Source organism: Anabrus simplex, chromosome X (genome assembly GCF_040414725.1).
Source record: "Anabrus simplex isolate iqAnaSimp1 chromosome X, ASM4041472v1, whole genome shotgun sequence".
NCBI classification, from domain to species: Eukaryota; Metazoa; Arthropoda; class Insecta; order Orthoptera; family Tettigoniidae; genus Anabrus; species Anabrus simplex.
This window is the reverse complement of record NC_090279.1, coordinates 31,687,837-31,832,015: the sequence shown is the minus strand read 5'-3', so window position 1 is coordinate 31,832,015 and position 144,179 is coordinate 31,687,837. Positions and strand designations below refer to the sequence as shown.

Below are 144,179 nucleotides of genomic sequence, written 5' to 3'. Positions count from 1 at the left end.
AAACCGCCACGTCCCCAGGGAGCCTGAAAGGCATCCCGTTGTATTCATACAAGTTCCATTCACTAGCGAAACCAGTCAGATATTTCGATTCTTCCACCAGAGGTATCGGGTTATAGGTTTGGTTAAAATCTAATATGGTGAAGAACATGGCCTTACGTTTGAAAATATAAGAACAGTCACGTCCGTAGGGAGCCAGAAAGGCACCCGGTTGTATTCATGCAGGTTCAATTCAGTAGCGATAGCAGTCAGATATTTCGATTCTTCCACCAGAGGTATCAGGTTTTAGGCTTGGTTAAGATCTAAGATGGTGAAGAACATAGCCTTACGAAACCAAGAAAGACACGAATGCAAGTCGGGAAGGGGTGCTGATTATAGAATTATCTTACGATTTAATGCCCTCTAATCAAGCCGCCTTGAGGTTTCTGAACCAGAAAAATTGGTGAATAATACGCCTACTTGGAGGGTCGAATGATACCATACCTCAGCATTTGGTCAATGATTTCCTTGAGGGACTTTGTTTCAGGTGGAGATAGCCTGTACAGAGGAAATCTTAGACGGACCGAATCCGGAAACTCGATTTTGTATTCAAGTAAGTCAGTCACACTAAGAATTTCCGAAAGACGTCGGAAAATGACTGACATAATTTACGAATGCAATTAGCCTGTTCCTCAGGTAGATGGCTAACGTCTAACGACATCTCACTCCCGGTAGACGAAATAACAGATGATGTTACAGAATTACATTTTAAATGAGGTATATGGAAATTAATCCTAAATTTGAATGTGCAGGAGTAACTTTGAAAATCGAGCACGATACCGGAATATGACATGAAATCTACACCTAATATCACAGGCCATGACAAATTTTTACCAACAAATAACATAAAATTAGATGTAAATTTAGAAATACGAAGTTTCACCTGAGTAAATCTTAAAATTTCTAGTGGGCAAGAGTTAGTGAAAACACATCTTACAGAAGGAGAAACTTATTCAGGAAATTTACAACTAAGCTTTAATTTTGAATACCATTCTTCCGAAACAATAGAGTGAACACTTCCGGAATCTAAGAGGGCTGTAACATGTTCATTGCTTATTTCAATTTTAAGGAATGGAACAAAATCTGAAGTATCGGAGGCAATCTTGAGGCAGTCTTTTGGACCTTCAAAGATGGTCTTAGGCGTTCTTCCCTCTTTAGAAGATATGATTTCCGATTTAAACTGGGCTGGGCCTTGAGGTGCAGATAGTGGCGCGGACTCAGCCGAGCACCCTAGTCATTTTCTATTGCTGTGGTTAGCAAAGGTAAAACCAGAAGTAGGACAAGAAGATATACTATTTGACAAGTTACAGTTCTTAGCCTGGTGTGTGAATGGCCCGCATTTGGAACAACCTTGAGAAGACGATCCTCTTCCGTACTGACTTTTAATGGGACAGCATAGTCCCCACTTCTACCCGCAGACCCTGACATTAATTTATTAACTTTATTAGACAGTTCATAAATATGTTGAGCCAAGGAGTTTGGCTTATTTTAGTGCTCATCTCTGATTTTAAGAGGAAATAGATCCCCTACACTATTACAGAAATTAAAGAGTATAGCCTGAACACGTTTAAGCTGGTTTACTTTCCGGGTTGAACCGTGTTGTCGTTTTTTGTACATTACATACAGTTTGCTGACGTTCCGAATACATCGCAGTATTCTTTGTCAGGGCGACTGAAATACCCCTACTCGATCCGAGGTAACCAGTCTCCCAGGCAGCAATCCCACTACAAAGGGTGGTTCCTGACCTTGATCTATATATCCTAGCCTTTCTGGCTGACGTAAGCAGTGAAAAAAAAAAGATCTACATCATTCGGAATTCTTTCATCCGCACGAAGAAAATGCTTTCGAGAGCGGATATGAACTCATCATCATCATCATCAACATCCTAAACCATCTCCAGTTTCCCGGGTGTGGTATATGTACCATGTGCCTTGTACCATTCCTCCTCCACCAACTTGTTGCAATCATGACCTCTCAGCAATACATCGTTCTTAACTGAATCTATCCATTTCCTTCGTGGCCTTCCCACGGGTCGTCTTCCTTACTTTTCTGTCAAATTCCTTCCTTGCAGTTCTGTTAACTGGCATCCTCTTCATGTGGCCAAACCACTTCAGTCTTGATATCTGAATCTTATTGAGGAGAAAATCATCTATTCCTACTTCTTCTCGAATTTTCTCATTCCTAACCTTGTCTTTCCTGGTTTTATGGATCACAGTGCGTAGAAATTTCATTTCAGCTGCCTGGAGTTTGTAATTATCTCTATTGGTCAGTGTTGTGGTTTCGAGACTGCATGTAAGAATTGGTGTATAATAGGACTTGTACAACGTCATTTTTGTTTTCATAGGTATTTGCTCATCCCACAGCATGTGTCTTACCTGGTGGAAAAATTGTGTTGCCTTATTGATTCGATTGTTCACCTCATGTTTTGCTAGGTTGTCATTTGATAGAACGCTACCCAAATAGAGCGGAATTGAACTAAGCTAACTAATTAAGGAATATTACAATGTAATTAACATGCAGATAATTATGATAACCACACCTGATGATTTATTGTTTGTATAAAAGTTCTAGTCTTCTCTCTTTAGCTCTTGTGTACTGCTCTGTTTCTTTCTTATTAAACTCCGGGATGTTTCCCAAGGCTGAACAGAGCCATCTTCTCATAGTGTTTCTCAGAAAAATGTCAACCCCATTTTGAGTCGAAGAACGACGTTAACTCAAAAGTTGGCATGTGTATGGTGACGGTTTTATTCACAGCATTGACGCATTACCAGAAAGTCATTCCGAATGAAGAAGCCTTAACAACGTTTTAGCACCGGCAGCCACTCGCAGACCTGGTCTTGAATATAGAACTTGCAATTCTGTTTTCAGTTTTTGTTCATTCAGAGAAGGGTAAGCTTGAAGAGTGACTAAAAAGTGATGTTCAGGGAACGTCACGCTATACTGCTCAATATTGCTAAAAAGAAATAGCTTTGGCGAACTCAGATGACTAGAAAATTGAACATTACTGCAATAATTTGCACAATAACATCACGAAATTCAATAGCAGGTGTACGATTATATGCCGAAACTACCTCGTTCCTACATCTTTGTTTGTTAAAGGGTTCACTTGCAGTCTCGTCGTATTTATAACCTCTGTGCATTGCTCTTTGTATCGAGATATCGATTATAGGAAATACCTTAGCATTGTTGATTTTACAGCGGTGTGAAAATTATTAGAAAAATTTGAAAATTTTGTATAAAATCACTTTTATTCATTGATATTTTTCTTCCAATTGAAATTAATCACATATTTAGTATTTGGTATGCATTCTCTTTGATTATATGGCAGATTCAGTGCGATATGGCATGCTTTCTACATTTTTTTTGCAGGAATCTTTGATTTGCTTATCATAGTGCCATTTATTAATAAGTGTCCCTATGATATTTATCTTTGTTGTAATGCTGTTTTTCTTCAGTTTTCATTTCACAATGGCCCAGAGATTCTCAACGGGGTTTACATCTGGACTACTGCAGGCCAAGAAAGTGCTTTTACTTTGTTTCCACTTATAAGCTTCGTCACAGACTTCGCTTTATGGCAAGGAGCAACATCGTGTATGAATACAAAGTCACCATTGGGAATCCACTCTCTCATTTGCGTCAATAATCTTCTTTCAAGTACTGTTTTGTAATGAGGCTGCTTCATCATACCCTCTACAATATACAGACGTCCTATATCATGAACTGACGTAACACTCCAGACCATAACCTGGATGGGATGCTTGACAGTTTGTGCAATTAATTGGGGCAAGAACTCTTCATCAGTGCTTCTCCTCACGTACTCACTACTTTCGCCTGTTATTGCAAACACTGGTTCGTCGGAAAAACATGCCTGGAAAATTAAAAACATATCTAATACCATACACACATCAGTATAATGAAAATTTAATGAATAAGTTTCTTGCAAGGGGAATTTCATTCATTTGTGTTAAATTTGGAATTTTGTTACTTCAGAATATCGTATCATAATTCAGGTTCATTGACTGGTATTATTATAAGTAACCAATTATAATTGTATAATACCTTGCTCCAGTCATCTCCGAATCGTTCACTCACGTCTTTTGCCCACGCTTCATCCAGGTGTCAGCGCAAGACACACACAAGCCAGTAACGGGAACATCTGATTCAGTTGTTTCCAAATCACTGTTTAGGTTCACAGCTTCCTGCACTGATGATGTCAGATTATCCTCACATTACTTCTCTTTGTATGAGTCTACCTTGCAGCTGGGGGTGGCATGTTCATAATTCCACAAAACAAGCTGGTATCTTCCCTTCCAATACCTGAACATCTCATTCCATAGCACAATCTCAGGTTGCTTCATAAGTCCAGTTATTCACTTCAGACGTTCTAGAAGCAATATAAAACTGACAGCTGTCACAATACAAATATAACGTACAGACTACACCAACCCTCTCTTCGTCTTCATATAACTTCAAATCTCGCGCACAACAGTTAGCACATGCATAAGCTGAACGAATAACTTCTCGCAGAATCCTCAAATCTATGAACCTAAACCCACTTGAGGATTTATCTTCCGTCTTGTATTCATCGAACGAAATGCCTCAATCAATATTCGTCTCAGCAGCACTGGATATCTTGAACGAAGGACTGCGGATACTGGTATCCTGTTCTGTGCCTTGCCCTCATACATTCGATTTCTTTTTCGTAAACCGAGAAGAACTGTCCTTTTTTTACTTTCTTCAAAACTCTACGTTCACCTCAAGGCATACTGTTACTTTGAATAACATACAACTAACAAAATTAGCAATTGGTAAATCGGATATGAAACCACAGCAACACATATAGATAAATACGCTGTCAACAAAGGAACCTGAAGAATGCGGCGGCCATACTTTTCCACAGCTTTATTGATGACAGGTTTCCATGGAAGAAAGACAAACACGTGGAAATTCTCCGTAAGAGTAATGAAAAAACTCGTCCTACAGAGTTGGGCGTGGCAGTATACAAGCAGTTACAGATACTCATTTTTCTCATATTTACAGATGGCATTGACCTGTAATATATTTATTAAAATTCTGACATGTTAAGGTATATTATGAGCAAATAAAAATTGGCTATTTTTACTCATTTTTACGTATGTTCCCCCTTAAAAGGTGTTTTATGGGTATCATAGGTAGTTTAAGACAGTATAGTACATCATCTGTGTCAAGACACATACAAAATGTAGTTACTAAGGAGATACTCTAATATCAAATTAAAGCTACACTAGAGAGTTCGGTCAAAGCTTTAAGAGTATTATGTCAGCAGATTGGAAAAATGGAACAATACCCACTGGCTGGAAACGATCCATCATCTACGTTCCTATACCAAAAAAGGCGATCTGTTGGACTGCACAAACTACAGTACGCTTGTCCTAATATCACATGCTAGTAAGGCGTTGCTAAAGATCATGCAACGAAGATTAGAACCTTAATTTTCTAAACCTCGAGCTCGTTTTAGGGTAGATATCATTAATAATATGCGTTGGATGGTAGAGGGAGCACAGGAGTTGGTCATCAGAAGGCCTTTTATAGTGTAAATCACAGGACCATGAAGGATGTCCTTAGACGGAATAACATCTCTCTGTTTTGGATCCCAAATACCGATTTAAATTCACACTCTTGACTTAGTTATATGGTTCTCCGAGTACTGATATACATTTTACCTGGACTTTTTCTGACCGTAATTTGGCAGGTGCGATAATAGCTCAGTCAGGTGGTATTTGAAGGTGTTCAAATACGTCATCCCCAAGCTGGTAGATTTACGAGCAGGTAAATGTGCTCTTGCGGGACTAACTTCCGGCACCTCGGCGTCTTCGAAAACTGTACAAGTAGAGTAGTTAGTGGTATGTAAAGCCAATAACAAAAATATTCAATACTATTGTTGAAATTGTACTTTTTCTGTTCTTCTGGGTTTATTTTATCTTACTGTATATTATTTACTTCTCATTGACAACGGTGAAGTTTGGATTCGTGGTTCCTTCTTATAGTTAACCCCAGGAATACTAACGGGGGGTACATTGTGCCCACCACCTGCTATTTATTGCTCTGTTTCTTTTGACATTCGATATTAAAAGGCTGTAAAATATATCCATTGTTGCCAACTCCGAATGGTGTATTTGATTTGCTCATTTTTACCGTCTGAAGGCGGCGCAGTCATTCAAACATGAGTGAGCAAGAAGTAACCCCTTCACTTAATTAGTATTGGCAGGATTTATAGCGTTGTTGGTCACTCACAGTAAAACTGAAATAGTTTCTTTCTTGACTGCTACTAGACATTATTAACTGGATAGTTCTGTGTGTACTCCAAGAGCATTGCACCTGATGGATGGATGCTGGAATACTCTCCGAGATAGCTAATTCGTCTGAAGATGACGACATTGATATTACTGTTAGTGAAAACGAAGAAGGAACTGAGAATATATATATATATATATATATATATTAAAAAAAGCGAGCTGGATTACCATCATGAGAGAGATACACAGATAAACCCAGTTTCAAAACTGTTATCCGCCAGACGCGTAGAAATGATTCATCAGACTGAATGTAGAACATTGAAAATATTTGCACTTTAACAATAGCTCAGTCAGCTGTTTATTTATGGGGTTGACAGCTGATAATGTTACCAAGTTGAAATATATTTCTTTAGTTGATTGTAAGGAATGTGAAATAAGTTGGTAAATATCTCCAATAATAAACATCAGAGATTCACAGGAACTTGACTTTAAGTGCTCGTCACAAAACGCACTCCCGTTGGTATACAATGACATTAAAAATAGGGTTGATATTCCTAGGGTTAAAATTGAAAGTCACGCAGATAACAATAGAACAACAGTGGAAGCTATTGGATGAGGGTGACAGTGGGTTGAGTGAGAAGACGTATGCATAGAGCGGAACTTTCTTTCACACATCACAGGAAAACTAGAATCCAGCTTTGAATTGTTGATGCTAGTAAAATAAATTTTAATTTATCTTCTGGGAAAATAAATTGTTAGATGATGCAAATATCTGTGAGTTTTCCGCAAATATGTAGTAAAGCTGGAAATATGGTCATAATGATTAGCTGCGCGGCGGAAATACTTGATGCGAGTCCCTCGACCTCTTGACGCGAGTGTAACGTCTAGCCGTCAGAGCAAATGAACACTATGACTATCTCGAGGAAGAACATCTATACTATACACCCTTATGCCTTTCAGCGTTCCGTCTGCAAGACTTGTGAAGTTACTACACGCCTCAAGAATAATCTATATTCAACTATCCCTGAGACCTCGTTTATTTCCATATTCTTATCTTTAAAACTGATTCTGACCATCGTCTTCTGTGTTTCCCTCTACGTCACTTACCTTCCACAACTACTTCATTATTCTCCTAGATAACCTACCTTCCTCCGCTCGCTTCACATGACCTCTCCACAGAAGCCGGTTCACGTGTAGCGCTTCATTTATCGTGTTCATTCGTAACTCAGTCTTAGTACCTTCCTGCCATTGTTCCCACGTGTTTGTAGCAGCTATTTTTAACAGCAAACAGACTGGTACACAGATAGACTTCTTTCTTACAGAACACTCTGGCTGCGCGGTTAGAGTCACACACCTGTCAACACCACTGTCGGCAGCCCTGAAGCTGGTTTTCCGAGGTTTCCCATTTTGATACCAGGCAAACGCTGGGGCGCTTCCTTCCCACTGCTGTCCCGTCTTCATAAGAATTATCTGTGTCGTAAAGCAAATTGTAAAATAAATAAAACGCATACTGCGAGCTCCACACTTACTGTGCTACCATCCTGGGAGAATACACATCCTAAATAGCTGAAGTGATCTACCTGTTCCAGATTTGTATCACCAACTTCAGATTACATTATCTTAGGTTTCTGGATACTCACTGCATTAGCTTTGCTGTACCAATCACACTTACTGTGCTACCATCCTGGAGAATACACATCCTAAATAGCTGAAGTGATCTACCTGTTCCAGATTTGTATCACCAACTTCAGATTCAAAAATTCTCTAAGGTTTCTGGATACTCACTGCATTAGCTTTGCTGTACCAATCACACTTACTGTGCTACCATCCTGGGAGAATACACATCCTAAATAGCTGAAATGATCTACCTGTTCCAGATTTGTATCACCAACTTCAGACTCAAAAATTCTCTAAGGTTTTTGGATACTCACTGCATCTATTTTCAAATTACTACTAGGCCACCATATGTCAGTGTTAGAGCAACCAACGCGAAGTTTCTAGATCCCGGGCTTCAGCAGAGTCTGCCAAACTGCTTACTGAATCCCTCCCTGTCACTTTTTACTTTCCAGTAGTTTATCCATTAAAAGTAGGAATAACAAAACGGCTTTGTCTAATTCCTGTAACTCCTTGAACAAAGAACTCATTTCGCTCTCCGCACCCCAACTGTCATCATAAATGCCTTTGATTACTCAATTAGAGTATATATATTATTTGCTTTACGCCGCACATAAACTCAGATAAGTCTTATGGCTTCGCTGCGATAGGAGAGGCCTACGAGAAGGAAGGAATCTTCCGTGGCCTTCATTAAGGTACAGCCATCTTTAGGGCTGCCAACAGTGGCGTTCGAACCCACTATCTCCCGGATGCAAGCTCGCATACAGCCAACTCACTCGACAATTATAGCATATTATATTATGTTATATTATAAGAATAATTTAGTGTGGCTATTTCTAGCCTGGTGCAACCCTTGTAAGGCAGGCCCTCCGATGAAGGTGGACGGCATCTGCCATATGTAGACTATTGCATTATATTGTGGTAGAGGATAGTGTTAGGTGTAGTGTGTGAGTTGCAGGGATGTTGGGGAGAGCACAAACACCAGCCCCGGGTCACTGGAATTAACCAATGAAGGTTAAAATTCCGACCCGGCCGGGAATCGAGCCCGGGACCCTCTGAACCGAAAACCAGTATGCTGACCATTCAGCCAACGAGTCGGATATTATATTATATTATATTATATTATATTATATTATATTATATTATATTATATTATATTATATTATATTATATTATAATAGTGGTTGCAGAGACCATAGGCCTTCGAGTAGGAGCAGATGCATAAAAACAGCGATTTTTTTTTCACTCGGTGACAAATTCTTTCTTTCTTAATCAGTTTACCCCGCAGGGTTGGTTTATTCCTCGGACTCAGCGAAGGATCCCACATCTACCGCTTCAAGAGCAGTGTCCTGGATCGTGACACTTTGGGTCAAGGATAAACTGGGAAGGAGGACAAGTACCTCGTCCAGGTTGCCTCACAAAAGTTCAAATAAAGCGTATAGGAATGTTTTGAGATATTAGAGAGCTATCGGCTGTCCTGAAAATACTTTACTGCAGTTTCCTATTTTACTTGCAGGCAAACAGCCGATTCCTTCCAACTCCTCACCCAGTTCCATTTCATCTTCATTTTTCTAGAAAAATGTTCAAATGTTGAGGATTTTTCCTTCATTAAAAATAGTTTACACCTGTTCAAGCAATTTTGCTAATGGGCCTTATTTTTTCAAAATTTAACGATTAAAATCTCTCATACTTTTGTAGTCACATTCGCGCAGATACTTGCGGCTTGTAGTCGCTACGCATTCACGTTTGGAGCTGAAGGTTTCAGCACTGTTTTCTTTTACTAATGCATCTATTTTATTTTATTTTCTCAATAATTAATTTTTTGTTGTGTTCTCTTTTGTTTTAGTGTTATCTGCAATATTTTGAACCATTGTTACTCCTTGTTGCTTGACGTAAGTCTCGTCTTATTCGTTAGAATTTAAATGCAGCGCTGCGCTACGTTCATTCGCACTGCAACAACGCACTTTGCTCCACAATCAAGCTAAATTCTCTGATTCATCAGCAACTTTCATCTAATCCTATTGTAGGCATGATAATGTATTGTCCACAGCGTGTACGGAAAGACAGTAGTGTAAGAGAAAATGGGGGAAAACCATTCGTTTTTTCCTATAAACACCCAGTCTATTCAAAGATTTTAAAACCTTCCTCCGGATGTGTATACACTAAATATGAGGCTTGGTCGAGATCCATCCAGCCGTTTCGCCGTGATAAACAGATAAACGGACACGAAAAATAAAAATCACCGGATCGGTATTGAGTTGACCTAATACGGATAAATATCTGAAAATTTGGCAAAACAAATGAAATTACAGACAGCGGACCGCCTACAACTTTATTAATATAGATAAGCATGGACACGTCCAGAAGTGCAGACCTTTATTTCGAGAGTCGCTGCTTTGAAACTGTACGACATATCTACAAACGGACCTCACCATCAGACGTCTCATTTAGTGTTTACATGGTTGGTCCTACGACATCTTCTCGTACCTCCTATATTTATGGGTTAGATTGAGTTAGAGTCATTGAATTGAGTAACATTTTGTACAGTTTTATCACTCATGTGACAGCTAGAATCACAAAATTTGGCTATCATATGGCAACTGGTCATGTCAACATGCGAGATGAATGTCGTCACTATATTATTTTTCCTATAAGTGTGCGAAGCGAGAACATAATCGTGTAAGAAGTACAAAATTAACTTGAAATCGAGAAATACATCTCTGTTTAACGTATAAGGGATAGAAATACGACCAAAGTTGTAGATCTCTCCAGAATGCAAAAGATTGTGCTTTCTGTTTTGTGAGATGACTTACCGCTTAGCCACCAATTTTCCCGAAACGAAGGTCTGCACCGTCGTTAAAATTTCATCCCTATTCCGATATTTTCCGGCGCCAAAATTTATACATTTGCATAGCTTAGAATATTTCCTCAAAGAAAGAGTGTCCAGGCTTCGCGATTAGCATTCGCATATGTATGGAGGAAGAAAATAATACAGTTAAGAAAGTTGAAATTAATAGAATATAGGTCAATAATTGATGACAGTCGGATAGGACAATAATATGTTAACACCAAGTGAATGTATTGGAAAATCAGATGCCGCTCAATAAATTATGCTGATATGAGTTAAGGATATAAGAAAGCGGTAACAGATGGGAAATTTAGGCGCAGGGATTCTTAGGTAAACACATGAGAAGATGACTAATGATGTTATTACTTAAGCTATTCGATGACGGTTATAACCTCCAACGATATTCTACCAATATCCCGCAGAATGGCCGATTGACGTCTCTCTTGTTTTCTACCCAAGGGACAACCACGAATTTACAGGAATGATGACGAAAATGGCAATACGCTACTTCCTTGCTGGCAAGCAGTCAGAGAAGTTGCCATGGTAACCTGTAGGTTCGTTGTCGGTCTGTCGGTCACTCAATGCAGAGCATGATACACGCAGAAATTAGTAATTTTCTCCGTCATTTGAAGAGCAAGGTCAATTATGAACATACTATAAGTTGTTTATAATGAAGAGATGTTTCACATACAGACCACGATGTTATAACAGAAAATGGGGGAAAACTGTTTGGGTTTTCCTATAAACACCCAGTCTATTCAAAGATTTTAAAATGGTACGCATATCAAAATCTTCCCCGGGATGTGTATATACCAAATATGACGTTTGTTTAAGATCTATCCAGGCGTTTCACCGTGATGGTGGTACAAACAAACAGACAGCAAACAGACAAACGGACAAATAGACACGAAAAATAAAAAAACACCGATTCGGTATTGAATTGACATAAAACGGATAAATATCTGAAAAATAGGCAAAACAAACGAAATTTCAGACAGCGAATATTTGTATGGTAAAATTTGCTATTAATTTGAGGTAATAACGTTTAAATGAGGTACCTCGATTATTTAACTTAAATATACTAAGTCCTTACAACCAATAATTAATTATTTAATATATCTTGAAGGAAACTGATTACTGCCAAATGGGTTAGAGCTCAAATTCTGGAATCCCCAAATTACAACTGTTTGATCAATCAATCAATCAATCAATCAATCAATCAATCAATCAATCAATCAATCAATCAATCAATCAATCAATACTGATCTGCATTTAGGCCGGTCACCCAGGTGGCAGATTCCCTACCTGTTGCTTTTCTAGCCTAATCCTAAATGATTTCAAAGAAATTCGAAATTTATTGAACGTCTCCCTTGGTAAGTTATTCCAATCCCTAACTCCCCTTCCTATAAATGAATATTTGCCCCAGTTTGTCCTCTTGAATTCCAATTTTATCTTCATATTGTTATCTTTCCTACTTTTGTAAACGCCACTCAGACTTATTCGTCTACTAATGTCATTCCACGCCATCTCTCCGCTGACAGCTCGGAACATACCACTTATTCGAGCAGCTCCTCTTCTTTCTCTCAATTCTTCTCAACTCAAACTTTGCAGCATTTTTGTAACGCTACTCTTTTGTCGGAAATCACCCAGAACAAATCGAGCTGCTTTTCTTTGGATTATTTCCAGTTCTTGAATTAGGTAATCCTGGTGAGGGTCGTATACACTGGAACCATACTCTAGTTGAGGTCTTACCAGAGACTTATATGCCCTCTCCTTTACATCCTTACTACAACCCCTAAACACCCTCATAACCATGTGCAGAGATCTGTACCCTTTATTTACAATCCCATTTATGTGCTTACCCCAATGAAGATCTTTCCTTATATTAAGACCTAGATTCTTACAATGATCCCCAAAAGGAACTTTCACCCCATCAACGCAGTAATTAAAACTGAGGGGACTTTTCCTATTTGTGAAACTCACGACCTGACTTTTAACCCCGTTTTTTCAACATACCGTTGCCTGCTGTCCATCTCACAACATTTTCGAGGTCACGTTGCAGTTGCTCACAATCTTGTAACTTATTTATCACTCTATAGAGAAAAACATCATCCGCAAAAGGCCTTACCTCCGATTCCACTCCTTTACTCATATCATTTATATATATATAAGAAAACATAAAGGTCCGATAATACTGCCTTGAGGAATTCCCCTCTTAATTATTACAGGGTCAGATAAAGCTTCACCTACTCTAATTCTCTGAGATCTATTTTCTAGAAATATAGCAACCCATTCAATCACTCTTTTGTCTAGTCCAATTGCACTCATTTTTTCCAGTAGTCTCCCATGATCTACCCTATCAAATGCTTTAGACAGGTCAATCGCGATACAGTCCATTTGACATCCTGAATCCAAGATATCTGCTATATCTTGCTGGAATCCTACAAGTTGAGCTTCAGTGGAATAACCTTTCCTAAAACCGAACTGCCTTCTATCGAACCAGTTATTAATTTCACAAACATGTCTAATATAATCAGAAAGAATGCCTTCCCAAAGCTTACATACAATGCATGTCAAACTGACTGGCCTGTAATTTTCAGCTTTATGTCTATCACCCTTTCCTTTATACACAGGGGCTACAATAGCAACTCTCCATTCATCTGGTATAGCTCCTCCGACCAAACAATAATCAAATAAGTACTTCAGATATGGTACTATATACCAACCCATTGTCTTTAGTAGATCCCCAGAAATCTGATCAATTAGAGCTGCTTTTCTAGTTTTCAACTTTCGTATCTTATTGTAAATGTCATTGTTATCATATGTAAATTTTATTACTTCTTTGGCCTTAGTCTCCTCGTCTATCTCGATATTATCCTTGTAACCAACAATCTTTACATACAGCTGACTGAATACTTCTGCCTTTTGAAGATCCTCACATACACCCTCCCCTTGTTCATTAATTATTCCTGGAATGTCCTTCTTGGAACCTGTTTCTGCCTTAAAGTACCTATACATACCCTTCCACTTTTCACTAAAATTTGTATGACTGCCAATTATGCTTGCCATCATGTTACCCTTAGCTGCCTTCTTTGCTAGATTCAATTTTCTAGTAGGTTCCTTCAATTTCTCCTTACTTCCACAGCCATTTCTAACTCTATTTCTTTCCAGTCTGCACCTCCTTCTTAGCCTCGTTATTTCTCTATTATAATAAGGTGGGTCTTTACCATTCCTTACCACCCTAAAAGGTACAAACCTGTTTTCGCATTCCTCAACTATTTCTTTCAACCCATCCCAGAGTCTGTTTACATTATTATTTACCGGTTGCCACCGATCATAGTTACTTTTTAGAAACTTCCTCATGCCTGCTTTATCAGCCATATGGTACTGCCTAATAGTCCTACTTTTAAGACCTTCCTTTCTATCACATTTATTTTTAACTACCACAAAACAGCTTCATGTTCACTAATACCATCTATTACTTCAGTTTCCCTATAGAGCTCATCTGGTTTTATCAGCACCACATCCAAGATATTATTCTCTCTGGTTGGTTCCATCACATTCTGAATCGGCTGTCCTTCCCATATTAACTTATTTGCCATTTGTTGGTCATGCTTCCTGTCGTTCGCATTTCCTTCCCAATTGACATCTGGCAAATTCAGATCTCCCGCTACAATCACATTTCTTTCCATGTCATTTCCCACACAGCTGACTATCCTATCAAATAATTCCAAATCCGCGTCAGTGCTACCATTTCCCGATCTGTACACTCCAAATATATCAAGTTGCCTATTATCTTTAGAAATGAGCCTTAAACCTAGAATTTCATGTGTCTCATCTTTATCTTTTTCGTAGCTTACAAATTCTTCTTTCACCAGAATGAACACTCCCCCTCCCACCATTCCTATCCCATCTCTACGATACACACTCCAGTGCCGTGAGAAAATTTCTCCATCCATTATATAATTTCTCAGCCATGATTCAGCTCCTATTACAATATCTGGTAAATATATATCTATTAAATTTCTTAATTCTATTCCTTTCTTTACAATACTTCTACAGCTCAACACTAACAATTTTATGTAATCCCTACTTGATTTCCAGTTCCGTGTTCCCTTACCACCGCTCCCTAGGCCACCCTGTTTACCTGAATGTACCTCCCTATTACCCTTCCAAACAAATTTCATAACTTATACGTACCACTGCGGTTTAAATGAAGGCCATCTGAGCGCAGATCCCTATCTCCTACCCACCCATTAGGATCTAGAAATTTCACTCCCAGTTTCATACATACCCAATCCATAGTCTCATTTAAATCCCCAATCACCCTCCAGTCAGTATCCCTCCTACACAGTATTCCACTAGTAACAATCTCCGCTTTCTTAAACCTCACCCGTGCTGCATTTACCAGATCCCACACATCTCCAACTATGGTACTTATATCAGCTTGCCTTACGTTGTTGGTGCCAACATGAAACACTACCACTTTCTCCTTCCCCTCCTCCCTCTCTTCTACTTTCTTCAACATCTGCCTCAACCTAATTCCTGGATAACATTCTACCCTGGTTCCCTTTCCTCAACACACTTTCCCCACGTGTCTAACGATGGAATCCCCAATGACCAGAGCCTCAATCCTACCCACCTCATTTGATCCACTCCCCTGCTGGTCAGCCCTATCTTTCCTGATAGCTGCAGAAGCTACTTCCTCCTCCCTTTTCTCCTTCCCATGACCCTGTTCCACCTGTCTTTTCATATCCTCTAATCTACATTCCCCTTTCCTACCTTTTCCCTTCCTCCTACTTCCACACATCTCACCAACATTTCCCTGTCCGTTATCTTCCCTCTGTTGTTCTACCTGGAGTGACTCGTACCGATTTCGCACAGACACCTGTCCTGAATTCTGATCCTGAATAGAGCCCTTATCCTTCAATCTCCTTCCCCTTAGAACATTAGACCACCTGTCTTCTACAACTCCCCCTCTCCTTCCCCTCCTCCTTGCACACCTACTGTAACTTGTACATTGTTTGAGGGAGTCCTATATTCCTTCCTGTCTTCTGTGAGAATCCTAATTATCTCCCTCAAACTTTACAATCCTCCCTCATACCCCTCAATGCCTCGCCACACCCACAGTTCGTATACTCGCGCTCCTTAACCATTCTTTACGGAAAAAATGAAATTAAAAATAAAATAATTTAAAAAAATAAATGAACGGAGGGATATATTGTCTGGGATAGTACTCAAAGATCACACAACAATAGGGTGATTAATCTACGACTACACTACAATACTACTCTATTTTTTATCCTACAACCTGTAACAGGATAAAAACTGCTGTTAATTGTACCGGGTGGTACACCTCCAAGCCGCTAATTTAAACCTTGCGCCAGTCGAAACTCCTCTACTGGAGGAATTCTGAACTTTATCTACTGTGTTAATTTTCAAGTTTCTCAGAAGATGTCTCTACTTGTAAATTTTGAAGTTTCTGAACTGGGTCATTTTCGATGTATTTTTATTTTGCCTGTAGTAAGAAGTGTGGACATTCTCTTCTAGATTGCACTACTGAAGGACTACAATTATGCACCCTAGTGCGAAGTGGAAGAACCGTGTGTTTTGGAGAAATTTTGAATTCATAAGTTTGCTCTTTGTTAAACTTCTTTCAGTCATTGTTTCAGTTGGCAATATTAACCCTTTCTTTCCGCCAGTTTTGAATTTGACCAATCATAATTTTCTGTAATTAATTTTATACCAATAATGTGTTTCTTCTTCATCTTGTGTAGGGGTTTTTGTGGGTAGCCAATAAAATTCTTGTGGGAGGGTGTTCTCATTCCTGAAACGCCTCGAACATTCCACGAGGGTATATAAACTGCTGTTTTTCGGGTCTCCGGGCCACTTCAGTAACCACTATCAGTGTGTAAAGTACGTAGCAGGGGGCGGGAAGCGCCTCTTTCGTCGAGCAGCAGTTCAACCATCAGGTAATGGCCGTTTAATAACTTCTTTTCTTGCTCGCTCAGCAGTTTAACTCTCGGGGCAGGTCCGAAGCCTTTCACCATGTACCTTTCCTCTAAAATGTAAAGACACTTAGTTCCAATCCTATCTTTGTAAACTAAAAATTGGGATAGAGAGTGCTTAACCCTCTCGAGCTCCCACTCATATTGCTTTGAGGTGAACTTATTTTCACAACCGTTTCTTCCTTAACGTAATGTAAATTGTTTCCTTCTAAAAGTCACCTCTTTAGTATGGGATTAGCCCTTGCAGTAACGGCCTAGTGCCAAGTAGGTTTTATATAAAGTGTAGTAGGAGTGCAAGAACGCCTCCTCCTAAGTTGGTATTTTAGAGGCCATCTAATTTACCTGTTTCTTTACTTAATAGGCCTTAGTAGGTTGGGTATTTTTACCCCTGTTTTCATGTCCTTGGAGGACAACTTGAATGTGGAGTTTGGTGTGGCCTTAGATAGGCTTAAATTTTGAGAGCGAGTGGCCCCTTCTTGAAAATTGAGTTGTTGTATGCCTCGAGGAGGGTTTACCGTGTAAAGAGGAGCAAGTTCTCCTAGGCATGATTGGGGTTTTCTCCCCCCTTTGTTGAATTCTGTATATCGTAAGGTTGGGCTTATAGCTCAAGAATTGTGTGTCTGGCTCTCGGAGCCCAAATTCTGTAATCACTGTAATTGTACATTTTCGAATTGTGTTTCACCTACTGAGTACCTGTTCTATTTGTTATTTCTTAATCTTGAAAAGAAAATATAACCTTGTTAAATTTTATCTTAACTTTAATTTCGTATTTTGAGACCTGTTCACCCCCGCACCTTCTTTCACCTCTGCTAGTCCACCAAACCACAGTAACAAGTGGTAGCAGAGCGTGGTTGAATGGGTCTCAATTTAGCCCCTTTTGACGGCTAAACATTGCCTTATTTTCGAACTCTAACAATTTTCTCAGTTGCTGGAATTTTTTTATTTTTCCGTTTGTTTTCAAATTTGCTTTGTCATCATGCCCGGCCCTCGCGATATTCTCCATCTTAACTATTTGCGCAAGGAGGAGTTGATCTATGAATTAACTATTAGAAACGTGCAATTTGGAGGCACGGTTGCGGTAGACACAAATAAGCTTAGAGAGTCTCTTGATTTGCCCATTTCCATCCCCACTTTGGGAGAGAAAGAAATTGACGACTCTCTCTCCACGATCACGGACAATACTACTGAGCTGGCATTTGTAATTACCTTTTTTGAAGAAATGATCCTTCTCCCAATCAAATTAAACGTGTGCAAGCCAGGTTATTTAATTTTTCTAATAGAGTTAACGATCTGTTGTCTCTGAAGTTGAATGACGTTCAGAGGAAGGAAGCTAGTGTGGTTCTTGAAAATATTTCTGAATTGTCCAGTAAGGTTACCCAATTGTTATCTGGGGAAGTTCCTCCCAAAACTGATCAACCCACTACGGTGAAAGTAGGTAGCGAGGAAGAGCCTCGTAAGGGAGAAGTCAATAGGAAAACTGTTGGAGCTCAAACAATCCCTGCCCCATTGGACAACGAGTCTGGACGCCGTACCTCGTTAAATAATGTACGTTCTGAATTAACTTCTTTGCCACTTAAGCCTTTACCTACTATGTCACCTGGGTTCAGCAGCTTGCCTCATCCATTAGCAATATTGCTCAGAGGTATCTCTAAGTTTTCTGTTAATACCACCAGTGAAGAAATTTCATTCTTAAGGTTTTTAGTTGAGTTTCAGGACCATGCTCTTGTTTTTTCTCTTTCTCCATGTCAAATTTTGCAGATAATTTATCCTTATGCAATTGGTGTTCTCTCAGACAAATTAGTAAGAGCCATTGCCGAACAATCATCTACTGAAGACTTCCACGCCCACTTGCTAGCTAACTTCATTCCGGCTAGGGCAAGGTCCTCACTTATTCAGAAGTACTATTATCGTGTACAGCGGTTGGATGAAAACTTGGCAGATTTCATCCAAGATATTAAGTTCTATACTAGGGTGTTTGCTCTTCACTTCCCTGAAGATCAGATTGTACAGGCTATTGTGGAAGGTATTTCACCATCTTATAGGTCATATTTGTGTTTCGCGGCGTGCCCGCAAACCTTCTCTGAACTTGAAGCATTGGCCGTCTCAGCGGAAGGAGTTAGATACGCCGATTCCTTGCGTGTCGCGAAAGAACCCCCTCCTTCTTTTAGTAATCCTCGGCCTCCACCTCGCCGACCAGTCACACCCCGTAAATGTTATGCTTCCGTGTCGCCTGACCATCTTCGCAATAAATGTCCATTGGTCAAATCTAGTAGGGCAAATAATGGAGCTGGTTCATCACAAGGTGGTTTTAAATGTGGGGCTTTCTCACATATCGCCAAGAATTGCCCAAATTCGAATAGCACCCCCTCCTGCTCAACTTCTGGTGCAACTTCCACCAATGTCACTAATAATAAGTGACTAGTGGCTTCGGCTGAGTCGACTAATCCATCTTCCCGAGGCTCAGCCCCTGGTAAACAGGTCGAAAATTCATGGAAAACTCAGTCTTCAGATTTATCTTTTGAATGCCCCAAAGAATGTCTTAGGATTGCGGCGGATTTCCCCACACCTGTGCCCTTCCTCAAAATTGAGTTAAATAATGAACCTGTAACAGCTCTTTTAGATTCAGGCAGTGTTTGTTCAATTATTTCGGCTCAATGGTATTCGAAATAAAAATCTATTTGTAAACTTCCTGACTATTGCTCATCTTCTGTTCAATATGTTTCGGCTAACTCTTCTCCATTAGAAATTTTAGGTTCCTTATATGTCAAAATTCGCATTTTTAAATTTACTTGGAAAATTAAATTGTTTGTGGCCAAGCACTTGTCTTGCCCCATTATATTGGGAGCCGACTTCATTTCTCACACCGGTCTAGTGCTCGACCTTCAGAGTAAGTCGTGCACGTTCAAATTTGCTTCCAATTGTAAAATCCCCTTGTTAAAGTGTAATTCTGTATCATGTTCCTCTATTTCGCCTACCCAGGATGAGATGTTGTTAGACCTTAGACATCTACCTGAGGAGCAGGCTGATAGTATTCGTAAGTTGTGTCAGTCGTTTCCAGAGGTGTTCTCTGATACTCTTGGTGTTACTGACCTTATTGAATACAAAATTGAGGTCACGGATTCGGTTCCTGTCCGTTTTCCACCTTATAGGCTATCTCCACCTAAAATGAAGGCTCTGAAAGAAATCAGTGACCAAATGTTAAAGGATGGTATTATTCGGCCCTCTAAGTCTTCGTATTCTTTGCCTATTTTTCTAGTCCCGAAACCCCAAGGTGGCTTCAGGCCTGTCATTGATTATGGGGCTCTCAATCGGAAGGTGGTGTTACAATCTGTGCCCCTTCCTGACCTTCATTCTTGTTTTTCATGCTTTCGTAAGGCCAAGTTCTTTACCATCTTGGACCTGAATCAGGCCTACAATCAAATTTCCCTAGCCGAAGTGTCTAAACACCTTACAGCGTTTGCCACGGATTGGAATTTGTATGAATACAACCGCGTGCCTTTCGGGCTCCCCACGGGAGCAGCTGTACTCACTAGACTGCTAGATAGGGTATTCTCCGACATCAAATTTGAGTACTTGTATCACCATCTTTATGATGTCGTCGTATTTTCGGAGACTTTCGAAGAACATCTAGATCATCTGCGAGAAGTTCTCAATCGCCTTCGTAAGGCTGGGTTAACTGTGAAGTTATCCAAGGTTGCCTTCGCTAAGCCCTCCATGTCATTCCTAGGGCATATTGTGTCGCCCGATGGTGTTGCAGTCGATCATTCTAGAACACAGGCCATCCGTGATTTTAAACCTCCCAAGGATATAAAAGGTATTGCCAGGTTCATTGGTATGGTGAATTTCTTCAGGAAATTTTTTCCAAACTTCGCTAATAGAGCGGCGCCCTTGAACCTTCTTCGTAGGAAAGGCATCAAATTCGAGTGGGGACCTTCTCAACAAGCCGCTTTTGAAGATCTTACATTAGCTCTCTGTAATGCCCCTCTCCTTGCCATGCCAGATTTCTCGAAGAAATTCAGCGTCCAAACCGACGCGTCGTCGTCGGCGGTAGCTGCAGTCCGTCTTCAAGAGACTGAACTAGGGAGGCGACCCATCGCCTATGCATCTAGGACTCTATCGGCTCAAGAAGCCAAGTATTCCATCTATGAGCTCGAAGGTTTGGCAGTCTTATTTGCCTTAGAAAAGTTCCGTCTCTATCTGGAACATGTCAAATTCGACCTGGAGACGGATAATCAAGCCTTAAGCTGGGTCTTAGGTAGGCCGCGTCGTACTGGTCGTATAGCCCGTTGGGCCATCCGAATTTCTGCCTTCCAATTTGATGTTAGGCATATCAGAGGTACTGAAAATGTTGTTGCAGACGGACTCAGCCGTATGTTTTCCAACGACGTCGAGACCCATGAACCGGTCTATAGTTCATCACCTCCCGAGTCCATACTATCTGGTGTTAATGCCATCTTAACAGATGCTCCCATGCTTTTTAGAGATATTGAGAAATACCAACGTGAAGATCCGACGCTGGCTCCGATAATGGAAACCCTTTCTTCTGGGGAACATGTTGTCCCTTATGTACTGAGGAATGGTGTTTTATGTTGCCCTTCGAGGCATGATAAGATGATGAAAGTTGTCGTTCCAGCTATTCTTGTACCCATGATCTTCAAGTACTAATATGAGACCCCATTAGGGGGGCATCTAGGCATATTTAAAACTCGTGAAAAGATTCGTGAAAGGTTCATCTGGAAGAGTATGGATGGCGAAATCCGTGAACTAGTAAAGGCTTGTAAATCTTGTTTGCTTAGTAAACCCACCATGTCCAGCAAGGTAGGCCTTTTGTCTTCTCATCAGGCTTCGCGCCCAACGGAACGCCTGTATATTGATTATGCAGGACCCTTCCCCCAGTCAAAGGGAAATGCCAACAAGTTCATCTTTGCATGTGTAGATGGTTTTACAAGATTTTCCTGGTTATTTCCGACTAAGCTGGCTACCGCTCAGTCCACCATTACTTGTCTAAATTCAATCTTTGTTTCTTTTGGTCCGTGTCAATATATTGTGTCTGATAATGCTAAGGCTTTTACATCTAATCTATTTCGTAAATTCTGCTTTGACCTGTCCATCTCTCATGTGACAACTTCTGCTTATTACCCTCAAACATCTCTGGCTGAAGGGGTTAATCGTAATCTCAGGTCCGCGCTTATTGTCTATCATCATGAAGATCATTCTAGATGGGACACGTCCCTGCATTGGTTAGCTTTTGATTTGAACTTGGCTGTTCATGAATCCCATAAGTTTACTCCAGCTTCTTTGATGTTCAAGTTTGTTCCCAACTCGCCGCTCTCTAACCTCTGGTCTCTGAGTGATATTCTACCTGAGACAATAGATCCAGATAATAATAAAGATCTTTAGAAGAAGGCTAAAGCCAATCTTAAAGTGTCTCATGAAAAAGTCAGGGAAAGATATGATCGTGGACGGAGACCCACCCCTTTGAAGGTAGGCGACCAGGTGATGGTCAAGAATTTTGTTCCCGCGGGCAAGCTTGCCCCCAGATTTCATGGGCAGTGCATAATTCTTGATTTTCTTACGCCGGTCACATTGTTATTAAGCAATCCAGCCACCGGGAGGATATTTAGGGTTCACCTGTCGCAGGTGAAATCTGTATAATTTCTGTGGTAACTTGCTTCATATAATTTTGAAAGAAATACGAAGGTTATATTTTTGTTTGAGGGGTTTCACTTTTAAGGCCTTCTGCCCTTGGAATCTGTTTCCTTAGTGTGTAACCATTTATTGTAAACCTTCCCCGACCAGTTAAACTGCCATCCTGTCCTTACCACGGCCATTACCACGCTCCCGTCTCCTGCTCCACTACCCACAGTGGCTTGTATATGAAATGAATTTCTCCACGCCGCTGGCCCCTCAATCTCACCACAATTAATGTACCCTAAAATCATTCTGGTCCAACAAAAATTCTGCCGCCGAGCTTTAATGTTTCAGTGCCCCCGCAGCAGCGCGGCGCCGTAACGCTACTGAGGTGGGGTAAGGGCCCGCCCTTCTCCAGTGAGGCCAACCAGTGTACGGCGAGCCGGAGTCCTCCTCCCGGCCAAGGCTGATGTGCGGCGCACAACCTGTAACTGGCCCGCGAACTACATGTTCGCCGCGGGCGCGGCGTGCTTCAACACCACTACTCCTCTCATAGTGCGGGCGAGCGGTATCCCAGGGTACTTGAGGGGTCCGAGCGGCCTCCTCTGGACACAAGCTGCAGCGGCCGGTCTGGCCATCCAACTTAATCAACCTTGAAAATATGTAATCAGCTACATGGACATTTAATATCTACAATTACTGCAGTTTTGAATCCAACTGCAAAATCTGGTGGACTTAGAAAATTTTTCCTCAACTTTAAAAACTAAAAGTTTTTCCTTCTGAATTCAACTTCTACAAACATAAAGACATTACATCAACTATAACTACAAACTATTTTGAAACTGGATCCTATCATTTAAGAAAATTTGGTTGTAAAGACTTCTACCATTAACTTCGATATCAACATCATAACTTGGACCTTATTTTAAAACAAAAGTTTATGTTCTTCTGTGTTACCCCTTGGAGGAACTTTTGGGGGGGGATGTCTGTACCGGGTGGTACACCTCCACGCCGCTAATTTAAACCTTGCGCCAGTCGAAACTCCTCTACTGGAGGAAGTCTGAACTTTATCTACTGTGTTAATTTTCAAGTTTCTCAGAAGATGTCTCTACTTGTAAATTTTGAAGTTTCTGAACTGGGTCATTTTCGATGTATTTTTATTTTGCCTGTAGTAAGAAGTGTGGACATTCTCTTCTAGATGGCACTACTGAAGGACTACAATTATGCACCCTAGCGCGAAGTGAAAGAACCGTGTGTTTTGGAGAAATTTTGAATTCATAAGTTTGCTCTTTGTTAAATTTCTTTCAGTCATTGTTTCAGTTGGCAATATTAACCCTTTCTTTCCGCCAGTTTTGAATTTGACCAATCATAATTTTCTGTAATTAATTTTCTACCAATAATGTGTTTCTTCTTCATCTTGTGTAGGGGTTTTTGTGGGTAGCCAATAAAATTCTTGTGGGAGGGTGTTCTCATTCCTGAAACGCCTCGAACATTCCACGAGGGTATATAAACTGCTGATTTTCGGGTCTCCGGGCCACTTCAGTAACCACTATCAGTGTGTAAAGTACGTAGCAGGGGGCGGGAAGCGCCTCTTTCGTCGAGCAGCATTTCAACCATCAGGTAATGGCCGTTTAATAACTTCTTTTCTTGCTCGCTCAGCAGTTTAACTCTCGGGACAGGTCCGAAGCCTTTCATCATGTAACATTCCTCTAAAATGTAAAGACACTTACTTTCAATCCTATCTTTGTAAACTACAAATTGGGATAGAGAGTGCTTAACCCTCTCGAGCTCCCACTCATATTGCTTTGAGGTGAACTTACTTTCACAACCGTTTCTTCCTTAACGTAATGTAAATTGTTTCCTTCTAAAAGTCACCTCTTTAGTATGGGATTAGCCCTTGCAGTAACGGCCTAGTGCCAAGTAGGTTTTATATAAAGTGTAGTAGGAGTGCAAGAACGCCTCCTCCCAAGTTGGTATTTTAGAGGCCATGTAATTTACCTGTTCCTTTACTTAATAGGCCTCAGTAGGTTGGGTATTTTTACCCCTGTTTTCATGTCCTTGGAGGACAACTTGAATGTGGAGTTTGGTGTGGCCTTTGATAGGCTTAAATTTTGAGAGCGAGTGGCCCCTTCTTGAAAATTGAGTTGTTGTATGCCTCGAGGAGGGTTTACCGTGTAAAGAGGAGCAAGTGCTCCTAGGCATGATTGGGGTTTTCTCCCCCCTTGTTGAATTCTGTATATCGTAAGGTTGGGCTTATAGCTCAAGAATTGTGTGTCTGGCTCTCGGAGCCCAAATCCTGTAATCACTGTAATTGTACATTTTCGAATTGTGTTTCGCCTACTGAGTGTCTGTTCTATTTGTTATTTCTTAATCTTGAAAAGAAAATATAACCTTGTTAAATTTTATCTTAACTTTAATTTCGTATTTTGAGACCTGTTCACACCCGCACCTTCTTTCACCTCTGCTAGTCCACCAAACCACGGTAACATTAATTACTGAATATCGAAAGTAATACACAAGAACTACACAATTCCAAACTGCAATTAAGCCTATCCTAATTACAACAACAGAATTTTTAATAAAAGTTGCTACGGATACTTCTACTATACCAGTACTACACAAATATTTTACAATAATAAAATAAGCACACTAAATTCTAATAGGATATTACTCGTATACTACTGTACAGTACACTACAGTAATTTTTAAACTACTTTCAGACGTATCTTAATTTCGATACCGGTACCGTATGCCACTACTAAGCACAAACAGATATGAACTTTTCAAGAACTACTGTACTCAAAGATTAACAACAAAGCTAATTGCTTAGACAAATTCTTATTAGTATTACGGTCTAATAGATACACACGAAAGATAACACACGAATATAGCAGGCAAGATACGGCACTATCTAAATGTACTGTACCTATACTACAATGTATCTACACTACACTACACTACACTACGTTTGGTTAAATTCTTAAGTATCGAAAGGATTGCCGTACACGAAGAAAAACACGAATATAACTGGCAAGATATTATCTAATATATTATACCTTATCTTCACTACAATTCTACTGAAATGTGGTTACGTGATTATTACAGCTGGTGGATTAATATTATTTTCCCTACTCCACGTGACTGAGAGTAAAAGTGTCCTTAATTAGGTCTACTGAAAAATACGAGGTTGTCTACAATAATTTCTCAAATATTTCTATCAAAACTACTCCTACTACTCCAGGGACTCTAACTGCAATTAGGCCTACTGGGATATATGAACTTTATTATTATTAGCTAACAGCTCATAAATACTGAAAGATCGAGGGAGTGAAGTATAAATTACGGATACTTTAACCTACTCAGAAGTACAAATGACTGGAATACAAGGCCAGCTGATTTATATTTATATTTACTTGACTACACTACTCCCTTTGTTCACGACTGTAGTCAACAATGCAATATTTGAATATGAGGAGCGACAATAATCAATAACAATACAACGACTGTTAACTACTACCGAGTAATCTCTTTAACTACTTTATAAATGGAAGACAGGCGTATAGTCTTTTTAAATGTAGTAAATTATTACCTTCGCGATAGTTCGGACGGATATCTATACGAAATACCGGAGGAATTTCGGCGGAAGTTACGGTACTATTCCCTATGATAAGCTGTCTTTGTAAGTATTATACCAACGAACCTACAGATATTCACAAATATTTTAAAAATTAATATTATTACCTAAAAGTTAATATTATTACCTAAAGTATTTACTAAATCTAAATTCGAAACAAGGTACACCTAGCTAGCCTACTTAACCTAGAAAACGTAAATTACTGAAGACCAACTGAATGACTTGTTATAAAATTTAAATATATATCACTACTCCCAATTTCTACCAACAAGCACTAAACACCACTATATAAATAGCACTAAATGAATCACAAATACAAAACATTAAGCTATTTCAATAGATTTTAACTACCTTATCACTACAATAATGCAAGAACTCTCTCAACAGCCAACCGTTCTCAAGCGCATCCAACAATGCAAGGCCAGATCAGGAAATAATTAAATCTCAACTTTTACGATTAACGTATTGAGGTGACAATTAATAAATAGATAAACTAGCATCAAATCAATTACTATTTAGGATACAACCACGAAGTGACAAGCGTGAAGAATATATGTTATAGTCATGTGGTAATGATCCTTCACTATCAGCACATCAGTTGTCTTTCATTATTTTTTATAAACAAGAGAAAGGGCAAAAAAGTATTCACTATCAAAATAAATACCATTATAAGGCAACAAACCTGAACAATAGACAAGGCATAATATAACGTACTGTAAACTAGTCTTAACCCCAGAACACTAACCCTTCGAAAATTTTACGACAGTAGGTAGCAGAACGGTATAGTTTAATGCCTTCCGCGCGTGCGTGCGTGCCGCTATTTTGTGTAGCTGATTTTTTCGAGCAGTTATTGACTGTGGCATGAGCGATTGTTGACATCTTTGCACATTCTTGTAATAATTGGGTGGGTGTCGTCATATTCACGAACGGTTAGTGATAGTGTGAACTTATAAGTATAATGTTTCGTCATGCCTTTTTTACATTTATACTTATTTAATTTATTTTCTTGGTAGTTTTGGTTTCTTTGTTATGTAAATAACCTACATTCATAATTTAAGGGTTTATTTTAATATGTTGTGTTATAAAATTATAATTTTTTTAATAAAACGTGTTCATTTAATATTTTTTGTGCGCCAAGTTTTCTATATTTAATAAATAATCACATAAAATTGTTTAATATCTACGTATTTTGATTCATGTTAAGTTCACAACACTATAGGAACTCTTAATAACGAAATTCTTGCCAAAATATAAGCTGTTCCGTAGAAAATATAACAATTATAAATTGGAGTTGTCAAATTTACGAAAGTTTTGTAATAATGTGTGGCGAAATAATAATTTTGAGGCTTTGTTTACATCAGTAGAAAAGAATGTGACGATATATTATTAGGCCCATCCTCGCATAGACCTTGAATAAACTTTATGCAAGAATCAGATTAGAAATTATGTTAACAGAAGAAAAATTTGATCCGAACGGTTATTAAGGATTCCCAATTTTATAATTATGAGATCGAACTATAGCTATTTTATCTGCTTATAAAATCGATACAGGAAACTTCCATACATAAACTCTTTATTTAAAGCATGCCAATAACAATGTTAGATCATTAAGTTTAAGGTTCCGGAATCAGCACTTACTTAGTTAAGCTGATTATACATGAAATCAAACTGTTACAAGGGCATAAGAAAACATAATTGCCGAAAGTTAAATCAAAATGGAATAAAACATTTTGACGCCTAGCGCCGATGAAAAGTGTTTTTCTAGCCTGAAACCAACTGATATATTAGCCAGGAACATAATCCAATCCTCTGAACAGCGTCTTTCGCCAGGAACACGAATATCCGCCTGCTGTCGACTCCATCTTACTCCAGACTACATGGGTAGAGTTTGTGATTTTTAGCATTTGCGATAAATGCGAATTATACCGAAACTTTGTCAGTGTATGTGCCTTCATCTTATATGACCCGTACGGGTGGTTTTTAGCGGTTTCGAATTCGCGATAAAATACGAAATTGGTTCAAAATGCGAAATTATACAATTTATGCGAAATAGATGCGAAACTCTCAGTTTTATACGAAATAAACATATACAGTATATTTGTAAAAACGATGCATTTTTTCTTAAAAATAAGATATAAATGTTGTTATTTATTTCAGGAGAAGTAATTATTACGGCTCCCATTGCGATCGTAAAGCGGTAACATGCTTTGACGGACACTTCCGTCTTGGTGCATGGAACATCTATAAGTTCAGTATCGCAGTTAGCTGGTCGGAGATATTTATTCTCTTTGCTTTGCAGCTTAACCGATTGATGTCAGATGATACCTGAAGCTATTTTCTCTGTGTAAATAGTAAAGGCCCGCTCCCACCTAGTGGAATGGAATAGAATCGAACCGAACAGAACTTGTTTTTAGCATGTGTTTAAATGGGAGATAGACATGGCGATCGCCACGAGTCGAATCGAATCGAACCGAACGGAACAGGATTCTCTGCCAAGAATATTTTTCGACTAGCGGAACGGAATCGAACAGAAATGTCAAGATTCGTGCAACTTCGTAGACGGTCGGGTTGAGTCGAGATCTTTAGGACGACCATTTGGCGGCAAGCCGGCAAATGTGCTACAGCTTCAGCTGGAGAGTCAGCTGTTTCTTGGACACGGTCGGAAATGTTCTGTTTTGTGATCGTTTATTTAACTTATTAGTACTAGACACGAAAAAACGTATTAGTTTAGTTCAAAAATATAATTTCCTCTAATACAAGATCCACGAGCATTACTGCAACAACGTAAAAAACAATGCCTGGGAGGATATAAGCAAGGCTATGGAAAACCAAACTTATTAGAATATTCAATTTTGTGGTAGGTTACTGTAGTCAGTATACAATTTATTTCATAATTTTTGTTGACTTCATCACAAAACATGTTATGTTGGAGTCCACATACAGTATATCAGTACGATAATTGACATCACATCTCACATAGGATGTATCTTTAAGTGTTTATTATATTTTCAGCGAACGATTTCGTAAGTGGCATTCCCTAGGTTTCAAACTGTCGTATGTGTGCTGTGCGGTTAGGATTGTGTAGGTGTGAGTTTTCATTCGGGAGATAGTGAGTTCGAAACCTACTGTCGGCAGCCCTGAAGATGGTTTTCCGTGGTTTCCCCATTTACACACCAGGCAAATGCTGGGTCTGTACCTTAATTAAGGCCACGGTCCTAGCCCTTTCCTATCCCATCGTCGCCATAAAACCTATCTGTGTCGGTGCGACGTAAAGCAAATTGTAAAAAAATAATAAAAAGGAATGTTGAGGCTACCTCGATTAATGATTTCATTCTCCCACGGGACGCAATCTACTGCGTTAAAGTAGTTATAAAAATGATCACGGCCTCCCATTGCATCTGATGTAGCATTTTCTCCTGTAAAATTGAACTTTTCTGTTAAATTCTACTATCTTAAATAGTTGTTGAAATTGCAATACAATAACTCTGAAGTAGGCCTACCGTCGAAACTTAGCTTCATCGCGCATTCAACATTCAAGGAAGTTTGAATACTCTCCTTTTGGCTATCTTGTTAATCTCATGCACCCAGAAACTTCTCCGATCTCTCATAATTTTCTACCTCCTCACACCTTCTGTCAGACCGTCCATTGCAAGCCTGTGAAGTTTCCCGTAGAATCCCGTTCGATTCTATTCCGCTAGATGTGAGTTACTGCCATTATGCTGTGTGCGTGAAAAAGACGTTATCGCGCTGCAATCTGTTATCTGTCTCCTTGAAATATCACACACCAGTACGTTGTATCTTCTGGTATGAAATGTTTGTACTCTTCTGAGGAGGAGTAGTTATTAGCAAGGATTGCCAAGGTTCAAACCCTTATTGCTCAAGACTCCTATCGCACTCACTTCATTACTGGTCGCCAATATTATGCAAGTTGCCTCCGGTCTCTCCTTCGTCAATATGAGCGACGTATCATCGAACCATAGACAGCTTTGTTAATGACGCATGCTCGTGCCGAACTGGTACTGCTTTCGCCTAGCCTTTTCTACCAGTTGTATGGATGAAACAATTCATTTAAACTGTAAGCGGCTGCATAACTCACTAACAAAATATAAAACCGTAATAAATCTCATTGATAAAACAATATTCCTGAGTTAAAAATAGGCTGCCCACGGCGGGCAGGTTCGAACCCGCATTTTTGCAGTCTGCACTCCGTTGACTTAACCGTTGCGCTATCAGCACAACGTAATACAACCTCTCACGAATTTACTCACAAACATTCGTATATGTAGGCCTATATACTGTTACTTTTATTTTCTTTTCTTTAAGGATTTGGTTCATTACCGTCTTAAAATACACGGAAGCAGAGTGAATCGGCACGTACACTAATGTGTTGGAGAAAGTACCGCTGCCATTTTTAATTGGCAAAAGCCAAAGGTTCATGCGCGCAAGGCAACCATTTCATCTGGAAAATCTTGAAAATACATATATTTCCGTTGACTTTTCAAGAAATGCAAGATTTTTGAGACGATTTGGAAGACTGAATGAATATATATATAGAATATTGTTAAAAAACGGATATGTTGAACACAAATGTAAAACCACATATCACCCCTTTTCACCCCTTTGAAATCGGAATTTTAAAATTTCTTTTAAAATAGTATTTATGATATATGAAAATAAATATGTGAATGAATATAAGTGCCTACAATATTTTTCACAGAAATGGAGAAAATCAACAAAAAAGTAAAATCACCTTTCAACCCTTTTCACCCTTTAAAAGAGGAATTTTAAAAAATCCTTTCTTAGTGCGCATCTAGGCTACGGTAGGAATATGTCCTCAAATTTTCATGCAATTATCTCCAGTAGATTTTGCTGTGCGTTGATTATCAGTCAGTCAGGACATCTTGCTTTATATATATAGATGCAAGAAATATGCACAGATGATGTCGCTAAACAACTCCTTATCTCCCCTTTTGGGAATCTGTTCTTCAGTATTACTGGAACTGCGGCCTGGAACGTCATGCTGTTTGGCGTAAGTCAGAGGAAAAGTTGTTCCTAGAAAGTTTCTCAGAATGTGGCAGGTGCTCAGGAGGGTATCTTTCTGTAGTTCGACGTATGTGTGATGATGCAGGTTTAATGCGGCCAGAGAGCTGTGCAACCCTTCTGGAATAACACCGGTACATGATATTACTGTTGGAACTGTCGTGGCTGATTCTAGTTTCCACAGGCATTGTATTTCTATTGCCAGTTCTGTGGATTTTAATATCCTTGTGGCTATTTTTTATTTATCGACTCTTCCGCTTGGCTAACGGCCGAGATAAGATCTGCTATGGCCAGTCGTGACAAACTCTACAGACAATACAGACAGACGCATGACACAGATGATTCCCAGCAATACAAGATTCTGAGAAACAGAACCAAACAGTTAATTAGGAATGCTAAATATAAATACTTTCAGGAACTGATGAACAATAACAGCCCGAGACAAAAATGGAATAAATTACGCACGTTAGGTATAGGTAAAGCCGTAGAGCAACATGTGCCAAGCATATCGCTAGATGTTTTAAATGATCATTTCGCACGGCCAAGAATAGCCTCTACCTCCTTCCCAGAAAATTCACTACCCTTGTTACAAGAGCAGCCTGTGTATGAGCAATTCTCTTTTAGAAATGTCAGCTCGAATGAAGTTAAACGTGTGATATACGCTATAACATCTAATGCCACAGGTAATGATGACATTCCTATATCGCTTATTAAGGATATCTTAGGAGCTGTTCTGCCAATACTAACTCATATATTTAACTACTGCCTGACAAACGGAGTTTTCCCAGAGGTTTGGAAAGATGCACTAATTAGACCCATCCCGAAGAGCTCCAAGTTGGATTCTCCTTCAGATTATCGTCCAGTATCCATTCTACCACCCTTATCCAAGGTGCTTGAACGTCTAGTTCATACACAGGTTACTGAATACCTTACCATGCATTCCCTCTTGAATCCCTTTCAATCCGGCTTCAGGAAAGGACATAGCACTGCGACAGCTTTACTACGAGTGACAGATGATATCAGACGTGCAATGGACCAACGGGACGTGACTGTATTGACATTATTAGATCTCAGTAGTGCCTTCGACACTGTTAATCCTCAGTTACTACTGAAATTTTAACAGTGTATCACTTCGTTTCTTTTTATGTTATCTTGAAAATCGCCGGCAACGTGTAACGGTTGGAAATTTGAGTTCAGGATGGCAAAGAAAGACCCTCGGCGTCCCTCAGGGGTCGGTTCTCGGACCACTGCTATTTATCATCCAAATTAATGATATATCAAAAGCTCTTAAATTCTGCAAATTGCAAGTGTACGCGGATGATATACAGATTTACTATCATTCAAAACCGAGTGATATTGATACTGCAATTACTAAAATAAATTCTGACCTGCAACATCTTAGTGACTATGCAAATAAAAACAGTTTATTAATGAATCCAAATAAGACTCAAGTTATTATTATCGGTACCAGTAAAAACCTTTATTCCCTCAAGCAACAGAACATCCCCCCAATAATTTTAAACAATAAAATCATACCCTACTCTACTTCAGTGACCAACTTAGGAATTATCATGACTGAGACTCTAAACTGGACTCAACAGGTGATAAGCACATGCAATAAAGTACATAAAAGCTTATATCCCCTGAAACGGTTCGCTAATATATTCTCTGTTCGACTTAAAGTACAAATAATTCGCTCTCTTATACTACCTATATTTGACTGCTGTGACACTGTGTTGACTGGAATAACCTGGGACAGTAACAAGAAACTGGACCGGAGCCTGAACAGCTGCATAAGATATATCTTTAATCTGCGATATGATGCTCATATATCACCTTATTATAAGGAGCTGTCGTGGCTTCGAGTGCACCAGCGCCGTGAACTTCACATGCTATCGCTTCTGCACAAAGTTCTTTCCACTAATACTCCCGACTATCTGTCTTCATCTTTTTCTTACCTCTCGTCCTATCATGAACACAATACAAGATCTGGTTCCTCTCTTGCCGTACCTATAAACCGCACTGCTGTGTACAACCGCTCCTTCATAATCTCCATGTCTAGGTCATGGAATTCGCTACCTGCGAACATTAGAGAAAATCCTTCTCATCGCAAGTTTTAAGTGGCTTGCCGGGAGCATTTGCTGGGTAGATCCCGCTGACTTGCTGGATAATTGTTGAGTGAATGAAGGAATGAATGGGATGAATGAATGGATTACCGCAGTTACATAATTTAAGTGTACGTTATTTTGTATATTTTAAAATGAAGGATTCTTTCATTATTATTATTATTATTATTATTATTATTATTATTATTATTATTATTATTATTATTATTATTATTGCTATTAGTATTATTTGTTTTATTTGTATTCGAAATTATAAGTTATGTATATGTATACTCATCTAGTGGTTAAGTGTAAGAGAGGGCCTTGAGCCCTAACTTCGCCACCAATAAAGGCATTATCTATCTATCTATCTATCTATCTATCTCCCGGATGCGAGCTCACAGCTGCGCGCCTCTAACCGCACGGGGAATTCGCTCGGTGGTATGTGGTTTTCAGGGGGCTCTCCACTGAGTTTTCCACACTGAACAAACACGCAAACAACCCCAACACATATACACATTCCCCATAAAAAACTATAAACCTATATAATTAAACACACAATAACACCTGCAATGGCAAAATATTCACCAACTCAAACACTTGGTGTGAGCGCGCAAAAACGTAACTTCTTAATGCTACCAAAATCATTGAAATAAAAGCAGCAACGTCGTAATGCAAAATTACATGTTATATTGACATTTATAAACTAGAGATTTTTAATTAAAGAAAATCACAATATCATGTCCTTATTTTGACAACATACAACGTACAATTTTTATAGTTCATCGATTTACAAATGTGGCTATGGAATAGGAAAGTTGGTGGTATTCTATCCTCTTTGGTATTAAAAGACCTGGCGGGAACAGCTCTACAGCATTTTGTGTACCCGTTTGCTTTGAGCGATCCCCTCTTAAATACTACCGCTGAGTCAAGAGGGTGCCAGCTGCCACGTTCTCATATCGGTCGTAATGCAAGTGTGACTAGTGCTAGGGCTGCCTCTCTGTGGTCGAACGAAGAATCCCTGTGAAGTGATGTCTTGGCTGTTGTTTCCACAGCCTGTCGGAACACATTCTCTTTGTATCGAAAAAGTTGGGCACGCATGCGCAAAAGGCAGAGTTCCTGGTTTCTGGCTAAAAGCTTAGCTCTCGCTGAGCTGTGAACACACAGCACTCGGCGTGCAGCGCACCAGTAGTTACCTGGTTGTGAGGGGAGTTGAATAATTTCTTATTCTTTTGCTGACGCCTTTTCCAATGCACTGTATTTGATTGTAGATAATATTTTTCCAATAGGCAATGTGCTGCAGCACTTCAGCACATAAGGTACGGCCGCCACACAGGACATGACCATCAATGATGGACACTTCAAACCACCTCTCTACACTACTTTGGGATACATCACCATTTCCCTGTCACTATCCACAAGCAATTTCTTTTCAGCCTGCAAGATTTTAATGCAGACATCACACTTTTTAAATTATATTTTAATCACTTGCAAACTGGTGTAGCTGGCAACGCAGACTAAAATCCATTGTGTTTCAAGGGGAACTCTGATATGAACTACTTCTTCTAATGCAAGCTCTAACCCATCTGAATTATCAATAATTCTATCATGGCTATTGATATAAACATTATGAGCAAAGTCTTTCAAAGTAAATTCACGAAGTTTTGCAGACCTCATCTTTAATACACCTAACAATCTGATCTTTCTTTCAGACTCAAGAATTCATTCCACAGAGGCATTAGAAGTGCAACCACTCAATCTCCTGTAGAGACCAAATCTTCTCTCTGAACTGTCTGTCTGCAATTTTGTAGTAAACACATAAGACCAGTGGTAATTATTGAAAACACATTATGGTAAGTATGTGTATCAAAGTAGTGTATGTTTCACTTGTCAATCTTCCTTCTGCTTATGACATGTGCCTAAGTGCATATATGTTTTAAACATGTAAGGAATGAAAGGTTCATGTTACCAGGATCAGTAATTGGACTAGCATCTTCATTCCTAGTATATGTATCTTTCATGGGATGCTGTACGTTACAGACTGACCACCAGTTTTGAATTAATTTTAGGAAATGGATTGTGCCATCAGAAACATCCACACCTTGAGCTTTAAGCAAATACAAATCAGCAACATTCTTACGATCAAAGACTTTACTGCTAATGATACATTCTGTCCCTATTGTTGTTGGATACAGAGCCATCCTAGATAAATTTGAAGCCATTTTTAGTAACAATTTCTTCTCCGAACGAAACAGCTCTTTATGATCTGAAAATTTGGCCTGAGTAGTTATAATTTACAGACTGGCTCTGTACCAACACCAACACTGACCACATCACTTAAAACATCAACTGTCTTATCAAAGTTTGGTATAATAAGAGAATGTCACTGCCCAAATTATTAGTTCTGGAGAGTATCTTATTTGATTAATTACAGAGAGCTGTAACTGTTCCGGGACAAATTTTATTTTACCAATTCTCTCTGCATTAAACTCGTAGTCTAACTCAAGTGCATTTTTCAAAAGGTTCATAGAAAGAATCATCAGAATAACTGGTGAAATGACTTAGCAAAGTGTAAAACTTCGTCCATCTGTCATATTTCCGGTCTTCACAAGCACTAAAATGCTCTGTAGACAAACACACATTTTTGTGAAACATTTGAACTGCAAATGAACTTGAAACTTTAAATCTCAATGTTGCAACCGTAATACATGACTCATCATCCACCTTCACAAACAATGCATAATCTTCCTTCACTATTCCATTGAATGGTTCAACGAATTTCTTCTGAACTTCACAGATGAAGGAGTTAAAATCTGTAAAATTGTCACATTCACACCACTTAACGAAATAACGTCTAAATACTAAAAACACCACAACACATAAAAATATCTAGATAACCGATAAAAGGACACTGCAACACTATTTAACACATACAAATGTTCGGTGGAAAACAAACCAAAACCAAACCCCATGGCAATACAACCCATGAAGGGCCTTGGCCTACCAAGCGACCGCTGCTCAGCCCGAAGGCCTGCAGATTGCGAGCTGTCGTGTGGTCAGCACAACGAATCCTCTCGGCCGTTATTCTTGGCTTTCAAGACCCATTTGGTGGAAAAAAAAATCGCGAATTCCAGTAGAAAGATAACCTCAACCAACCACACACGTGAGAGGTACAAACCGAACTGAATGTAAACACGCCCGACACGCCGTCTACACGTGGCCAAATGTGACAGCCATTTTGTCACGTATCTATATATGCATTCCGGTCTGATAATATTGTAGTTGGTCTGGGTTCATACGTGAAGAGAAATTGACAATGCTTTCCAACATACGATACGTCTAAGACGCCAAAATTTGATTGTTTGAGATGATATACGACGTGAGGAGGCTGGGTGGTGCGCATACGGACGTAGAAGTATCGCACGGTTGAATTTACTGAAGAGTGTTTCTTATTCCTAAAATAAGGAGCAACATAATAAATATAAGGGATCCTTCCAACTCCTTGGCTGAATGGTCAGCGTTCAGGCCTTCAATTCGGAGGGTCCCGGCTTCCAATACCGGCAGGGTCACGATTGTAACTGCTTCTGGCTCGAGGACTGTGTGTCCCAACACTCTCCTCTTCATATTTATGCAACACTACCAACACGCAATAGTGATTACATCCCATCACGTAGGCTTGGTGTCGGGATGAACATCAGATCGTAAAACAGAGTCAAATCCACATGTGAGACACATCTTGCACCCACTACCCCAATGCTGTGGGAAAAGCGGTAAAATATAACAGACCCATGTCATGGCTGCAATTTACTTATATTAAATTATCGACAAGAAGCAGAAACTTGTAAAGAGAATACACGATTATGTAACATACGTCGCGCGCTGTTGGTAAGATCTCAAAACTGACCCTCTTCCTTTCTCCTTACCAGGATGACGATGAAGTGTTGTAACTGCACGTAAAGTATTTTATAATTATTCAAGTTAGTTCACCTACGTAGATTACTAAGTACTGTTCATTTGCTAGTTAACATTTCATGAAGTTCATATTTTCTCGTTGTCAGAACGTCGAACATTTTCTTTAGTAAATTGGACTTAGCTATGAAGCATGGTTCATTTACCACGACGCCATCAAGAAACACTGTTTCTCTTGCATTCCGAGACGGAAGTGCGCAGTGTCGCATCGAATGTTACGAAACAGTCAGCGGTGACATTTAGCCCATATTTACTGTTAAAACTGTATTTAAATATACAAGAGGCGGAATAATTCCGGCTTATCGCATTCTATGTTGTACATATATAATTACGATATAAAACTAGCAATAATTCTTCTTCTTCTACAATTTCCTCATCGCATGTCCGCTGTCATCACGGCGATCGACTCTTGTTCCCAGCAAGTCGGAAAAGTGTGGTGGAACGAAGCCCACAACATTCTCGTAGATTATGTACGCACGATTTTCTCCTTTTTGCCCTACTCCTCTTTCCTTAAATGTCATCTATAAGATAAACTGCAGGAGGTCACTTATTCATTTGAGCCAGTCCCATAATACAGTAAAAATTACAAGAAAGATGATACATATTAGAGTGGTGCTGCCTAGTACCAGATACTAGCACTAGTATCAGAGGGATGTTTTTCTTTACGTTGTCCTTGGACCTCCCAATTCACTTTAAAGACTTCCATGTCGTCCAGGACTCTTCGTAGTAACAGAGAAGCTTCTGTTCAAGTTTCTCAAGTTCCAAGCGATCTAGGAATGTGCGGTTCCTGGTTCAAACATGGTTTCATTTGGATCTGCAAGTAGACAAGTTGATGTCTATGGAGAGGGCGAACTGTACGTCTCCACATTCGCGGCTACTTCACGTCGAGTGTCAGGTGGAGCTATTAGTTTTAGTTGGTTGGTTTTAGATACCCTGTGATCAGTCAGTAAGCTTCTACGAGTGCAACGTAGAACTTCTTGGCATGTACAGATTTATACCATAGGGCTGTGGCACTCTTTCTGGATGAGCGGCCCAATCTGATCATGTCAAAGCATTGTGAGAGGACTTTTACCTCGGTGTTGGAGCAGTGATAAGTGCAAAGCTTGACCTCAGATACTTAGGCGTATCACTGTGTTCCAGTACATTTCCCAATCACTTCACCTGCAACTTTCAGTATTCCCCACGTGAAAAGCATATGTCTGGTTCTTTGATGGATTTGGTTTGAAATTATTATTCCCTAAACGTATAAACCACCACATTACCCCACAATTTCCAATGACATGACCAAAGTACTCTACTTTCTGATATTGTACGTGACCTCCAGCTCGGAGTACTGTAGCCCCACATCTCGAAGGATGGTGTGCAGGCGTCAGCAACATAAAGTAAACCGGGTGAGTTAGTAATGCGGTTATGGGCGCGCGCTGTGAGCTTGCATCCGGGAGGTAGTGGGTTCGAACTCCACTGTCGGCAGCCCTGAATATGGTTTTCTGTAGATTCCCATTGTTACATGGGGCAAATGCTGGGGCTGTACCTTACGAAGGCCACTGCCGATTCCTTCCCACACACAGGCCTTCCCTATCCCATCGTCGCCATAACACCTATCTGTGTCGGTGCGACGTAAAGCAAATAGCAAAACCACCTTAAAATAAGACAGGACATACACAACACTGAAGTAAACAGGAACAGAGAAAATGAAGTGACACGGGATTTAAATCATTATCTTGAATGCAGTCCTTGGGAACTAGTTTCAACAGGACTGCTCATGCTGTGATGAAGTACGCAGGCGAGAGACCTAAAGCACTGCACATGCTCCAGTGATGTGTCAGGTACAGTCAACTTTATGGGTTGAATGGCATGTTTTCTTACGGTCACTAAGTTAGTATTTTTCGTGTTTAAACCCAGAACTTTTTTTGACCAATCAATTTGCCAATATCTGTGGATTTTCATCACTTACTGCAAACAGAAAAGTATCATATGCATATTGCGGATTATTTATTTATTTATTTATTTATTTATTTATTTACTTATTTATTTATTTATTACGATTTATTACGATTCAATGGGATGGGTTTAAAGCAATTGTTGAGGAATGTGAAAATAGGTTTCTACCTTTAAAGGTGGTAAGGAATGGTAAAGATCCCCTATATTATAACAGGGAAGCAAAGAGACTAAGGAGGAGGTAAAGGTTGGAAAGAAATAGAGTAAGTAATGGCTGTGGAAGTGAGGAGAAATTGAAGGAACACTACTAGGAAATTGAATCCAGCAAAGAAGTCAGCTAAGGATAACATGATGGCAAGCATAATTGGAGGCCATACTAATTTTAGTGAAAAATGGAAGAATATGTATAGGTACTTTAAGGCAGAAACCGGTTCCAAGAAAAATATTCCAGGAATCATTAATGAACAAGGGGAGTGTGTATGCGAGGATCTTCAAAAGGCAGAAGTATTCAGTCAACAGTATGTAAGGATTGTTGGTTACAAGGATAATGCCCAGATAGAGGAGGTGACTAATACTAAAGAAGTATTAAAATTACCTATGACAGCAGTGACATTTACAGTAAGATACAAAAGTTGAAAACTAGAAAAGCAGCTGGAATTGATAAGGTTTCGGGGGATATACTAAAGACAATGGGTTGGGATATAGTACCATATCTGAAGTACGTACATGATTATTGTTTGCATGAAGGAACTTTACAAAATGAATGGAGAGTTGCTGTATTAACCCCTGTACATAATGGAAAGATAGACATAAAGCAGAAAATTACAGGTCAGTCAGTTTGACATGCATTGTATGTAAGCTTTGGGAAAGCATTTTTTCTAATTATATTAGACATGTTTGCAAAATTAATAACTGGTTTGATTGAATTTTGGAATTTAATAGGGTAGATCATGGGAGACTATTGGCAAAAATGAGTGCAATTGGACTTGATAAAAGAGTGACTGAATGGGTGGATCTGTTTCTAGAAAATAGAACTCAGAGAATTAGAGTAGGTGAAATTTTATCTGTCCTTGTAAAAATTAAGAGGGGAATTCCTCAAGGCAGTATTATTGGACTTTTATGTTTTCTTGTATATATCAATGATATGTGTGAAGAAGTTGAATCAGAGATAAGGCTTTTCGAAGATGACGTTATTCTGTACAGAGTAATAAATAAGTGAGCAATTGCAAAATGACCTCGATAATGTTGTGAGGTGGACAGTAGGGAGTGTATGATGATAAACGGGGATAAAAGTCAGGTTGTGAGTTTCACAAATAGGAAAAGTACTCTCAGTTTTAATTACTGCGTTGATGGGGTGAAAGTTCCCTTTGGGGATTATTGTAAATACCTAGGTATTAATATAAGGAAAGATCTTCATTTGGGTAATCACATAAATGGAGTTGTAAATAAAGGGTACAGGACTCTGCACATGGTTATGAGAGTATTTAGGGGCTGTAGTAAGGATGTAGAGGAGAGAGCATATTTGTCTCTTGTGAGACCCCAACTAGAGTAGATTACTTGATTCAGGAACTGGAAAAAATCCAAAGAAAAGCACCTCGATTTGATCTGGGCGATTTCCGATAAAAGAGTAGCGTAACAAAAATGTTGCAAAGTTTGGGCTGGGAAGACTTGGGAGAAAGGAGACGAGCTGCTCGTCTAAGTGGTATGTTCCGAGCTGTCAGTGGAGAGATGGCGTGGGACGACGTCAGTGGACGAATAATTTTGGATGGTGTCTTTAAAGGTAGGAAAGATCACAATATTGTAACAGTAAATGTGGTACCACGGTAGACATGAGACGCAGGGCGTGTACCATTCGTTGAAGTGCGTACAGAGGGAGAGGGTTTGTTTAGAAATAAATCTTAAAATTTTTCCTCTGAGTTTATTAACAAATTCAAAGTCATGTCACCTCTGTACAGCAGATACAGTAGAAAATGTTCCTCGTCCTAGGGCTGGCGATGTCCTTGGATTCCGGCAGCTCCTGCTTTTCCCATACCAGTGAATCACCATTCCTCCCCCGATGGAAGTTCTAGAAGATCCATCCGACGTCTTGAAGATCCATACGGTGCTGATGAAGCGCGCTGAGGTAGTCCTCGTAGACGATGAACGTGAATGAATTTCGTTAAGCCTTCGGGCGAGTTAATGCAAAGACTGCTTCTGCACAGATGAGAGGAAAGTTTATCAATGGTTTTAACAAGGTTCAAACACGAAAAAAAGGTATCTTTGAGAGTTTATCACACGGTGAAATGTCACTAAATTTTGTGCCGTGTTAAATGAAAATAAGGCCACTAGACTCGAATGAGAATGTAAGTTTAATACTCATAAAAATAAAAGTCCACTCGAAACTTATCGTCGAATTTTAACAGAGTCACTTGAAGTTTGTGGCACTTGGCATAATGTTAAGTAATGTCGCACGACTTAGTTCTTAGTTTGAATCATTGTTCAAATTAATTTAATTGGATACGAAAATAAAGATGTTTCACTCGTGAATTCGAACTCATTCACGTATTGATAATAACATGAAATTAAAAGACGAAATTAATCATGTATTGACAGTCCTCGGTTCGACTGTTCGTAAAATCGAAACGCACAACTGAATGTTCGTAGAATTGAAACGTGCTGTTTAGTATAATTGAAATGCACAGTTCACATATGCACAGTTTACAGTTCATGACCTAAAGTTCATGAAATGGTAAATTAGTGACGTAGTCATGCTTGCAATCGAGTAAATCTGGATTAAAACACAGTCTCATAAACTTGAAGTATTTAGTACTCTGTAAGGAGCAAACTGTTCTAAGTCCTGTCCATAACATTAAACTTCAAATTACGAGCACTCGAAAACATTCGCAAGTCTTAGACACTCGTGTAGAATAAACAGTCACTTGATAATGTTCAGACGAAGCACAATTTATATCACGTCCCGTCGGAGTAAAAGTTTATCACTCACAGTATAAAGAAATCCGTACAAGTCCATATTCGACGCGATTGGGTCAAAGTCTACGGACTCGAAGATTGATAGCCGCTTCACGCTAGATCACGGTCCTCGCGAACCGACTGTATGAATTCCACTGGCTAGCGTGCACATACACACTCTGGCCACACAATGCTCTGCTGAGCGAAGCAGTACTGTATTTATATTTGATCCGGGCCTCCACATCTCGTTCCATAACTTCATCGCCTCATGTCAGATTTACGTGAAACTCTGCAGGAACGTAGATAAGGGATCGGGTTACACGATGATATTGTTAAATTTGTTTAATTATTATTATGGGGAAATTTTTTACCCGTAGAAACTCGAAGAACATTCCACATCAGTCTAGGCTCTGTGTTGTAGTGAGGCATGCTGTGACGTTACCCGCTCTCTACGTCACACGCACACAGCTATTGCTCGCCATCCAGTCAGTCTTTCGTAGCCGGCCCGGAGCGTAACGCGTAAGTTTTTAAAATTTCTATTGCGGGGACTTAGTTTTCTACCGCCGTTACCGGTACATCTCCCCCTCCTCCTGGGGAAAAGAAAATTCGATAGGATTTTCTTTTAATGATCTCTCCTGAAATATTTCTTTAGGTTGGCTGCATTGTAAATGCCCTCGATGCTTCCATCCAGCTTATTAATTTTGTATGCCCCGGTTTCGAGAACCTCTGCAATTCTATATGGTCTTACATAAAGTGGGCAAAAGTTTGCATAAATGCGAAGTTCGGGGTGCGAAACAGCTGGTTTTCTTATCAATGGCCAGGGAGTTTAGATACGGAGTGACACATTTAGAAATGATACCATTATTCCCCATCTCTTTAATCACCGTCCTGGCTTCCTCTCGGTACTTCTCAGGAACTGGATAAGGCCGTTTTTTATAAGGAGAGGTGTCCTTAACATTCAATTGGTACTCAAAATCTCTAATAACGCCGAGATTGTCATCAAAAACCACTGGAAATTTCTCAAATATTTGTCGAGTTGCCTCTGCCATGCGGGAATCGAACTCTGGGCTTTCAGCCGCACTGGTGAGAAATATGAAGTGATCACGACCTTCGTCGAACACATCCTCAATAATGGGCACTTCCTGGCCCTCGACGGGTACCTCTTGACCGGGTCTACCCTCTTCGCAATCTATTTCATCGGCAGGCAGAGCATCGCTCATGTTGCCTCCGGTTTCTATGAATGGGGTACCCAGACCTATCAACTATCGAATTTGCATGTATCAACTCTCGTACTAAACTTCTGCAGGTAGATTGTGCTGCTATCTTAGCATAACTAAGACGCATGAACTTAAAGTACAAAGAATAGCTATGTTTCAAAGCGTGTACACATTTCCTATCGATTTTGCAAGCATCGACTCTCGTACTAAACTTCTTCCGCTAGATTGTGCTGCTAACTTAGCATGTCCTCAAGGTACAAAGAATAGCCATGTTTCAAAGCGTGTACACATTACCTATCGATTTTGCATGCATCAAATATCGTACTAAATTTCTTCCGCTAGATTGTGCTGCTATCTTAGCATAACCTATACCCATGAACTTAAAGTACAATGAATAGTCATGTTTCAAAGCATGTACGCATCAACTATCGATTTTGCATGTATCGACTCTCGTACAAAACTTCTTCAGGTAGATTGTGCTGCTATCTTAGCATAACTAAAACGCATGAACTTAAAGTACAAATAATAGCTATGTTTCAAAGCGTGTATATATCACCTATCGATTTTGCATTCATCGGCTCTCGTACTAAACTTCTTACGCTAGACTGTGCTGCTATCTTAGCCTAACCTATACGCATGAACTTAAAGTACGAAGAATAGTCATGTTTCAAAGCGTGTACGCATCAACTATCGATTTTGCATGTATCGACTCTCGTACAAAACTTCTTCAGGTAGATTGTGCTGCTATCTTAGCATAACTAAGACGCATGAACTTAAAGTACAAAGAATAGCCTTGTTTCAAAGCGTGTACACATTACCTAATGATTTTGTATGAAACGACTAAAATTTTTCCACTAGATTGTGCTAAAATCGTGTAAGTGTGCTGCTATCTTAGCATAACCTATCGATTTTACATGCATCGACTATCGTACTAGACTTCTTCCGCTAGAGCATGTAGCAATCGCTTTTGTGTATCCCTAACCCATGTGCACGAACTTAAAGCACAAAGAAGAGCTATGTTCTAAAGCGTGTACACATCACCTATCGATAATGTATGTATCGAATATCGTACTAAACTTCTCCTGCCAGAGCGTACGACTATCGCTTGTGTGTGCACGAACTTAAAGCGTAAAGAATAGCAATGTATAAAAATCTTGTAAACAAAGCAGCAGCATTACGTATAGTCAAGTTTAAATGCGTGTACACATCATGTATCCATGATGCACACGGTACTAAACATATTCCATTAGAACGTACAAAGTTCGCATGTGTTTGTGCTGCTATCTTAGCATAGCCTATGTGCACGAACTTAAAGCATAAAAAATAGTTATGTGTAAGTGAACATAGCAGAATGTTTACTACGTAGGTGTAGACATTGAACTTTGCATGCTGAGGCAGCATACTACGTGACCGTGACGTCACGACCACGTGCTCTTGTTTGGTAAACATAGCCACGTGCTTTTTTGACAGCTGTCTTCTTGACGAACCCTAACCTCACTTTGAAGGACAATAGAGCGTCGCTAACCTCACTGCTACCATCTTTACGGCGGTAAACCTCAAGGCTACCACCTTATGCATGTTATAGCGCGGAATTTAAAATCCAACAACGGAACATTGTTAACCTCACTCTTGTCATCTTTACGGCAGTATACCTCAAGGCTGCCACCTTATGCATGTTGTAGCGCGGAATTTATAATCCAACAACAGAACATTGCTAAACTCTCTGCTATCATCTTGAAAAGTTCAGTGTTCCAAAAACGTAACTCATCGCACCTCGGGGATTTTCCATTCCTTGTTCTGAACATGAAACCATTTACAAATAAAGATTAATTTTCTACACTTAACAAAGTACAAGCGTTCTTGCTGATAGCGATCGATGAGGTTGTTGCTCCTTCAGCCCTTTAGCCCATTAGCCCTTTAGCCCTTTTGCCCATTAGCCCATTAGCCCCTTAGCCCTACAAGGAATGTGCGGTAAGGAGGAGGAAGAGTCCTTTCATCCTTGAAACAATATGTTTCCGAACCGATATTTCATGTTACATATTTATGTAATAACTTGTTCAACAGCTAGGGACTTAAATGTAAGCAGAGTATTTCTTATAGCACTAGCGTTCTGTTTAATTTTACTTCCCGCATAAGCTACATGCTTGTAACCCATGCCAACAGATTGACTGATATTTCATGTTACATGTTTATGCGATAACTTGTTCGACTGATTTTCACACAAGACGAATGATGGAAGGTAAATAATTTGAAGTTATACTTTGGCTATATCGTTTACCGAGCGAGTTAGCTGCGCAGTATGGGTACAGTGTGTTTTTTGATTTTTACACTAGGCAAATCATTGAAGTTGTAGTTTTGTAATATTGCTTACTGAGCGAGTTAGCTACGCGATATGTGCACAGTGTGTTTCCATAGTTTTTGATTTTACACTAAGCAAATCATCAAAATTGTACTTTTGCTCTGAACACATCAAACAATGTTCTGATCATATGTTGAGGTTAACAACATCGATTACAGTGTTCGATTCTAGTCTTGTTATGTTTCATTCTGATCTTCTTAGAACAAGGGTACCCCCCTAACATGTTCTAAACACATGTTGTATTGAGTACAGTGTTCGATTCTAGTCTTGATCACTTATTTTGTGTTCTGAACACATCGATCAATGTTCTGATCACATGTTGTATCGAGTACAGTGTTCGATTCTAGTCATGATCACTTATTTTGTGTTCTGAACACATCAATCAATGTTCTGATCACATGTTGAAGTTAGCAACATCGATTACAGTGTTCTATTCTAGTCTTGTTATGAATCAATCTTATCTTCTTAGAACAAGGGTATCCCCTGACATGATGTATTGAGTACAGTGTTCGATTCTAGTCTTGATCACTTACTTTGTTTTCTGAACGCATCAATCAATGTTCTGATCACATGTCGTATCGAGTACAGCGTTTGATTCTACTCTTCTTATGTTTCGAAAGTCTAAACATGCATAATAATGTTATCGCTGCACACGCTTGCCTTCGCGATGCAGGTTTAAACTTGTTCGATATAAAGCTATGCCTTGACATAAGAGGCGGAGGAGGAGGTAGAGAAGGAGGAGGAGGAGGAGGAGGAGGAGGAGGAGAATGATAAGGCCTTAACAGCCTATGTATAGTCGCCATTGTTTAAAGATGATAGCTGTCAAAAGAATTTTTCAAATTATCCACCACCACATTTCAGGTAAAGAGGGTAGCAGGGTGCTCTGTTGATTAAGCAGATAGAATTTCAAATTGCCCTCCACCACAGGCATAACAGCAGCTGTTATCTTGCGCAGTAGCCTCTAAGCTAGCTTTCTTCATAAGAGTAGCTGCCATCTTGTGCGAGCACCCCTAGGCTGTCTCATAAGGAGCTATGTATAGCCACCATTTTGTGTCCGCCATCTTGCGTAAGCATCCCTAGGACGTCTCAAGCCATCTTGTGTCTCATAAGAGCAGCCACCATCTTGTAGAAATAGATAGCTGCCAATGCCAAAGGGCTTAAGTAAGAATCGAACCGTTGATCTCATCATTAGACTATGTTTTTTCTTGTTCCTGATACTACGAACCTACGTATTAGGCGGAAAAATTTTGCCCGTTTTGCTCTACGATGCACCGTTTTCGAGATATTTAACATTTTGCATTTAAGCCTCCAAATTTAATGAATCGAACCAGCACGGCACGTTATACTCTCTACCATAGTTAGTCCTGATCATGTTACGAAGACTCGCTTCAATACAAGCTAAAACAGAGCAAATGTCAAAGGGCCTAAGTAGGAACCGAACCGTTGATCCCATCATTAGACTGTAGTTTTCTTGTTCCTCATAGTGCGAACCTAGGTATTAGGCAGAAAAATCTTGTCCGTTTTGCATTTAAGCCCTAAATTTAATGAATCGAACTAGCACGACACGTTAGCCTCTAAGCTAAGAGTAGCAACCATCTTGCGCAAGCACCCTTAAAGCGTCTCATAAGGAGTTGTGTATAGCCGCCATCTTGTGTCCGCCATCTTGCGCAAGCATCCTTAGGGCGTCTCAAGCCATCTTGTGCAAGGACACTTAAACCGTCCCATAAGAGCAGTCGCTATCTTGAGCAAGCATCCCTAGGGCATCTCATAAGGAGCCATGTATAACTGCCATCTTGCGCAAGCATCCCAAGGGCGTCTGTGTATAGCAGCCATCTTGCGTAAGCACCCTTAAGGAGTCATGTCTAGCCACCATCTTATGCAATTAGCGTCGAGAGAGGGCTGCTGTAGAATTTCTCTTTATAAATTAGCCACCACCACATTTCAAAGGTATCTAGCTAAAGATGGCAGCACTACGGATGACAGGTGACGAAAGAGGGCAGCACGGTGCTCAAAGATGGCGGATGACAGCTGCACATGGCTTTGTTTCCAAACAAGAGCACGTGGAATTTGCCGCCACCACATTTCAAACTAAAGAGGGCAGCACTATGCTCTATAGATTAAAGATGGCGGATGGTAGCTGTCAAAAAAGCACGTGAGTTGGTTTCCAAACAAGAGCACGTGGAATTTTTCAATTTGCCGCCACCACATAGAGGGCAGCACGGCGCTCTCTTGATTAAAGATGGCTGCTGTCATGTGGAATTGCCTGCCACCACAGGTATCTAGCTAAAGAGAGCAGCACGGTGCACAAAGATGGCTGCTGTCAAAAAGCATTTTTCAAATTATCCGCCACCACATTTCAAAGGTAAGTAGCTAAAGAGGGCAGCACGGTGATTAAAGATGGCGGATGACAGCTGCACGTGGCTTTGTTTACCTCGCGCTAGTTAGGTTAAGTTGGTAGCACTAAGGTTTAGACCCGTCAAGATGGCAGCACTGCCGATGACAGGTGACGAATTTTGCAGCTACTGCGATATAGAGGGCAGCACAGTGCTCAAAGATGGCGGATGACAGCTGCACGTGGCTGTCAAAAAGCACGTGGCTTTGTTTACCTCGCGCTAGTTAGGTTAAGTTGGCACTACTGAGGTTTAGGCCCGTCAAGATGGTAGCACTGAGGTTAGCGATGCGTTGTTGTCTGTCAAAAAGCACGTGGCTTTGTTTACAAATCTGTCAAAAAGCACGTGGCTGTCAAAAAGCACGTGGATTTGTTTATCACGCGCTAGTTAGGTTAAGTTGGCACTACTGAGGTTTAGGCCCGTCAAGATGGCAGTACTGAGGTTAGCGATGCGTTGTTGTCTGTCAAAAAGCACGTGGCTGTCAAAAAACACGTGGCTTTGTTTACCTCACGCTAGTTAGGTTAAGTTGGCACTACTGAGGTTTAGGCCCGTCAAGATGGCAGCAGTGAGGTTAGCGATGCGTTGTTGTCTGTCAAAAAGCACGTGGCTTTGTTTACCAATTCAAATCTCGCGCCAAAATTCAAATTTCCCGCGGGAGGAGGAGGAGGAGGAGGAGGCGGCCGAACCATCCAATTATACTACTCCTCTACTTTGGTGTTCGGCCGCAGCGCGTGACCTTGAGTGTGCCGCGCTGGTCATCGGGAGCTTTCTACTACAGATCTGTTCGTCTGCGAATTCAAGCCTTTTTGATCTTCGCATGTTGATTGGTAGTGTTGTGACTTTATGCAGGACAGAATGTGGTGTCGTGTCTTTGTGCCTAACAGAGTGAAAAGCTAACCTCCAACATTCATAAACATTTTACATGTTTTTTATGGCTGATGATGACCTAGACTAAGGTCGAAACCGGTCCCACTTAAATAGAAATGTGACTGCTACGTTTCTTTCTTTTGAGTATTGAATAGGTTGAACCTCCTTTCCAGTTATTTAATTTTTAACATCAATAATTTCAATACGGAACAATGAAATTTTTATCTTTAAATGGCTATTCCACACAAAGCACTGGAAATGTATCGGGATTAAGTTGCTAAGTCACACGATTTTAGTTCGATTTTGTCTATCACTGCACTTCTTAATTTATTACTAGTACTTCAAAATTGAGCATAGAATGGTCAAGTGTCAATTTAATTTCTACTGCACTCATAATTAAGTTCTTATATTGCTGAAACGCTAATTTCTAGTTCTACTGCACTCCAAATCGGCCCCAACACGACTGGGGCGCCAATTTCTCCCCCTCTCATCTGTAACAGTAAATGTGGTACTTCGGTAGACATGAGATGCAGGGCGTGTACCATTCGTTGAAGTGCGTACAGAGGGAGAGGGTTTGTTTACAAATAAATCTTAAAATTTTTCCTCTGAGTTCATTAATAAATTCAAAGTCATGTCACCTCTGTACAGCAGATACAGTAGAAAATGTACCTCGTCCTAGGGCTGGCGATGTTCTTGGATTCCGGCAGCTCCTCCTTTTTCCATACCAGTGAACCACCATTCCTCCCCCGATGGAAGTTCTAGAAGATCCATCCGACGTCTTGAAGATCCATACGGTGCTGATGAAGGGCGTTGAGGTAGTCCTCGTAGACGATGAACGTGAATGAACATCGTTAAGCCTTGGGGCGAGTTAATGCAAAGACTGCTTCTGCACAGATGAGAGGAAAGTTTATCAATGGTTTTAACAAGGTTCAAACACGAAAAAAAGGTATCTTTGAGAGTTTATCACACGGTGAAATGTCACTAAATTTTGTGCCGTGTTAAATGAAAATAAGGCCACTAGACTCGAATGAGCATGTAAGTTTAATACTCATAAAAATAAAAGTCCACTCGAAACTTATCGTCGAATTTTAACGGAGTCACTTGAAGTTTGTGGCACTTGGCAGAATGTAAAGTAATGCCGCACGACTTAGTTCTTAGTTTGAAACACTGTTCAACAAAATTTTATTGGATACGAAAATAAAGATGTTTCACTCGTGAATTCGAACTCATTCACGTATTGATAATAACATGAAATTAAAAGACGAAATTAATCATGTATTGACAGTCCTCGGTTCGACTGTTCGTAAAATCGAAACGCACAACTGAATGTTCGTAGAATTGAAATGTGCTGTTTAATAGAATTGAAATGCACAGTTCACATATGCACAGTTTACAGTTCATGACCTAAAGTTCATGAAATGGTAAATTAGTGACGTAGTCATGCTTGCAATCGAGTAAATCTGGATTAAAACACAGTCTCATAAACTTGAAGTATTTAGTACTCTGTAAGGAGCAAACTGTCCTAAGTCCTGTCCATAACATTAAACTTCAAATTACGAGCACTCGAAAACATTCGCAAGTCTTAGACACTCGTGTAGAATAAACAGTCACTTGATAATGTTCAGACGAAGCACAATTTATATCACGTCCCGTCGGAGTAAAAGTTTATCACTCACAGTATAAAGAAATCCGTACAAGTCCATATTCGACGCGATTGGGTTAAAGTCCACGGACTCGAAGATTGATAGCCGCTTCACGCTAAATCACGGTCCTCGCGAACCGACTGTATGAACTCCACTGCCTAGCGTGCACATACACACTCTGGCCACATACTCAGGCCACACACTGTTCTGCTGAGCGAAACAGTACTGTATTTATATCTGATCCGGGCCTTCACATCTCGTTCCATAACTTCATCGCCTCATGCCAGATGTACGTGAAACTCTGCAGGAACGTAGACAAGGGATCGGGTTACACGATGATATGGTTAAATTTGTTTAATTGTTATTGTGGGGAAAGTTATAACCCATAGAATCTCGAAGAACATTCCACATCAGTCTAGGCTCTGTGTTGTGGTGAGGCATGCTGTGACGTCACCCGCTCTCTACGTCACACGCACACAGCTATTGCTCGCCATCCAGTCAGTCTTTCGTAGCCGGCCCGGAGCGTAACGCGTAAGTTTTTTTAAAGATTTCTATTACGGGGACTTAGTTTTGTACCGCCGTTCCCGGTACAATATAAAGAGATAGAAGATTTAATACAATATGTAAAGGTGACGAGAATCTAATTGTGATGGGAGACTGGAATATAGTGGTATGCAAAGGAGGATAAAGTAATATAGTAGGAGAATTCGGATTGGGACAATGGAACGAAAGAGGAAGTCGGCTGGGTGAATTCTGCACTGATCATAATTTAGTCCTTGCTAATACTTGGTTCAAACACCACAAACGACGGCTGTATACGTGGACGAGACCTGGAGACACTGGAAGGTATCAAATAGACTTCATTATGATTAGGCAGTGATTCAGAAACCCGGTGTTGGGTTGGAACACTTTCCTAGGAGCAGAAGTGGACTCCGGCCACAACTTGTTGGTCATTAAATTCCATCTGAAGTTGAAGAAATTGAAGAAAGGAAGGAATGCAAGGGGATGGGATCTAGAAATGTTGAAAGAAAAGAATGTGAGGGATTGTTTCAAGGAACATTTTGCAAAAGGATTAAATGAAAAGGCTGAAGGAAACACAATAGAGGAAGAGTGGATATTCATTAAAAAAGAAGTCAGGAGGGCTGCTGAAGAAATGTTTGGAAGGAAGAAAAGATCATGTAAGAAACAATGGATAACTCAGGAGATCCTAGACCTGATTGATGAACGACGAAAATACGAAAATGCTAGAAATGAAGAAGGCAGAAGAGAATACAAGCGATTAAAGAATGAAGTGGATAGAAAGTGCAAGGTAGCTAAGGAAGAATGGCTCAAGGAGAAGTACAAGGATGTCGAAGGTTGTATGGTCCTAGGGAAGGTAGGTGCTGCATACAGAAAAATTAAGGAAACCTTTATAGAAAGGAAATCTAGGTGTATGAATATTAAGAGGTCAAATGGAAAGCCACTTCTAAGAAAAGAAGACAAAGCAGAAAGATGGCAAGAACATATCCAACAGTTGTATCAAGGTAAAGATGTAGATGATTTGGTTCGGGAACAGGAAGAGGCTGTTGATGCTGATGAAATGGGAGACCCAATTTTGAGGTCAGAGTTTGACAGAGCTGTGAGTAATAAATAGGAACAAGGCTCCTGGAATTGATGACATCCCTCTGAATTACTGACTACCTTAGGAGAAACCAGCATGGCAAGGTTATTCCATTTAGTGTGTAAGATGTATGAGACAGGAGAGTATAATTAATTTATCTCCCATTTAAAAAAATATAAGAGCGGAAATGAACAATCAAATGAAAATCACTTCAAATGCAATGGAGGTGTCTACCTTGGTGGCAAATGGCACACAAAAATATCTTACTATCAAGCATTAAATTGTCAATGAATAGACAGGAAGACAATTTCCTAAAATACAGTATTATACAATTTACACTAACTTTTTCTTTTAAACACACAACTCATCATTAATAAATTTACAATATTTACAAAATTTAACTAATGATGATGATGATGCTTGTTGTTTAATGGGGCCTAGCATCGAGGTCATCGGCCCCTAATGTTACGAAATGGTATGACAAATTAAAAGTCCAAAATTCTCAACTGACCAGAACTCAATACGTGAGGACGAAGAACGAATGAATGGACATGAATTTAAAGCAATCAGTGGATAAGACCCGCAATGCCTTACATTCACAGAAACTTACGTAAAACAATAGGATTACTGACCAAGGGATTGTTGCTATAGCGTAACACTGAATGGATGATGCTTGCAGTCTAAAGAGGGTCGAAAATCCAAGTTATCGGCCCCGCATAACGCTACTTACCTCTAGGAAGGTAGAATATGGTATTTGTCATGTTGCGGTACTAATCAAAAGTAGCAGAGAGTTGGGGTATTCCACACATTATGGTACTACACACAGGTCATGAAATTCGACATGCAATATAGACCTATGGGTTTTCTCACCTTGCGGCGCCATTTACAGGCAACGCAAACCTATGGTGTTCATCACAGAAGAGTACTAGCCACAGGGACCTGCACTATTCTGCGGTGTTCCTCATAGAGTGGGTACTAATCACAGACAAGGCAGGACCATGGTAGCTATCATCTCATGGTCCCGCTCTTATGGTGGTACTAATCACAGGTACTGCAGAAGCCGATCGCACGGTGCTCCTATGATACTAATCACACACCTATTTGGTACCTAATATAGTGGTACTACGCGCAAGTAAAAGCGAACCATGATGTTCTCCGCATGGTGGTACTAATCACAAGTAGTTTCGTGGTTCCTTGGTCGCCCCTTACGACAGGCAGGGAATAACGAGGGTGTATTCTTGGTCTGCGTCCCCCAACCCACAGGGGGGTTGTGTGTATGGTCCGCGAGAGGTATTTTATTTCCCTAAAGTCCGCCAGCAAGCCGCTTAGGACCCCCTATCCGCCACCGGGACGCGCCACGTGGGAGTATCACTTCTCCCCCTGCTACGCCAGCGTAGTAGGTCCGTGGAAATTTTACTCATAATATCCTCTGTATTTAAAAACATTATCAACTCATATACAACATGTGGAGTTATTTCAAACAATAATATACCCTACAACTGCTATTAGATTAAAATTTACGTTGCATTTATATATTTTATTTTCTTATACTTTTTGGAACCTAACTTGCATAGCGACCTGCTGCGTCTTAACCCAAGTCCTTTCGCCACTGCTTTTTAGACAACTGATAAGAGATAGGAATGTGAAAAGGGACACACTGTAGGATAGCAGTAGACAACTTAGCGTAGAAAAAGCGGAACATTTGTAAATACACTGACTGACAGTGACAATGCAACACCAAGAAGGAGTGGTTCGAAAGGGATGAAAGTTGGGGAAAAAACAGAGACGGCACGGACGAATAATTGATGTTTATTTCAAACCGATATGCAGGTTACACAATGCGCACGGCATCGACTCAGTAGGATGTAGGACCACAGCGAGCGGCGATGCACGCAGAAACACGTCGAGGTACAGAGTCAATAAGAGTGCGGATGGTGTCCTGAGGGATGGTTCTCCATTCTTTGTCAACCACTTGCCACAGTTGGTCGTCCGTACGAGGCTGGGGCAGAGTTTGCAAACGGCGTCCAATGAGATCCCACACGTGTTCGATTGGTGAGAGATCCGGAGAGTACGCTGGCCACGGAAGCATCTGTACACCTCGTAGAGCCTGTTGGGAGATGCGAGCAGTGTGTGGGCGGGCATTATCCTGCTGAAACAGAGCATTGGGCAGCCCCTGAAGGTACGGGAGTGCCACCGGCCGCAGCACATGCTGCACGTAGCGGTGGGCATTTAACGTGCCTTGAATACGCACTAGAGGTGACGTGGAATCATACGCAATAGCACCCCAAACCATGATGCCGCGTTGTCTAGCGGTAGGGCGCTCCACAGTTACTGCCGGATTTGACCTTTCTCCACGCCGACGCCACACTCGTCTGCGGTAACTATCACTGACAGAACAGAAGCGTGACTCATCGGAGAACACGACGTTCCGCCATTCCCTCATCCAAGTCGCTCTAGCCCGGCACCATGCCAGGCGTGCACGTCTATGCTGTGGAGTCAATGGTAGTCTTCTGAGCGGACGCCGGGAGTGCAGGCCTCCTTCAACCAATCGACGGGAAATTGTTCTGGTCGATATTGGAACAGCCAGGGTGTCTTGCACATGCTGAAGAATGGCGGTTGACGTGGCGTGCGGGGCTGCCACCGCTTGGCGGCGCATGCACCGATCCTCGCGTGCTGACGTCACTCGGGCTGCGCCTGGACCCCTCGCACGTGCCACATGTCCCTGCGCCAACCATCTTCGCCACAGGCGCTGCACCGTGGACACATCCCTATGGGTATCGGCTGCGATTTGACGAAGCGACCAACCTGCCCTTCTCAGCCCGATCACCATACCCCTCGTAAAGTCGTCTGTCTGCTGGAAATGCCTCCGTTGACGGCGGCCTGGCATTCTTAGTTATACACGTGTCCTGTGGCACACGACAACACGTTCTACAATGACTGTCGGCTGAGAAATCACGGTACGAGTGGGCCATTCGCCAACGCCGTGTCCCATTTATCGTTCGCTACGTGCGCAGCACAGCGGCGCATTTCACATCATGAGCATACCTCAGTGACGTCAGTCTACCCTGCAATTGGCATAAAGTTCTGACCACTGCTTCTTGGTGTTGCATTTGCTCTGTCAGTCTGTGTATGTAAATTTAAAATTGCCTATATATTTGTGAATATTCAGCAGAGAATATGCACACATACATACGGGGATGGAGGCACTTCCGTGTATTTGTACATGTACAATTTTAGGAAAATAAATAAATAATAGTATTAATAATAAATACTATCTCCAAAATATTACCCAATACTATTCCTTGCTTCCTTTTTCCTTTCTGCTGATCCCTATTTCAACAACGACTAGCTATTTTATTTATCCTCCTATTACCGGAGTAATAATGTATATCCTCTCTGTGAATACTTCAGTGTTGGCGGCATGGCCATTGAAATTCGTGTCTTTAATGTGGTTTGCCGCTGCGTTATTCATCAAGTGATTCATGGTCACAGATACTATGGTTTTCAATATTTATAAACATTAACTTCCATCGGCTTTAAAGTTATTAATGAGCCCATCTGTGGTGTATGGCCAGACAGTGCCTTTTCCGGTATTCTTCTGCATTCTAGTGTCGTCGGTATGAACCATCTTGCCACTCTCACCCTCCACCGAGCGAGTATGCGCACGTAAACATTGCGACTGCGGTCTGACTTCTGGCTTGTCGCCAATAAGGTTCTGTGATGGAAGGACGGCGTGTTTCTCCGCTTGGCGGGGTGGATAGACCCAGGGTGAAGTTGGTTTGATAGGGCTTTCGCCCTCGTCAACTTTGCAATTTAATTTCAAATTTTGTTATCATTTAATGCACCTCGCCTGGAATTTTTGAGTGCGCTCTAAGGCTTACCTTTACCATACGTAAGTAAGGATATTATGCTGAAGCGTACTGACGACTACGGCAAGATACTACACTGTAAGTGTTTTTTTCAACTCATCTTTAACTTGTTCCAACTGGTGAACTGAATATTTCTAAATGCCTTGTTCCGCCATTGTGAGGGAATCCTGAAACGTGAAATTTCTGAAGCTATTTCGAAGAATATAAAGATTACGGAATTTCATGAGCTTGTACTATCAAAATTTATTCCTTCTTTAGCACTGCAAAATTTGTTTCCTCAATATTGTTTTAGGACTCAACTATATCTTAGACTCGAGGTTTTATTGCATGGTATTTCGAATTTCGGTGCCAGAAGAAGAAATGGTAGCACATATTCTGAAAGGTTTTCCTCCCTACAACCGATCCTACCTCTTCCTCAGGAAGAGTCCGACTAATTTTGTGGAATTAGAGGCTGCTTGTACCTTTGCTGAATATGTGAAGCATGGGGACGCGGCCAGACCCATCAGCCACCCTCCTCCTTTTAACCCGGCTTCGCCTCAATCTAGGGATAGTGGAAATCTTCAAAATGTGGATTACGTGACCACCTTCGGAATGCTCGCCCGTCAATAAAGCGTAGTACTGGTCCTTGTTCTTATTTGTGTGGGTCGAGGCAGCATATTAAGCATAATTGCCCAACCTCTTTCAAAAAACGCAAAAAAAGACTAAAGGTTAATAGTAATACTTGTGAATCTTGCCCCTGAATTTTCTATGGATTCAGAGAGAGTTATTTGTCGGCAGGAATGTAATAAAATCTCCGATTTGGTTGAGTCTAAAAGTACCTTCGCGAAGGCAGAGCTGAATAATGAACCGATTGTTGCTTTAAATGACTCAGGTAACGTTGTCCCTTTCATATATGATGATGCTTGTTGTTTTTTCTATTTGCTTAACGTCGCACCGACAGAGATATGTCTTATGGCGACGTTGGGATAGGAAAGGTCTAGGAACTGGAAGTGGCCGTGGCCTTAATTAAGGTACAGCTCCAGCATTTGCCTGGTGAAAAAATGGGAAACCACGGAAAACCATCCTCAGGGCTGGCGACAGTGGGGCTCGAACCCACTATCTCCCGATTACTGGATACTGGCCGCACTTAAGCGACTGAAGCTATCGAGCTCGGTGCTTACCGTCTTTCACCTCCTCACATCGCAGGTCAACAGTCCACTTTAATTGATGCCAGTTGGTATGATGAAATAAGGTGCTCTTGTAAACTGCCCGAGTTGCACAATGTCAAAATTGCATGTGTCATGGCTAATAAGGATAATATGGAAGTTTTTGGATCTGTTGACGTGATATTGCGTATTGTTAATTTTACTTGGAAGGTTCATTGCTTGGTATCTCCGAAGCTAGCTTGTAGTATTATTTTAGGCACTGACTTCTTGTCAAGGACCGGATTCGTTTTAGACCTCCAGGCTAGACAATTCTACTTTAAATGTTCCTCAAATTGTAACGTCGATATTATTGATGCTCCTTTGGGTACCTTCAGAATTTCTTGTGTAGGTTGGCCGCTACCAGGGAAGAACAATGAAATCGATCAGTTGGATCTTGATCATTTGGATTATCAACAAGCTAATAAAGTCCGTAACTTTCGCCATCAATTTCCTGAGGTATTTACCAACAAGTTAGGACTGACGGATGTATTGGAGTACGATACTGAACTGTCTGACAACCAACTTGTTAGAACTCCTCCTTACCTCTTTCACCTCCTCGCATGCTAGAACTCAAAAGGATTATCGACCAAATGCTTGCCGATGGTGTCATCAGACCGTCCATTTCTCCTTATGCCTCTCTGTTTTATCTGGTACCTATACCCTCTGGAGGATACCGTGCCGTTATCGATTACAGATCCCTTAATCGCACAATCATCCTGCAATCTATTCCTTTGCCAGATTTACATGTTTTGGGTGGTTCTCCGCCCAAGTTCTTTACCGTGTTAGATCTAAATCAATCCTATTATCAGATTCCGCTCTCTAAAACTTATATTTCCCTGAACCGCCTTCATCACGGACTGGAATATTTATGAGTACCTCAGGTTGACATTCGGACTATCTTGCGGAGCAGCTGTTTTAACTAGATTTCTGAATTCTATTCAAGGGGATATCTAGTTTAAGTTTGTTTTCAATTCCTTGATGCCTTGTCATCTTCTCGAATACCTTTGAAGAACACGTGGATCATGTCACGGAAGTCGTTGAGCGTTTGAAATAGGCTGGTCTTACCGTGAAACTATCCAAGGTAACCTTCGCCAAGCTATATATATCCTTTCTTGGCCATGTCGTGTCGCCCGACGGAGTCTCCGTTGATCAATCTAGGACCCAGGCTATCAGGGAATTCCAACCACCTAAGGACGTAAAAGGTGTTGCAAGCTTTGTGGGTACGGTAAATTTCTTCCGCAAGTTTATCCCGAATTTTGCTGTGGTACCTCACCCCTTAACTATCAGAGGCGTAAGGATGTCAAGTTCATCTGGGCCCCTCCCAGCAAGAAGCCTTTGAAACTCTGAAACTTGCCTTATCGAATGCTCCTTGTTGGCCATACCCGACTTTAGTAAACGTTTCATTGCACAAACTGATGCCTCTGGAGAAGCTGTTGCTGGTGCACTCTTTCAGGACCATGAGGACGGTCGTAGACTCGTTGCCTATGTGTTTAGGATACTCAATAACCTGGAGAGTGAGTACTCAATCTATGAGTTGGAATGTTTGGACGTGCTGTTTGCACTTGAGAAATTCAGACCCTTTATTGAACATGTAAATTTCGACCTTGAACCGACCCAAAAGAACGGGCAGAATCACAAGATGGGCACTTAGGATACCCGCTTTTAGTTTTCAGGTTAAGCGTATCAGAGGTTCGGAGAATGTCACCGCTATCAGCTTAAGTAGAATGTTTGACGGGATCTTTGGCCTTGATGTAAAATCTGAAGTTGAAGAAATTGATGAAACTAATATTGTTAGTGTGGGCGCCATTCTTCCGGATCTACCTTTGTTATACCATGAGTTTGGCGATCAAAAAGCTGATCCTGAGTTGAATGAAATCACCGACAAGATTAGTGACGGAATGGTAGTAAAACCTTATTCTCTGGTGAAGGGTGTTCTATATTGAAAAGGTCGAATTGATGCTAATTTCATTATTGTTCTTCCCAAGGTCCTAGTGCCAATCATCTTCAAATATTATCACTGTTGACGCATTGGTGGTCACTTAGGCAAATTTAAAACTAGGCAGAAAATAAGAAAATTCTTCATTTGGAAAATGGTTAAGTCCTGTAAAACTTGTGCTATCAGTAAACCCAACCCGAAGAACCGTGGTGGTTTATTTTCATCTTCAGAAGCCTCTCCGCAGATGGAAAGGTCATTCATCGATTTTGTAGGTCCGCTCCCTCGCTCTACCTTGGGAACATTCATATCTTTGTGTGTATTGATGCGTACTCGGTTTTCCGGGATTATTCCCACTAGATTTATGACTTCTCGTACGTCAATTAAGTTGCCTTTATTCTATCTTCGCATCCTTTGGTCCTCCCAAGTTTCTGGTTTATGACAATGCCAGTGCATTCACTAGCCACTTGTTTAAGAAGTACCTATTCGAGTTGAGCATTTCCCATGTTACTACAACTCCAAACTATCCAAACCCATCTTACGCCGAGAGAATGAACAGGAACCTGAAATCTTCCCTGATTGCATATCATCACAATAACCAATCCAAGTGGGATTCTTGCCAACACTGGTTAGCCCATGCCTTCAATTCTGCCACACACAAATCTCATAGTAAAACTCCCATGTTCCTTATGTTCTGTTACACCCCGTATTCTCCTATGTCCAACGAACTTGGTATTGATAATATTCCCGACCTGTCTAAACCCAACTATGTTCAGAAGAAGAAATTGTCGGTATCCTGTAAGAAAGGCAGAGATAAGTACAACGAATGTAGAAATTCAACTAGGTTGAAAGTTGGTGATCAAGTTTTTGTCAGGTCTTATACCATTAGTATTTTATGCAGAAATTTTATGCTAAGCTTGCTCCTAGGTATCAAAGTCCCTGTACTATTTTACATTTTTTGTCTCCAGTATCGGTACTGGGGAGTGACCCCACCAAGAGGATTAGGCGAGTTCAATTTTCCCAGTTAAAATCAGGTTATGTGTGATCCCTCTTCTCTCTTAAGGGCTTCTTGATAATACGTATGGTATGTAGTTCGGACCTGCGGATGAGGGCTACATTTCAGTGAGAAAATTTGTTTAATTATCTTTAGATTATTTTGTAACTATTCTGGTTGCGTGTGAATTTTATTTAGTAACTTTTCCATGTATAGTATTTTTGTTTTGAGTATTGCTTCCTGACCGTATGACCTTTTTATCTCCAAAAATTGTTGTTTAGTAGTGTGCGAATTAATTACAACGTGTTATGATTTTCTGCACCAAATCTTCTGCATTCATGTCTCATGTGAATCTTAATATCACTGTGTAGTAGCTTACTACTGTGTACTTGTTACCATTGTATTTTAAAATGTGATTGTGGTTCGTGGCGTGTGGATCCTTTCACTTGCGCTATTGGCACCTATTTATTTAATCGTTAATATCTCATTGCTCCTTTGGTTTGGGTGCATGCCTGCTCTGTCCATCATAAATTGATTCTATCCTGATCATTGAAGATTACTAAATTTTCATCATTAATTTGATTATGTATTATGTAGTAGCCTTTGTCTTGTAGCAAATTTTGGAAAATTGCATATAATATTAGGTCTGTGCATTGTTGTTCACTGGTATGAAAACTGTTAATGTGTCCTAACCTGTATTTTTCTTTAACTGTTCTAGTATTCTATTGCCTATATCTTGTTATCCGACTTTAATTTGGTGATATAACTGTCTATTCCGGTTGTGGTATTGTTAGGTGTGCATTAAACGAACCGAGTAATCTGTTAGGTTAGTTTCCTTATTTGGGGGGTTGACTGGGAACTGGATAGTACCCGGTGTTAGATCCTATTTTTTGAGTTTTGGATTTGCCTGTGGATATTGGTTATTGCGGAACTCTGTCGATAGGACTTGGTGGTGGTTGGCTGTTTGCCTTTACGGCATGGACTTAACTGTCTTCACTGCTTTCGGTCTCCAACTTCTGGTGGTACGATTTCCTAATTTCCGATTGGTCTCATACCCACCTCTTAATCATTTCTGTAATCAGTTGTGAATTACCCGTTAACTGAGTGATGTATATCTAGACATTCCTGTCCTTTTGATTTTCTGGAGTGAGTAAAATTTTACCCTATCTACCTTCTCAAAATTAGGCATCTGGGATTTCCTTTCTGGTAATGGTGGTTAACTACGTTGTTACTTCTTGTATTTTTGGGGCGCATGTGTTATTAATTCTGCATTCTTCTGCAGACCTTACTTGCCTGGTTTCTGTCTCTAAATTGGTGTATTATTCATGAAGTGTGTTAATCTATTGAGTTGTAACGTCCATGTCGTCCTACCTCGTCTACTTGTTATGGTGGTGTTATTTTTCACAAATTGCACCAATGGATCCTCTACTTTCGAACCTAGTAGGTAATGGTTTTGGTCCTGAGTTAGTTATGTTGTAACGGTACGTGATTTTGTTTTAAGCTTGCATTGTGAGGTGGCATGATGGCTTCACGGCATGTCGTTGAGGATGGTTAGTGCTCCCTTCCCCCCTTTTTTGCTAACGCATGTCCGTTGAGATTCATTAAGGTTGTATTGTTATTGTGTTATATAATTAAATGGTTATAACACTTCGGTATGGTCGGTATTGCATTTAATTTACCCCTGTGTGCCCGTAGATTGGGAAATAAATTCTGGCATGGGTTTACTGCTCTTCTTAGAAAAACCTGGTCTGCTTGCATGTAATTTGTGATTCCTGTATGACCTGGTCTATTATTTTTTGTTTTAATTCTCTGCATACCCAGGTATCTGACGTCATCATGTATTTATCCTGTACTATAAAGTTCATTTTGGATTAACCTGCCAGTCTATTGGTCCTTTTCTCTCCGGAGTGTTAGTATCCGTTGCTATTAATTTTTGGTCATCTTGCCGTTCTGCGGGGCGCCAGTTGAGTATGGGATTAACTAGTGCTTCATAGGTGGTATTGAAGCCTCCCACTATTCGATGATCGGGTCTTTTCGTGGTGTTTTCTCCTTCTTCACCGTTGTATTGAGCGTTTTCCGTCGTCCTAGTTCATGATCTACCATTTATATGTTATTTACCTTGTTTCATATATATTTCGCACGGTACCTGTGGCTGTGCGGCTAGAGTGTGAGTCTACGAATGTCACTTGTTACTATTCCGGATTTGTCCGAGATCCCTTGTGGATAAGCGGTAGAGAATCGTGTCAGGTCTCTGCTCTCATTTCCAAATTGACCACTTAATTGAGGGGTATTTCTAAACCATTTATTTAAATGAGTATTCCATTGTTGATGTATATGTTTGAAAATTCGGTGAAGTTGTGAGGAATATAATTTAAGATTGGGTGACACTTCTGAATTTCTTTCTGCCATTTTCTGTCCTGCTCCACCATGGTGTTAATGATTGTGTTATTATGAGTTCCTATATCCTAATACTATTCTTGACTTGGTGTTGCTGATAGCTCGTTGCTGATACGCATATCCACCATCTGAAAGATCTTGAAGTCTCAAACTGCAAACTAACTATATTCATCTTGCCTTGAGTAATTATTTACCGTAACCCATGGATTTTGATCTTTTCTCATATCCAGTTTCTCAGTGTTTCTCTTATTTGTGAGTATAACTATATCTGATCTTATCTCTTCTTTAGACGGGTTATGCAACGAGTGTATACGTAGCATTACAATTGATTAATTGCAAAATATAATTTCTAGATTTTGGTCGTGTATTTAATGGGTTTAAAAATTTATTTATTGGCTCACTGATTAGTGGTTCTACTCCACTGATTTAAAAAATTAATTATAATTTTAATTAACTTGGATTACTGTGTAATGTGTTATTGCTTCGCAACATGTTCTCCCTTGGTCAACGTCTGGTTATTTTGAAATTATGTATGGATTGCTGTTCTCTTAGTATTTCAATTCTGGAAATTATTTGACATCTCTGGGAAGGTTATCTATATGAAGAGTACTGTCGGTGTGGCTGTGATCGATAATTTGATGTGTTTCTTGCTGTGTTATCATGCATTGCTGGATAAGGTGTTATGATCTGTAGCATGTTCTTACTTGATTGATGCCTGGACTTATTGAACTTACCATGTTTGTGGTTTGTTCTATTCTGTCAGTATTTTCTTTCCTAAGCTTAACTTATTTCTGTGTATTGTGTATGTTTGAAGTTGTATGTCGTAGTAGCTTCTCGTTTTCATTGTTGCTGGTGGTGCCTTTATTATGTGGCATTCCGATAGGTTTGTTGACGTGCACAGAAAACTAATTTGAGGAGATGACTATCTTTAATTTTCAAGTTAATTCTTTTCCTTATATGTTGTGCATAAAATTTCTGCCGATATATTTAATTTAGCATGATATATTTATGGTTATATATTTCCTAGTACCTGGTCATGGGTTGTTTAGGTAATTATTGTATTCTATTGTAATCCTGTTCTCCTTTTGCTCTTACTAGTAGTTGTATCCAATGCCATACTGTAGTCTTAAGTCAAGTTAATCCAGTTTAAGATTATGTGAAGAATTTACCTGTTGGATCTTGTGATCTTATTACATGCTCACCAATTTTGTTTTCCTATATTTGTTCATTTCTTTTCCTTGCCCTTCTGGGCGTTTTTAATTTGTTAAATTGGTTTATGCCACCCTGGCAATAATAATAAAATGGAAACCAAATGAAGGCGTTTCTTAACTTACGCAAGTCCGATAAACAATACTAAAATGAATGTCTAACATGTGATAATCTCAATTTGGGTTTATAATCGCGTGCATTTAAATCTAAGAAGGTTTATTATTCTACCAGTGAACATTTAGGAAGTTGTTCAGTTGTGTGTGTGTACCACAAAGTAACGAAATCTTTGAACAGTTGATACATATGAACTTGCGAGACTTGTTCATTGGAATTAAAACTTAGCAAATGATCTGGAGCATGAGTGTCACCATTTATCTAGAACATTAACAGATTTACCTGCGACTTGCGTGTAGCACCACTTTAATGAGCATGAGTGTCACCATTTATCTAGAACATTAACAGATTTACCTGCGACTTGCGTGTAGCACCACTTTAATGCATGGGACTTCTTAATGATTGAAAGTAACTGGACTGCTAGTGTCACTGAAATGCACTCAATTGTTTTTTACTCAATTCATATATGTTTTGGTTCTTAATTGACTATTGGATTCATCTTGCTGGTGGTGCATAAACTGGGACATGTGATTGGTGGTCATTTTCTTCTTCGGACTATTCCATCAAAAACTCAGCTTGTATCCAGACCACTACCTTATGAAAGTCGTCATATGTTGTATAAGTGGAGCTTCGGGGAGGATGACTATTACCGGATTAAGAATTGATACCTCTCTGTGAATACATTAGTGCTGGCTGCATGGTCATTGAAATTCGTGTCTTTAATGTGGTTTGCCGCTGCGTTATTCATCAAATGATTCATAGTCACAGATACCATGGTTTTCAATATTTATAAACATTAACTTCCACCGGCTTTAAAGTTATTAATGTGCCCATCTGTGGTGTATGGCCAGACAGTGCCCTTTCCAGTATTCTCATGCATTCTAGTGTCGTCGGTATGAACCATCTCGCCACTCTCCCCCTCCACCGAGCGAGTATGCGCACGTAAACATTGCGAATGTGGTCTGACATGTAGGCTTCTGGCCAGTCGCCATTAAGGTTTTGCTAGTGAGCTGTGATGGAAGGACGGCGTGCTTCTCCACTTGCCGGGATGGATAGAGCGATTATCATGGACCCAGGGTGACGTTCGCTTGATACGGCTTATGCACTCTTGAACTGTGAAAGTTAATTTTAAGTTTTATTACCATTTAATGCACCTCGCCTGGAATTTTGGAGTGCACTCTAAGGATTACCTTTACCATACGTATGTAAGGATATGACGCTGAAGCGAACTCACGACTATGGCAAGATACTACACTGTAAGTGTTTTTTAACTCATCTTTAAGATTTTCCAACTGGTGAACTGAATATTTCAAAATGTGAAGTGCGTACCACGACAGGATGTAACTTTGCATCAACTTAACTGTACGTTTTAGCCCTGCGGTGTTTGAACATTATTCGAGTCAAAAAACTTATATATATACTTTTGTTTACCAGGGACTTGCACCTGCTGTGAATTAATATTAATTCTTATTCTTGGAAATTGTAAATTTAATACTCAATGTTTGGTAGCGGCTTTCTAGCCCTAATAAGTAGGGGTTAATGCAGTGTATTGGCAGGGTTATTAACCAAGCGAGTTGCTGCAAGGATGTGGAACAAACGTTCGTTTTCCATCTTAATTTTCCTACTTCTGGGTTATATTATTAAATTAATTTGTTTGGTATTTTCGTGATTTTTCGACGTCCTGTTTTTCTTTTGTCTCTTAATATGTACATTCCTATTGTTTGGTGGCCTATGATTGGCCATTTTCCTTAACTACCTAGCAAGTTTTCGTTGCCATGGGAATATTATGTTAACTGATGGTGATGCTGATTGTTGATGGATGTTGGTGGAAATAAATTGATTTCCCTGTTATGAATTTAGTATTGTGAGTTGTTTAACCTGTTTTTCTTTTAATTAATTTTGGCATTTTTCTCTCCCTGTTGGCATATTTTCCTACCCTGTGTCGTGGACGTTATTATTATTATTTTGGGGTAAACTAATGCTTGGAAAATTGATCGTAATATTCCACCCTTCCTTGTGGGAGCTCCTTGGAATATACCCCAAATATCGTTTCGGTATCAAGAAAATCACTATTTAAGTACAACTATATAACCATTCTCTAAGAGAGGGAGTGTTTCACTGACATGGACATGACACATATGAAAAAGGTTTCAAAGTCTTTTAAGACTTACTGGAATCAAAAATGATAACCTCCCTAAAACCAGTAGCTAATTATAATGAAACTGAAGCAAACATTTATTTAAATCAAGAGAATTGGTCAAACAGACAAAATGCCTTCCAAAAATTAAAATTACCAAGTTTCGACAGAGACATAATGTTGTGACTATACTTCAAGGGCAATTTTTGAAATAAGATCACTAGAAATTAAGGCCTAACTGGAATCAAAAGTTTCAAAATATCACCTTGTCCCTGAATGTTTAGACAAAGAAAACCCTCAAAAAACATTGCCATGATTGAACCAAATATAACCATACTGTAGAACTTAATTCATAACCACTACCACTGCCCTAAGCTGATTGCTTTGGAGTATGCGAAGCACATCTTTGAATGTACAAATAAGCTTTGCCCCACTTGTAGCATTATAATGAAGTTAGACATTATTATCAGCATCTCGACATGTTCATTAAGGCTCGTCTCTACCCCATTTAATCCTTCTAATCTGAATGGGTTGCATCGACCCAGATTTAATATTCAATTGCTTGTAACTGACAAAATATGAACTGTATATGCCAAAAAACTTGTGTATTTGTTCATCTCCTTTAGTAGGTATTGACATGATTTAAAAATATTTTTCAGTTGCTGACTACTCTACCAGTTCAAAAAATTACATATATGATGAATGGATCAAATGGACATATCCATTAATATCAATGCTGCCCTACCTACTGGTCACTACACAAACAATGTTCGACTACCTCCACGACTAGGGAGTGCTGCATTGTTTCTGTGATCAAATATGGCTGGTCATCAGCGGTTAATGAGAAATCTATATGAAATATATTATACGAAATTAGTGAGAGTAAACATGAAGAGGAAGCTGATGATGCATTGGCTGATCCTGAATGTGTGTTTTCCAAAAAACTGATGACGATCATGTTTCTCTGGAGGGAGAAGAAAATGACGAGCTCCAAGTATCTGGTTATAAACTACAAGATGAGACTGACTCTGTACAAAAAGAAGTGTACGTATCTCAAAATGGGACGGAACGGAGAAAACAACCATACTGACAATCAGGTGTAAGGTACGTTGCACATTCAGCAGAACCCTTATTTAATGGTTTTACAGACACCTGAATTTTTATTGTTAAATGGGGGTTAACATAAATTGTGCCATCATACATTATTTACACAATGACAGCAATAAAAGAAGGAGATATCTACATTATACACTGTACTGTAGTTACAGTTTGTGCTTCATTTTGACAATTTTTTGTTGGTGAATGCAAATCTCTTCAGTTTAAGGTTTTTCTTATAAGGTTATGCACGATTTTTCATAAAAGGCAGGAAAGATACTGAACTCACACAAACCTATTAAAATTACTACAGAACAGCAATCAGTTTGTTTAAACATTATTGTGGATGTTTTCCAAGCAGTAGCTGACTCATTAGCATGTATTTTCTAATTCCAATAGACTGAACACCCATATTACATTTCCTTCTTAAGAACTGCAATAGCATCAGTCCAGAGGATTGTTGCAAACATTGCCAGTTTCCCATTTCAAGCGGCATCACCTAACCTAGGTTTCAATTGCAAGAAATCAGCTTCATTTCCCGTATCAAATCCTATTTACAAAGAAACAGTAACAGTAAAAATTTCCACCTATTTGATACTTATATTTGCATTAAGCAATTTAATTAATCACACACAGTACATGTTTCATTCCATTTTGAAACATCTTCAGCTGTATTACATTGCTTAGGTGAAAACATCAAGTATTTATCTTTTTAAGAACATCTCAAACAGGTACCTTGTTTTTCTTAAAATCTACATAAATTTAAAATTTGAAATAGATTAAAATCAATGTGCATGGTTGAATGGGGTGGTGAAATGAGAGGGAAATGGATCTGCTTATGGTTAGCCTATTTTAAAAAAAATCTATTCACTTGAACAGATGTTGTAAAAAATGTTTCCAGTACTTTTATCACCAAAATATTCTGCTTGTCTTCTAATAAAAAGTTTTTTGAAAATATAACTTTCCTTTGTCACTGTTCTGAATATTACAAGGTGTTCTCTTCGTTTGCTCCTTCAAAGGTGATTGCTATTTGTTTTAAATTTACAAAAATATCCCTGAAGCTGATTGCTGTTTTACTTCCCCATAATCTTGTTGCTAAAATCTACTATGTCCTTGGAGGAGCACAGCTAATACATCCTTCGACCCCATTCAACCATCCTCATTCATTTTAATTTATTGTAAATTTTAAATTTACGTAGATTTTAAGAAAAACAAGGTACCTGTTTTAGATATTCTTAAAAAGATAAATACTTAGTGTTTTCACCTAAGCACACTAATACAGCTGAAAATGTTCCAAAATGGAATGAAACATGTACTGTGTATGATTAATTGATTTGCTTAATGCAAATATAAGTATCAAATAGGTGAACATTTTTACTGTTATTGTTTCTCTGTAACATAGGTTTACCGTGCACATTTTATAAAAATAAATTTTAAGCTCCCTGTAGAATAATAACAATTTTACTATAAATATACATGGGAAAAGCTATTCTGAAATTTAACAAGATGCAAAAGTACATAACCTAACCTCTGAAATTAGTTATGCACACCACTGCATCTTGAGAAGTATCACATTCTAATTTTATTTCAGAACATAGTAAATTAAGCAATCATTTACTTCAGCTTTTATTTCTAAGAGTTAACAAGTGCTGTCATTGCACTTACTGCAAAAATATGTTATCCCGATGTTTCATACACCAGTATGTGTTGTGAGGAGACCTCAGACTCACTCAAGATCAATTCACTCATGCGTAGCAACGAATCAACACAGAAGACGATTGATCACATTCAATATAAACCCTGGAGTAGAGTGTATGAATACTGGTAATGGATGAAAACTAACATGCCTGAATTTGCCTGTGATAATGGATGAAACGGTAAAAGGATTCTCACTGTATTGTAACTAAAGGATATTGCACAGATTAATACAGGAATTTTCATAGATAATAATAACATTGTCATTAAAACGGGGTTCTGTTCTACTATATCGGCCGCGAACAGATGTCAATCAGAGTGGGACATCTCACTTTAGCTCTAAGTGCCCATGCTCCAAATTCCTCTTCTGCCTTGAATCATCCTTAGCAAGCTTATGACGTCTTTTGCAGTGGTTCTTAATGCCCCATAACCAAAATGAATAGAAATATAGGAAAATTTTAACATTTCCTTAATGCTAAATGCGAGTTTTGCCCTACAGTATTTTGAATTATGTAAAATTGAATATAAAATTGCATTGCTCTTATGGAATAATTTTCAGGACCTGAAATTACTTCCATTAAATGCAGGTTTATGTTAAATCGAGGTCACACAAAACTGGGGTTGCACTGTAATATGAACAATGCTATTGCTTCATTTACATCATGGACCTATATCTATAGGCCTATATGCTCTTCAATATTTTAGTTGTTTATATCAATAATACTTCAGAGAAACGTAAATTTCAATTATGCGTATTCCAGATTGAGTAACATAATGAGAATTGCACCTGGACCCACGAGATATGCTCTTCAGAGAACAGGTGATCCCAGATGTTGGCAATGAAGTTATTCATCATTGATAAAATGCTGGAAACCACTTTATGGGAAACAAATTTTGACATGAAGAGGGTTTTCGCAGATAAAGGGAAAGCTACAAGCCCATTTCTTTGATAGAGTTTGAAGCATTTCTAGATATGTACGATTTACACAATTTGGAAACAATAGCAGTTTCTGTCTTTTGTTAACTGCTAATAATCACAATTAACAATAACATGCAGTTATCTATATTTGCAGGCTTGATTTTGCTGGAGTCTACAAATCAGTGGGCAAATCACTTCGAGAAGAATGGAATGAAGCAGACGGTCACCCTATCCTTCGAGCTACAATATCTCTTCAACGGTCCCAAATGATAACCCAGTTTTGAGCTTCGATAATAAGGAAGAGAGACCAGCCCATAGATGTAATGACAAGTTAACAGCAACAAGAGATGTTCATGACATGTTCGTTTCACAACTTCCTAAAGTGTTTGTTCCATATGAAAATAATACTGTGGATGAACAGCTGGCTTCCTTTAGGTAAAATGCCTCTTTAAGCAGTATTTATCTACCAAACCAAGAGGAAAGTATGGAACAAAATTATGGCTCCTCTCGGATTTGGACGGTTTATGTGTGCGCCTCTGCAGTTGACAACGCTACACCAGTAAACAGAGAGAGAGAAATGAACAATGGAAGGAATGTGGTATTGAGACTTGTCAAAGATATTGAGGGAACAGGGAGAAACGTCACTACAGACAATTTCATCACCGACTTTACCCTGGTTAGTGAGCTTCTGAAAAAGAACCTCAATTTCAACAATGACAATTTCCTACTGGAACGTTCCTAGAGACTTAACCCGTAGAGCGGGGCTTGCGTCTCCATCCGCACTTCAAACTCTGCGCTAGGGTGGGCAATGCGGCTCCAGACGCGGGACTGTTTTTATTTTTTTCTTATCTTCAATATCAGGCGCGAGCCTTGAAACTTTCCTCACATGCTTTGGAAGGTGCTGCCATCTTGACGATTTTTTTCGAACTACGTAGTAAGAACGGTATTGCGACAGGGAATCCCCTTTCTGTTTCGTTCGTATTTGTTCAGTGCAAAAATCACTTAAGCGCCGCATCACATTCAGCCCGTGCATTCGTCAGTAGGCCGCATGACTGGCCCTGCGCTGTACTAAGTTCACGATAAATAGAAGCTTCAGTGTGTTCCTTTTGCGTTTTTGAAATGTTTATTTTGTTTTATATCATAATACAGTATGTTTAAAAGGGCGGGGGATATTCCAAGTGATTGTACTATTTGTGATATCCTTGAAAATAGCGAAGATGAAAGCTCGGAAAGTGACGATGAATCTCCGTTATTAGTAAATATTCCAGGAAGTAGCTTTTCTAGTAGTGTTCCAAGACTGGTTCAATCGGTGCGGAGTTCGAGTTCCAGTGAAAGCAGTGAAACTGAAACTGCGAATGACGGTAATCCTGCTGCTGTACAGGGTGAATGGGATGTGCGGGGTTGTAAGCGAGCAAGATTTCCAACAAATTACTCATGTGTGTGCGTGCGTGTAGACAGTGACGGCGACTAGCGGATAAAGAAATTAGAAACAAAAGGGTAGGACCTACATTTGAACTGCGAATTTAATTTCTTTTTTATACGGCTAAAATGCAAAAAAATGTTATTTTTTCCCAAAATGTGGAGGAGCACTACCCTTAACCGCTAACCCCCTCCCCCCCCATTGTCACCGCCACTGCGTGTGTGGATATATAGACTAGTTAAAATCTATGAGTGAAATTAGTGACTCGGCAGTTTCATATCCAGAACAAGAGAAGAAAGTAGATATTCGGTGAGAACATTTTTCTCTGATCATTTTTATATTCTTCAATAGTGTAATAATAGTAAAGTATAACAATATATTATAGTGCTTGTGGGACTACAATGACAGTTTGATTCGTAAATGTTTACTGCTTATGTACAAGTTTCAGAAAGTAATTATTACAATGCCCATAAGAGAAAAAAACGGGAAATATGAGACTTATGCGTTTGTTGCACTAAAAAAGTAGTGCTTAAAAATCATTCTTTATCGTGAATATGCGGTGCAGTATCGAAATTAATGTGTCTTATTGTCACAATATACAAGTAATATTGGATAGATACATGTCGGGTTGCATAAATACAAGTATTTTAAAAAAAAATTATGAAAACACCTCCCCACCGTAGGGTGTAAAGAGGAAGAGCTCGCTCCTCACTTAACGGGTTAACACTTGCTGATCCCATTTTGCATACTCCTCAAATGGACCTATTCCCAAGAACTCATATTTTCATACACCGTTTAATAATGTATCAGCAAACTCATAAAAACTAACCAGTTCTCCAAAACACAAAATTGAGATGAATCTCTGATGGACAGGTTAGTAAAATTACTTACGACAGATAAAAGGTGAACATCAAAGAGACATATGCATGGGCTGGCCAAGAAAGGTTATACTATGGATTGTACACAGGGGTAAGATATAAATAATGCAAAAGCAGTCAGGAAAATACAAGGACACTAGTGCATGAACAAGAACTGGCTACTTCAGATGTATTGAAAGACAAGGCACAACAACTTACAAACAGTACAACACAAAAAAAAAAAAAAAAGGTTATTCACAACCAAACACAAAGGAAATACTACAAAGATCAGTGAGAGTGTCACTAACATTTACAATTAGTTTCATTAAACAGAACAGACATTTCCTAACCAACTGTACAATGAGAAATAAAGGAATATTACGTAACAAATAGAAGAAAAATAAGAACAGGTGACTGAATAAAAGATCAGCATTTTCAATTACAAAATCTGGGCATACAGTAAGAATTGAAATAACTAGAAAATATAAGCGAAAGCAAGTTCAAGATAAGACTATTATGCAGTTCAGGAATGTAAACAAATTTTTAATTCCAGGATTTTTGAGAGAATTGACACACAGAAAGTTCATTTTCACATAAATTCCAAAAGCGTTCCAAATAAAGGAATTAGACATACAGCTGCACCTTTATGGATACATAATCAAATATTACCACTCCTCTTGATGATGATGATGATGATGATGACGACGATGCTTGTTGTTTAAAGGGGCCTAACATCTACGGTCATCAGCTCACTCGAGAATCAAGCGCAGTTTACAAAACCTTATGGTCAAGAATAAGTCCCATACCAGTGTGAAAATTTACACCAGCGTAACACAAAGGTTTTGCCCTCTGTCCAACAGCCAAAGAGTGCATCAAGGTAACAGGTAAAGACGACATGAAGAGGGGAGGTAGAGGAAAAGTCATGACACATGGCACTAGAAACGCCGAAAACATCCATGAAGAGTGTAAAGTGTACAATCTAAAACCGATGATGCCATCCATGTTTGATGCAGGTAATCGGATGACTGCAGTCCCGTAACTGCAGCAGTGTGCACATGTCAAATGCCAGGAAGAAAGCAGTGGTAAATGACGAATGCGGCAGAGGTGAGTTGACAAGATAAAACCTATGCCTCATCAATCTCTACTCGTATGCAACCTACAAAACAAAATTCACTATTTTGGATAACATAAGAGAACAACACCAATGGAAAAACAGCACGAAGCAAACTTCCAGCAACACATGATGACAGACACATCAGTTAGATACACACTATAACTCCCTGTGAAGAAATGCTTTAAAACTTGGTTGATCTAAACAAATGGAAATTAAGCATGTCCTGTCCCTGGAAAAAAATGTCTGAAAAATAAGAAGTTTTGCCAGGAATATATTAAATTCATGTGAGAATTCAAATCACTTGATAACATGAGAGGAATGTGAAAACCTGCAGGAAGAAAATCACTATCCTGTCATAAATCATTCAAGTAAAACAGCAAAAACACTTGTTAAAATCAACGCTTCAGTCAAGACTGACAATGGCATTAGTCTCAACTACATACACCATGAAGGGTCATCCACTCAAGAACATCTCTTCTCTATAATCATCTGACTGCGGGCTCAACAAATAGCATTTACGTGTGTATGTCAGATTGTTTAGCAATAAAATGTTGTTCTGTGTAAAATGCAAGGCAGCAAAGCTTTACAAAAAAATTGGTTTTTCATAACTCTCCCTTCAAAGTCTGAGATTTGCGGAGCCTTTCTCTTGACAAGACTACTCAAAGAAAACATTAAAGGCTCCCAGTTTGAAGTTGCTAAAGATACAAATGAGTGGCACCATGTGCCTTCCAAAGAGAAACCCGCTGACTTAGTGTCCAGACGACCACAAATGAACACAATTGTCAACAATACAATTTGTTGGCATAGTTCTGGATGGTTGAATCAAGATCCTTTGAGTAGGAATAAATGAAAACGTGATGTTCGAATTAATATCCCAGTTCAAAAAATGCTACAAATGCTTCTTAGAGACTTGATGATGACTTATTCATAACAAAAGTTTCAAGATTAAAAAAGGTACAGAGAGTAGCAGCATATTGTTTTTGATTTATCTCAGATTGTTATAAACAAGAGTGAAATTCAAGTCCACTGTTCATATCGGAGTTGAACCCTCCACTCAAATGTTGCATTAATGTTCTGTGGAAAATATTAAATCATATTGATTATAACCATAATCATAGATCAAGAAGCCATCCCCTTGTCGGCAGAAGACTGCACAACACCTTAATTGTAGTGGGGAGGAAATATTAGATCATTCTGTATATATATCATCATCTCACTAACCTAATTATCATTGCGGAACAACTTCGACTACTTCATCATGGCACTCAACCCTTAATCACATCTCTGAGAGGCAAGTTTCGGATCCCATCAGCAAGGGGGGCGGTAAAGAAGCAACATTTATGCACGTCTCAAGGGTCGTAAGTTGAATGCAGATACTTCTGAACAATTAACACGAAATACACAAAGTGTGCATGTACCCATTTCTTAACACTAGAATAGACTACGCTGGCTCAATTCTCATAAACATCGGTGTGAGATGGAACAAGACCAGACTGCCTAGCTACCAAGTCTCTCTACATAGACATGATACCTGATCTCACAACAACTAAATTGCTCGCCTCTCTTTGTTCACTTATTTTCACAGAGGTCACCCCCTGAACATTTACAGTGATAATGGCACAAACTTCTTCAGAGCAGCTAAGGAAATCAAGGCCTTTCTGAAAAACAATCCTGAGAAAAACCAGCTCTTCCCTGCAACTGCAGGCGTGGGACTGATACAGCATTCCATCCCTCCTGCAGCACTACACTTTGATAGAAAACGAGAAGCAGCTGTCAACAGTCTGATATATCACCTTAGAAGAGTGATGAATTCTTATTTCTTGACCAACAAAGAATGGACCACTCTTACAACACATACTCACATCTCCTCACTAAAGTTAAATGACGACCCTTTTGACACTTCTTACCTAACTACATCCAATTTCCTTGTAGGAGAGAAAAATACTACACTCCCTGATCATGATTATACTTCCTCTCTCATTATCCAGATGGCTGTATATTGAGCAGCCAACCCAGAATTCCTGAAAGAGATTGTCAATTAAATATCCCAATCAATACCCCATAACAACATAGTCACATGCTATGCAGTGGACGATGGCAGTGATCCTAATTCATGTAACAAATGTTCAGGTGAGTAATGGGGAACATACAAAGCCTATTCACAAACACTGTCCTTTACCACATATGAAACAGAAAGGCAAGATCACTCTTAAAGGGCTCATTTATTCATTGAAAGTTTAAGTAATATTATAAGTCACCATAGACTATCATCACAGACCCCATTAGGAAGGATAAGAATGTTTACTACTTGCCACAAGATGGCTACAATGTGTGTAGTACGTAAGTGAATTCTGACAGTAAGCAAGCAATCACCTGCAACTTGTATCTACAAATAATTGTATTATCTAGAAGTCAATAATATAATCAACAAGATTACAATGGTGTTTCACTTGGAACAACTAGTAAATTACCCAGGAATAGTAACAATAAAGTGCTCCTTATAGCAACTCCGTGTTTGAAAATATTCACTAAGTCAAAAATATTAGTAGCAATGATACCACCTCCCAAATGATATACAGTAGAGGTATTTGGATCTATCCCAACTGCTGCATGATACATAATGCAAGATCTTAAAGAACATGAAGGAAAGGTGAAAATTAGGTAAGTAAACAGTCAATCTCATAAAAAAGTGTATCAATCAAATGTATTGAATTGAAGGGTCAACCACTGATATCTGTTCAGCAATTTTCTATTTTCAGTACCTAACAATGGCTTATCAAATTATGTACATTACCTCAAGTGAGTTTTCCTGCATTGGCCCTGGCTCTGTTAACTCTGATATGGCTTCTTTTTTCAGTGGTATCATTTCTGATACATTTTCAATATTTTCCTGTGGAAAATAAGATACATAAGTTATGCACGTAACACACATCTACAAATACTGTCACCAACAAATGAGCATGATAATTTACTACTTCCAAGTATTACAGTTACTTTCAAAATGTTACTACTGCTTAAGAGAGATTTCTACCAGCAGAGTATTTCAAAACCAAAGGCTGCACTAAGAATGGTGTTATCATCCTTGCTCAAACCTAATGTCAGAGAAAGCATGAGACTGAGAACCAAATATAAAGTGAGAAGCATTTTCTAGCCATATCAGAAGATATTCTACCAGAGATGGAATTGGGACCATCTCGCACAAAATTTTGGAAGGAATCTGCCACAGACATAAACACTAAATTATATTAATTGATTTTATGTATCCAATTACGTCCATCAAATCATTGAGGTTGTTTGAATCACATCCAAGTATTAAAACTGCCCTAAATCTTTTGCCATACAGTGAGAAATATTAATACTATGCTCTTAACATACATTTTGTTTAGACAGACAGATCAAAATCCCTTGAAACATTTTAATCACTTTCTATAATCTGGTTTTGCCAAGCTCACAGGGGATGAACACTGCATTGAGACAGTTCTGTTCATTCAAGTGCAAAAACAAAAAACGAACATGAAAGAAGCAGGCTTATCACAGTCATAGACCAGGGAAAGATGTGATGCAGGTGAAATATAAAGCAACTACAAATTAAATGTTTTACTACTACAAGGATGTTATGCAGTGTTCTGTGAAGAACTGTGGGGATGAGAACACCATCAGTGTTGGAGTGTACATCAGCAGTTACAGAAGCTCTTTCATGATCTACGAAGGTCATCCAATAAATAATTTTCCTTGTTTTCTCTCTGCAAACCACATGTTTTAGAATTAAGTTGGTACTGTAGGAACTTCCACTGGCGTATGGCTGGGGTAAGGTGATCTTCAACCGCACGTGCTTGCTCTGTGTTCACCAGTACGGCGCTACCTGCCATGGAGCTACCACTTGAAAGCGTGTCCACTTGTGAACACTGTTCTGTTATTCGCTTTTCCACGGCAAAAAATGAAATGGCTACCAATATTCATTGCCATTTGGTGTGAGTTTATAGTGAAAGATGCATGCTGGCATTCATGGTTCCTGGAATGGCAGCAAGATGTACATGATGACAGCGCAGCGCCAGGCCCATTACAGCCACTGTTGGTCAGAATGTGGTGGACAAAGATTAACGCGTCAGCACTGATGAGATAATGAATCTACTACCTCCCGGCACGGAAACTGGGCAGTCCTTTATTGCAATGATATTGTTGAATGTCTTGCAGTATTGAAAAGTCTGTGCAAGATGGGTCCCAAGTTTTCTTACAGATGCTCACAAGCAATAACAGAACGAAGTAGCCTGAGCTTTCCTGCAAATGCTTCAAAGAGAGGGAGATCAAATGTTTTCCTGCATTGTTACTGCAGATGAAAGCAGGGTGCATTATTCAACTCTAAAAACAAAACCACAAAGCATGCTATGGAAGAAACTTGGCGAACATGCTCATAAAAAAGGGCCAAGACCTCAGACTCCTTTTTACAATTTACTATCGCACCGACACAAATAGGTATTATCTTGACAATTGGAGAGGAAGAGCCTAGGAGTGGAAAGGAAGCAGCTGTGGCATCAATTAAGGTACATCCCCAATACTTACCTGGTATGAAAATGGGAAACTACGGAAAACCATCTTCAGGGCTGCCGACAGTGGGGTTCGAACGCACTATCTCCCAGATGCAAGCTCACAGCTGCGCGGCCTTAACCGCATGGCCAACTTGCCCGGGTAGACCTCAGCCTCTGTAGGCATAGTTTTGGCTACTGCCTTTTGGGACTGTAATGATGTTGTATTAGTTGAATGACTGCCCCAATGCACTGTGGTCACACATGAGAGGTCCTGCACGGTCCTAACGAAGCTCAGAGTTGAAATCCAACGAAAACGTTCTGGTCTTGTCTCAGAAAATATTGCCCATTCAGCTCAAAGGACACAGGATTAGCTGCAGAACTTCAAAAGGGACCTTTTTCCCCATTCACCTTATTCTGCGGAACTTGCCCCGAGTGATTTCCATCTCTATCCACAACTCAAGTTGCACCTTGGAGGTAAGCGGTTTGCAACTGATGAAGAGGTGGAAGAGGAAGTGCACCGCTGTCTACAGAGATGGGACCCGACCCGGTATGATGAAGGTATCAAGAAACTGCTGCCAAGATAACAAAATGTTTGGAATGAAATAGTGACTATGTGGAAAAGTCGTGTACGAGTTGTAGAATGAAAATTAAATATTTCTCAAAGGTAAATAAAACCAATCACCATGGGGCAACAGCCCCCGTAGGGCCATGGCTTACCAAGTGAACACTGCTCAGCCCAAAGGCCTACAGATTACGAGGTGTCATGTGGTGAGCACGAACAATCCTCTCCGTCGTTATTCTAGACTTCCTAGACCAGGGCCACCATCTCACTGTCAGACAGCTCCCCAATTTTAATCACATAGGGTGAGTAGACCTCCAACCAGCCCTCAGATGCAGGTAAAAATCCCTGACCTGGCCAGGAATTGAACCTGGGGCCTCTGGGTAAGAGGCAGGCATGCTACCCCCACACTGCAGGGCCAGCATAGGTGTAAATAGCCTGCTTGTATTTTTTGTAAAATAGGGAAACCTATTTATCGGATGGCCCTCGTACTACGAGACCTTTAAATTTTTCACTTGGATTCATGAAACACTTTGACACTACAGGGGTGCAGGAGGGACTGTGATCAAAAGCTTACATTCTATTACAAGTTAGTTTACTAATAAAAGCGAATTAAAGTATAAAATTCCAGAATATACTCACTTATCCCATTTAATACAGAAGAAATCGAACAGTAGCTGAACTAAGGAAAGGAAGATAAAATGACGCACAAAATGGAGAGTTTGTTAAAGATGAAGCCATACTTTCCATTGTAGACTTAGTTAAATGTAACAAAAAACTTTATAGTTTGTCAAACATACGATTTTAACATAAATTATTACACTATAAACATACCCGAAAAAAATAAACACTCTATTGTACAAAGAATGATGCAGGTAGCAGATAGGGACCCTCTTCGGAGGCAGCCCTACCCAGGGAGTGGCGCCCCTGCCTATGTGAGTCCCAGAGCACACTGACCCGGTGTGTATCATCTGGTAAGGGTCCCAGCTCAGGGTTACGGGTGAAGACCTCAACGGCAGTGAAGGCGGAGATGAAGATCATTGGTACGGCGGAACTGGCGGAAGAGGCATCCTTGCTTTTTGGGATAGTAATAAAAGGCATTCACGAAGATAGTCAACAGCTTCAGCAGCGAATGAGGAATTTGGATCCCAACGGTGAAGAAGGTGGAAGAACTATCTTTGAAATGTAAATCCACACATGTCTGATCCCGCAGCGGGCGGTGTTGTGGTCAGCGTCTGTATCCAGGTCAGGGTCGGCTGTTTAAGCATGCTCCAGGTCTTACCAATCTGGTTCTAATTGTTGTGGGACCTACGGGTTCCATCCTCATGTGAAATGATTCACACAATCTACCATGATGGTACAAGGCACATCGGAAACTACCCCAGCCGGTAAAATCCGGGGCCAGTTAGAGTCTGGTCTAAACAGGGCATTGGATTCTGGGGGCCCTGCACCATCATGTTGGGATCAGTTGGAGGATCCCTCACCCCGCAAGATCAGGACCAAGAAAAAATACTTCTTTGGTACAGTGAATGTCAATACCCTCCTAAGAGTCGGTAAACAGATGGAACTTATCAAAGAACTGGAGAGATATCAGATCGAGCTACTCGCTGTACAGGAAACAAGATTCCCATGTAATGAAGTATCTATGATGGGCAAGTACAAGATAATAAAGGGTCAACCAGCGATCAGGGAATATAAAATGGGTAATAAAAGAAAATCACCTTCAATTCTAGGAACAGCATTTTTTGTTCACAATTCAATTATAGATGCAATCATTGATTTTCGATCACCTTCCCCTAGGCTTTCCATCTTAACCTTGAAGAGTGGAAACAAATCATATGCTATCTTCAATGTGCATGCACCTATTAATGAGGACAACAAGAAAAATCCAGATAAAGTTGAAGAATTCTGGTCTCTCCTGGAAAAAGAGTTGTTGGAAACTCCGGAACATATGATTAAAATATTAATGGGTGATTTTAATGCTCAAGTTGGCAAGGAAAGAAAATACAGAAAAATAGTTGGCAGTTATCCTGGGCATATAAGAACCAATAGAAATGGGGAAAGGCTTATTGAAGTGTGTGAAGCATTCAACCTCAAGTTAATGTCCACCCAATTCAAGACAGAAAGGAAGAAATTAATGACATGGCGTTCACCAAATCCCATGTTAGGGGAGTTCTAAATAGACCATGTAGCCACATCGAACCCTGCAGAGATTTTGAACGTTAAAGTGCAAAAAGGTGCAAACATAGATTCTGACCATTACCTTGTTAGAGTCAAGATAAGATTTATTCCAAAGTCCTTCAGGAGACCTTCACCCAAAATCAAGAAATATCGAACTGATGAACTCAAGATAAACCAAGAGATTGTTGAGAACTATAAACGAGAGCTTGAGGTCTTCGAATCTTCGAATTGGGACGAAATGGCAAGGAGGATACAAGAAGCAGCTGAAAAGACTATAATGATCGCCAAAAAGAAGAAACATCCATGGTGGAATGACGATTGTGAAGTAGCCTTACGGGAAAGGTCTAAAAGCGTGGAATAAATGGTGTACTAATCACAAGAATTTCGAAGACTTCAAGGAACAACGGAAACACACAGCAAAAATTCTTCGGAATACGAAAAGAAAGTACGAGAAAGAACAGCTGCACAACATAGAAGAAGATTTCAAGAGAAACAACACAAGAGATTTCTATAGAAGGTTTAAAAACAAAATCAAAAAATTCTCCCCTGGTAATCTATGTTTTAAAAGTGAACAAGGGAAACTCATTATTGGTGACAAGAAGAACTGCGAGTATCTGGCCAACTATTTCCAGAATCTTCTGAACTGTGAACCTCCCGAAGATGGATTGCTATTTGGAGAGCCTCAATTCAAGTTGAAGGATTCATTACCACAAAATAAGGAAATAATTAGGGACATCATTAAGCAACTAAAAAACAACAAAGCTCCTGGGAAAGATTCAATTACTGCAGAGTTATTCAAATTTGCATGTGAAAATATAGTGGAAAAACTAGAGGAATTATTCGCTTTTATTTGGGAAAAAGAAGAAATACCAAGTGATTGGAAAAATGCACTCATTCATCCTTTACACAAAAAAGGGGACCAAACTAACGTCAACAACTACAGAGGTATCTCTCTTCTTCCTATAGCATACAAAATTCTATCCAAAGCATTGCAGCGGAGGCTTGAAACACATCTAGATAAACAAATTGGTGAATACCAGGCAGGGTTCAGGAAAGGGCGTTCATGTGCTGAGCAGATTTATATTCTAAAATCACTTATAAAAATAAGATCTATGAGAAATCAGAAGAGGACAATCATAACCTTCGTTGATTTCAAAAAGGCATATGATTCCATAGATCGTGGAGTGCTCATGAACGTTCTGCAGGAGTTTGGAGTGGATGAGAAATCTCTGGCCATAATTCGGCAATCTCTTACAAACACTTTTTCTCAAGTCAAATTTATGGGCGAACTCTCAAATCCATTTGAGATAAAAACGGGTTTGAGGCAAGGAGACAGCCTTTCTCCACTACTCTTTAATTGCATTTTAGAAAAAGTTATTAGGGAATGGAGGCTGAGAATGACTGAAAATGGAATGAAGAATGGGGTAAAGATAGGTTGTGGAAAAAATGCGATGATGTTGGATTGCCTTGCCTTCGCAGACGATGTCGTTCTTATTACAGACAACCGTCAAACAGCCAAGAAACAAGTCGAAGAACTACAAAATGTTGCAGTCAAAACAGGGTTAAGAATCTCTTTCGAGAAAACAGCATTCATGGATTCTATTAAAAAAGGCGACACGGACAGACTTGTTACATTGTATGGGGATATCCAGCGTGTGCAAAAATTTAAATACCTGGGAGAAATACTCACCCCCAATGGAGATGAAAAGGAGGGATTAAAGGAGAGGGTGAGAAGGATGGAGCTGGCATTCAGACTATGTCATGACACCTATAAGTCCAAGTCTCTCTCAATTCAGGCCAAGTTAAAACATTACTGTACAGTGGTTAGAACAGAGTGCCTTTATGGAGCAGAAACCTTGACGAGGATGGCTGACCCAGTCCTTGAAAAAAGAGAAAGAAGATTCTTGCGAAAAATCTTAGGCCCTAGAAAGTCGACGAGTGACCCAAACACATTCCGGTTAAGATCGAATTTGGAGCTCTACAAGACAGTAGAAAGAATCACGACTGTGATGAGAAAAGGAGACTGACGTTTTATGGACATATCAAAAGAATGAACCCTGAGAGATTGACCAACAGAATACTTCTTCTGCAGGAAAGGTGGAAAAAACAACCGGGATGGCTTACACACGTGCACAATGACTTGGCAGAAATAGGTATCAAGGAGGAGGATATAAAAGAAAGGACATCATTTAGGAAGAAGGTTGCGGGATTGAGGGATGCGTCTGAAGAGCAACATGCGAAGCCACGGAACATCTCGGTGGAAGAACGAGCAAGAAGAAGTCAAAGACTCAAGAATCCTTGGCGAGAGTGTAAAGAGAAGGGTATCAGTCTGCGTGACAGAAGGAAGATTGTGTAAACGTGGCCCACAGGTGGCCGTATCGATTAATAATAATAATAACAAAGAATGACATGTTTCATTCTACAAGAACATCCTCAGACTCTATGAAATCACACAAAATATGCATATCTGTACAGCATTGTTTACGTTGCATAAACTTGTCAATGATAGAGAGTTCAGTGATAATATGAGCCAGTACTGACAAATAAGAAATTTACAAGTATTAATATATCGAGAAAACTCCTGAACTTATCTAGACTGCCAATGCCAACTTTGTTGTCACCAAATACTATTTCAGGACTGTGGTCATGGAGAGGTAAATGGAAAGTTTTGAGTATAGCACAAACCTTACAGAGAGGGGAAGGGAAGCATGAGAGGGGAGTGCCGAACATTGTGGATCCCTCCTACTGGATGTTAAAATCTAATACACTGTACCATGGAGAGGAGAGGGGAAAGTAGGATGGAACGAGTGGAGCACTGTGGAATACTCTTTCCACACTGGAGAGGGGAGAGAAGGTTTATAACCTACTTCATGTTATAATGACTTTTATGTAAGATGGATGAATGCAACTGAATGATTTTAGATGAATAATGTATGGAATTGAAATAGAGAATATCTATAGGATATTATTGTGATAAATGCCAATTTAATGAGTAAGTATGGTCCAGATATTATGTGAGTAGAGCGATGTGCGGGGAATTTTTTAAGTGTGTATGGTCATTTAAGTTGGTTACGTTAGCACTTTTTGCGATGTAGATCTCGATTGCTTCCCTCATATTCGAAGATTTTATTTTATTTTCAATGTGTAAAATTTTTAGATCTGTGTTGATGTCTGTGAAATAGTGTGAACTGTCGTATATGTGCTCCCCAAAGGCTGAATGCTGATTATATCTGATCGTTTATTGTGTTCTTTGAATCTTGTGTGGAAATTTTGTTTTGTCTGACCGATATAGGTGGCATTGCAGTTAAGTTCTTGGCACTTGAGTTCATAGACTCGTGACTTTGAGAAAGGGTCTTTTTTGTTTAGGTGCACTTGTTGATGTGTCTCTGCAGTGTGTTGTTCATCCTAAAGGTTAATTAAAACCCTGTTTCCTAAAGATATAACCTACTTTTTATATGTTATTATTAATGTAGTTGAGAACCAAGTGTGGTGGTTTTCCAGGGACTTTTCTTTTGTTTGTTTAATATTTTATCTACTGTGCCTGGAGGGTGGTTGTCTTCTTTCATGATTTGTTTAACAATTTGTGCCTCTTCATTGAACTCCATTGTGCTCATTGGTATGGAAACAGCTCTGTGTATCATTGTACTCAATCCAGCTATTTTTAGTGTGTATGCATGGTTAGACTCGTCAATAGCATGCAACACCTGAGTGGGCTTTCTGTACACTTTGTAAGACAGGTTTCCATTATTCCTGCTGATTGTGGTGTTATTTTATTACATTTTTGCTCCATTGTGAAGCTGGTGGAATTTTGTAAATAGTTTAGTGTGTTTAATAACAGGTGTGCATTAGTGAAGTTATTATCATATGCACATGATGTCGCCTACATACCTGCTCCAGTATAATATTCCTTTTGAATGCTGATACGTTCAGAAGATGTTTTCAAAGTTATTCAAAAAATGTTTGCTATTATACCTTATAATGGTGAGCCCATGGCTAACCCTTCTTTGTGCAATAGATCTTGTCAGTGAATGCAAAGCAATTTTGGTGTAGCATTGTTCTAATAGGGCTAATTATTTCTTTGGTTTCCTGCAGTGAAGTATTTTCTTTATGATGATTTTCGATAATTTTAATGGATTCATCTATTGTTACGTTGGTGTACATGTTAGTGATGTCAAAGGGTATCTTTAACCTTTTACCACCCACATTTTTGCTCCGGTTATCCCCAGGTTTCAACCTATTAATTAGGAAACATTCAAGCAGAGCACACCGTTTCATTTCCAATAATATCAGAAAACATGCCATCATTTACAACATTTAACATACCACCATGTCCATTTCTCTATTCATTGAGTCATAAGTTTGTCGGTTCATACCCCCACCCGTGCTGGAGATACTCAACACTGCGGTAGGCTGTATTTGTCATATTCTCATGTTGTCTAAACCCCCCTAAGCCAATAAAGATGAGATTCTGGAAGTGTAATGGTAACATCGTATATCAACTTTCATTTCCTCTAGCAAGTGTCTTCCCATTCTGTTTCTATTTTACTGAAATGCGCCTGTTTGATTGCTGCATTGATATATACGCAATCGGTAATGTCACTGAATAGATTTTCTCTGCCTAACATATGTAAAAATATAACCTATTTCTCATAATACTCTTTTGAAATTATTGATAGGTTCAACATCATCCATATAATCACTGAGTAATGAAACAAAATGTTTGTGTTACCTGAATTGCAGGTCCGATTTCTAGATATCCGTTTTCATTTATATCACAGTTATCAGTAAAATTATCTTTGTTGATATGTTATTTACTCACTAAAAATTTACCTCCACCCCTGCTCAACAATTCTGTGTCATTTCTTATGCCGTTATTCAGCTCAGTCTCAATATCCGCAGTATTCAATCCCGTCATGTTTACGAACTAAACAGCTGACCAGCACTCGCGGAAGTTCAAGTCCGTTGCCTAGACAACTTCAAGACGAATTCTCACTCTTCTTTTATTTCCTAAGCCTTGTATATTGTACTGCATGTTCATCAAAGCCTAATAAACAATTCACTACCAAAAAATACAAAACTACTGCATAGATTGCACACGTATGCAGATAATGCAGCTGGGTGTTTTCGGGCAATACGGACCGTAAGGCAAAGTGAACAGTCGGGCGCTTTTGGGCGGGAAGGGGTTGATTAGTTATAGGCTGGTTTTAATTTATCTGTCTTCATTAAGTGAGATTTTCTCTTTTAGGATTTTTTCAGTTGTTAGCTTAAATTGTAAGTTGGCACATCATAATTTACTATTGGTCTAATGGGACATGAGCTTTTGTGTATTTTGGGGATGGCTCTTACTGTGGGGAGTTTGGGATTTTTTGATAGTGAGGCTTTCCTTTTCTTGTTCTGTGAGAATAAAGTCTGTTTGCAGGATAGCTTGTTTTATTTTGTTTTGAAATTTATTTGTAGGGTCACATTGTAGTTCTTGAATTCCGTTGTTGTTGATGACAGCTATTGTTTTTTTCTATATACCCAAGAATAGAACATAACAAGAAGTGTCAAGAGTATAGATCTTGAATAGCAGTGCACTCGCATCTCAGATATGTTCAGACACCGTTCTCTTCTGTAGTGTCTGTAATTTAGAACTCAACCAGCACACATTTATTCAGAGAACAGTGTGCATAAGCTGCAGAATTTCACCTTTAAGCAACTCCTGGACAATATCACATCTATAAATTAGCAGTTCACAGTGTTGGGAGTAGATTTTTGCTGCCAAGTCACAATTATTCATTGAATATCCCTCTTCCAACTCTCAAGGTTTTCAAAGACTCTGAGGTGCAAGAATGATGTGCAGGAATTCACTTTTATGCCAGTATAACTACAGACGTGTGCTGGGATATTCAGCTTCATCAAATACCTCTAGAATGGACCCAAATTACACTCCCCAACATGAAAGTAGAATGATATCACATCACCATGTAAGCTATCAGATGAAGAGAGACTGAACTGTAAGCCAAACATTCAGAAGATTACAATGGACTGTGTTTACAGCAGCAACAGACAGAGCAAGGAAAGATGATGACAATAAGTCGCTTCTTCTCCAAAATTATTTCACAGCTTCTCCGCCAAGGCAGAGTTTTACTATGAGATCACCCAACATTAGTAACATTGTAAAGAAGTTTAAATGATGCAAATCTTACCTGGAATTTCTTTTGGAGGAAAAATATGTTCACTATGAGATTCAAAGACCTACTGGCCATAACCGAATTAAATCCAGCACCCACAATTGTCCTTCATTTCAGCAGCTACTAGCACTAAAATTGGATAATGTATGATAGGAGATGATGTCAATCCCACAACAATACCATTACCAAACCATGAAGAATAAAAACATAACCATACAACCTACAGAAATCCATTTCAATAAACGCCAGAGGTAATCGATAAACAATAAACAGTCATTTGATGGGTACTTAGCTCATGAAATGTCCTGATGCCTCGATCTTGAAACGCTGCCTGTCACAACTTCATTGGTAGATGGACCTAACCAAGGTTCCTTCACTATCAAGTCCACAACTTTAATTCAGCTTTTTGCCACTATCAAACATAGCATGCACTGCCATCTCCCTAGTAAATGCTAGAGGCCAATTGTCCACTTGGCGACCATCATCTGGGGGCATGTGCCACCAGAACCCCTTTCCTTGCCCCATGAACAAAGTTTCTGTCACTAGTTGGACCTATAGATGTATATAAATACTGTTGTTTGTACTTCCTAAGAGTTGGCTGCCTTGCGTAGCACATTATCACATACTCCCAGACAAAGAAACAAAAGAGAGACATACTTTTCCTAGATGCCCATGTAGCAAATGGCGACTGCTCGGGTTAATACTGGGGAAGCACATAGTAAATTATGCCCCTGCCAAACTTATTCAGCTACTAAGGGTTAAATTCTGACCTCTATAAAGTTATTGGCCATGAGACTCACAAGTGATGCATTTGTTGTTCTTTCAAGCCAGGCTGGTTCCTTTTTGATTTTTACTTGCAGGTCCATTTCACACTGCAACTGAAGTAGTTAGAAGGTACTGGGGTTCTTGATTACTTCCAATGATTTTACACTAAAACATAGGCCAGAGAAACATATTACCTTATTTATGTCATTGCTACTTGGGTTATCTGTCAACAGACTAAGCATTTTGCTTGAAATTTTACATGACTGTCAATATTATGAATATACCAAAAAGACTCAAAATTTTACATGACTGTTAATATTGTGATCATACCTATTGGACCTCAAGTTTTCTATGACTGATACTATGCAGAAGAATCTCCATAACAACACTGATAACCATAACAAGAATTCTACATATGATATCCTAAACGGAAACTTCTCAAAATTTCGAACCCTACTACCATATGTCGCAGCCTACAGTGTAAAGAACAACTCAACATTCACAGCGTCACTATTAAATTGCAAACATAGGTAAATAACACTGCAACGCAATAATTAAAATTATGCTCTACATATTGTAATTTCTTTCTGAAACTAATATCCGCGATTCTTCACCTGCGCAGCCCTTCAGAAATATTCTTCACTCCAAAAAATTTCGATAGGTAAGGTAAGTTACGTTATATTGCTACAACACACGAGGAACAGATTTACCGGCACTTGTGACACAAAGGCCAGGAGTTTTCAAAAAGAATGCCAGTTATATGTGTATACAGTTTTAATGCTTAAGTAGAAATTAAATTTAAGAAAATTAAAAATATTAAATGTTAAAAATATGTAGAATGCTGAAACTGAGAAAGATTAGTATTAAGTTCTTACTGCTCCCAATTGAGATCTATAATTTTCGCAAAAGTAAATTATAGAACTTGAACCTTACTGACAATAGAGATTGTGGACACAGTGTAAATGATAGAAATCACAATTTCTCAATGAAGAAAATCTGTAGCACAATAAATTAACGGAATAGGCTGTACAAATGGCTAATACGCGTCTTATGTAACACATACCTCACACCTAGAGACAAAACCTGATATTTTAATTCAGTGTAATCACTTAAAACAAACACTTAAAGAACGGATTTGATTTGTATCAGTCAGTAGAACGGGCTGAATTTAGGAAAGGATGAATTACCGGTGACAACTCCAGAGTACACGACACTTCTTGAAAACAGCACTGGGTGCAATGTCCCGTTATATTTGTAGCTATCAACTACCAATACAGTCCTGCTCTAGTGGGCTTTACACGTGGTCAAAGAGAATGAGTAAGAGATGACTCTCAACGTTATTTTTCAGTTCTGAACGCAACGGCTGCGCAAAGATCGCCAGGAATTGCACACCAGCGCCTCTAGTGTAAACAGGGCTGAACTAAAATTATCGGGCGGGTGATTTAAATCGTTTAGCGCGCGGAGGGTCCCCAGGTTCTCGTCCCCCCACCACTCTTAAATATTACATTAAATATATTTTTTCTTTATTTCTCTTATATTTTTCTTTCATTTCCTTTTCTTTCTTTCCTTCTTTCTGTTACCTTTTCCTGAAATACTGCATTCTGAACAACAATACACCTGGATGTTGGCCTGTGCTTTATTATTATTAATAATAATTTTTTTGCTGGAGAAAAGAAGCTTACCACTTGTGCTGCTTATTCTAATTATTTCAATTATGGACCTATATTTTATATTTACTAATCCACAAAGCCTTGAAGGATCGGAGTGACTGGCCTTGCCTGTGCTGCTTTTGTTTGTTTCTGCTGAGGAAAAAGGAAGCTCACTCACAAAGGCAGGAAGGAAGTGACCTGAAGGTGAGTGGGATTGGCAATACTTATCTCAGATTAAGACCTATGACAGAAATAGACACTAACATCCCCCCGTACATCAGTCCTCTTTAACACTACTTAAGCCAACTGTAAGAGTCAATAGTATCAAGATATGCCACTTATGCAGGAAATAAAATATAAATACAACGTAAGAAAGAAAATCATACTCAGGAACCAAAATGATGAAAGGAAACTCATATGCTAAGGAGGAAGTTTGTAGGATTCAAAGGTAAATTGAAATGAAACATGATCTTTTGATTTATGGAGCTATATTCTACCTACTATCCACAGTGTTACAGGTATAAAATCGTGTAGAAATTTGAACAAAAGTTTTAGTGATCATAGTATATAATAATTGCATGACATTATATTCAGCAGTGTTAATCATCAATTAATATTCATCAGCCAGAAAACTATCCAATACAACACAAATACAAGATCATTCATTTATGAAAGAGAGACTGGAACTGACAAGGTACAACATAATACTTTTCTCTCTTATTGCAGTTTAACGTTGCACTGACACTGCAAAAGTTTTCAGCAACACCATTTGTATTTTCCCAAGGAACTTACTATATGATACATCTTTCAGTCTGTCAAAAGAGGCACCTAGGGCCACACACTGAAAAATATTGAGATTTGTACTTCTTTTGCATCTACTAGAGGATGGCAAATCTCTGGCAGAGTAGTGTTTGAAGAAACCAAGACATGATAGCACATACTCTGTTCCTACATACTGCACCAAAACACAAAATATCATTCAATCAGTCATCTGCATTTAGATGATAAACAATGTCAAGCTACAAAATTGTATGCATTCCTTGTATTCATTAACCTACACTATTTACAATAAAAAATGTTCTATTTTATGTGACAGTAGGATATATCATAATTTTTCTGCTACATGGAAAAGGATGGAATCATGAATATATTTGAGGGTTTAAAAGACAAGAGAGAGCTTACAGATTCTGTGATTGCTCCCTCTTACAACATGCAGGGGGTACAAATAATGCTTCCTTTCAGTCCATCCGCAGGAGAGGAGTTCTAATAAATTTACAGAAATATGTAGCATCAGGATCTACATACAATAATATGGCAGCTGATCCAGCACAAAACATTCCCATGCCAAGTCACAACATAGCTCCACCTATTAAGAGCTATGTCCAAGGAATTGCTTGCTAATGTAGTACAGTATTATGAACAATATGCTGCTACTTCCACAACATTACGGTGTGCAAGGGACTTTGCTGTGACCTAGACGAAATGCCAGTTGAAGACAGTGGAAACTCACTTCAGACAGTGCCATTTGTACCTACTGTATATCGAAGGCAGAAATCTATGTTGGTGGTTGCAGAGTAGGCTGATCTGTGGTCTGACAGCATGCACTCCAACCGGCCAACCAAGCAGAGGAGGGGTGGCTATGGTTCCACCGTGTTTCTACACCTCTGCATTTGGGACACAGAAACGGGCTGTTCCCCTACCACTGGCTGTCCTGAGAATGGTTTTTCCTTTCGCCTGCAGTAAGGCGAATGATGGGACAGTTCCTAGTATATGTCATGGCCACCAAACATCTTGCCCTCACCACAAATCTCCTTGCTTAAGATGATGATGCTTGTTGATTAAAAGGGCCTAAAATCTAGTTCATTGTTTTAAGAGAAAGTACAACTAGGCAACAATCCCCTATATATATTAGTAATCGGAGAGAAGAAATGGAAGGGGGTTGACACTAGGAAAATGATGGTATCAGCTAAGCAGGACCAGGGCCATGGACGGAAAATAAGACTCCCTAGGCCTCCATACATAATACAATCGGGGGCAGAAAAGAACAGGTCGTGATCGAGGTAGATCAAATAGGATAGATGAAAGTGGGGAGCCTGGCACAAGTAAGCGGAAGCAGTGCCAAAATTCAATTAAGGGCTCCGTGGTAGCCTACCCAAGCTCCCAAGTGCATAGCCCACATGCAACCCCTTTTAGTTGTCTCTTACAGTAGGCAGAGGATGCTGTGGCTGTTATTCTACTGGCCCTACCCACAGGGGGACAAATATGATAAGGCTAGTTGCTTTACGTTGCACCGACACAGATAGGTCTAATGGCGATGATGGGACAGGAAAGGCATAGGAATGGGAAGGAAGCAGGCATGGCCTTAGTTAAGGTACAGCCCCAGCATTTGCCTGGTGTGAAAATGGGAAACCACAGAAAACCATTTTCCGGGCTGCCGATAGTGGGGTTCGAACCTACTATCTCCCGAATACTGGATACTGGCCGCACTTATGTTTCAAATTATCCGAAATTCATTTGCCTTGGTGTGGTATGTTTTCATGTTCTGGCCTCAGGAGATTAGTAAAACAAGAACAGTAAGGATGCTTACCTCAAATATCTTGTACTTTTTCTTCAAACACGCAAACGAATATAACAGATATACGCATACAAATCAAAGTAAAGCAAAATGTCACAAACGTCAAAAACGTGGTCCAAGTTGCCAAACTCAAATCGACCAATAGCAATCGGAAGATGTTTCTACCAATAGGAGCTGCCGTATTCGTCACGTGGGCTTAGGGTGAGTGACGTGATGTACAACAGCGCGCCCACGCGGGTGGAGGGCAAAAGTATCCAGTCTGAGCCGGGCCCTCGGAAGGGTAGGATCTATGCCGCTGTCAAACCCTTGCACGTGGTAGTGGTGGGGGTTAGTTTCGGCAGTTCGGTTCACTGCCGTCTCAATCCTACATATATAGATTGAGACGGCGGTGGTTCGGTTATTGATGTTGGGGAGGAAGGGGCGTTAGCGTTGAAGGAGGGATTGGATATGGGTGGGGTATAGTAGCCATTACTGAATTAACACCTTAAGTGCCACATATGCAGTAAAAAAATTCCATCCAGGCCATTCTTTCTTTTTTACTATAGAGTATAAAATGGTGCACCTTATTACAGAAATGTACCTTTTAGTCACCTTGGGCCAAAATTGTAGTCATAACATTGTGTCAAAATTGTGGTGACACATTGGTCTCACGCAGTCACTGACACTACCTTCCAGCTGTATAGGCCGCATGAGACCAATGTGTCACCACGTATCCTAGAACAGTTCTCACCTTCCTGACACACTGGTATACGTCTGTCTCATTAGCTCATGAACTACTAAAGAATAAAACTCTTATATTTGGAACACTGAAATCCAATTGGAAGTATAATCCAACCGATGTTACTAAAATGAAGTTAGCAAGAGGAAAGACAAGAGCCCAGGAAAGTAACACTGATATTGTTCTTCAGAAATGGCACAATAAAAGAGACGTTTTAATTTTGACAACTAAACACACTGGTGAGATGGACACTATCCAGAGGAGGGATGGTGAAGAGCAAAAACCACGGAGTGTTATAGAGTATAACACATGAAAACCGTACATTGATTTATCAGATCATAAAAAGAGCTATAGTACTTCCCTGAGACGGAGTAAAATGGTACAAAAAATAGCTATAGAGATATTGATCGGCACAAGTATAGTAAACGCCATCTATATTTCCAATCAACTTGGGAATGAGAGTATATCTGTTACCCAGTTCTAAGAGGACATTGTTGAACAGTTAACAGGTACCGGTATCAAAAATTTTCATGTTCCCTCACAAATACCAAAGAAACAGGTATTACCCCACTGACTGGAGGATGTAGGCTGGCAGGGAAGACAGAGATGCAGTAATTGTTATGAAGAGATCCATCAGGAATCAAGAAGGCCATATGCCATGAGGAAGACTCTACAGTCTAAGTTCAAATGACCAACCTGTGAAAATTTCTTCTGTTTGGACTGTTTCTTCAAAGTGCACAGATTTGTTGTGTGATTGTGATTGTAAAACACAGTTTGAATCATATTTTTTCAGAAAGTCTCATTTCTTATACTTTAAATTCATATGCAAAAAGTGTACCAATTGCGAATGAGACAGTTACAAATATTTTTTCTAGAAAGTTCATGTAACTTTTTGTCCTATGTTTTCAATTTGCCTATAGGCCTAGACCCTGATATGAGACAATGAACAATGAGTACACTATACAGTACAATATTGTGTTATTAGTACATGTGACACGATCAGAAAACCATAAATAATGTCATCATATTGTGGTTGATATATTACAGTGACGTGGTGCCGCATCGAACAGGCCAAGAATAGATTCATTACGTACTGGCCACCTACTTTCATTTAACATACGTTTACATGTCAAATGTGATGACAGTATAGCACCAAGGGGCCTGAGACTTTGAGAGTGCGCGAGTCCAAAGCGGACTCACGCGGCCCGAATGGCATTAAGCTCTGTGAGTCAACGTTGGTCTCACGTGGCACTCAAGGTGTAAAAACAGCCCATTTGCGAGCTTTAATCTGAAAATGCAACAACCCGAGAACATTATAGAGATCATTTTGCAGTTGCTCACAATCTTGTAACTTATTTATTACTCTGTACAGAATAACATCATCTGCGAAAAGCCTTATCTCTGATTCCACTTCTTTACACATATCATTCATATATATAAGAAAACATAAAGGTCCAATAACACTGCCTTGAGGAATTCCCCTCTTAATTTTTACAGGGCACGATAAAGCTTCACCTACTCTAATTCTCTGAGTTCTATTTTCTAAAAACAGAGCCACCCATTCAGTCACTCTTCTATCTAGTCCAATTGCACTCATTTTTACTTGTAGTCTCTCATGATCTACCCTATCAAATGCCTTAGACAGGTCAGTCGCGATACAGACCAATTGACCTTCTTAATCCAGGATATCTGCTATATCTTGCCGGAATCCTACAAGTTGTGCTCCAGTGGAATAAACTTTGCAACAGTATGGCTTCTCTTCTGCTTGTGTCCGCATATGAACAGTTAGGTCAGACTGCCTTTCTTTCTGAATGATTTGCCACAGACATTGCAACTGTTGGCTTCTCGCCTGTATGGGTCCGCATATGATCGGTCAGACTTCCTTTCCTCGTGAATGATTTGCCACAAACATTGCAGCTGTAAGGTTTCTCGCCTGTATTGGTCCGCATATGTTCGGTTAGTTTGCCTCTCTTTATGACTCGCCAGTATGTCTCCGCATATGTTCGATAAGTTAGCCTCTCTTTATGAATGATTTGCCACAGACATTGCACTGTATGACTTCTCGGCTGTATGGGTCCACATATGACCGGTTAGAATGCCTTTCTGTGTGAATGATTTGCCACAGACATTGCAGCGGTATGGCTTCTCGCCTGTATGGGTCCGCATATGATCGGTCAGACTACCTTTCCTTGTGAATGATTTGCCACAGACATTGCAGCTGAAAGGCTTCTCGCCTGTATGGATCGGCATATGTTCGGTTAGTCTAACTCTCAGTATGAATGACTTGCCACACACATTGCACCTGTATGGCTTCTCGCCTGTATGGATACGCATATGACCGGTCAGACCGCCTTTTCTTGTGAATGATTTGCCACAGACATTGCAACTGTATGGCTTCTCGCCTGTATGGGTCCGCATATGACCGGTTAAAATCCCTTTTTGTATGAATGATTTGCTACAAACATTGCAACTGTACGGCTTCTCACCTGTATGGGTCCGCATATGTTCGGTTAGTTTACCTCTCCGTATGAATGATTTGCCACAGACATTGCATCTGTAAGGCTTCTCGCCTGTATGGGTCTTCATATGACCGGTTAGAATGCTTTTCAGTATGAATGATTTGCTACAGACGTTGCACCTATACGGCTTCTCGCCTGTATGGGTCCGCATATGTGCGGTTAGTTTAACTCTCTGTATGAATGATTTGCCACAGACATTGCACCTGTATGGCTTCTCGAGTGTATGGGTCTGCATATGACCGGTTAGAATGCTTTTCAGTATGAATGATTTGCTACAGACGTTGCATCTAAACGGCTTCTCGCCTGTATGGGTCCGCATATGTGCGGTTAGTTTACTTCTCTGTATGAATGATTTGCCACAGACATTGCAGCTGTATGGCTTCTCGCCTGTATGAGTCCGCATATGATCGGCTAGAGTGCCTTTCTGTCTAAATGACTTGCTACAGACATCGCACCTGTATGGCTTCTCTCCTGTTCTAGTCAGCTTGTGATAAGATAAACTACTTTTCTTGACAAATGATTTGCAACATACAGTGCAAAAATGAGGCTTGTTGCCTGTGTGATTACCCATGTGACCTGCTAGTTTTTTCCGGCCGAAGGATTTACCACCGACGTTGCAGCAGTATCGGTTCTCGCTCGTGTGAGACCGCATAACGTCCGGCCTTTTCCTGAAATTTTTATGAGATACTGAGCATTCGTTTATAATCACACCTTTATGCAACAGCTGATCACCAGTTTGTTCCTCTATGAATATTTCCTCCTTAGTATCTTCGGAAGGCTGTCAGTAAGAAATAAGAAAAGTAGAATAAAGAAGTAAGGAAACAAAAATTTATAGGCCTAAAATAGAAAAAGCTGAGAAAATAAATTTCATAGTGGCACAAGAAGACGATGATTAATTTATCTCCCATTTAAAAAATATATAATGGAAAGGAACAATGAAATGAAAATCCCTTGAATGCAAGAGAGGTGTCTACCTTGGTGGCAAATGGTACACAAAAATACATTATTATCAAGCACTAAATTTTAAAAGAACAGAGAAGGAGACAATTTCCTAAAAACAATATTCTACAATTTTTGTATTTTTTTCTACTAAGCACACAGCTCATACTTAATAAATGCAAAGAATTTACAAACTCTTACTCATAATATTTTCTGTTTTACAAACATAATCAACACACATACCACTTGTGCAACTACTCCAAATAATACTATACAAATTATATTCGGTTAAAATTTACATTGCATTTACTTATTTATTTTAATTTTTACCCTTTTTGGAACCTAACTTGCACAATGACCTGCTGTGTTTTAACCTGAGTCCCTTTTGCCACTGCTTTTCAAACAATTGATGAGATATAAGAACATGAAAAGGAACACACTGTTGGACAGCAGTAGACACAATAGCATAGAAAGGGAGGAACATTGCAAATTTGTAAATTTAAAATCACCTACATATTTGTGAATATTCAGCAGAGCATATGTACACATACGTGTGTGTGAATATGTACAATTTTAGGAAATTAAGTAATAGTAAGCAGTATCTCCAAATCATTGCCCAATACAATTCCTCGCTTCTGTTTCTCTTTCTGTTGATCCCTAATTCCACAATGACTAGCCATTTTCTTCATCCTCTTATATTCATATTCCCCTGTTCCCATCTTCCTACATATGAGTTGACTTGTCACCTCTTTGTTCATTTCCATGTTCCTATATACTTTCTTTCCAAAAACACTTCACTGTAATATCAAATAATCCCACAGTACTCCCACCACTTTCCGAACAAGTGGACAATGCTTATATCATAAGCATAGAAATATCCATCATCCCCCTCTGTACATCACATTAAGACCAAAAGCATAAATCAGTTAATGTCCCAATCAATGAATGAATCAATCAATGAATCAATCAAACCACAGCAATTAGGGCTGTTGGTTGTTTAAATAGAAAAAAATTGTGGAAATATATGAAACAAATTATTTCAATCACTAAATCATCTTCCTATAAGTGAACATTTGCCAAAATTTGTCCCCTTGACTTGAAATTTATCTTCATGTTGCGACCTTTCCTAGACTTAAAGAACATGATTTAAATATATTCATCAACTAAAGTCATTCCAAGCCATCTCTCCAATGACATCTCAGAATATACTGCTTAATCAAACAACTTGTCTCCTTTCTCCAAGTCTCCCCAGCTGAAACTTTGCAAAATCTCTGGAACACAACTCTTTTGTTAGAAATCACCCGCAAGAAATGGAGCTATTTCTGTTGATCATTTCCTGTTCTCTACTCAAGTAATACTGGTGATGGTCTCACACTCTCATTGTGGCTTTGCTGGAGATTTATACGCCCTCTCCTTTACAACCCCTAAAAAACCTCATAATCATATTAAGAGATCTGTAAATTTTATTTTCAATATGTTTAAATGATTACCATAATGAAGCTATATCCTTATTATGAATAGCTAGGTACTTACAGAGATCCCCATGAAGAAATTTCACCCATCAATACAATAATAAAACTGGAGACGACTCTTTCTATTTGTGAAACAAAGAAACTGACTTTTCAACACGTTTACAAATATAGCATTGCCCGATGTCCATTTTACAATATTGTCAAGGTCTTTTTCAATTACTCATAATCCTGAAACTTATTTATTATAAAGAGCCTCATCACTTAATTCAGTTCATTATTCATATTGTTTATATATATATCAGAGAATAAAGGTCTCATAATACTGCCCTGTGGGACCCAATCCCATAATTGTTACATGATCAAATAAAGCTGCACCTACTCTTATGCTCTGAGTTCTATTTTGTACAAATACACCAGACGTGGCCAAATTTTAATGGTAAAAGATATATTTCTACCTTTATGTAAACTATCAACCTTTATAGCCTAATCCTTGAACTTGTTTGGAGGCAAAGCTTCCACTTGGGATATCCTGGTCCACACTATTGTATTTTTTCATACAGTGGCTACAATGAGAACCACAATGTAATTTCATTATTCACATGGTTTTGTGTCATTTTTGTTAGTGAGCATGTTCTGTTGTTTATCTTTATTATCTACATATTGTTGCTGTTTGGAAGTAAATAATGTGACCTATTGTTAAGACTGTGCATTCTGAAAATTACATGTATTATTGATACTATTCAGGAGTTCAGTTGTATTTCTTAAGAGTGGTCCTAGAGAACTGTCAAATTTTGAGGTCATGGGAAGACGAAGATACCTTTCGCCAAGAAAGGCACTATCAGAGAGCTACTTCTTGAGAAACGTCATTCACAACAAGAAATAGATTCTAGATTGCAAATACCACAGCAATCTGTAAGTAGAATTTTAAAATGTGAAGATAACGGGAAGACAAAATATGATGATGATGATTGTTGTTTTAAGGGGCCTAACATCGAAGGTCATCGGCCCAAGACAAAATGTCAACAACGTGTTGGAAACTGTGGGAAAAAGAAGAAACCAACCCCAAGGAGGAAGCAAAACTGATTAATTTGTCAGTAAACAACCGCAAGGTTACTAGTTTGGATTTACGTAAGAAATTAGAAGAGTATGGGTCATTTGTATTAGCCAGGACTCTGAGGCGAGAGCTGTTTAATGCTGGAATGAAAGCAAGATGACCTCAAGGCAAAGCAAAGTTTACTCCTGCTATGGCTGCAAAGAGGTTCCAGTGTGCCAAGACTCTCCAGAATTGGTCATCTGATGAATGGAAACAGGCAAGTCCATGACAATTACTGTAATTCCTAAATTATCATTCTTTATTCCATTATAACCCAATCTAAGTGATGTAACCGTACAGCACAGTAAATGTATGAAATTCTTCTCTTAAACCTTACAGCTTATTGCATTTAATGCTAGGCTTATTTGCTTTATTTATTTCGGGTTTGCTTTAGTGACGAATTGGTATTTCCTGTAGAAGATGAGACAAGTCAATATGTCAAAAGATAAGGAGAAGCATTCCATCCAGATTGAGTGAGGCATCCAACTTCAGTGATGGTCTGGAGTGTGTTTTCTTGGTATGGCCGTGGAAGATTATATATTGTAGAAGGAATTATCAGACGTGAACAGTGTAGTATTAAGAACCCTTTGGTAGCTCAGGTGCAAGAGTAGTTTGGCCAAAGTGAATTTATTGTTATGCAAGATGGGCCTCCTTGCCACAAAGCCTAGAAACAGTCCAGACATGAACCCCATAGAATATCCTTAGCCGATAGCAAAGAAAAGTCCAAAGAAAAATAACGACAAAAATTGGCTTGATTGAGAAGCTCGGTCAGATGTGGTGTCATGGTGACGATTTAAAGAGTCATTGTAAAATACTGTTTGAGGGTATGCCCAGTCTAATCAAGTCGCTCATGAAAGCTAAGGGGGTGCATACCAAGTACTAATGTCATGAACTTAAAAATTGGTAACATCTCGTGTGTTCAATTCTCAAATTTTTAATGTTTAATAACTTGGCCATATCTTTATAGTCACCCATTTAGCCATCGTTTTATCTATCCCAAACGCACTAATTTTTTGTCAGTAGTTTCCCGAGAACTACCCTAAGAAAATCCTTGGATATGTCAATCGTGATACTTTTGACTTCCTGAATCTAATATATCTGCTATATCCTGCTGGAATCCACAAGATGAGCTTCAGTGGAATAATATTTCCTAAACCTGAACTACCTTCTATCGAGCCAGTTGGTAATTTCTTAAATGTGTATATCATAATCAGAAAGAATGCATTCCAAGTGCTTGCAAACAACACAAGTCAAGACGACTATTGTGTAATTACTAGCTTTAAGTTTAGCACATTTTCTCTATACACAGAGTGCTACTACACTAAGTATTCATTCATCGAATCAATATCTCAAAGAACTGACTTTCGTATATGCCCAGACATTTTACCCATCCCAGCAGCAATTCTAGTTTAAATTTTTTTGTATATTACCATCAATGTTCCTTATAGTGGATATTGTAAAGTAATTTCAAAGGATTAGGTGAAATTGTCAACTGCGTCAGGTACTACATAAGGACATGATCATACCATTGGTGACATATCCTATGCATCACGAGTGACGGCTGCGATGCCCATTGACTAATGAAGTATACACATTCCCATGTTGTGTAATTGCTACTTCATACCTTTCTAAATCTGTCAACATTCAATACCGTACACAGCAACAAGCCGTAGTAACACGGCTGAAAGTAATTCCAGTATCAAGGAAGACAATGTACACTGCCGGGTGGTGCTCTCAGTGCTTTTCAATTAGCATTCTGGCAGTGAAAATTGCATGAGTTGTTCCAGCACCCTTAATGAAGATGCATTGGATAGCAATAATGCCGGCGATTTCACCCAGTCAATAATGAAGGCTACTCTAAAAGATCTTCTCATGTACAATTGAGTGCAATTTGGATGGTAATTTGCACATTCTGCTGAATCATCATTTTGCTCAAAAATAGGCACAAGGATGTTTACAGTCCAATGACTGGGAACAGAGCCAGAGTCAACTCTGGCACTGAATAAGCTTGTCAGCCAGTTGATAATGAGTTCTTTAAACTGCCTCATCTTCCAGAAGTTTGCTGGATGGTCATCCGGTCCTGGCGCTTTTTGGTCCTTCATACTCCTAATGGCAAACTCCACTTCCTTTGATGTGATGCATAAGATGGGACTTACCATCAGGAATAGGGTAATGTGGTAATTCAATGCAGGAAATATCTACAAATGTTGTTGCCAATGATTGAGGATTTATTGTTTGTCCTCTAATCACTGGTCATCTTTGTCTCTAATGCAGACAGTGTGCTCAATACTTGTGTCAATTTTCGTCAGATGGAAAAAAGTTCTCTTCTTCTTCCCTTGAGCTCAGGAGTTTCAACTGGCGCAACTTTTAAATAAACAGAGTAGAGGTGTACCGCCCGGTACATTAAGAATAATGGTTCAATCAGACTGGCAGGAAAAATAATATTTTTGAGAAAATGAGGTTAAATTGTTACTTCCTGGTGCGCGATTGAATTTGAAGAGCTGCTGCCGCCTTTCAGGGAAGATAAAGGTAAGGAGGCGTTGTGGAGTGTATGCGCAGACAGAGATAATGCTTCCTCATACAACTTCAATATTATTGTCTCTAACAGGCAATATCCACAGTCCATTTATCTAATAACTGTGACTGCACACACACTTAAAGAACACACTGTATTTAAGACACACATGTTAGTCAAGGAAAGCACCAGATTGTTTCTCCTCTTGTCTGTTTGTCGGAGTAATATTCTATATTAATTAACATGCTCAAAGATTGTGTATTCCTTCCCTCATAACATTGTAAACTCAATGAAATACTGAATGAAGGAATCAACACGCCGAGTGATTTGATTACAGTGTATGATCAATAAGGCCCCCTCCTACTTTGGTGTATAGTTCACTATGGCGTAGTAGTGAGTGACTATGGACTATGTCCAGGATGTGTAGTGTGCGGCGAACAGTTCGGAAAGCTGCCTGTATTCTTGTTACTAGATGTCTTCTCTTACTATAGGGTTCACATAGTAGTCAATTCATGTATAACAAACTGTACAGTGCCTACCGGAGTGTGGAAGCGACTATGCGAATAGAACGAGAAACTTGTGCATTCGCATCGAGAATTACCTATTTCTCCAAATTTCACTTCCCCTCCCTTCTCTTTTCTCATGCACTGCGGCTGACTCTCTGACATAGCAAATAGAGCAAGTTCATCAATCTGAACTGCATGACCGGAAGTAACCAGGTCACTTTAATTTCCTCAAAAAGGAAACATTTCCAAGAGAATCTAACTGCACCATCATTCTCAACATTCCACGAAGAGCATCCCTGATTTCTCTGTCAGTATAGTTCTGATACAGCTTGTACACAGGTCATTAAAGTAAGTGCGTCTCGATTGAGATTTATATACAGTATGCCTTCATCTTATCCTACAACTCTTCTTGGACTGCAATCATCCACAGGAACGTTAGATATTCAATACAAGAGGAACTAGGTTATATCGTACCCAAGTTTACTGTGATGGTTGCAGTGAAAGATCTGTAGAATGTGTCTACATGTTTTCAAATGCATTACGATCAACAAGAGGAAAATTTATGTTGTTGCTAGGGTCTCCTTCTAGTCTTTAAGCTTCCACCACTTGATGTTCTCAGGGGCATAGAGGTCCTTAAATCCGCTATGCCTACCTTATGCAGAGGTGGAATACAGTCAGATGATATGACATTCACATCCTTTCTTCGTCGTAGACCACGGTGCTGAACGACAATCAGGTAAATTTGCTTGCTGCAGTCACCACAAGTGAAACCTCAAATATGAGCTCCATCATCATATCAGGTACCGAAAGTATTACCACCATGGCAGCTATAAAAATTCTTAGTGACCATCATGCGCATTAAGGTCATCACAGAGAAGTGGAAACTCATCTTCAGGATATGCTGCAACATGACCTCGTAGTTCCTGCCAATGCTCTTCCTTATCCAGGTCATCACAGCCAGATTGTGACATAGAAAACACAAGTTCGAGAGGATGCAACATTGAATGTAATTCACATAAGGCTGTTGGAATAGCACTGAACCTCAGCAACTCAATCTTGGATGCTTGCGCACACAATGAAATCAACACCATTCCTGCTGGATGTAACCTGGCAGATAAGTTCACAGACATCTTTGATGTCATGAGATTTCTGGCCTTTCCAAAGCGAGCAACTTAAAATCTAATTACATAGCTACACTTCAATTCTAAACCGGACTTACATTATCCAAATTGCGACAGGTTAACAGGAACAATAGAATGAAAAGATTAAGTAATAATAAAGCAAGAATGATATTTACTAATAAAATAATTATTCTACAGTAATTCTAAGCCACATTTAAATGTATCCTAACTACAATACTTTAACTGAAGCAACAAATATTCCTAAAGTATGAATTTATGGAACTTATGAGAATGTAAATATTCATTGACCATGTGCATAAAATTTAGTTTTCTTGATTCATCAAAGAGACAAAAAGGTGAATAGTTTGAATGTAAGTATCAGTCAAAGAACAGTGGCCAGTTATAATCATAAATTTAAGCCATATTAATGAAAGTTAATTGAACATAACCTACGGCATATTGTTTATTTGATGGTTTCTACCATTTCTCTTTCACACCGACAGAGATAGGTCATATGCCGATGATGAGCTAAAAATGGCTAGGAATGAGAAGGAAGCAATTGTGGCCTTACTTAAGGTACATTCGCACCATTTGTTTGCTGTGAAAATGTGAAACATGCACTTCAGGGCTGTCGACAGTGGGTTCGAGCCCAGGATCTTATAAATGCAAGCCAAGAGCTACATGGCCAGTTATTCAGTACAACAAGGAAGCAATTGCTTGAATTCCTTCTCTTACAATACTTACTGTGAGAGTATATTAATATGTAATTTCAAACAATACGTTAAAAAGTAAGTTTTTATTTTAGACATTCAGCTTTCACAGTTCCCCAGATGTACATGCACATTTGGACATAAGTTTTCATATATATGTCCAAAATTTTACGATACATGGGGTTACTTTGGAAAAGTAAAGAGTAAAGTAGATTCCCAAAATTCTATGCAGAGCATGCCTTCCTCCCTTGCAGTCAAGATGGGCTGCCTACGTATGCTCTTCGGATCTAGGATCGAGGTGGCCCTTACTTCTTCGCAGCTTCTCTGTATGCCCTTCACCAAGAATCCCTTGAAGAGACTTATCAAGCTTATCGCCATTGTAATTACGTTAGACAATGCTTCCAAATTTATGCTTAAATTCTTGCAACACATTCGGAAGTAACCCCATGAAAGAACCTTACTCAGAAGAACAGCCAAAGACATGATTCTTGAGGTGATCAAGCTAATGCAAGTTGAACCTAACAGCACATCAGTTAGAGTAAAACAATTCACTTCAACTAACATTTCTTGACAATGTCAACATTTGGCACCACACGATACAACAAGCAACGCCTCTCACTGAGGGACAAAGAAAAAGAAATAACAATCAAGAAAAAGGTTTATCACAATAGTTCTATGATCTTTGACTGTCCTACATCAACACAGATCTATCCATATTAAGAAACAAAGTACACATATATGTGAAGATAAACCGACGTCCAGAATTATCACATGGAATATTTGGAAGAGAAGTGTACGAAAATATTAATAAATTGCAGGGTATATGCTGTAAACGGGAATCATAGATCAAAGGAATCTGGGCGTAGAGAAATACTCACAGGTCAATTTATCTCCAAAAGTGAGGAGACAGGGTTGGATCAAACACATTTCAATGACACTTGGGTGAAATATCAATTAAGAAATAGTAAATGCAACGATTATCATTATTTTACTGTAAAACCAATTATAGTATTAACATTAACAGCTAAAAGATAGCTGGGCATCTCAGAGAAGTTAACTGTTAACAATGTAGAATGACACTACATAAGCACTGTACAAGTCTACAGATAGTTCCACCTTAAAGTTCTACACTACACTTTATAGTGCAAATGCAGTTTTCACACCACACACAGGATTTCTACAAACCAATTTTACTAATTCCGCATCAATATATCGAAATAATACACTTTTAATACTTCTGCATCATTTATACAGCAGTGTATACTGTGGAAAGAGATCTTTCACCTACAACATATTGTAACCAAAAATGGCATAACTGGATTTAAAATTAAGATTGCCACAAAAGCCTAATTTAATTCAGTCAGTGGGTCATTTACAACAGCTGTGGTGAAGGCAGGGATGTGATAACATTGGAGAAATTCGCCTTTAGGCTCATTGCTGCATGGCCGCGTGGCGATCCACTCCTTTTCTCTTATTGGTTAGGAGGTTAGCATGCGACAGATATGAACAGTTAACATTTTCAAGGCTAACACCGCCCGGCAAGTTTTCAGAACTCTTCACAAGAACAGTTTTGAACCATGATACTTTAAGAAGACGTGAAAAAAATTATGATTGGTTTCCAACTAATCACACTTTCTAGGCTGAGAACTGATAAAAGTAGTGTGTAATCGACGCTCAACTTACTCAGCTCCTACACTACTGATTTCATACTGCTCTACTTTAGAGCACAACTTCACTTCGCTTTCCCACTACAATTCTACAAGATATTCTTCGCCAAGAGACGTTTATTAGTCATGATGTCTCATAAAGGGAACACTTTATTTCGTCTTCTACAAGACATAACCACGACTATATTAATTCCAGGACACGTGTGGTATGCATAAATCATCTGAACCCGCAAGTTAAGTGTCGACTGACATTTAAATAGGCATGGTTGGAACACATATCAATGTGCCGCTTGAGAGAGAGAGAGAGAGAGAGAGAGAGAGAGAGAGAGAGAGAGAGAGAGAGAGAGAGAGAGAGAGAGAGAGAGAGAAAGCCTACTCTTACGAGAAGCCTGCAAAACAAGGAACAAGGGGAATCATCACGCTGCTTGCAAGAGGAATCTTTACTTTCATCATGGTGCACCTTGCAAGGGATATTCCTGCTGGAATGTCTAACTTAAAGGGGAGATCCCACCAAACCCTAAAGGGTGGTAAAGGGACCAATCGTGAGACGTTGCCAGCCAGGAATAAATCAACTTTTAAGTAACTTTTTAAAATATTAATTTCATTTCCAGAGGGACTTCATTTGTGAAATAATATTTCCTATTACTTTCTGCTGTTGCAGATTCTTATCGCTTCTGATCTACTTATTGATGTTGGTAAATTTTGTGAATGATTGAAATACACTCATGTCCATAAAATCCAGAACACCTTGAAAGACTAGAGATAGGAAATATATATTCATAGGACATGTGCATTAGTATGTTCTGAAGACAGGTCCACATCAATATCTCTGTGCAACACCGACTGGTAAATTGTGCCTGCTGTGTTTTTAGTCTTAAGGTCTATAAAATGTGCTTAAATGTAGCTATGTATGCTTTTATAATATACTTTATATTAGGCTTATACCTTGTCAAATTAAGTAATATAGACCTTAAGACTAAAAACAATGCAAAATGACAAAGTCATTCTAGGAACATGTTTTACTCGTAGAACTTGAACGTTAATGATATAATTCAAGGTCATATGTACATAGCAAAGTTTTATCATACGTTGTGATCCTTTTAATGTGTTCAAAAAGTGGTCTCTTTTTAATATATAATAGTTTTCTAAACTTAGACATAAAACACAGTATTATTCACTCTGAAACATTTTACCTAATGACAGTCAAATATGAAATGTTTATGGGCAAGGTACAGCTATTAAAAAAATGTATTCTAATGTGAATGTACACGACAGCTGAGGATGACTTGTGAATAGTCAAAACAGGTCCTGTTATTAAGAAGAAAATTTTAATAAATTAGTATTGATTAGGTGGATCTCTTTCTTTCTATGACATACTTAGTTCATCTATATGAGTTGAGAAACTAAACTCTTGGCACTAAGGTGACATAAGTGAAGTGTGCTTTTATGTCTATTTAGGGCTGACTGGACAATGTGAGTTGTAACTTCAAGGAGGTGGAGATTAGGGTGAATGGACTAGCAGGTAGACAGGCTGATGGGATAGGTGGGGAAGGGGAAGTGTGACAAGGGAAAATATTGCTATGATCAGAGGGATTATGGCTGTGTGTGGTATGCATTGCCAACTGCTAAAATGAAACTAAAACGCAGCATGTGACTACACCCTATTAATGGTCAGCAATTAACATATTTTAGGTAATTAAATTGTCAGTAATAATAATAGTGATAATGTGCAACAGCAGATAAGGCATACAGAATACTCAAGTAGGAGCTTTTTCTATGTAGTGTTGACGTTAGAACTATGTACACGTAATATGGAGGCCTGACTTAAAAGAGAACGAGTTAGGAAAATTTTATTAAAGAGTATGTACATCGACAGGTGGTAGGATAAAAGACAGATTAAGTGAATAGATATTTAGACAGATAGATAAATACAGTAAATGGATAGACAGATAGATAGACAAATTTACTTGAAAAAATAACAAAAGCTAGCTCCTCAGCTGTGACTTACGGTAAACGATGGGTTTGGACTCACATAGTCAAGTGATCAAATAGCACTGCAAGAGAAGCTTATGCCATAGGAAGTTCCTTTAACTGGCACACTTTTAATTTCATCCCGTCAGCCTTCTTGATTATGATGTCTTCTGAGTCAGTCCAAGTGTTTCTAAGACCAAAACACTGGACTTCTGTCGTCATGGTGGACATTCTGGTAGCTGTAAGATCTTCACAGATTGTTGTGGATGAGCCTTTCAGTTTCCTTTTCCTAGTGAAGACATTCTGCCATGAGTGATAAGTCACAAATTTGAATAGGATAGGTCTTGTTTTCCATGGTGATCATGGACCTAGTCTGTGACACCTATCAACATCATTAAGTGTAACATATGCACCTACTGCTTTGCACACTCTGAGCACTAGTTCATCTCAGTTTTCGTTCAAACATTCGGGGATACAGAAAATCTTACATTATTCCTCCTGCTGTATTGCTCCAATGAATAACATTTGGAGTCCATATCCTCCTTCATTTTGTGGATTTCCACCTCCTTTTTATGAAGATTTTCAGTTAACTCTGAAAATGCTTCGATATTAAATATTAAACTTTTTTGAAGTCCTCTTATAACCATTTCTGTTATGCAGGTCAAAATGGCCTGCACAATTTTTTTAAGGAAGCTGTCCGAGTTAATAAAGTCGTCCAGCGTGCACTTCATGAGGTGGTCTACGTTGGCATCATTGGTAGTGGCTGGGCTTCTAAGTCTGTTGTTTTGGCGGTCCATTTTGTTTACAATGCAAATTTGGAAGAAAAAGAACAATAACGACAAAATGTGTTGGTACGATTCATAAATACAAACGTAACACTGCCACAAGTTTTTTCACTTCCACTGCTGTATAACACCTCCAAATCACTTGACTACTGAGGAGCCTCACTCACCCACATCCATGACGAACCATTTCATCAGATAGGTTAGAAACTCAACATGGTGCAGCCCGAATGGTGTCACGATGCATTACGCATTTACACAAAGGTTTACCTACATCAGCACATTTAATAATTGTAATAATAATAATAATAATAATAATAATAATAATAATCGCAATAGCAATGAGCACTTGAATGAGTATTAAGTTCAAGTGATTTTCACACTTACCTGCATTCAGTCAGTGTTTTTTGTCTCTTTTTACATTTTACAAGGTAGTGACTATCGCACACGTCATTACATAGTAAACAAACAGAGTCATCTGTTGTCTATGTGCATATTTTGCTGTGGAAGCCATATATTTAAGCTATTAGAAAGCTGAAAACGCAATATACACCTCTCCATTCAGCAACAACACAGAATATACAATAGTAAGCAAATCAAAACATTGAAAATTGGATCAACCAATTAGAGCGCTATAGGCTACCCATATAGCTACTGAAGCTATTGGTTACTTCACATTCAATATCACACTTGGCTTTCTTTGAATGTTTATTCAATTTCCTTTACAATTTACTCCTGGCATAAAAGACATAAGCCTACCCAAGATTAGTGTTATAAAAATTTAAAAATGTGCTTCTATTAAGGGATAAATAAGGAATGTCCATTTTATCTGGCCAAAGAATGAATTTCCAGATTTCTTCTGAATTCCCTGACATTTCCTGGTTTTCCCGCTATTAATCGAATTCTCTGACATTCCCGATTTGCGGTTTTCCATGCAGGTGGACACCCTGTTAAACCCTTATTTGGGCCGATGGCCTTCGATGTTAGGCCCCTTAAAACAACAAGCAGCATCAAACCCATATTTGTACGGGGAGGCCACTCACTTTTTATTTTCGTTGAAGTGAAAAAAAGGTTCATGACCGTGTGTTGCTGTGTATGTTTTTACTAGTTGATGTGGTAACCTCCTTTTGTCGAATTCGTCAAGTGGAGATGCTCATGCTTGAAGTTGGCTACAGCTTCAATGTTGAAATCGACTACTGAGGGATGTGTAATGAAGAATCAGTAATGAGAGGAGGGTAGAACGATATTTAAGATCAGAGAAAAAGGGTTAAATTTTGTGAAAAACACTGTGTATACATTTACCTACACCGTCAACCTTTCTGGTATGAACTAGTTGCCTTTGTAGCATCAGAACAAAAGACACTTGCACTTCTTGTATTGCATCTGTGTAGTATTGAGGGAAGGGGGTGTGGCGGAGGAGAGGAGATGGGCAGAGCATTGAGCTTATGCGCTGTTGGCTGTAGGCTGAACATTTACAACGATAATGGCACAAACTTCTTCAGAGTAGCTAAAGAAATCAAGACCATTCAGTAAAACAACCTTTAGAAAACCAACTCTTCACACAACTGCAGGCATGGGACTAAGTTTCCTCCTTTTTATAACACACGGTCCTCTATGTAACACTTTGACTAGAGTAATCAGGATCATGATTTTAATCCCGCAGGCATGAGATCACGGCTGATGATGCACATGCAATGGGCGAAACATGTCCCCTTAAATTAGTATGACAAGATGAAATTCTTAATTTTAAGAACCCAATGTGTATTGAATACGAGGATTTCAATAAACTTTTGTAACCTCGTTGAATTAATGTACATTTCAATATGGACCAGTCATGAGATTTGTAACATATAATTATCTGAGATTGTTGTAAACAACCCACGGAGTGAAATTAAAGTTCACTGTTTGTATCGGAGTTGAACCCTTTACACAAATATTATATTAATGTTGTGCAGGAAACTAACAACTCGTATAAAGACTATTAATCCAATCATAGATCAAGAGGCCATCTTCTTGTCAGTGGATGACTGCACAATACTCCAATACTAGCGGACTGGAAACATTAGAAATTCTGTATCACCTCACAAATAAAATTATGCTGGCAGAACACCTTGGACCACTTCATCCTGGCACTCAACACTCTGAGAGACAAGTTTAGGATCTCTTCAGAAAGGGGAACAGAAAGAAGCCACACTCATACACATCTCAGGTGTTACATAGTGTCATAGAAATTTATGTTTCGCCCATTGCATAGGCATCATCAGCCGTGATCTCATGCCTGGGGGAATAAAAATCAGGATCCTGATTACTCTATGCAAAGTGTTACATAGAGGAATAATTAATGAGAAATACACAAATGGTGCCTTTAACCTTGACATACCCATTCCTTAAAACTAGAACAGACTATGCTGGCCCAATTCTAATAAAAAAATTGTGTGAAATCGAACAAGACCAGACTGCTAGCTAATAAGGCTCTCTACTTAGACATGATACCCGATCTCAGCACAACAACATTTCTCTCCGCACTTTATCAACTTAGTTCTCATAGAGGTCAACCCCGAAACATCTACAGCAATAATGGCACAAACTTCAATGGAGCAGCTACAAAAATCAAGGCCTTCCTGCAAAATAACCCTCAGAAAACCAACTCTTTGCACAACTGCAGGCATGGGACTGATGTGGCATTTCATCCCTCCTGCAACACCACACTTTGGTGGAATCTAGGAAGTAGCTGTCATGAGTCTGATTTAACGCCCCAGATAAGTGATGGATTCTTATCGCTTCACCAACAAAGAGTGTACCATTCTTGAAACACATACATCCTCTCACCAAAGCTAAATGATGAACCTTTTGACACTTCTAACATAACTACAACCAATTTCCTTATAGGAGAGCCAATTACTACACTCTCTGGTCATGATTATACTTCCTCTCTCATCACAACCTTGGCCACATGGCTATATTTTCAGCAGCTAACCCAGAACTCCTGGATGAGATGGTGAAATGAATATCTCAATAAATGGGCAATGAAATACCCCATAGCAACATAGTCATACTGAAAGAAGATGACACTCATGCTATGATGTGCACGATGACAGTGACAAACACTATCCCTTACGAAGTATGAAACAGAAAGGCAAGATACCTCTTCAATGGCTCATTTATTCATTGCATGTTTAAGTAATATTGTTCCGAGGTTATCTGTGGAACGCAGAGAGGTGAAAGAAGGTGTCAGCATTAATGGGTCTATCTACGATATCAAAGATTAATTTAAACTTTAAAACAAAGGTTATATTTCTTTTCAGATCTCAAATTTAACAAAATTCTTAACTAGGTCAAGGAACAAAATATCAGGTACAAAATAGCAAACAAGAATAGAAATCCAAGGGTTAGAAATTACAAGTTTTGAGCTTCCAGCTGCAATTTACAAGTTTACAACGTCACAAATGTTGCGTTTGGTTAGATAACGAGATATATCTCCCAAGATACGGTTCCAGAGCACCTTGCTCCAAACGTTACACATACGGCCTTCCAAAGGCCAGACTGAAAATTGCACCAATATCAGACATGAGTTTACATGCTCTTTAAATTCAACCAAGGATGCTGTGCTCCCAATTCATTACAGCCTACTCAAGGAAACATTACACAAAACTATACAATTTCTGGCATCTCTAGGCACAACCTACAATTCCTTTACACAGCGGTATCTAGTACCCATACTTCTGGACCTTCATGGAAGAGAACAACAGGTTATATTACTGGTCCAAACTCAAAATGTATGCAGTCGTAAACTTGCACTAATTGAAAACCAACTTTTGAAACCCTATTTGGGCTTGTGGCCCAATGATGCCGAGGCTAATTCCACACAACTGAGGTGACTCGAAAGAGAAGTTAATGAGTGATTTACAGAAGAAAAAGGTTACAAAATCATAGTCACCTCAAGATAAACTGAAGGGGAATTCGAGAGGGTAACACACTCTCTATCCCCAATTTACAGTTTAAGTCTGTATGAAATTTTACATTAGCAGAATGAAAGCTTACATTTTTGAAACAGATGATTACATAGTTAAATATTAGAAGCTTCCCCTCCTGTGAGTTTAAGGAGATAGCTACAGATATAGAAAACTGATGGCCATTACCTGAGTTGACGTTCTGCCTGCCAAAGAATTAGGCCTCCTGTCTTAACACACACTCAGAAATTTGATGAGAATAAGACAAGGTAACTATACCCGAGGGGAGGGTTCGAGAAGGCTCTGGGCAAAATCTGACCACACCCTCTCATTTTATTTGATACTCAAAAAGTGACAAGAAGCTTACGATTGGCTGAAAAATAAATACAGAAAATTTGTGATTGGCCAGACTTCAAAGCTGGTGAGATGAGAAGGAAGTGTTGCAAAACATTGAAGTATCAAAATAAATGAAAGTAAATTTAGTTGAAAAGACTTATAAACCCAAAACTTCTTTAAATCAGTAATTATTCCACCTTGCACCAGAGTGCATGATCGTAGCTTTTTGTGGGGACATCTATGGAGAAAAATTCAAACTTTTTTATGTACACCAAAACAAAACAATCAAATCCAGTCAGTTTAGGAAACGTTAAAATAATATACTCAGTTATTCAGTAGTGACATCTTCTGATCAATGTCCCAACTTTATGCATTAGTTGTTTCAAGTTTTGTTCGATAGATAGTGTTCCCTAAGGCGCTTCTTTTCAATGTGCGCAGTTGAGGTGCACCTCCCGGTACAAATATTATAAGTCACATTGGACTAGTACCATCACAGACCACATTAGGGAGAAAAAGAATATTTTTCACTTGCCAAGAGATGGCTAGAATGTGTGTAGTATACAGGCGAACAATCACAGTAAACAAGCATATCACCTGCAACTTGTATCAATAAATTACTGCATTATTTAGAAAATAATTAATATAATCAATAAGATAACAAATGTGTTTCATTTGGAAACGACTAGTAAAATACTCTGTAACAGTAACAAAAGAATGTACCTTTCAGCTACTTTGTGTTCAAAACTAATTAACGAATTCAAAAGTATTAGTAGGAATGATACCAGCTACTAAATGACATAGAGTAGAGTTCTTTGGAATAATCCTAACTGCTGCACAATTCATAACGCAAGATCGTGGAACAACTTGAAGGAAAAGTGAAAACTAGATATGTAAACAGTCAATCTCATAAAAAAGTATATTATCGGTAGGACTATCAATCATGTGCACTAAAAAGATGGATCAAACCCTGGTATCTATTGAGCTATTTTCTACCCATTTCCATTATCTGACGATAGATTATCAAATTATATACATTACCTCAAGAGAGTCTTCCTGCGATGACTCTGGCTCGGTTAACTCTGATTTAACTTCTTCTTTCAGAGCTATCACTTCTGATACATGTTCAAAATTTTCCTGTGGAAAATAAGAAATATTAGGTATGCTCATAACACGCATCTACAAATACCGTCACCAACAAATGAGCATCTTAATTCATTAATTTCCAGTATTACAGTTACTTTCAGAATTTCACTAATGTTTAAGGAAGATTTCTACCAGCAGAGGATTGTTATAACCAAAGGCTGTACTGAGAATGGTGTTACTATTCTTGCTCACTCCTTATGTCAGAGAAAGGATGAGACTGAGAACAAAATATAAAATGCCAAACGTTTTCTAGCCATACCAGAAGATATAATACCAGAGATGGAATGGGGGCTATCTCACACAGAATTAGGATGGACGCAGCCACAGGCATAAACACTAAATTGTATGAACTGTTTTCATATGTTCAATCATATCAATCAAATGATAAAAGTTGTCTGAACCAATTAGAAGCGTTACATTTCTATATAATTTTTTGTTCTCAGCATAGAGTTTGTTTATAGACAGATTAAAATTACTTGAAATAATGGAATCACATTCTCTACTATGGTTTTGCTGAGATCACAGGGGCTACATAAAAAATTAATACAGTTCTGTTTGAAACAGCATATTTCAATGCTTCCAAGTGTAAAATAAAAACATAAACATGAAAGAAGCAGATTTATCACAGTCATATTACAGTGAAAGATGTGATGTAACCCAAAGTCAAAGCAGCCAGAAATGAAATATTGCACTAATATAAGCATGTTATCTAGTGTTCTGTGAGGAGCTGAGGGGATGAGGATACCGTCAGTGGAGAATCAGCAGTGTTGGAGTTAATATCTGCAGTTTCAGAAGATCTTTTATGATCTACTACGAGACATTTAAATTTCACTCTTAGATTCATAAAACCTTGTCAGCATTACAGGGGGGAGAGACTGTGAATAAAAGCTTATGTTCTCATGTAAATTAAGTAACTAATAAAAGTGAATTAAAGTAACAAGTTCTAGAATATGCCAACTTAACACATTCAATACAGAAGAGAAGAGTAGCTGAACTAAGGAACGGATGAAAAGGATGCACAAAAAGGACAGGGAAATAATGACAAAGAGGAAAGAAAAAAATCTGTTTAATGTGCCTTAAGTCCTTAAAGTGTCAGAGCCCACTAAGAAGGGGCATATAAAAGAAATCATTCTCAGAAACCATACATTCTAGAGCCCTTAGACATGGTTCTCTATATAACATAGAATCTGACCTGTATTTGAGGAATAAAATGAACTAATCACTATTCTGTCTTTCTAGAAGAATTCAACATCTGAGCAAAATACTTATTTTGAGAGAACGTACATTCAGTTTTTGAGCTATTTCATCCCTCATATGTCATAGGCAAATCTGCTCGTTCCTTAAAACACATAATATCTTCCAGCACATTGTGGATGTGAGGGTAACCCAGAATAATCACACCTGTATTGACATTTCGTTTAGCAGACTGGTGTATCCAGGCTCTAAAACACTAATGAAAGATTTGTGATTTAACTTCTTCGACACTAATTATGGTAGGAGTAATAATTTTTAACATGTGGTGCTAATACTGGTGCAGTAGTGTAGGAGGATATTAGTTTTTTAAAGTACAATTGGCCAACCTTCCACTATTTTAATCAGAGGGGAAAAATAAAAAAGTGCAACCCCTAAACCAAAGTAATTTCGATACTGACAGTAAAAAGTACAGACTAATCCAAGTCCAACCTTAAGTTCCTAACAGTTAGCAGCTTTGTGTAGTGCGTTGTGGTGTATTCCCAGACAAATAAGCAAAACAGAGTTGTACTACGCATAGATGCTCATTCAGCAATTGGTGACTGCTGGTGTTAATACTGAGGAAGCACATAGAAAATTATGCCCCTGCCAAACTTATTCAGCTATTAAGGGTTAATTTCTGACCTCTATGAAGTTATCTGGAATGAGACTTACAAGTGATGCAGTTGCTTTTCCTCCAAGCCAGGCTGGTTCCGCTTTGATCTTTGCTTCCAGGTCCATTTTGCACTGCAAACTGAAGTAGTTAGAAGGCACTGGTATGGTTGATTACTTCCACTGACCTTACACTGAAACATAAGCCAGAAAAATATATTACCTTATTGATGTCATTGATACTTATGGTGTTTGTCAACAAACTAAGCAACAATCGTGTCATTTTATATGACCATCAATATTATGATCATACCAAAAAACCCAAAATTTTACATGACAGTTGATATTATGATCATACCTATAGGACCTCCAGTTTTCTTTGACTGATACTTCAATCAAAGCTAAGGACCTGCAGTTTTATATGATTTCTAAAACAGTGATCACTTTCGTAGGAAATATAATTTAACTTATCTGTCGATATCAAGATCATAGTCAAAGGACCCCTGGTATTACATGACCGAGCTTGATAGCTGCAGTCGCATAAGTGCGGACAGTATCCAATATTCGGGAGATAGTGGGTTCGAACCCCACTGTCGGCAGTCCTGAAGATGGTTTTCCATGGTTTCCCATTTTCACACCAGGCAAATGCTGGGGCTGTACCTTTATTAAGGCCACGACCGTTTCCTTCCCACTCCCAGCCATTTTCTGTCCCATCGTCGCCATAAGACATATCTGTGTTGGTGCAACGTAAAGCCAATAGCAAAAAAAAAGTATTACATGACACCTTATATCGTATTAATAGCTATCTAACATACAGTTTTATATGCAACTGAAACCGCAACAAGATGACCTTTCTTGAAAATTCAGTGACTGTACGGTTTGCATATCACTCTGATCACCAGGTTCCATATACTGGAATCTTCCTACCATTTTTATCCTTTGCAATCGGCTTCAAAACTAACTGAACAAGTTCACAGTTCTTTGAGATGTGTTCTATCAAAATTTTCCTTCCCAGGATCAAATTCTCTCAAACCATTCTCCTCTCATTAAACTTATTCACTATCTCTTTATTTGAGACATGTTCTATCAAAATGATCTTCAAGAACTTCTGATAACACGGCATTTAAAAGGCTTCAAACTCTGTTTTTCTTGGCACCAGTTATTATCTCTGTTTCACTTCCATACGGTGTCATACTCCTTACTCAGTGTAAATATAATTTTATAAGTTTTCAATCTGTTCAACCTAAATAACATGATATTGAACAGATGGGAATTTAGGCTGGATTCAGTGATGATAATGAAATGAAATGAAATGTCGTATGGCTTTTAGTGCCGGGATATCCCAGGACAGGTTTGGCTCGCCAGGTGCAGGTCTTTCTATTTGACACCCGTAGGTGACCTGCGCGTCGGGATGAGGATGAAATGATGATGAAGACAACACATACATCCAGCCCCCGTGCCATTGGAATTAACCAATTAAGGTTAAAATCCCCGACCCGGCCGGGAATCGAACCCGGGACCCTCTGAACCGAAGGCCAGTACGCTGACCGTTCAGCCAACGAGTCGGACTAGTGATGATAATTATCAATATTGAGAAGGCATATGTCAGTGTAGAGGCAGGGAGAGGTGAAGAACATATTATAAAAGCCATGAACGAAAAGTGAGTAAGTAGTATGAATACTAAGATAGGACAAACAAACTGGTGCAAAGTAGAAACCGAACTTCAAAATGGATGTGTTTTACCCCCTCCAATCTTAATTACAATCATTTATGAAATCCACAAGAGTATACAACAGAAAAATGGGAAACAAGGAGGCAAAGGCCTCACTCTTTGCAGATTAGACAGTAATATGTGGAGAAGATGAAATGGAAGTACAAGAACAAGATAATGTAAGGAATCAGGAGATGGAGGAATATGGAACGAAAATCAGCGTGGAAAAGAGTACGATAGTAGTGGTGACGAGAGGTAATAGAGAAGGAATTGGGAATATTGAAAAAAATGGAAGACCATTAGAAGTTGTGGAAAGCTTCAAGTATTCTGGGAGAATAATTGAAGACGATGGGAAAATAAATTAAGAAACTGGATAGAGACTTGAACAAGCCAATGAGTTTTACCAATGTGTGAGATGTATATGTAGCTGGGACATCCAACGGAATGCAAGAAAATTTTGCACCCAATGTATTGCACACCATGGACAACAAAAATACATGATGAACACAGAATGCAATCAATCAATCAATCAATCAATCAATCAATCAATCAATACTGATCTGCATTTAGGGCAGTCGCCCAGGTGGCAGATTCCCTATCTGTTGTTTTCCTAGCCTTTTCCTAAATGATTTCAAAGAAATTGGAAATTTATTGAACATCTCCCTTGGTAAGTTATTCCAATCCCAAACTCCCCTTCCTATAAATGATTATTTGCCCCAGTTTGTCCTCTTGAATTCCAACTTTATTGTGATCTTTCCCACTTTTATAAACGCCATTCAAACTTATTCGTCTACTAATGTCATTCCACGCCATCTCTCCGCTGACAGCTCGGAACATACCACTTATTACAAGTGATGAAAATCATTTTTCGTCCGTATTGAAAGTTTCATAATCTGTATATAGGATAATATCTTTTGTTTATTTCCACCTATTCAATACATTACAAGATGTTGGCATTTACTTTAAAACATTATTCAAATGAGACATGTTTCGCCTCCTACTGTGAGGCATCTTCAGTCAGTAACAAAAACCTTATTATTTTACCAGGCATCTGGTTAAAGATATTCAAAAATGTGTTTGATGATTATAAGAGAGGTAAGATTTACGTTTGTTATAAACATGTTCATGAAGTAACTAAAAATCTAATATATTGATAAAAACATATGTAGTTCTTTGTTGAATATGACTTGTTTGATAGTACTATAGTAAAAGAAGGTGGCTTGAAGCCGTAGTCATTAATAGATGTCTAATACATAGTGGAAGGCATAAAATATCAGTTCTATGAGAATATACATTACATTCAAATGATACTAAAAACTAGTGGATTCATAGGTAGTACATATAAAATGTTCAATGAAATAACTAAAGATCTAATAAAATGATAAACACATATGTAGTTCTTTGTTGATTAGGACGTCGTATGATTGTACGGCTTAAAGCCGTGGTCATTAATAGATGTCTAATACATAGTGGAAGGCATATGAAATCAGTTCAATGAGAATATATAATACAATCAATTGATACATAAAAACTGGTAGATTCGTAAGCAGTACATTTAAAAATGAAGGCGTCATGTGACTATAAATGACAGTTGATGGCTTAAAGCCGTAGTCAAAGTTTGAAGTATAGGTCAAATAACTGCTAATATATGGTAAAAAGATATAAGTCAAAATATAAAGCTTAGTATAAAAAATATGAAGGAAAAACATTCCAATTGCTTGACAAAAGTTACTTGACGTTGGCATGCATTTGTCCGTGATATTTATTGGTCAACAGTTCGTAGGTTATTTTAGATTTATTCGGCAAGATTGCGTTGACAAGAAGTTCACCAGATGTTTATAGTTGGCCTAATTTGTATTATGTCATCAAAAAAATTGCAGAGATGATGATGGGTGGAAAATCTCAACGTTGGTATGGTTTTTTTGACGTGAAGGTTGGAGAGCTGTTGTGTTCTTCTTCGATGACAATATATTTTATAAAACGTTGATTGTAATAATTTATACTATTGAAGAGTATTATGGAAGTTTGATGAGGCTGGTGAATTATTGTTGTTATAGATTGGTTCTATGGCGTTGTAGGCCCGTTTGACAAGCTGTGTGAGGCGCTATTAGGATACTACAATCATACGACGTCCTAATCAACAAAGAACTACATATGTGTTTATCATTTTATTAGATCTTTAGTTATTTCATTGAACATTTTATATGCACTAGTATCATTTGAATGTAATGTATATTCTCATAGAACTGATATTTTATGCCTTCCACTATGTATTAGACATCTATTAATGACTACGGCTTCAAGCCACCTTCTTTTACTATAGTACTATCAAACAAGCTCTATTCAACAAAGAACTACATATGTTTTTATCAATATATTAGATTTTTAGTTACTTCATGAACATGTTTATAACAAACGTAAATCTTACCTCTCTTATAATCATCAAACACATTTTTGAATATCTTTAACCAGATGCCTGGTAAAATAATAAGGTTTTTGATCATGACTGAAGATGCCTCACAGTAGGAGGCAAAACATGTCTCATCTGAATAATGTTTTAAAGTAAATGCCAACATCTTGTAATGTATTGAATAGGTGGAAATAAACAAAAGATATTATCCTATATACAGTTTACATACCATTTAGTCGAGCAGCTCTTCTTCTTTCTCTCAATTCTTCCCAACCCAAACATTGCAACATTTTTGTAACGCTACTCTTTTGTCGGAAATCACCCAGAACAAATCGAGCTGCTTTTCTTTGGATTTTTTCCAGTTCTTGAATCAGGTAATCCTGGTGAGGGTCCCATACACTGGAACCATACTCTAGTTGGGGCCTTACCAGAGACTTATATGCACCCTCCTTTACATCCTTACTACAATCCCTAAACACCCTCATAACCATGTGCAGAGATCTGTACCCTTTATTTACAATCTCATTTATGTGATTACCCCAATGAAGATCTTTCCTTATATTAACACCTAGATACTTACAATGATCCCCAAAAGGAACTTTCACTCCATCAACGCAGTAATTAAAACTGAGAGGACTTTTCCTATTTGTGAAACTCACAACCTGACTTTTAACCCCGTTTATCATCATACCATTGCCTGCTGTCCATCTCACAACATTTTCGAGGTCACGTTGCAGTTGCTCACAATCTTGTAACTTATTTACTCATATCATTTATATATATATAAGAAAACATAAAGGTCCAATAATACTGCCTTGAGGAATACCCCTCTTAATTATTACAGGGTCAGATAAAGCTTTGCCTACTCTAATTCTCTGAGATCTATTTTCTAGAAATATAGCAATCAATTCAGTCACTCTTTTGTCTAGTCCAATTGCACTCATTTTTGCCAGTAGTCTCCCATGATCCACCCTATCAAATGCTTTAGACAGGTCAATCGCAATACAGTCCATTTGACCTCCAGAATCCAGGATATCTGCTATATCTTGCTGGAATCCTACAAGTTGAGCTTCAGTGGAATAACCCTTCCTAAAACCAAATTGCCTTCTATCGAACCAGTTATTAATTTCACAAACATGTCTAATATAATTAGAAAGAATGCCTTCCCAAAGCTTACATACAATGCATGTCAAACTTACTGGCCTGTAATTTTCAGCTTTATGTCTATCACCCTTTCCTTTATACACCGGGGCTACAATAGCAACTCTCCATTCATCTGGTATAGCTCCTCCGACCAAACAATAATCAAATAAGTACTTCAGATATGGTACTATATCCCAACCCATTGTCTTTAGTATATCCCCAGAAATCTGATCAATTCCAGCCGCTTTTCTAGTTTTCAACTTTTGTATCTTATTGTAAATGTCATTGTTATCATACGTAAATTTTATTACTTCTTTGGCCTTAGTCACCTTCTCTATCTCGACATCATCCTTGTAACCAACAATCTTTACATACTGCTGACTGAATACTTCTGCCTTTTGAAGATCATCACATACACACTCCCCTTGTTCATTAATTATTCCCGGAATGTCCTTCCTGGAACCTGTTTCTGCCTTAAAATACCTATACATACCCCTCCAAGAGGCCAAGATGAAATTATTTAGAGAAGTAATAGGGAGGGCAAAAAGGGATAAAGTCAGAAACATAGAAATGAGGGAATGAATTGGATTCCCTGAACTGAAAGGCAAGATAGAGACACATAAGCTGAAAGGGTATGGACACATGATGAGAATGGAAGAGGATAGAGTTCCACAGTAAGTATTTACAGAGAAAGTCATAGGAGAATGACATCGGAGAATGCCCAGAAAGGGGTGAATGGATATGGTAAGGAGAGTACAGAGAAGAGTGGAGTAAAATTAGAAAAAATATTCAAGGAAGGAAAGGAGTGGTGGAGAGAGAAAAACTGAGGAGGTTCTTGATTCACATTTCTACCCAGAAGACTGGAAATGGAAAATGAAGAAAATTCTGTTGAAATGAAGACAAAAGTTTATACAATACTGCTATCAGCTCATTTCATCGAACAATGCCAGCAAACTTTACTTAAGTGCCTTTTCTTTATTTTTCTATGCATGTCATGTCTAATGACACAACCAAGTGGTGTTTAACAGAGAGCCCCTTGTAAGGAGTTCCATGTCAAACGAGTGGTTTAAATGTTAAGCAGTTTTTATTTTTCGCAGGTGGTACGAAAATTGTCTATGTTGAATACACACAATATTAGACAGAAGGAAGGATCCACCTTTCAATACTCAATTTTAAGTTGAACCAAATAGAGGTTACAACTTGTTCATTTGGGACCGGTTTCAACACATTTGAAGTGTCATCATCAGCCAATTGGCCAAGCAGTGCAAAAATTAAGTCATAAATGTCTAAAAATAACTAACACAGTGATCACAACTTAACAACAGAGTATTGAAAGGTGGATCCTTCCTTCTGTTTAATATTGTGTGTTTCTCTATTCAATACGGGAAAATCATGAAATTTTTAACTTTATATGTTGAATACCTTGAGTAGTGCCCCAGAGAATTCATTTCACCCAATTGCAGTGTTCATTAGTCACTTAGTGATATTTTACTGTAAATGTAAACATACTGCACAAACAATGAATACTACAATTTCTCCTACAGGTAATACAAGCTTCGTTCCTGTGGCTAATTTTGTAGATTCTTACACACTGCCAGGGAATACATTTCTATGTAAACACATATCTGTTCAGGAAACTATGCTCATTTGTATTTTGTATATTTTAATGTAGGGGACAATACTGAAATGTGCCGTGTTTACTTGTTCTGACTACCGTTTACAGTTTCTACAGCCAGAATTTATTCCTGAAGATTGTTCTTCCATTCCTGAAAGCAGTTTAATGTTGCACTAACAACTCCAAAGTAAAGGGTTAAGATTAGGTATGCAGTGGCATTAAGGTTAATTAATGATAAAATGGGGAAACCACAGAAACATTTTTCAGGGCTGCAGATACTAGTATTCGACCCCACGCAATCTGACCACCACTCACTCCTGAAAATCTTTTACACAGCAATAAATCAGAAAGACAGCCGACAGTAACCTAAATCATCACAAAAAAATACCAGAAATAGCTGCTAAGGGGTATTGATGTGACACAGAAGAATCTCCATAACAACACTGATAAAACAAGATATATATATATCCTAAATGGAAACCTCTCAGGAATTTGAACCCTACTTCCATATGTCACATCACACAGAGTAATGAACAACTCAACATTCACAGCCTCACTATAAAATTGCACAGAGGTAAATAACACAGCAAAACAATATCGGTAATTAAAATTACACACTAAATATTGCAATTTTTTGTCTAACTACCATCCGCATTTCTTCATCTGCGATGCTCTTCAGAAAAAAAAATCATCATTCCACAAAATGTAGATACATGATAGATTGCTACTACACACAACTTGCAGGCACTTGCAACGCAAAGGCTGGGAGTTTTCTAAAAAGCATGCTAGTTATATGCGTATTCATTTTTAATGCTAAATTAATATTAACTTCTAATATTCTTACTTGAGATCTATACATTTAGCAAATGTACATTATTGAACTTGAACATTACCGACAATATGTTAGAGGTTGTGGACGCAGTGTAAAAAAACACAAATCACAATTCCTCAATGAAGAAAATCCGTAACTTTCTTAACGGAATAAGCTGTAGAATTGGCCTTATATAACAACATACCAGCCACTTCGAAACAAAACCGGATATTTGAATGTTGTTCAACCACTTAAAACAAACTCTTGAAGTACAAATTTGATTTCTAACAGTCAGTTGAACCTTAGCCTACAATGGAATACAAAGCCTGCCCGATAGCCACTCATAGCTGTCCGCCCCGTGGATGCTATATTTGCCGCTAGAGGCGCCGCAATTCCTCTTCTTCTACTTCTACTCTTGGGATGTTCTTGGGCGCTGCTAAAAAGCCATTACCCAGTCGCAACACTTTTTTATCACTAATCTCCAATAGAAATTTATACTGAGTTTTACTTATGACTGATAGCGTTGATCAACACTTGTAGACACACTCAAGAAACACTAGGGTTACAGGTCGAGAACGTGACGTCTTCATAGGTTACAGCAAAGCGATTGAGTTACAGTTATGTAGAGGAGGATGCGAGTTAAGTAACTCATAAGACTCTCTAGTCAAAAGAAGTTAGAGTTTAATGTTACAATTATCCAAAAATTCTTCGCCGCAATTCAACCTCACATCAATACCTTGGTTGGCGGAATTTCTACACGTTGTCTGCCTACTGGCGACGTCGTATTGATAAAATACCTCAATTATATGACAATGGTGTACTGTTGCGTACCGCTTTGTAAACAAGGCTCTAGAAATATAGTTCCTGGAATTATGGGTTAAAGCAATAAGCAGACAAGGTATGGTACAGTAAATACGCAGACCATGTGACGGCAAAAGTTAGGTTAGTTATTATTAGGCTATTGCTCCTGTTCTGATGATAATAATATTATCTTCGATATACATCTCCTGGCTCGAGAGACAGTGTCACCGTCTAGGAAGCCCACCTCCCTCTTCAGGGGAGGAATGAAAGTATTTAGTAGTTACATGATCCGCCAACATTAGCATCAGTGGCGTATCCTGGAATCTCCACTGAGGCATGCAACTAGTAACCATGCAGTTAACACTATGTATTAAGTAAATTTGAATTCTACTAACCCTAATTACATGTAGGTGAACTCGAGCCAAACAGTTTTACTGTAAGTTTCTGGATTGAACGTGCGTACACAATTCTTGTTTTCTCTTTCTAAATTTACGAGGGTCCGCCTCAGTGGTGTAGTAGTTAATGTAATTAGCTGCCACCGCCGGAGGCCTGGGTTCGCTTCCCGGCCCTGCCACGAAATTTGAAAAGTGGTACGAGGGCTGGAACGGGGTCCACTCAGCCTCGGGAGGTCAACTGAGTAGAGGTGGATTCGATTCCCACCTCAGCCATCCTCGAAGTGGTTTTCCGTGTTTTCCCACTTCTCCCCCAGCCAAATGCCGGGATGGTACCTAACTTCAGGCCACTGCCGCTTCCTTCCCTCTTCCTTGTCTATCCCTTCCAATCTTCCCATCCCCCGCAAGGCCCCTGTTCAGCATAGCAGGTGAGGCAGCCTGAGCGAGGTGCTGGTCATCATCCCCAGTTGTATCCCCGACCCAGAGTCTGAGGCTCCAGGACACTGCCCTTGAGGCGGTAGAGGAGGGATCCCTCGCTGAGTCCGAGGGAGAAGCCAACCCTGGAGGGTAAGCTGATTAAGAAGAAGAAGAAGAAATTTACGAGGGAAGGTAGAGGTCTCGCGGCTTTAACTATTTGCATTCAAACTGATTTACAATTATATCCGTTTTAGACTCATCCATCGTTAATACCACATTGCGCAAAATATAATAAAACAACGAAAACGACGAATAGCACAGGAACAGCGCACACAGAATGAACTCACTAATCAGCAAAACACACAATGAATTAACTCACTAGTTAGCCACAACTCAAGCACTGGAGGTAAGTCACCCCAGTGGCATTGGTCAGTTTCGTCACGTTGGGTTCTCGGTAGGGGGTAATCTTTGTGTCGACTTTCTCCAAGTTGCTAACAGTAGGCAGAGGGTAGCACGGGTATGGGGTGACAAATTCTGACCAAGTTTCAATTGCAGCGACATCGTTCGGAGGGTTTCAGAACTACGTCTGCCACTGAATGCAATTTTAAGATTGAATGCCTTACGTCGTTAACTCCTCCATTTGCTGTCTCTTTCTTCCGAGAGTGGAGTAGTCGGCGAGACTACACCAGCACCACACGTAAGCAAGCAACGGAACTAGTACAGTTGTGCGGACCTTTTGAACTTCTGAAAGATGAAATCTTCAATATTTGACCTGAAACAACCTAAAATCGTAAATCAGACAGTTCTTTGTGTTATCATAACGCATGCAATGAATGCCTTGCATTCAAGGAGAATACGCCCCTGATTAGCATATTATTTGGGAAGGTATAAGCAATGCCAAACTCCTAGGGTGTCATGGCCATCGTATTTGGCACAAATATTGGAGTAGGTACGCCGGACTTGAAGGTTCTCTCATGCTTCCATTATTTCCGTGGTATACTCTACATGAAACTCACACTGAGAATTGCCAGTGTCGAAACTGTGATTTGAAACTTGGAATATTCGAAGTATGCAGCTGCCCATTCTTATCATGGAGCGTAAGTTAATGTGCTCGTCTATGCAGGAGGAAGAGAGGAATAGTTGTGGAACGTAAAATGACACAATATACTGTACAAGTAGTTCCTTTGAACCTTTCAATTTTTCGTGAAAAACAACCAGAAAAGGAATAAATGGTCTCCTATAAGTTTCTAAATGGCTTTCGTCTTATTTTTCGGAACAAAATAAATAAAATGTGTCTTTTCCAACTTTTGTAACCGTTAGTTAATGAACAAATCACACACGCGGATGAACCGGCAGCAACGAATCCTGAGTTAGCAAGAAATTTTTAAACACAACTGGAAAGCATCGAAAAGGAAGCCGAAGGAGAACCATGAGTTTCTATGTCGAGTGCTGCAATGGCATATGTTGGAGGGTATTTGGCAAAAGTCGTCAAAGATTACATGCCATGTCAAGAGTGTGTTGATGAAATTAGTAGTATCAAGAGTCGATCTCCACTAACGTCATTAATAAAAATCAAAGACAGAGGTGGTCTCAGGTATCCAAAGCCAAGGTTTGTCTCACTGCTGATGAAACTGGGGAAAGTAACGGACGAAATTATATCGGTAACGCTGGGCGGTCCAAAAATAGCACAAACATTAACCGAAATACTGTTGCCCCATGTTGCTAAAAATCATATTCTACAGTGTGGGAAAAGTGATCATCATGTGGAACTAAGCAGAATAATACTGCACAAGTTTCTGGGCCCCTCTGTCACTAACTACGATAATGACATGACAGATGAGTATCGCCGAGAATATTTCTTGAGAAGAAAAACAAACTATGAGAAGAAAATATCTAGAAAAATGTTAAAAGTCGTTCCTTTTCAGTGAAAATCTACTGTGCGGAAGTAAAAATACCTAGTGCAGACCTTATATCCTTTTAAATGCCAAAATTTCGACAGTTATGTGTGTTATCTGAAATTAAAATACACAGCTGAATTGAACTCCTAGGGGTAAAAGGTGAACATTTATTATTTTCTACTTCATTCTGTTCAGTAAGGTGTATAATATACAGGAAGTATGGTTTTAACTCCCGTTAGCAATGCTAGTGAGTGCTGATTTGAGGTGGTATACTAGCGCTGCAGTGGTCAAGGCGCGCACTGCCAGGCGGACACTGTTTCTCACTGCGAGTGAGCAGGCATTGTATTCCTTGTAGGCTAAGGTAGAACAGGCTGAATTTAGGAAAGGATGTATTACTTAAGACTTCTTCTTCTTCTTCTTCTTCTTCTTGATACTTATGGACTTTTTTTACTGTCGTCCAGCCACTATGCGTATATAAAGGAGATCACACGCCAAATAGAGTCCAAAAAACATAGGATAAGTGCATTTTGCACATATTATAGAGGGTTGAAAAAACATATGTCTTGAAAGCAGTCTAAGGGTTCACTGTTCACATACAACCAAAACTTGCGCTGGATTCAAAGATGGAAGCCAGAACAGCACGCAATAATGATAGGTATAAACTTGTGGAGAGAACAAAATATATAGAGCACCAGTAAATATGATCGAACTGCGAACATGTCATGTAAATTCTTGTATGGAACGTAACAATGTAAAGCAGGTGAGAAGGGGGAAAATAAGGGTGTGTGACACAGAATAAAGCACAGGGACACAAAGGTACTAAACTTCACGCCGAAGTGGCCTGTCTTGGCGACTTGTCTACTACTCAAACACAACACCGGGCCTACAATTGGGATAGACAAACACTTAGGAAAAATGTAGTAGAGAGAAAGGAAAAAATTAAAGCTAATAGGAGTATTAATTGAAGGAATATGGATGAGTTGAGGTATAGGCCTATACCATAGAATTTAGTGCAGAAATGAGAATACTATCCTAAAAACAGTAGTGCGCAATGTTCTGATTTAGTTGGTGAAAGACGAATGCACCGGAATTACGTATAGTAATGTTTGAAGCACGAGGAACGGGAGTAACAAAAGACTGTAGCTGTGGAAAGTAGCAAGACAAGCCGTAGCAATTAAGTGAAGTATAATGGGAGCCAAATGAAAACTAAGATCAAATGAAAATGAGTGAATAAACGTATATACCAGTGAAATATGTAATTAAAGGACCAAAAGCGTGGAATGATCAGAGGGTCAAATGTGCATCGTCAATAAATTTATTAAGAACTGCAATGATATCAGATGAGAGATCAACTAATAGACAAGTAAGACTTGTAGAAAGGGAATTTTCATTCGTGACAGGCTAGCGAGTAACTTACGCCGGGGTGCAGAATAGACAGGACATTGAAAAAAGATATGGTTACTATCCCCTTCTAATTCACCACATACACAGGATGATTAACTAAATGAAAACGAAACTTGTATTGCGGCGTAAGGGAATGATTGAAACGTAATCGAATTATGTTAGTGATATGTCGACGTGTGTATGAACCCATGGCAAACCAGGGTTTTGTGGTAATATGTGGTTGTAGTTAATAATAATACGTGCCTCTAGAACGTGCAGTTTGATTCCAGTCATCTTGCCAGGAGCTGTAGGCGGTGTCCTTAAGACTGGGATAGAAATCAAGAGGGGGTATAGCTACTGTGAGAGGGGGCGTGGGGAGTCGACTAGCTTCTTTAGCAGCAGTGTCCACTAGATCATTACCAAGAATATTGGAATGTCGCGGTATCCATACGAGTGTAATATATACGCCATTTTGTTAAGGTGATAAAGTAGGGATTATCAGTATAAATATATAAATTTAAGGATGGAGTAACAGAGGATAATGCCTGTAATACACTTTTAGCGTCGGTATAAATAGTAGCTTTTGGCAAGGAATGTTGTTGTATGTAAATTAATGCTTGTTGAATGGCTAATAACTCTGCAGAAAAGATGGAGAAAGTAGTCGGAAGATGAAAACGTTCAATTGTATTGGAGTCTCTAATAACAAAAGCAGCACCGACTCCTTGGGGGTGTTTTGCCCCATCTGTGTAAAAGTCTACACCGATAACAGAGGGAGATATGCGCATTCTTTTTGACATGGGGTAGGCGCAATCAGCGATAGCTGACGATCCTGTTAATAAAGATGTATGAGAGAAAATTGTTGTGGGTGTGTAGTATAAGCTTGCAAATGGAGTAGAATACATGGGTATGGAAGGAGTTCTAAGGATCGAAGTGCAGAATCTGTTTATAATGGTATATGCAGTATATATAGCTGGCACGCGTCCCGATCTATGCGGACATTTGTTGATAGTAGTCATGTAAGAGCTGTAGCTTTGGAGTTAAAGGGGAAGATGAAAAAGCAAGCCTTTTAATCTGATACTTTTCTGAGAGCAGTAAACGCCTTATCACAAGTGGGACTTCACTCGTTTCCACTAATAATGCATTGGTTGGGGTAGTCTTAAGTGCTCCAATACAAAGGCGTAAAGCTTGAAATTGGAGGGTATTGAGTGGAATAAGCGAGGTAACTGAAGCGATGTCTATTATGTGAGCTGAATAATAAAAAATGGAGCGTATAGATGCTTTGTATAAGGAAAGAGCAGTATTGGGGTCGGCGCCCAGTTACGACGAACTACAGTTTTAAGAATTTTGATAAATCCATCAACTTTTTGACGTATCAAAGTAATATGACGTTGCCAGGTGAGTTTGTGATCAAGGATTATGCCAAGGTATTTATGATGAGTAGTGAGAGGGATACTATATCCCTCAAAAGTAAAGGGAGAGTGATCATATGAACGCTTATGAGTAAATATCATTGCCGCACATTTTTCGATGGATAGTTGAAGGCCATTACCTTGAAACCATATATACACGTGACTCATGACCTGGTTCATCAGCTGTCGGGCAACATCAATGTTGTCTTGCGATGTGTAAAGAACTATATCATCTGCATAAATAAGTACTCGGGCATATTGTGAAACGAGATGTTCCAATTCACTGATATAAAGGGCAAATAAAATTCCGCTTCATATATCACCCTGAGACAAACCATTACAAGCAGAGCGGCTGGGTACGTGATGATACGATTATTTAATATTTAATGAGCGATATGTATATAATTTTTGCAGGGTAACAATAAAGGCGGGAGGTATGCCTTTTACCGCTAATTTTTCCCAAAGACAGTGGAGTCATATGCACCTTTGATATCTAAAAATATAGAAAGAGTACTTTGCTTTCGATTTTTGGCTAGGAGCAGGTCAATAGTAAAAATATTAATAGGATCTTGGGTGCTTTTGCCTTTAAGGAAAGCATATTGATATTTAGGTATTAACTGATAATACTCAATAGTCCATAATAGTCTTTGTAATAATACTTTTAAGAATGTCTTACGAATACAAGATCCAAGTACAATACCACGATAACTGTTTGGATCTGTTGGGGATTTTTGTGGTTTGAGGATCGGTATCAGAAAAAATTCAGTCCAATGCGGTGGAATATGCTTATTCAGTAAAATATCATTATAAGAATTTAGAAGTGCATTTTGTGCTCGTAAGGGTAAGAGCCGGAGCATAGTGTATGAAATATAGTCCGGGCCTGGGGTGGATTTAGAGGCGGAATGAAGGACAGCTGATATTTCACTTAATTGAATGGGTTGAATTAGAGTGGAGTACTGTGAGCGAACATTATGCGAGGGAAGTTCAAAATAAGGTATCACATAGTCGGAGGTCAGAGAATGCAGAAACTTATTGATGATATCACGTGGGATGATTCGATGTACTTGATGTTGAGAGGCACGCGACAACATACGAATAGCGTTCCATAAATGCAGAGCTGACATATGAGAATTGAGAGAGGAGATGAACGATTTCCACGCAGCACGTCTTTTCTGATTAAAGATAAGTTTAGTTTTGGCAATATGATTCTTTAAACGTAAATAATTATCTCGCGTTAGAGAACGACGATATGTGCGGAATAAAGCCTTGCGGGTTAATATTAATTGGACCGAGCTCGATAGTTGCAGTCGCTTAAGTGCGGCCAGTATCCAGTATTCGGGAGATAGTAGGTTCGAACCCCACTGTCGGCAGCCCTGAAAATGGTTTTCCGTGGTTTCCCATTTTCACACCAGGCAAATGCTGGGGCTCTACCTTAATTAAGGCCACGGCCGCTTCCTTCCCACTCCTAGCCCTTCCCTGTCCCATCGTCGCCACAATACCTATCTGTGTCGGTGCGACGTAAAGCAAGTAGCAAAAAAAAGTATTAATTGGTGACATTCCTTATCCCACTAATGGATATAATGGAACGGGCGAGGAGTAGAAGAGGCGAATGGTTTGGGAGGATGATAGATATCAAGATACTGATGAAGAAGTGACATAAGGGAAGAGTACGTGTTGATGCGCTCGGAGCTATGACGAAGATGATATTGCCTATAAGATATATGTGTCTGTTCATCAAATGATCGTATTGAACGTACATTGCTGGATGACATTGAAGTGGGCTGGTCTTGTATGGGTCTACCAACCACATACGTAATCCATATGGGATAATGGTCGCTGGTGTAGGTATCTGAGAGTCTTGACCACGTAATTATAGGGGTCAAGATTGATCGACAGAATGTTAAATCAACCGCACTAGGTGGAGATCCAGGTACAGTGAGGCGATTGGGGGATCCATCATTAAGAAGAGTTAGGTCATGCTGCTGAGACGCTATGAGGAGATATGAGCCTCGTGGGGTATCACTAATGCCACCCCATGCTGCATGGTGCAGATTGAAGTCGGCAAAGATGATAATATGAGACAAATGATGAAATTGATGGAAAAAGCGAGACCAACTCGAACTCGAAATATAAATATCAGGGGGGCAATACAGGTTAATAAGGTGTAGTTGCCGATAAGAAATGGCGACAAGAAAAGTATGTGGAATGTAGTACTGTATAGGTAATGATTGATATGAGATCGTAGAATGAATAAGAAATGCAGCCCCTCCATACCCCGGGCCATCATGCCGCACAAGATCATATCCGGGAAGTAGAAAATTTGATTGTTCGGAAAACTGTTTCCTGTAAAGCAATAACATGTGCATGAGTTTCATTAATTATTTACTGAATATCACTCTTCTTATGAAGGACACTCCTAGCATTCCATTGGACGATATTGATCATATAACGAAAAAATATCACTTAACCTGTCACGTAATTGGTAAATAACATGCTGTAAAGAAGGGTGACCGCCTACCGCCTGCAGTAGGAGGATAAGAATTTTATGTATGTCCTGTTGTAAGTCGTCTTTTTGGCGATAAACGGGACGTTGTGGCTGGTCAGAAGATGGAAGGGGGGAAATTACATTTGCCAAAGGAGCCGGGAATTGCGGCTGTGAAAGGGGTGGGGGGAGCATTATGTTCATAGGGACAGTAAGTGGATTAGGGGTATCCCGAAGGATAGCCATGTGTGCGGCTCGACCATACCCCTGAGCGGGTTGCGGTCTGGGTGATTGAGTAATAATCTGAGTAAACTTTCGTTTTCTCGGATTTGAAATAGGAGGAGGGGAGTGTTCAGCAACAAGAGGGGGAAATTGTTGGGGGTGTTGCGCTGGGCAGTAGCTAGGTGGTGAAATCTTGGACTTGGTCTCAAGAAATGATACATGCTCGGTGCTCATTATTTTCTTAATAAGCTGTTGTTGTTTGTGCTCGGGGCATGACTCATGTCCTGTGGGATGGTCCCCATTATAATGAGCACATTTGGTATACTGCTCCGTACACTTATCCGTAGCATGCGACAAGGTGCATTTGCCGCATCGGAACGTTTGCGAACGACACTGACGTATTGTATGGCCGTATCGCTGGCATTTTTTACAAATTATGGGATTAAAGATAAATGGTTCCACCTCCAGAAAGACACTATTTAGAGTGACATATCGTGGCAACTGCTGGGATCGGAAAACTACTTTTACTGATCCAGTAGGAAGGTATTCGATTGCCTCATTAACAACCGCTTTACGTTTTAATCTCTGGACAGATTTAACTATGTAGTCAGATTTGAGATGTTGGAGTATAGATTCCTCAGTCAAATTTTTATCAACCCCTCTTATGATACCAACACGGAATATGCTTGTGCTTGGAATATATGCCCGTGCACAAATAGATTCTAATAACGGGTGACTCAAAAATTTATTTGCTTGGGTAGCATGCTCTACTTGCACCTGAAGACGATTTCTGCCCTTACGTATGATGGTTTTTACTGGTAAATTTCAATCATAAAATAAACGACCTAAGGTCATAGGATGCAGCTCTCCAACATTTTTGTCCGTTACAGATTCTACTAGAACAATGTAAGGACCAGAATGTTCTCGAGTGTATTCGTCCGAACTAATCAAAGATGTCGACTTTTGAGTATTCTGAGTGGTTTGTTTGTTAGGTATTGGATCTTGAGAACTTTGATTATTAGATTGACTATTTAGAGAAACATCGTCCATTTCCATCTCAATCTCCTTTTCAACTGGTAACTTGGAGATATCCAGAAGGGACCTCCCATCACTGGCGGCAGCCATCACACGCTAACTTCACAAGACACAAAGCAGAACAAACTCCTCGCGACCACCAAGTAAATACCGTGCACACTGTACAACCGAACTGATTCGCAGCACAGCGTAGACTGTATTATTTAAGACAACTACAGAGTATGAGACACTTCTTCCGCTACTTGAAATGTGAATGGGCTTGTTATATCACCCAGTTCCATACTTGTAATAAATCACACTGTAACACTCATATATACTAAAATACACAACTGTGGGGAGAGTTGTAGTTGAACACATCCGTAATGTCTACAATTGTAGTATGAGGCACTTACTGAAAAGTGCACTGTTGGCACTGAGTGAAATGAGTAGCGTTTAAGAACCTTGTGTCCCACTATGTCTAGCTCAAAGAGGATATATAAGGGAGAAGGAACCTCTCCGGGTGAAAGAAAGAGAATACGAAAGCAGGTCCGTAAGTCTAAACGAATGTGGACAGCCATGGAAGGAGGAATCAACTGCCTGAACTTTACGATCCAATTCTTCGTACACTAACGGAAATAAAATCATACGGTTTTAATACATATATACATGCATTATCATTAAAGTCCGTTATGCCATTCAGCGTACAGTCTGCAAGCCTCCGTGAATTTACCAAAACGGCACGTCGCGACAATCCTCTATTTGCAACCAGTGCCGTGGCCTCATTTAGTTCTATACCTCTTATCATTAAATCGTTAGAAACTGAATCAAACCATTGTCAACTTAGTCTCCCTCTACTCCTCTTACCCACCATAATAGAGACTATTATTTTTCTAGGTAACCTATCCTCCTGCATTCGTCGCACATGTGCCCACCACCGAAGACGGTTTACGCGTGCAGCTTCATCCATCGAGTTCATTCCTAACATAGCCTTTATCTGCTAGTTCCGAGTAGGCCTACTCTCCTGCCATTATTCCCACCTGTTTATATGTTCAACCATTTACTAATTATCTTATATACACAAACTATATTTTGATGTGTAAATGCCCGCCAGTATGTAATGTCCTGTACAATTCCTATGTATGAGCCTGCAGGCTCGTTGGAATTAATTGAAATAAATGAATGAATGAATGAATGAATTCTCGCTACTTTCATGTCTGTTACTTCAATTTTATGAATAATATATCCTGAGTCCACCCAGCTTTCGTTCCCGTAAAGCAAAGATGGTCTGGAAACACACCGATGTAAATACAGTTTCGTCCGGGAGATGACTTCCTTCTTACAGAACAATGTTGATCGCCAACTGCCAACTCACTACATTGGCTTTACTAGACCTTGATTTAATCTCACTTACTATATTACCATCCTGGGGGAACAACCAACAAAAAACTTAAAATTATCTACCTGTTCCATGTTTGTATCACCAATCTGACAGTCACTTCTGTTGACTTTCTTACCTACTGACATCAATTTAGTCTCGGAGAGGCTAATTGTTATTCCATACTCACTGCACCTATGTTCAAGTTCCAAGACATTAGACTGCAGGCTTTCGGCACAATCTGCCATTAAGACGAAGTCGTCAGCAGAGGCCAGACGGCATACTAAATTTCCACCCGCCTGAATCATTCCTTGCCAATTTATACGTTTCAGCAGATGATCCACGTAAACTACGAAGAGCAAATGAGAAAGATTACAGCCTTGTCTAACCCCTGTATGTATCCTGAACCAAGAACCCGTTCTACCATCAATTCTTACTGGAGCCCAATTGTCATCACGAATGCCTTTGATTGATTTTAATAATCTACCCTTAACGTCATCCCCCCCGCAGTATTGTGAACATCATTTCCCTCGGTACCCTGTCATATGCTTTCTCTAGATATACTAAACCAATACACAGCTGTCTATTAATTTGCTAACATTTTACATTCACCTGGTGCGTACTGAAAATTGGATCTTGACAGACCCTCCGTGCTCTGTAACCACACTGGATTTCATGCAACTTCCTCTCTGATCGCACCCTCTCTTCCGAGATGCCGGTGAATACTTTGCTTGGTATAGTAATCATACAGGGAACGGATTTATACGTACTAATATTTATTGAATTATGTACATATATATTTAGTTATTTTTATTCAAATATGGAATTATATATGGACTTAAAATTGCACATATAACATTCATTTCTATTTTTATCAAAGTTCAAAGAAGCTAAACAAAGTACATCTACATGCAACATAATGTTGCACTTCACATTTTAATATATTTGAAGAACACACAATATTTTATTCTCTGTTACCAAAAGAATGGATTACAAAATGTTCTTTTAAGTGCTGCAAAGTGAATCTCCATCTATTATCTGTAAGGACAGTTTTATATTGACTGAAACTGCATTCAACATCGGAAGACGTAATGGGGGCATAATTCAACTTCACAATACCTACTGGCGTTAAATCCAGTGTTAATTTTACAGTTAAATCTCCACACAGCATTGCAGCAACCTTTGTTATTTCTTCATATCCGGGGTTATTTGAAAGCACAGTGGCCATCTCTTGTTTGCTTCATTTGCAGGATTTAGTTGTTCCACAGTTTTATTCACAATTTCACAACTTTCAGAAAGTGGGAGATGCGAGTTTTGGAGCCTTTTCAGTGTTTTTTGATGCATAAAAAATTATGCTGAATGTAACATAAGTCATTTTTCACATATATGTCGCAAACAACTGTTTTCGCGGCTTCAATTGAGGCTGCATCTTCACAGTCCATGGTATGCAGAACGTTCTTAATACAGCCTATATATATTCAACAAAATATTCAATCGCTTGCAGCCACGTACCCCCACCTAGTTAGAATCGGCTTAGGCGGCACTGGAATCTCTGGGTACATTTCTTTCAAAAGATGAACTCTTCTGTGGGCTTTGAGAAAAACTGTTTTCACTGAGGAAATCAATAAATTTATCTTGGGGTAACTGCCTTTTACCACTTCAGCCACACGATGAAAGGCATGTGCCACACATGTTAAATGAGTCATCCTTGGATATACAGCACATAATGCTTCTCCGGCGTTCATCATATAAGGTGCAGAATCGCTAATAAAAAGTAACACTTTATTATACTTAACGCCGTGTGGCCAAAGGTTACTCATAGCCTCACTGAACAGTTTTGCTATAGTTTTGTTATCGCACTTTTCTAAAACATCACAGTGTAAGAGAATCCGTTTACAATAATCTTCGCTTAAAAAGCCAATGATTACGTTGCCAATTAGCCTGCCTTCTTTGTCTGTTGTCTCATCAATGGAAACCCATATTCGACCGTCTTTAATCTCTTGCCTTACCTTCCGAACAGTTTCATCGTATATGGCTGAACAGTACGTTTTTCTGAACGTTGACTCATCCGGGATGGATCGTTTGGTATATTTCTCGAGGAATTCCATGAAGCTCTGATTGTAAGAGAGGTATGTCAGCAGAGATGAGAGCACGGCAGAGATCGGTGTTGAACTCGAACGTTACACTGGAAGTTGCTGGTTGTGTCAAAAACAACTGTCTCTGCTTGGAATCTCCTTGTTTGTTAGCCTTGTGTTTACTGGTTGAAACGTGCTGTTGCACTAGGAACATTTGAGTAGATGTCAGTGTACAAAGACACAAATTACAAAATAATATCTTACTGTCAGTTGATAAACCATCTTCTTCAAATTATGATACGTAACTTTTCAATTTTAAACTGGTTGACTGAGCTACTTTAGGCACATTGTAACAATGTTAATGTCTTTAATGAATATCAATATACAACTGCACACACTGAACGTACTAGAACACTATGATCCGTCTCACTGATAATTCAAACTGTGAAGACTGGTAGTGAACTAGATGGAGTTATGAAGCAATCGACGGGAATGCCCGAATTAACTAATCCGGAAACCACTAGCACATGGTCGTTGAATGAGATTTCCCTAGTTACGAAAGCATGGCACAGACACAGTCGATGTTATGTAATGCAGCTTATCAATGCTGTAAGTGTGATTCAGATAGTCACGGTACTGATCATCTGATCTTCACCAATTCCGGGCTCAACCTTTCTCTTTCTTCGCACCGCTTTTCAGCTTACTTTATCAGCCCAGACCTGGACAGGCGTGATAATGACCTGCACACCACTTAAAATATTAATTTTTTGAATATTGATTTTTAATTTATTTCTTCATTATTGAGATGACTGCTAATTTAATATAATTTAATACTTTTTAACCGAAATATGGACTATATTGATTTTAATGGCGAATAATATGGAACATATGTACTAAACTCTGAAATATGGAAAATGAATACTCCATTTTTAACTCCACGCGTCATGATTCGTAAAGATAATGAAAAATATAATTAATTTTATCTTCCTAAAGGGATATGCATTTACATATAAATCCGTTCCCTGCTAATCAATGAGATACCTCGATAGTTGTTGGAATCCTTCCTGTTCCATTGCTTATAGATAGGTGCAATTAATGCTTTTGTCCAATCTGAAGGTACCTGACCAACACTCCATTCTAATCCTACTACTCTATAAAGCCATTTCATTCCTGCCTTCCCAGTATACTTCACCATTTTGGGTCTAAATTAATCTATTCCTGCTGCCTTATGACAATGGAGTTTATTTACCATCCTTTCCACTTCATCAAGCGTAATTTCACTAACATCACTTTCTTCCTGTCCATTAGCTAGGTTGTTCGCGACACCACCAGGAAGATTTCCTTTTACATTGAGAAGATGTTCAAAACATTCCCTCCACCTCTCCAGTGATTCCCTGGGATCTATTATGAGTTCACCTGAATTACCCAAAACACTGTTCATTTCCTTTTTCCTTTACTTCCTAAGATTCTTTATTACTGTCCGGAAAGGTTTCGCTGCTGCTTGACATAGTCTTTCCAGGTTATTACCAAATTTCTCCCACGGTTTCTTTTTGGATTCAACAAATATTTGTTTCTCTCTGTTTCATTCAACGACGTGCAATTCCCTGTCTGCATCAGCACTTGTGTGGAGCCATTTCTGATAAGCCTTCTTTTTACGTTTACAAGCTGCCGTCACTTCATCAATCCACCAAGATGTTCGCTTTTCCCCACCTTTACACATACGCGTTCCTAGGCATTCCCTTACTGTTCCTGCTACAGCATCCCTGTATGCCACCTATTCTCTTTCTATATCCTGAAGCTGCTTACCATCCACTGTTCGAAGCTTCTCACTAATCATATCCATGTACTTCTGTGTAATCTCCTCGTCCTGGAGATTTTCTACTCTTGTTCGTTTGCAGATAGATTTCATTTTCTGTATTCTAGGCTTAGAGATACTTAGTTCACTACAGATCGGATAGTGGTCTGTATCACCGAAAAATCCCCGTAAAACTCATATTTTCCTACCAGACTTCCAGAATTTAAAATCGGTTAAGATATAATATATTTTGTGGACCTGTTACCCTTAGCTCCCCAACTGAATAGCCTTATGCTTGAAGAATATATTCGTAACAGCTAAACACAAACTAGCCTAGAAGTCGACCAAACGCTTCCCGTTCCCATTAGCTTCCATGTATTCCCCACATTTACCAATTACCCTTTCGAATACTTCAGTTCTGTTTCCAACTCTCGCATTGATATCGCCCAATCAGCTAACGTATGCGGCTGTTGGCCGCAAAATTTTTAACCAACTCGCCGTTTCGTCTCGGCGCATCACAGTGTAATGGAAGGAGCCAGTATTCCTAAGTTACACCCTTCCCCATTAGGCGGCACGGTTTCCAGAAGTCTCCACGACAAGGAGGCGCCCAGTGTGTCTTCTAAGTTCATAGGTGTCAGATCGGCGGCTGTCTGGCGCACGTTAGCCAGTGTGTCTCAGCTCTTGGTCACAATGTTAGTGTATGTTATTATTATTTTGTTTTGTGGATTGCTTTGTAAATAGGTGTTTTCAACGACATTAAGTATAAAATTAGTAATGTCTAATACAAATAAGTACATACTATAAAACTTTTGTCATAATATAAAATATACGCATCCTTACTTAGAAACTTGACCAGCTACTACTACTTCTGTAGCTAAACGCTTGCTGAGCATCTTATGAAGAATAGCATTACATTCCTTGGGATTCTGCGTGAAGTCTTTGCAGTGTGATTTTCGAAAGTTCCAGAAATTACTTAGTGCCTTTACTTTCTTTTGTACGAGCGTCAATCAATCAATCAGTCAATCAATCAATCAATCAATCAATCAATCAATCAATCAATGAATCATTAAACCAATCAGTCAATCAATCAATACTGATCTGCATTTACAACAGTCGGCCAGGTTGCAAATTCCCTATCTGTTGTTCTCCTAGCGTTTTCTCAAATGATTATAAAGAAATTGGAAATTTATTGAACGTTTCCCTTGGTAAGTTATTCCAATCCCTAACTCCACATCCTATGAACGTACATTTGCCCCAATTTTTCCTCTTGAACTCCAGCCTTGTCTTCGTATTTTAATCTTTCCTACTTTTAAAGAAACCACTCAAAATTATTCGTCTACTGATGTCATTCCGCGCTATCTCTCCACTGACAGCTCGGAACATACCACTTAGTCGAGCAGCTCGTCTCCTTTATTCCAGTTCTTCCCAGCCCAAACTTTGCAACATTTTTGTAAAGCTATTCTTTTGTCACATATCACCCAGAACAAATCAAGCTGCTTTCTTTTCGATTTTCTCAGTTTCTTTCTATCATCAATAACCTGTAAGAGAGATTATTCGGCATATTTTCAGTTTACAGGCTGGTTATGTCTTCAAGCTTATCCAGGAAACATAGAGGAGAACTAATATGCTAAGCTATGTGAACGGAAATTAGGTCAGCTTTCAAGCTCATTTCTGAATTGAGAATAATAATGTTAATATTTCTACTAACTAAATCTATGGTTTTTATAAAGGACAAGGAGCCAGAATTTCGTCCCACAAGAATTCTTTTACGTACCGGTATGTCTGCAGACATGAGACTGGCGTATTTGAACACCCTCAAATACTGCCGGACTCGAACCCGCCAACCCGAGCTAGTCATACGTCCCCTCCTTCATCAGCTTAAATTAAATGTAAGTTAAATATTTCCTGCCTTTATTTTGATTTAGGCATTAGTATAACCGTATTGTCAACGGGAGGGGGGAGCGAGACGGAAAAGGAGAGAGGTCTAGATTGTATATTTTATTGCAATTTCCATAAGTTCAAGGACTTACCACGTAGGACCTATACATCCTTCCTTTGGCTTGGATGTTTTTTATTCTTCTTCTCTCTTCAATAAGCAGTAGGGGACAGGAGGGTCATTTTAAACATATTTTGAACTTACACTTCGGTGTATCTCAAGCTTACCACATTAGGGGAGCCCAGGAATTCTCCAGGGGCACTAATGAGTCAAACAAAATTACCAGATTTTTTAAATATATTGGCCTAAGTCACACTGATAGAGGACATGTTGTAAGGCAAGAATGGCATAGGAAAGAGGGCTAATACTAAAATGAAGGGAAGCGGTCTTTGCCTTAATAAAGGTACAGCCACAGAATTAGCCTAAAGTGAAAACGAGGGAACTAAGGAAAAAACAAATATAACTTCAGATCTACCGACTGAGGGGTTGGAATCCACCACCTCCTGAAAGCAAGCTCACAGCAGTGTAATCGAACTGCACAGCCAATTCACTCAGTTTCTTGTGACGCGCAATACCACATGGGCTTACTCTCTCCAAAATTACACAGTTTCGATTTATACCAGTTATAACCGTATATGGATCTTCAGATCTTTAATTATACCAATAAGTAAGAACGTTATGTACTGCAATAAAAGGCACTTCCCTAGTCTGTAGTCTAATTGGTGCGGGTATAATTAACCGAGTGATGATGGTGCTACTTTTTGCTTGAAGGGGCCTAACATCTAGGTCATCAGTCCCTAATGGTATGAAATGAGACGAAAGAGAATGGCAATTTAAAAATTCAAAATCGTCCACACAGGAGAATAAAAACGTGATGAAGAATTAAGGGTGGATATGAATTTAAAACAATCGGTGGATCCGACCAGAAACTGTCATAAACGATAGTATTACTGACCAAGGGACTGCTTCTAAAGCATAATCCTGAATGGCCCGTCATAATGACACGTATCGCTAGTAAAGTAAAATCATAGTATTTGTAATGTTGCAGTACTAATAAAAAACAGTGTAGACTCATTATGGTATGACTCAAACGTTCACTGAATGTAAGTGTGCCCTTATGAAAAGTACGACATACTTGGTGTTGTCAAAACAGTTGTCAAGTGTGAAACTTAATTTTCTTATAATACTTCAATTATTTTACGTTATTCCCCGTTCGTTCTCTCAGTATACGGTATACTAAGTCCCATTAATATTAAGAAGGTCAACGACATGAGGAAACTTATACTGTATATTGGTGGTAAGATGCCAGTTTCTACCATGACACTGTCAACAACTGTCCAATTACTGAGCAGGAAGCTCTGCATGAAAAAGAATTCTGATCCCCTTAAAGAGAAGCTACTTGCAGTTCTTGTTTCATATTCTTAAACTACGGTCAGGGACTACAATATGTTCATTACAATGGTTACAAGGTCAGTTCTCGATGAGAGAACATGAACCGTATTGAAGAATGTAATGTCCTATAAGACGGAATGAATATGTTTGCTGAGTTTTTTGTTAAAACTATAATATGTCCGTTGTTTAGGATCACTTCATAAATCTCTGATTTCTAAATGTTATAGGTTGATTGAAAAACGACATTGTAACGGAAACTCAAATTAAAATCAAAACTAAAGGACAGGGATGAAAATTTCGTTTATATTTTCTAAGAAAATTCAGTTCATTTGGAAAACTGTATGCATCCAGAAAACAAAATTTATTTTTCTTACCTTCAGGGATGGGATCTGAAATCCGTATGATAGGAATAAATGGCCCTTTACTAGTTATATGCAAATTCGAAAATTTCGTTTGTTAATTCCATTTTGTATCTCTCCTGTTAAATGCAATATTTTGGACGTGTCCCCTTTTCCAGATGACCGACTCAGTCAGTGCCAATCGCTCAGCTTGACTTACGTCAGGAGAAAGTTTCTGTTCACCACAGGAACTGACTCCAGAGGTGAGAGAACTCAGTTCTTTCTGATACCTACTAGCAGTAGAACTTTGCTGTACACCACAGGAACAGACTCCAGAGATGAGAGAACTCAGTTCGTTCTGATAACTACTAGCAGTAGAACTTTGTTGTGCAGCACAGAAACAGACTCCGGAGGTGAGAGAACTCAGTTCGTTCTGATAACTACTAGCAGTAGAACTTTGCCGTATACAACAGAAACAGGCTCCAGAGGTGAGAGAACTCAGTTCGTTAGCAGGAGAACGAGGAACTCTCAGTAACGTTATCAAGTCTAGCCGTTACTAGGAACGTACAACTTACCGGAAGTTCCATGGAAAGGTAAACATCGTCGCGCTAAGAAATGAACAATGCCAATTACAACGCCTCAGTTCTCTTTGAATGAGAATCCAATTGCTTTTAGATGTTTCCTGTTCGTTGAGATACGAGTATAAATGTCCTCCATCACCAGTGAGAGAAATTTGGCTACAGGTGAACAAAACGCATGCTGCATTCCCTAGTACAGCTACGAGGAAGAACGAAATCACTTTGGACCCACGAATTAACCTGCTACTCATATCTGGAGCAGGCTGAGTGAACCTCTGGGTCATGTGCTGCTCCAGAAAATGAAATATATTTTCTCACGTTTCTCGAACTCACACCCTTCCAGGAGAATCAAGGACGTGTTGGCAACTTCGGTTATGCAGCCCTTGTTAAATAGAGGTCTTACTGTAAGGGTGAGTCTCAATTCTGTGAAGACAGGTGACTGGTGTAAATTCAGGATATTTCTCCCTCTCTCGGACGACCAATGAGTTACATCCAAGTGTTAGGCGATTTAATACGCGTGCCTAACGGCAACACAAGTGTTCATAGACAATAAAACTGCATTTTATTCGTCGTAATTTGACATTGAAAGAATGTTTAACTTTACTCTGCGCGTTTAGCAGTTACAAGAGCAAACAGGTGTTTTAGAAAATAACCTCAGATTGGTCGTAAGAAAGGCGTTGGTAATAAACAGTTGTACACCGCGGGTGTGACTGTACTTCTTAAAGTAGCTGACATTACTGTATCTGTAATGAGAAAATGTGTAGATCTATTTTTATCGTGAAAGGAAGGAGAACTACCAAGTATATCCAGATATATTCATGTAACAAACGTTGAAGAAACTGCAACTCAGGTACATTTTACCGCACGAGCTACTCATCTCATCATACATCACAATGAAAACAATAACAAGATATTCATAGCACAGCGGACATTGAGCAGGCACGGCAATTGCTTGTTTTAACCACTTAGAATATAATTAACTACTTCTAAATCCCGTAATGGTCCACATTGTTTATTTTCGTGTTATATTAGTTATATTACTCGATTGTAAGCACTTCTGATACGAATAATGGAAACACTCACTCGGATCATGAACTTAATAGTGGGCACTAGGAAAGTTTTGCAACGCAGAACCAGTTGGCTGGACACCGCATTTATGGTGAGGGATGAAAAGAGGAGTGAAAGCCGGTCTAGAAGACAGCAAGGCGCGACCTTCGCACCAGTTGTTACCAAGCAGTGGGATTGATAGCATGTTAAGATGTCAGTGTGGTCTAAGGGTGAATATCGCGCAAATATCCGCTACAATTTTGCTCGTGTATTAACTGTTAACCAGTGCCTGGAGGAAATGACTCCGGTGCTGGGGAAAGACTGTCCACATCGGACACCAATTTTCCTCTGGTATAAGCAGTTCCAGAGGGGAAATTTTGGGGTTCAAGACGATCCTCATTCTGGGCGACCCTTTGAATCAGTGACTGAGGAAAACATTGAAGCTCTGAGGAAAATGTTGCAGCAAGAGGGACGGATGACATATCGGCAGGTGGAAGAGACCTTCCACATCCCTGCACCAGCTACTCATTCAATTCTACACGACCATCTCCATGTTAGAGAGGTTTGTTCCCTTTGGGTGCCCCATTCACTTTCAGAGCAAAGGGCACATCGAGTGAAATGGTGCCGAAAAATGTTAAAACACTTTGAAAATGAGACTTCACGTAACGCCAATAGCATCGTTACAGGTGACGAAACTTGACTCCATTATTACGATGTCCCAACAAAATCTCAGAACAAGGTGTGCCTGTTTGAAGATGAGGGTACTCCTGTGACTGAGCGAAAGTCAAGGTCAGTGAAGAAAAGGATGATTGCAGTATTCTTCACTAAAGGGGTCATCCTGACTCGGGTTGTTCTAGGAACACAAAGGAGAGTTACTGCGAAGTGGTACAATGAGACTTGTCTGCCTCAGGTCACCCAGGCTCTGAAGCAGCTCCGTCCAAGGTCACGGCTCAACACTTGGCTCTTGCATCACGACAATGCTCCAGCACATACAATTTTCGGCTGGAATATGGAGTTCCAGAGGGGAAATTTTGGGGTTGAAGACGATCCTCATTCTGGACGACCGTCTGAATCAGTGACTGGGGAAAATATTGAAGCTGTGAGGAAAATTTTGCAGCAAGAGGGACATCATGCTAATGCAACAATGGGTTTTCTTGCCAGAT

General features: G+C 39.2%; 1 protein-coding gene across 1 annotated transcript; it reads right to left on the bottom strand.

Moving 5' to 3' along the window:
* Window positions 1-28,664: 28,664 nt before the first annotated feature.
* LOC137503248 (zinc finger protein 568-like) lies at window positions 28,665-95,377 on the bottom strand. The gene is made up of 3 exons (XM_068230788.1): window positions 94,306-95,377; window positions 94,034-94,172; window positions 28,665-28,749 (listed from the first exon to the last, which is right to left on the bottom strand). The coding sequence occupies exons 1-3, from the start codon at window positions 95,375-95,377 to the stop codon at window positions 28,665-28,667; spliced, it is 1,296 nt and encodes a 431-aa protein (XP_068086889.1).
* Between the last annotated feature and the right edge of the window lie 48,802 nt (window positions 95,378-144,179).

Excerpts from the sequence above, each read along its gene's own strand:
- LOC137503248 (XM_068230788.1), bottom strand. The coding sequence starts at position 95,377 with ATGCGGTCTCACACGAGCGAGAACCGATACTGCTGCAACGTCGGTGGT. Across the intron at positions 94,173-94,305 it reads CAAATCATTCACACAGAAAG|GCAAACTAACCGAACATATG; the intron begins GCATTCTAACCG and ends TCATAAAGAGAG. Across the intron at positions 28,750-94,033 it reads GAGAAGCCAACAGTTGCAAT|TACTAATAAGTTAAATAAAC; the intron begins GTCTGTGGCAAA and ends TTTCGTGTCTAG.